The 128678-nt window shown below is 40.7% G+C and overlaps 3 protein-coding genes and 1 long non-coding RNA gene across 11 annotated transcripts, besides 7 other annotated features; 2 read left to right on the top strand and 2 right to left on the bottom strand.

Moving 5' to 3' along the window:
- Window positions 1-26571: 26571 nt before the first annotated feature.
- Window positions 26572-65408, bottom strand: FAM199X (family with sequence similarity 199, X-linked). Of its 3 annotated transcripts, none has more exons than XM_047441826.1 (6): window positions 65324-65408; window positions 46632-46851; window positions 36259-36408; window positions 35853-36014; window positions 34168-34434; window positions 26572-32866 (listed from the first exon to the last, which is right to left on the bottom strand). In XM_047441826.1, exons 3-6 carry the CDS (start codon window positions 36274-36276, stop codon window positions 32696-32698), a joined length of 618 nt encoding a protein of 205 aa, XP_047297782.1. In that variant the 5' UTR covers window positions 36277-36408; window positions 46632-46851; window positions 65324-65408; the 3' UTR covers window positions 26572-32695. The 3 variants fall into 3 exon arrangements, with proteins under 3 accessions (XP_047297782.1, NP_997201.1, XP_005262136.1); NM_207318.4 differs by lacking the exon at window positions 65324-65408 and adding an exon at window positions 55492-56021; XM_005262079.4 differs by lacking the exon at window positions 65324-65408 and adding an exon at window positions 55492-56021 and having other exon boundaries at window positions 34297-34434.
- Window positions 55679-56179: an enhancer, noted in NCBI's record as "H3K27ac hESC enhancer chrX:103410976-103411476 (GRCh37/hg19 assembly coordinates)". NCBI's record gives its function as "activates a minimal SCP1, AML or CMV promoter by ChIP-STARR-seq in naive H9 embryonic stem cells {active_cell/tissue: H9 hESC(naive)}" and the evidence as "EXISTENCE:reporter gene assay evidence [ECO:0000049][PMID:30033119]".
- Window positions 55679-56233: a biological region, named in NCBI's record as "H3K27ac hESC enhancer GRCh37_chrX:103410976-103411476".
- Window positions 55744-56233: a silencer, noted in NCBI's record as "silent region_20924". NCBI's record gives its function as "represses an Ori minimal core promoter by ATAC-STARR-seq in GM12878 lymphoblastoid cells {active_cell/tissue: GM12878}" and the evidence as "EXISTENCE:reporter gene assay evidence [ECO:0000049][PMID:35858748]".
- Window positions 65392-65691: an enhancer, noted in NCBI's record as "active region_29826". NCBI's record gives its function as "activates an Ori minimal core promoter by ATAC-STARR-seq in GM12878 lymphoblastoid cells {active_cell/tissue: GM12878}" and the evidence as "EXISTENCE:reporter gene assay evidence [ECO:0000049][PMID:35858748]".
- SLC25A53 (solute carrier family 25 member 53) lies at window positions 65465-123260 on the top strand. 4 transcript variants are annotated; one of them, XM_011530953.4, is made up of 3 exons: window positions 110058-110158; window positions 116175-116250; window positions 117186-120026. In XM_011530953.4, the coding sequence occupies exon 3, from the start codon at window positions 117217-117219 to the stop codon at window positions 118138-118140; it is 924 nt and encodes a 307-aa protein (XP_011529255.1). In that variant the 5' UTR covers window positions 110058-110158; window positions 116175-116250; window positions 117186-117216; the 3' UTR covers window positions 118141-120026. The 4 variants fall into 4 exon arrangements, with proteins under 4 accessions (NP_001012773.2, XP_011529255.1, XP_011529254.1 ...); XM_011530952.4 differs by lacking the exon at window positions 116175-116250 and adding an exon at window positions 111001-111166; NM_001012755.5 differs by lacking the exons at window positions 110058-110158; window positions 116175-116250 and adding an exon at window positions 65465-65596 and having other exon boundaries at window positions 117186-123260.
- On the top strand, window positions 97842-100169 carry LOC286437 (uncharacterized). The gene has a single exon (NR_039980.1). It is a non-coding gene; the product is annotated as an uncharacterized LOC286437 (long non-coding RNA).
- ZCCHC18 (zinc finger CCHC-type containing 18) lies at window positions 106632-109951 on the bottom strand. 3 transcript variants are annotated; one of them, NR_026694.3, is made up of 4 exons: window positions 109473-109951; window positions 109228-109279; window positions 108901-109040; window positions 106632-107222 (listed from the first exon to the last, which is right to left on the bottom strand). NR_026694.3 is itself a non-coding variant. In XM_011531012.4 (3 exons), exon 3 carries the CDS (start codon window positions 108360-108362, stop codon window positions 107151-107153), a length of 1212 nt encoding a protein of 403 aa, XP_011529314.1. In that variant the 5' UTR covers window positions 108363-109040; window positions 109201-109279; window positions 109473-109951; the 3' UTR covers window positions 106632-107150. The 3 variants fall into 3 exon arrangements, 2 of the variants coding, with proteins under 2 accessions (XP_011529314.1, NP_001137450.1); XM_011531012.4 differs by having other exon boundaries at window positions 106632-109040; window positions 109201-109279; NM_001143978.3 differs by having other exon boundaries at window positions 106632-109040.
- Window positions 110001-110230: a silencer, noted in NCBI's record as "silent region_20923". NCBI's record gives its function as "represses an Ori minimal core promoter by ATAC-STARR-seq in GM12878 lymphoblastoid cells {active_cell/tissue: GM12878}" and the evidence as "EXISTENCE:reporter gene assay evidence [ECO:0000049][PMID:35858748]".
- Window positions 111428-111667: an enhancer, noted in NCBI's record as "active region_29825". NCBI's record gives its function as "activates an Ori minimal core promoter by ATAC-STARR-seq in GM12878 lymphoblastoid cells {active_cell/tissue: GM12878}" and the evidence as "EXISTENCE:reporter gene assay evidence [ECO:0000049][PMID:35858748]".
- Window positions 117313-117812: an enhancer, noted in NCBI's record as "H3K27ac hESC enhancer chrX:103349345-103349844 (GRCh37/hg19 assembly coordinates)". NCBI's record gives its function as "activates a minimal SCP1, AML or CMV promoter by ChIP-STARR-seq in naive H9 embryonic stem cells {active_cell/tissue: H9 hESC(naive)}" and the evidence as "EXISTENCE:reporter gene assay evidence [ECO:0000049][PMID:30033119]".
- Window positions 123261-128678: the final 5418 nt, after the last annotated feature.

Below are 128678 nucleotides of genomic sequence, written 5' to 3'. Positions count from 1 at the left end.
AGACATCAACTACTGTACAGCAGGACACTTACTACATAATCAAAATAAACTTTCCGAGAGCATCTAGTTTGGTGTGTCTATCACTTAATCCCCTTTGGCTAAATAGAACTGGATGTCACCTATGAACCCAGGTTAACGTAAGAAATAAATTGCAATGTTATCTCCATAGATACTCAGATGGTAAATGGAAATGGTACTTAGAATTAAGTAAGGGAGTTAAAAGTAATTTACTGAAAAATAATAAAACTAACAGAAAATGGGTATGATTTGTTAACTCTTTAGAGTTAATGAAATGGAAATACAATACACCCATATTATAAGATACAAGTATATAGTGAACAATTGCTTAAAGCTTTTATGTTTTTATATTGCCCCCAAAACATATTAGCTTTTCAGTCTCTATTAATACAAGGAATGTTACTTTTTAAAAAGAAATCAACGACAAAACGAGCAAAAAAATCTAACTTTTGAGATGATCTCAACAAATAATGTAGAATCAAAGCTAGACCATTATCTCTGGCTGAGAATAACTGGTGCAAACTTTTGGAATCTTCCATGAGTTGCTAAAGCACAAAGTTTAAGCACTCAAAAATCAATTTAATTACCAAATTAACAGAATGAAAAAAGAAAAAACATTTGATCATCTGAAGAGACGCAGAAAAATATTTGACAAAATCCAACCTCCATTCCTGATTAAAATAAAAAACAACTCTTAGCAACTGATTAATTGATGGGACTTTCCTTAATCTATTAAAGGATAACTCTGAAAAATCTGCAGTTAACATTATGATGGTAGCAGGCTGAACATTCTCCCTGTAAGAACAGCCTCAGGCAAGGAAGAAGTTGAGGTAGTTGAAGCTAGAGTCTCAATTTTCTCTTTGAAGGCAGTAACATTCTCTGCCTATGCCCAGTCTTCAGTCTATCACTCTGATATTGTTCATAGATATTGCAGATCTAAGAAGGAGAAGAAAGCTAAGCACTTCACTTTGAGCAAGTAATGTACAAACCAATCATTTATCAGAATTGTTTGAATTCACTAAGCAACACTGCCAAGTACTACACATGACATGATGTACACCTCAAAGTCTTATATTGTGAAGCAGTAGTTCTCAAACTCTGATAATGCGTTCAATCACCTGGGAGCTTATTAAAATGCATGTGCCTAGGCCCCACTCCCAAAGAATATAATTCAATGTATCTGAAGCCCAACATAGGAATCAGAGAATCAATATTTCAAAAAAGCTTCATTCAATCCCTGATACTGATGCAGGTGGTTCCTAGACCGTTTAGAGAAATACTGGAGTAAGGGCTCCATCACAACTATGACAATGACAACTATGGCAACCTAATTTTGGTGGAAGGGTATTGGATGACAAGCTGTTTCCTAGTGCTCAAGCTGTCAAATTATCTGTTGAAATCGTTACAGGCCACAGAGACACACTCTTCTTCACACTTTCTCTACCCTGCCTCCATGATACAATTTGATTCAAGGCTTCTACCCTTTTCTCTAACTGCCCATTGGGCAATTTTGACAAGGACTGGCTCTATATTGAGATATATGGAATTGCCAGAGGAAGGGGCATTTTATGGTCCACTCTGCTGAAATCATATTTGTTTAATCTTCTCCACCTTCGTGGCCTGCTCCTTCTCTGCTCAGCCTCTGAGGGAGTCTGACAGAGCTGTGCCTACAGTGGGGATCAATTCCCTTTTTCAGCAGAGCTGTATATGTAGAAAACCATGTGTCATGTGAACCTGAAAAACCCAATTCTTCAAGATGGATCCCAAGTGGCTAATTAGGCCTAAATTTAAAATAGAGCCAAGTGGCCATTTGCTGACTAGAGGTCACACATTTACTCTGAGTTCCTCCAAAAACTCACCTCTGTTTAACTTTGGGACTTCCAGAGTTTACATGAACCAACCAATGAGAGCTCACCTGAACCAATCAATCAGAGCTCACCTGCCTCGACTAATCAGGGATCAGCCAATTGGAACTAAGAGAGTTTGAATCCTTTATTTGCATAAATGGGCATGATTAGGAACCTGGGTGGGAGCTTATGCTATAAAACTTGAACCCTGCTTTTGTTCTCTGGAATGCGTCTTCATTTTATACCAAAGGCTGCATCTCCCTGGCTTGCAAACTGTTCACCTCAAGAAAGTCTTTCCTCCAAATTCTTTTTCTTAGAACTTTTGTTCACACACAAATATATGTGTATTTAGAACCATTTACATCAAAACTGATTGTATGCAGTGAAAAGATACACTTGTAAACTGGCCAAAATTACAACTGTTTCTATCCATATTGATTTGCTTTGTACACTCAAAGTGCAGTTGAAAGAGCACCATGATGTCTGACAGGCTCTGAAAAGCAGCACTTGCTGTAAGTAATTTAAATGGAGCACTATTATGGTTTATGGATTTTTTCTGTTTAGAATCAGTAAGAAGCAAAGGCCTGAAAGTTTTAAGCTGATGCTTATCACTTTTGGTTCCATAACTCCTTGTGGTTATGTTTTTTTCTCCTTTGTATCGTAGTCATTGAAGTTTCTTGGGCAGCAAAGTATCTTTAGTGATCTTTAAATATTTTACATGTTCTCCCAACCCACTCCCACTTCACCAAATTTTCACCTATAAATTTGTTGCAATAGAAAATTTTCTTTGGAGACTATTTATCACAGGCACAAGAAGGGAAATGTAGCTAATAAAGACACATCTTGAGAACAAAATAGGGTTGGTATGTAATTTCAGATGGTAAGTTTATTATGCCTTACTGACATCTACTCCTATCAACACAGGTTTTAGAATAGTGGCCTCATGGTGTGGTTGGGGAGACACTTATGGATCATCTACTGCTATCTCCCCTTTTCAAGATGGGCAAATTTAGGCCAGAGGGAAGTGATGTCCCCAGCTCCCAGAGAGTCAAGCTTTGCCTTCCTTCTTTCCTCCCTTCCTCCCTCCCTCTATCCTTCACATGCCTTGGGGCCAGCCTGGAGTCTAAGGTCAACCATGTTATGTCTAGAACCCAGAAGACTGGGCCGGGCGCGGTGGCTCATGCCTGTAATCCTAGCACTTCGGGAGGCTGAGGCGTGTGGATCACCTGAGGTCAGGAGTTCGAGACCAGCCTTCCCAACATGGTGAAACCCCCATTTCGACTAAAAATACAAAAAATTAGCCAGGCGTGGTGCCGGACATTTGGAATCCCAGCTACTCGGGAGCCTGAGGCAGGAGAATCATTTGAACCCAGGAGGCAGAGGTTACAGTGAGCCAGGATTGCGCCACTGCCCTCCAGCTTGGGCAACAAGAGAGAAACTCCGTCCCCCCCCAAAAAAAAAAAAGAACTCAGGAGACCCTGACCCTCTTGAACTGCTTTGTCAGTCTCCAAATCTGTGGAAACACCACTGTTTGCATTCACTGAATCGTACCTGAGTTCCTCTCTGGGGCCTGCCCCAATCTACTGCCAAATCTAGTGATTCTCCTTTGGCAGAACTTTCCAAATCACTCCATGCCTTCCTAATTTCTACAGCCAACAATCAAATTCAGGCACTCATTTCCTCTCTTCTGAGTTATTGGTACAGCTTTCTAACTGTTCCCTACCACCAGTTTCTTTGTCTCCAGTCCCATCTCCACTACCACCCGCCATAGAGCTGGAAGACTAACATCCCTAAAGCCAAGTCATCTTATGACTCTCTTGCTTGAAACCTGTCAATGGCTCCCTATAATGGAAAACAAAAGTCCAAACTCCTTGATCTGGTATTCAAGGCCTGCTAGGAATTGGTCCTCACTTATTTATGCAGCCTCATCTTCTACTGTTCTTGATGTATCATATGCCCCAAACTAGACTTCTAGCATATTTCCAAATGTACCCCATATATCCCCTTATCCTTACCTTCACGATTAATCTAATAATCCGCTTAAAGATTCCCCTGCCACATAACACACTAGAAATTCTCTCTCCTTCCTCCTTCCTAGCACTTAATTATAATATAATTTTGGAGATAAATACTTGATTCTTACATTCTTCCTACTCAAACCGTAAGCTTCTTGCCAGCATGAATAATCTGCTTAATCTCTGATTCAAGCAAAAGTCGTGGTTACCATGCTGCCACTGGAGCAGTTGTGCAATGGAAAAATAATGTGGGTCGGATATGTAATTTTAAGTTTTCTAATAGCCTCATTTTAAAAATAAGAAGATTCATGGAAAATTAAGTATAGTCCTGTATTTTGACTTATATTAAACTATCATCTCAACATGTGATAATATTAAAATATTATTGAGATATTTTATATTCTTTTTTAATATTCTATTTAATATTTTTTTATATAGAATATTTTATATTCTATTTTATATTCTTTGAAACCAGGTGTATTTTTTTAAGTTGACAGCACATATTAACTTGGACTAGCCAAATTTGAAGTGCTCAATAACCCCATGTGGCTGGTGGCTACCACATTAGACAGTGAAGGTCGGGAATCTTTCTGCCAGGGCTCAAATCCTAGCTCTGTAACTTACAGCTGTGTAATCTGGACTAATTGCTTAACCCTTCTGTGCCTTAGAGTGAATATTTTTAAAATGGCAACAATAATAGTACCCACTCATAGGGTTACAGTGAAGATTAAATGAGAAAATGTGGCCATGTGCAGTGGCTCACACTTGTAATCCCAACATTTTGGGAGGCCCGGACAAGAAGATCGCTTGAGCCCAGGAGTTTGAGACCAGCCTGGGCAACATAGGGACAACCTGTCTCTACAAAAGTTTTAAAAATTAGCTGAGTGTGATGGCACACACCTGTTGTCCCAGCTATTTGGGTGGCTGAGGTGGGAGGATCGCTTGAGCCTGGAGTTCAAGGCTGCAGTGAGCCGTGATGCACTCCATCACGACATGATACCTGCCCCCCCCCAAAAAAGGATGGAGGGGGAGAGGGGAGAGAGAGAAAATGGGAGCAGAGAGCTTTGCATGTGGTTAGCACACAAGAAATTGTAGCCACTATTTTTAATATCATTATTTTTGAAGGTACCAAAAGGTCTAGAGAACATCTACGGTTGGCAACAACTGCATGTTTATTGCATTGAAATGAATTCTGGTGAGTTCCTCAAATTGCAGAGGGATTAAAGTGCTATTTATGAAAAATTAGCCTAAAAGTGTGAGGCTTATTCCAGTACAAAATCACAATGAAATATACTTGTCTTTTCAATGTACTGAATTTCCTTTGCAGCCTCCCAGGTTCTCGCCATGTCTCTGTGGTCCCAGGGGAAAGGATTTGCTACCACTCAGATCACTGGTTCTCAACCTTGACTGCATATTGGAACCATCTGGGAAGTTTTTAAAGCTACTGCTGTCCAGATCTACTCCCTCACCATTTTGATTTAATTGGTCTCGATGAGGCTGGGACATTGTTAGCTGTTTTGTTTTGTTTTGTTTTTTGAGACAAAGTCTCACTCACTCTGTCGCCCAGGCTAGGGTCCAGTGGCACAATCTTGGCTGACTGCCTCCATCTCCCGGGTTTAAGCGATTCTCCTGCTTCAGCCTCCTGAGTAGCTGGGACTACAGGCATGCACCACCACACCTGGCTAATTTTTGTATTTTTTGGTAGAGATGGGGTTTCACAGTGTTTGCCAGGGTGGTCTCAAACTCCTGACCTCAAGTGATCCACCCACCTCGGCCTCCCAAAGTGCTGGGATTACAGGTGTGAGCCACAACACCCAGCCGGACATTGTTAGTTTTAAAAGCTCCCCAGAGAATTTCTCTCTCTCTCTATCTCTCTGTCTCTCTCCTGTGTCTCTCTGTCTTTCTGTCTCTCTCTCTCTCTCTCTTTCTCCTCCCCCATTGGTATTTTTAATTGACGTATAATACTTGTACATATTTATAGGGTGCAGTATATTTTCATATATGTATATAATGTATAATGATCAAATCAGGCTAATTAGTATATCCATCACCTCAAACATTTATTATTTCTTTGTGTTGGGAGCATTCAAAGTCCACTCTGTAGCTATTTGAAAATATATGAAAATATATAAAATAAAATATGAGTTGTTTTAAATTATAGTTGAGCTACAGTGCTACAGGACACTAGAATGTATTCCTCTTATCTAGCTGTAATTTTGTATCTGCCAACCAACCTCTCATCACCCTTTCCCCACTACCCTTCCCATCATTCAGTGACCACTATTCTACTCTCTGCTTCTATGACATCAACTTCTTAAACTTCCACATGAGTGACTACATGTGGTATTTATTTTTCAGTGCTTAGCTTATTTCACTTAACATAATGGCCTCCAGTTCCATCCATGTTGCTGCAAATGACATGATTTTATTCTATTTTATGGATGATTAGTATTCTATTGTGTATTTATACCATATTTTCTTCATCCATTCATCTGTTGATGGACACTTAGTCAAGATTACATTTCTTGGCTATTGTGAATAATGCTGCAGTAAACATGGGGATGCAGATATCTCTTTGACATACTGATTTCTTCTCCTTTGGACACATACCCAGTAGTGGGATTGCTGGATCATACGATATTTCTATTTTTAGTTTTCTGAGGAATATTCATAATGTTTTCTACAATGGTTGCACTAATTTCCATTCCCACCAACAGTGTATAAGAATTTCCCTTTCTCAGGCTGGGCATGGTGGCTCACGCCTATAATCCTGGCACTTTGGGAGGCCGAGACTGGGGGATCACTTGAGGCCAGGAGTTTGAGACCAGCCTGGCCAACATGGTGAAACTCCGTCTCTACTGAAAATACAAAAATTTGCCAGGCGTGGTGGTGCACACCTGTAGTGCCAGCTACTCAGGAGGCTGAGGCAGGAGAATCACTTGAACCAGGAGGTGGAGACTGCAGTGAGCCGAGATCTCACCATTGCACTCCAGCCTGGGCAACAGAGTGAGACTCCGTCTCTAAAAAAAAAAAAAAAAAAGGAATTTCCCTTTCTCTGTGTACATGCCAGCATTTGTTATTTTTGTCTTTTTAAAAATAATTTTATTTTAGATTCGGGGGTACATGTGCAAGTTTGGTACCTGGGTATATTACATGATGCTGGGATTTGGGGTGTGAATACGTGAGGACATTCGGTATTTGGTTTTCTATTCTTGCATTAATTCACTTAGGTCATTCTAACTGGAATGAAATATCTCATTATGGTTTTGATTTACATTTCCCTGATGAATACGGATGTCGAGCATTTTTTCATGTATCTGTTGGCCATTTGTATGTCTTCTTTTGAGAGATGTCTGTTCAGCTCACTTACCCATTTTAATTGAATTATTTGGTCTTTGCTATTGAGTTCATTGTATATTCTGAATATCAATCCCCTGTCAGCCACATAGCTTGCAAATATTTCCTCCTATTCTGCAGATTGTCGCTGTCGCTTCACTCTGTTGATTGTTTCCTTTGCTGTGCAGAGCTTTTTAGTTTGGTATAGCTCCATTTGTCTCTGCTTTTGTTGCCTGTGCTTTTATTTATGTGTTTATTTTTAGATGGGGTTTTGCTTTTGTTGCCCAGGCTGGAGTGCAATGGTGCGATATTGGCTCACTGCAACCTCCGCCTCCCAGGCTCAAGTGATTCTCCTGCCTCAGCCTCCCGAGTAACTGAGATTACAGGCACATGCCACCACGCCTAGCTAATTTTTGTATTTTTAGTAGAGACGGGGTTTCACCATGTTGGCCAGGCTGGTCTCGAACTCCAGATCTCAAGTGATCTGCCCGCCTCAGCCCCCTAAAGTGCTGGGATTACAGGTGTGAGCTACCGTGCCTGGCCTAGGACCATCTTGTTTTTGGGAAGTGGGTGCCCCTGTAAAGTGCTCTGTGGATATGACTGTGCTTCCATGAATCCAGCTGGACCTTGGCAAGGCCACAAGGTTTAGTTAGCCAATCCAATGGAAGTGGCTGGTGGCTGGCCAGATCTATTTGGTGGCCTTAGAGTTTCTCCCTTCTCTTGTCTCTGTGGATATTAAGTAAATTTAGTGTGATCAATGACAGTGTTTGGATGAGAAATATATATATTTTCAAATCATGAATGGTTTTGCCTACAGAGAGAATAATTACATTGTAACCTGAAAAGCAAGGTAATAGGCAGCCATCCTTATGCGTTCAACAAGAATCTACAAAGTGCCTGTTTTGTATGCAGTGCTGTGCTCTGTGCTGTCTCTTTGACTTAGCAGGTCCCTTTGCCAGGAATGGATGGCTGCTCCTAATCTTGTCTTTCAAGTCAAAACTTAAATTTCCCCTCCTCAGTATTCCCCAGTCTTAACTGACACATTCTCCATCACATTATCTGATTTTATCTTCTTCATAGTGCTTTTGAGTATCTGAAATTGTTGTATTTGTTTTCTTTTTGTCTCACTCTTTTCCTCCCTCCCTCATCCTCTCTTCCCCTCTCCCTAGAATGGAAGCGCCAGGAAAGAAAGCTGGTCTTATCTGCCTTGCTCATTTCTATATCCCCAATGAGTAGCCACTCAATAAATATTCATTGAATAAATGAATGAGACACTTGGAAGATAGGAATCTCCAGCCAGGTCTTAAACGACACAGCCATGGGTCAGAAGAGAAATCAGCTTTCCGGATAAGGAGAGTAGGGTAGAAGACTTAATGACCTCAGTTTTCTGAGGGCCTGAGGGGAGCAGCCAGCGCATAGCCCAGGGGCTAGGTTAGGGAGCAATAAGTGCTGTCATCCGAGGCACAGGGAACTGTGCCCCTCCTTGGAGGGGACTGTAAAGCATGGAAAGTCACAGATGCTAAGATGAGGATGTACATGATCCAAAAAGCAGTTAAAAACAATGGGGCCTGGTGTGGTGGCTCACGCCTGTAATCCCAGTACTTTGGGAGGCCGAGGTGGTTAGGTCACTTGAGGTCAGGAGTTCAAGACCAGCCTGGCCAACATGATGAAACCCCATCTCTACTAAAAATACAAAAAAATAGGTGGGTGTGGTGGTGGGTGCCTGTGGTCCCAGCTACTAGGGAGGCTGAGGCAGGAGAATCGCTTGAACCTGGGAGGCGGAGGTTGCAGTGAGTCGAGATTGTGCCACTGCACTCCAGCCTGGGAGACAGAGCCAGACTTTGTCTCAAAAACAAAAACAAAAACAAACAAATGAAAAAAAAGAGAGAGAAACAATGGGTTATTGAGTAAGAAAATAATAAGAAAAACTGTATTTAGAGTTTATCCTAAAAGAACAACAAGAGTAAAATCCATTCATGTTCCTGAAGCACACTTGTTCCTCAAGTAAACCCTTGGAGAACACAACATAAAACAGATAAGTGCCTTACCCCTCTCATTCTTCTCTTTCCCCTTCTATAAAGCAGGAACAGAAGCATCATTAACAATAATGATGTGCTAACAGTTCTATTGCGAGGCACTAATTCATACAACATCATTATGAGGTAGGTGGTGTTATTAGCTCTATTTTGCAGATCAAGCAACAGAGCCTCAGGGAGGAGGTTACATAAATCAAACTCAAACCTAGTCCAGAGTTTTATTAACCATCATCTATAACATGGAAGTTTCAAAGATAAAATCCCACTTGTAAATTTATTGGGAGAAGATGCCACCTTAAAAGAGGCAAAGTACATAATGTTAGAATAGGAGATTTCTGGACACTAAAACCTGAGATGAAAACACTGTAGTTGCACTCTGCTCTGACAGAAGGCAATCTAAGTGTATATGCAACCTTGTGATGTGGTGTTAAGAGCAAAGGCTTTGAAAATGAGATCAACCTGAATTTGAGTCACGGCTCAACTAGTTTCTCGGGGTGTGATCTCGAATTTCTCTGAGCCTCAGCTGCTTCATCTATAAGATGGAGATGATACTAATACTGAGGTCATGAAGATATAGTGAAGATTAAATAAGCTAACATATGTAACCTGCCACTGTAGAGAACAGAATCAACAGCTTTAGAATCAGACAAATCTAGATAAAATCCTAGCTCAACAGTTCAGTAGCTGTGTGACCTTGGGCAGGATACTTTACCTTTCTGAGTACTGATTTCCTTATATGTAAAATGAGAAAAATAATACTTACAACTCATTCTTCCAACAAACATATATATATATATATATATAATATATGTAAAAAGTATGTAAAGCACATGTAAAATATATATATATATATATATAAAATTTAGAGACAGGGTCTCTCTCTGTCACTCAGGCTGGGATGCAGCTTGATCATAGGTTACTGCAGCCTTGAACTCTTGGACTCAAGCGATCCTGCCACCTCAGCCACCCAAAGTGCTGGGATTATAGGCATCAGCCACTGCACTTGGCCCAACAAATATTTTTTAAATGCCTGTGATCCTAGGCACAAATACCTTCTGAATGCCTCTGTTGCTTTTCTAGGTTTTTCTTCACAACATTTTGTTTCCTCTTGTACATGGTTAATTTTGAGTGAGTGATGAACACTATCTATGAACAATGCAAAAGATCATTTGAGGCCTAGAATGAAGTTGCCCTGCTCAGAGTCCCTAGCAATCTGGAATTATCTTGATCCATTTCAATGACTGAGATTATCAGAAACTGGTCTTTAAATCCTGCAATGGTCAGTCTATTTCTGGTTTCCCATTATTCCTAGAGTTACAGCATTTTGAAGTCCCAACCAAGAGTTGGTGGGGGGTGGGGGGGTGGAGTTGCCAGGCCCTACTGTCCTTGCTGAGCTCTGGACTGCAGATTTTGTACCCCCTTTCCACTTGAAGCTATCATAGCACTGCTTGGATTCTCAGTCATTTAGATGTTTCTTCTGGAATCAAGAGAGGCCTTAGAGGAAAAGTTGTCCAAATGCCAGATTCACTTCTACGAGTTTCTGCCTTTTCTTAGACTTTTGAATCTCGATCCCCACAGTTCTTCATTGCTTTGATACACGTACACACACACACACACACACACACACACACACACACACACACACACATATACTTTTCATAATTGTCTTCAATGAGAGGGTTGCCCAAATTCCCAGTCCACCAATACCAGAGTGGAAAAGTTGCTAGAAACGTTTTTAAAATATTACCTCCCGTAATACTCACAAATGTGCTCAGCATCACACAGGAGAAAAGTGAAAGAGACAGCTATGGTAGCCTATTCTCTCTGATTCCAAAGTCTAAGTAACAAAACAAACAAGGGCGATGTAGCAGCCTGCATGGTGTGTGGCTAGAGCTGGCGAATTAGTTTTTATTAGTTTCATTCCATCTCTAACATTTAATGCTAATTTAAGTATTAGAGGAAAAGGAAAAAAACTCTATAAGTGAGTTGTGTGTTTGAGAAAGAAACACCTCGGAGAAGGGTGACTAACATACATAAATCTCAGCAAAAATAAGTTGGGGTAACTGGCTTCTATACAGTGAAGAATGCATCTGTTCCCCCCTTGCCATCCTCATGGCCATTGCCATAGTTGAGACCCTAATTCTCTCTCTTCTGGATCTGTCTTTGTAAGTTCTCTTCTGCAAAAGAAGGTAAGGATGCTCAGTCTTCTTCAAATTATAATGGGGTCACCACTCTACTTAAAAGCCTTCGAAAAGACTCTAGGATTCCCCTTGACTTCACAGCCTCCTCCAGCTACCACCTTATTTCTTTGCTCCCTGTCACAGTAAGGTTTCTCAACAGAGTTGTCTCTATACTGGCTATCTTCACTTCCTTGCTTCTCATTCTCTCTTAAACTCACCACATTCTGGCCTCTGTCCATCAGCATTCCACAAAAACTTCTTTTTTTTTTTTTTAATTTTGAGGTCACCACAATCTTCATATTGTCAAATGCAGTGGACCCTTTTCTTCCTCATCTTACTCTCAGCAGCATTTCACACTCCCTCTCTCTAGAAACACTAGCCTGGACTTTTTCTGACTTCTCCTCCTCTCTCCAACATCTGAAATTTGCTGTCACAAGTCTTGGTTGTGAGAAACACTTCTCCATCTGCATTCTCTCCTTATATGATCCCATCCAGTCCTACCTTGAAATACTACCTATATGCTGTTTCCCAAATTTACATCTTCAACCAGATCATTTCTCAGCTTCAGTCTCCTATATCTAATGATCTGTTTGATATTTCCACTTGCATATCTCAAATTCAACATGTCAAAAATGAATCTTTGATTCCCACAATACCCAATTTCTCTTAACTTTTCCTCATCTCATAAGATGTCATCTTTCCATTTCTACCGTCATCCTAATCCAAACTATCATCATTTCTTGCTTAGACTATACCAATGGCTTCCTAGCGGGTCTCCCTGCTTTTATCTTTGCCTTCCTATGATACTTTCTCCATAGAGCAGTCACAATAAACCTGAAAGCCTAAATCGGAACATAGAACTACCCTTCTTAAATACTTCCTTCTATACACACAAAGGGCTTACATGTAGTAGAAAGAATAAAAATTATAAGATAGCGCTGGCATTGTTAAGGATTTGTGCATATGTCTTACTCTTCCTAACAAATGTATAGCTTCATAGATTCGATAGTGCCTTACACATTAGGAATCTGCAAGCTTTTCTGTAAAGGGTGATATTTTAGGCTTGGGGGCCATATGGTCTCTGTCACAACTACTTAACTTTGTCATTGTAGCACAAAAACAGCCATGGACAATAAATGAAGAGGCATGGATGTGTTCCCACAAAACTTTATTTACAAAAAACATGCAGCAGGCTGGATTTGGCTCACAGATCATAATTTGTCAAGCCCTGTTCTAAGTGTCCCGAGTCTTCTGTGATTATATCAAAGAAAAATGCCTACTATGGCAGACATGAAGGTGTACCATTCAGATCTCCCTTCAAGAGAGAAACTAGTCAAGGGGTGCAATTATCTGACAGCCTCAAGTTGCAGGTTGCTTTAGGGTCTGTTCAGTTTTAGAGTCAAGGCCATGTGCTTCCCAGGTAGTTCTCAGCCTATGACTGAACATAATGGTGGTACAATGGCTCACCATTTATGGCCAGCACAGGACAATCTTTACACATGGGTGAGCTTTGCACCAGAGCTCCCTACTTGGCTGGCTGGGATTTTTTTCAGAGCTATGCTGCAATGTGAGGCTGTTCCTCCCCAATTCTCCTTTCTTCCCACTTTCCTTTGTCACGGGTCAAACCTGCATCACAGTCTAAAGGCAAGTAATGTGTTGGTGGCCTGGACTTCAGTGGTAACAACAGTAGTGGTAAGAAATAGTCAGATTCTGGAAAACTCTATAGGTAGAGCCAACAGGATTTGCTGACAGAGTGGGTTTTGGGTGTGAGTTAAAGAAAGGAGTTAGGGGCCAGGCATGGTGGCGCGTGCCTGTATTCCCAGCTGAGGCAGGAGGATGACTTGAGCCTTGGAGGCAGAGGTTGCAGTGAGCTGATGAGCTGAGATCGCGCCACTGCACTCTAGCCTGGGCAACAGAACAAGACTCTCTCTCTCAAAAAAAAAAAAAAAAAAAGGAGTTGCCAAAAATGACTCTATTTAGTGTTTTCTGGTTCACTCATTTCTGCTCCTATTTTTCTTGTTACCTGCCTTATATTTTCTTTAGTTTTATTCTGTTGTTCTGTCTCTGAATTCTTCATTTATACAGTTAATAATCAATTTTGAAGCCTTTTCTCGTTTTATAAGCATCTAAGACTATACATTTCCCATGAGATAATTTAGCTGCGCACCACTTTGTTGGATAGTACTTTCATTTTTATTCAGCTGTATTTTTAAATTTGTTACTTCTTCATTGACCCATGAGTTATTTAGAAGTACATTTTCAAACTTTCAAAGATGTGTTTTTCTCTAATTATTATTTTCTATTGGTTCCAGTTTATCTGCATTGTGGTCAGAAAATGTGCCCTGATGATATTTAAAAAAAAATGTTCAGACATGTTTTAAGGCCTGGTCTGCAGTCGAATTTTGTAAAAATGCTGTGTGGGCTTTTTGAGACTTCTGTAATAATTGGGATTGTGTTCTATACATTCCATTAAATTAGGCTTAGTAATTGTGTTGTTTAAATCTATATCCTTATTGAATTTTTATCTGTTCAATCTAAAAATAGAGAAAAGTGCTTAAAACTCCCACCATAATGTAGATTTGTCAATTTCTCCTGGTAGTTCTGTAAATTTTGCTCTCTATATTTTTGAAACTATGTTGTTAGGCAAATTCAAGTTTAGAACTGCTATATTCTTTTAGTGACTTGAACCTTTTATCATTACATAGTGACAACCTTCTTTATTTTTAGTAATGCTTTTTGCCTTCAGGTCTATTTTGCTTGTTGTGAATGTAGTTTCACCACCTTTCTTTTGGTTATTATTTGCCTGATATACCTTTTCCCGTTCTTTGACTTTCACCTTTTACGGGTCCTCATGTTTTAGATGTGTCTATTACAAAGAGATTACAAAGAGCATTTGCTTTTCTTCTCCCTTAACTTAATCATATAATCTTTTAACATTAGTTGTTTCACATTTATTGTTATTTAAAAAAATATATTTGATTTTCTTTCAGCCATTTTGTGCATTCTATTCATCCCACTTTGTGGGTTTTTTTTTTTCTTTTCTTGCCTTTTTTAGATTTTAAAGATTCTTTTTTCTTGCTCCATTTTTTCCCTTTACAGATTTGGAAGTTAATTACTCTTTTATTTTCAGTAAACAATCCTTGAAATTCAAATTTAAAATAAAAATTTTAAATATTCATTGAAATAAAATTAAAATTTAATGTAATTAAGGACCTTGTATAAGCCCTTAGAATATTTTGACTGCAATCATTGCCTTCTGGCTTAAATGCTCATTTTGAAGCATTTTATTGAAATATACATACAGAATATTGCACATTAGTGTACAGCTCACTGACTTTCTACAAGTAGACTACATTATTTAACTAACCAACAGCCATCTCAAGAAGTAGAAAATTACCAGTTCCCCAGAAGGGCCCCTTAAATACCCTTGTAGTCATTACAGGCATCCCAGACCCATAAAGGTAACCACTATCCTAGTCCTAGCAACATAGTTTTAATTTTCTTTTAATACCACGTACTATGTACTCCTTTGTATTTGGTTTATTTTGCTCAACATCATGTTGGTGAGACAGATTTATATTGTTGGGTATAGTTGTAGATAATTCATGATCAAGATTGTATAGTATTCCATTGTGTGAATATACCCTGATTAATCTATCCATGCACCTGTTGGTCATTTGATTAGTTTCCAGTTTGGGGATATTATAGTATTGCTATAAATATTCTAGCATATGTCTTTTGGCAAACATACACCTTTCTCAGGTAGGAGACTGCCAGCCCTTATTTTCCAGTCCGGACAGGATGAAATGAAAAAACCATTAGAAACCAGCAGATGGTAACTAAAGTGATCCTGAGCTGCCCTCATTGCTCATTAGCACCATGACAGTTTACAAACACCATGGCAACAACCCAGAAGTTACCATCTCTTTTTAGAAAGTTCTTAATAAGACATCCCCTCAATTTGCATTAACCCACCCCTTAATTTGCATGTAATTGAAAGTGGGAATAAGTGAGTATAAATACAGTCGCTAAGAGCCCATACATTGCTGACTGTGGGTGCACTGTCTACAATTTAGCCCTGCTCTGTGAGGAGCTGTGCTGTTTAATAAAAGACTGTTGTCTAATAAACTGGGTTATCTTAAGGTATTAATTTGCTGAGTTATGGGAAATTTTGCTTTTAATGGTATAACCAGTGCCTTTTGGAGCTTCTTGGATTCATGTCTCAGAGGGTCAACTGTTGTCTCACTATTCTCTGCTCTCTTCTTTTAAAAATGCTGGAGATGATGGCTCTCTGTTTTAGCTTTTTTGTCAACTTCTGTGACTTTTTCTCCTCTTGTTCTGACTTTTGTCGTGGCCTGATACTAAAGTGTTTTGTCTTAAAGGTCTGTGAGAGCAGTGGTTTCCCTCAGTATTGCTTGATTCTATGCTTTTAATTTTTCCTAATATATAATCTTATTTTTGACTTTTAAGTATTGACTCTTATATTGCTTAAAAGTGGTTTAAGGGCTAATAAGTGTCTGCCCACCTTCATTCCCGTTCGGCCCAAAACATACATTTATTTATTTATTTATTTATTTATGAGACAGAGTCTCACTCTGTCACCCAGGCTGGAGTGCAGTGGCACCATCTCGGCTCACTGTGACCTCCGCCTCCTGGGTTCAAGCGATTCTCCTGCCTCAGCCTCCCAAGTAGCTGGGATTACAGGTGCACACCACCATGCCTGGCTAATTTTTGTATTTTTAGTAGAGGTGGGGTTTTGCCATGTTGGCCAGACTGGTCTTGAACTCCTGACCTCAGGTGATCTGCCCTCCTCAGCCTCCCAAAGTGCTGGGATTACAGGCACGAGCCACCGCGCCCAGCCCTTAGGACGTTTTTAAATGGCCATACTCCCAGTGGAAATAAATCTTCATTTATTTTTATTTTGATTCATTTATTTATTTTTTGTGATGGAGTCTCACTCTGTTGCCCAGGCTGGAGTGTAATGGCATGATCTCAGCTCACTGCAACTTCTGCCTCCCAGGTTCAAGCAATTCTCCTGCCTCAGGCTCCCAAGTAGCTGAGACTACAGGCGCCCACCACCACACCTGGCTAATTTTTTTTGTATTTTCAGTAAAGACGGGGTTTCGCCATGTTGGCCAGGTTGTTCTTGAACTCCTGACCTCAAGTGATCCTCCCGCCTCATCCTCCTAAAGTGCTGGGATTACAGGCATGAGCCACCATGCCCAGCCGGAAATAAATCTTTCAATAACTATCTTATTTAGACATATTCATACTATACTGATGACAAGGCAGTTTTCTAAATGCACACGAGGTAAATGGAGTTAACACTGCTAAGTGAATGTGACATTTTTGTTGTACTGTGATCATAGATGAATCAACTAAGTAAAACAATTAATCACAAATCAGTGTTACCAGGCTCACTGAGAGACTATTTCTCCCTTGCAAGGCAGTTAGAAGCTCTAAATTTATAAGCTAATCAGTTTATTCTAGCTATAAGCAGACATAAGTATCTGAGTATGCAGAAAATTTGTGGGCAATTAAGCTCAAATGATGATCCCCTTATATATATTTTGGCACATTTTTATCATACGGGTGTTGTGCAGATATATAAAATGACATACATTACAGATAAAATTTGGATAATATAATACTAAGATAACTAGTCCAGAATTTTAATACATGTCAATAAGATACTTAAGAATCACAAATTATCTTCATTTCATCGGCCTTTAAATAGCTTTGCTTTGTTTTGCGATGACTGGAACTTGTAACCTTAGTAAGTATCATTATCATGACCAAAATCATTTGGAAAGGAACAGGGATTTACAAAGCTTTCAGTAAGTACTCCCCGATGGTGTTAGGGTTTTTAAAGTAACCTATTTGAATTGAAATCTCCATTAATCTCAGATTGACAAAGCTATTAATAATATCAAATTAACAAAGTTCTTTACACAGGCACAAGGAACCACAAGGATGTAAAAATGAAAATGTGGACTAGTGGGAAAGACAAATAAACCTTCTTAATTGTAAGGCAGAATGACATACAAGCTGAATAAAGGTACATAAACATTTGAATAGTGCCTAGAAGCAGCAGCCTACATGTGGCCTGTGCTGGTCTATAATGAACTTTTCACTGGTCTGTAGCAAAATGATCAATATAACAACGTAGAAAAGTTTCCACACAGCTTCTTTAGATTATGTCCTTCCTACTTTCTTGGCATTAAAATTAGCTTTCTTTTAATGAAATGCATATTGGTTCCCTCTTCTGGGAAACTGAAAACCTATGCAAAATAATGTAAACTGTGTAGACTGGGTGTGGTGGCTCACACCTGTAATCCCAGCACTTTGGGAGGCCAAGGTGGGCGGATCACCTGAGGTCAGGAATTTGACACCAGCCTGGCCAACATGGCAAAACCCTGTCTCTACTAAAAATACAAAAATTAGCCAGGCCTGGTGGCAGGTGCCTGTAATCCCAGCTACTTGGGAGGCTGAGGCAGAAGAATCGCTTGAACCTGGGAGGTGGAGGTTGCAGTGAGCCGAGATCGCGCCATTGCACTCCAGCCTGGGCGACAAGAGCGAAACTCCGTCTCCAAAAAGAAAAAAAAAAAAAGAGAAAAGAAAAGAATGTAAGTTGTGTGAAGGCAGAAACTGTATCTGTTTTTCTTTACCACTCATCTCATGGTGCTTAACATAGTGCCTAGTAGACATTCAACAAATATTGCTGAATAAATGAACGAGGAAGCAGCATATGAGTTTTCCTTTGCACGATGAAAAGGATGCAAGAGGAAGTCATTTCATTGTATATTTTTAGTAAATGATGTACTAGTTACCTAGCACTGCATAACACATTACCCCAAAATTTAGCAGTTTAAAACAACACACATTATCTTGCAGTTTCTGTGGGTCGGGAATCGGACATTACTTAGATTGGGTGTTTAGCTCAGGTCTCACAAGGCTGCACTCTTCTCAAGAATCTACTGGGAAGGATCCACTTCCTAGCTCACTCACATGACTGTTGGCAGGATTCAATTCCTCACAAGCTGTTGGCCAGAGGCCTCCTCCATGATTCTTTGCCATGTGGCCCTCTCCACAGAGCATCTCATAGCATGGCAGCTTGCTTTATCAGAGCCAGCGACCGAGAGGACAGAAGAGAATGCCAGCAAATGATTGCATGAGCAAGACAACAATTTTCTACACTGCCTCACTTGTGCTGTATTTTATTGATCAGAAGCAAGTCACTGGGTCCAGCCCACACCCAAGGGAAGGGAATTATACAGGGCATGAATTGCCACAATCATTAGAAGCCACATGAGAAGCTGCAGACCACAAACGCTGAGTAGACTGGTTGGTTTGAGTGTAGAGTAAATGAACAAATGCACTAAGTAAATTGAGGCCAGGCAAACAGCGGAGGCTCTTGAAATGTCCTAAGTTGTCTGAACTTTGTTCTGACCCTTGCTGCCACTCAAAGTGTGGGTCATGGATCACCAGCATTCATATCACCTGGATACTTGCTGGAAACACAGAATCTTGGGGTCCTACCACAGACTTACTGAATCAGAATCTGCATTTTAACAAGTACCTATGTGTATTAAGGTTTAAGGAGTATTGCTCTAGATCCTGAGGAGAAAACAGCTCTGGTGGTAAGATTGAACATGAAGGTAAAGGAGGGGGAGGAATGAATCAAAGATGACTAAATTTTTTGAGGATACCTAATAAGAATTTGGTCTGATCAGGGCATTAGGAGGTCTACCGAAGAATATGACTCATCCTCAATCAGTGGCTCCCACACTTATTCTGCATTAAAATCTCCTAAAGTCTTTTAAAAAATGGTGCTCAGGGCCAAGCATGGTGGCTCATGTCTGTAATCCCAGCATTTTGGGAAGCCGAGGCAGGAGGATCATTTGAGCCCAGGCATTTGAGGCTAGGCTGGCCAATACAGCGAGGCACTGTCTCTAAATAAAATGGAAAAATTAGCCAGGTGTGGTGGCTTGCGCCTATAGTCCCAGCTACTCAGGGAGGCTGAAGTGGGAGAATTGCTTGCCCAGCAGATTGAGGCTGCAATGAGCCATGATCACACCACTGCACTCCTGTCTGGGTGACAGAGTGTGAGCCTATGTCAAAATAAAAGAATCAAATGGTGCTCAGCTCCTTAGAGAAATGGCTAACTCTAGGGCTGGGGCATCGTGTAGTGCCAGAAAGCAAAGAACTGCTCAAAATTCAAAAGGATGAGGGCAGGTCAAAGGGACACTGGAGCCAAGCTTTAAGAATTTCTAATGTCCAAAGCTGGAAAAATTTGAGTAACAAAATAACAGTACTTGGTTACAACCCAAAGTATAAAATAAACATCCATTAATCTGTCCTGACATGAATGACTGAATAAATAAATAAAGGCTGGGTGCGGTGGCTCACGCCTGCAATCCCAGCACTTTGGGAGGCCGAACTGGGCGGGTCACCTGAGGTCGGGAGTTCGAGACCAGCCTGGCCAACATGGTGGAACCCCCTCTCTACTAAAAATACAAAAATTAGCCTGGCATGGTGGTGCATGCCTGTAATCCCAACTACTTGGGAGGCTGAGGCAGGAGAATCGCTTGAACCTGGGAGGCAGAGGTTGCAGTGAGCCAAGAGCACGCCACTGCATTCCATCTTGGGAGGGCAACAGAGCAAGACTCCGTCTCAAAAATAAAATAAAAATAAAAATAAATAAGTAGGCAGAAGAAACAAATCTTTCATATGGAAGAATTCCAAATAATATATGTAGATATTCCATTCTTCAGGAGGTGGAGCCTCCTCTCCCCTTTGAGTGTGGGCTGGACTGAATGACTTGCTTCTGGAGAACAGAGTACAGAAAGGGAAAAATAGTACATTACAATGAAGAAGTCTGGCAAACACTATCTTAGCCAGGTGATAAAAGTTAGCATAACTAGTGTTAAACCATGTTGACAGTATATCTTTGAGGTGAAGAGAATGGCACTTCATTTTTATGGTAATCTTCCTTAAGTCCCCAAATCCCAGTCTAACCATGAGAACATCAGACAAACCCAAATTGAGGGGTGATACTCCACAAAATACCTGACCAATTCTCCTATTGGTCAAGATCATGAAAAGCAAGGAAAGGGCCAGGCATGGTGGCTCACACCTGTAATCCTAGCACTTTGGGAGGCTGAGGCAGGCAGATCACTTGAGGTCAGGAGTTTGAAACCAGCTTGGCCAACATGGTGAAACTCTGTCTCTACTGAAAATACAAAAAAGTTAGCTGGGCATGGTGGTGGGCGCCTGTAATCCTAGCTACTTGGGAGGCTGAAGCAAGAGAATCACTTGAACCCGGGAAGTGGAGGTCGCAGTGAGCCGAGATCCCGCCATTGCACTCCAGCCTGGGCGACAAAGCAAGACTCCATCTCAAAAAAAAAAAAAAAAAAAAAGCAAAGAAAGGGAAGACTAAGAAACATCAGGCACCAGAGGAGGATAAGGAGACATAAATGCAAGGGGATCCTGAATTGGATTCTGGGATATAAAGAGGAGATTAGTGGAAAAACTAGTGAAATCTTAATAAAGTCTCTAGTTAACGGTAATGTACTAACATTAGTTTCAAAGTTTTGGCAAATGTACTATAATTACATTAAGATATTAACATTAAAGAAAACTGGGTGAGAGGTATGCAGGACATCTCAGTACTATCTGTAACAACTTTTCTGTAAATCTAAAATTATTCCAAAATAGAATGTTTATTATAAAACAATAAATACCCAGGCCTCACCTTTGAGATTCTAATTTAATTTGTCTGGGTGAGGGACAGGGAACATCAGGCACCAGTATTTTCTCTTTTTGTTTTTTTGAGACAGAGTCTTGCTCTTGTAGCCCAGGCTGGAGTGCAATGGCATGATCTTGGCCCACTGCAACCTCTGCCCCCTGGGTTCAAGCAATCCTGCTGCCTTATTCTCCCAAGTAGCTGGGAATACAGGTGCCCACCACCACGTCTGGCTAATTTTTTGTATTTTTAGTAGAGACGGGGTTTCACCATGTTGGCCAGGCTGGTCTCAAACTCCTGACCTCAGGTGATCTGCCCACCTCGGCCTCCCAAAGTGCTGGGATTACAGGCATGAGCCACCATGCCCGGCCTGGCACCAGTGTTTTCTAAAAGTTCCCGGATGATTCTGATGTTCAGCCAAAGATACACTACTCTATATCAGTGTTTCTCAAATCTAAATGTCCATCAGAATACTCTGGCAGGCTTATTGAAACATGGATTTCTGGCCAGGTGCGGTGGCTCATTCCTGTAGTCCCAGGACTTTGGGAGGATGAGGCGGGCAGATTGCTTGAGCTCAGGAGTTCCAGACAAGCCTGGGCAGCATGGGGAAACCCTGTCTCTATGAAAATACGAAAATTAGCTGGGCATGGTGGCACATGCCTGTAGTCCTAGCTAGTTGGGAGGCTGAGGGGGGAGGACTGTTTGAGCCCAGGACGTTGAGGCTGCAGTAAGTGGTGGCCGCCCCACTGCACTCCAGCCTGGGTGACAAAGTGAGACCCTGTCTCAAAAAACAAACAAAAAAACACAGATTGCTGAGCCCCTCCCCCAGAACATCTCACTCAGTAGGTCTAGGCTGGGGCCTGAGTGTTTGTACCTCCTACAAATTGCCAGGTGATGCTGATTTTGATGGTCCACATACTGGGACCACTGTTCTATACCAAAATCTTAGGGTGGTTTCTCCCAGTTTCTTGGTGTGAGTTGTACAAGTGTGCAAACCACTGTGAAAAGTAACAGCATGACATATGCAGCGTGATACACCTCCAGAGACTTGGATTCTAGCCCTTAATCTGTCATCAACCAGCCATGTGATCTGGATGAAGCACTTTACCTCTCTGGGCCTCAAGTTTCTCATCTGCAAAATAAAGAGACTGATTTAATGACCATTAAATCAAAAAGCCTATATCTCATTCAAATTTTCAGATGATCAACTAGCTCTGTTATCTCGGATTTGGTAAGTGATTATGGGAAATCTAACCCAATATTTCTAAAACATTAGTGAAAGATTTCTCTAGAGTACATTTTATGATTATAAAGCAATGAAAACTCTTTTAAATCAATAAGCCAGAGCTAATACATCCAAATTAGTATCACCCCATTCTATGTCACCCTGATACACCTAGTCCAATAATGCTGTCTTGCCCAAGATATTTCTGGAACTCTAGTATGTATCAACACCAGTTTTAAGGCCACATACACACACACAAAAAAAAACAGCGTAATTACTTTAAAAATTATACCTCATTGGCCAAATCCAGAAATTTCCAGATTTCTCACTCACATCAACCACCAGACAGCTTCCAAATGACCCTTGGTTATTTTCAAAAACCAAAAGTGCCCTAAAAACACAATGTTAGTCATTAGGGGGAAGGAAATTCACTTGAGAACTTGATAAAAGATACAAAACCCTCCCTAGAAAAACATATCAGCAAACAAATTTTGCCAATAATTTTGATCGCTAGACTCCAGGTTAGTAACTTCTGCCCTAGAAAGACAAAAGATTTACTACTACCAAGAAAATTCACATATGCAGAGGAGACTCGAAAGAAAGCTTCTGGAGCCAACTACTCTGAAGGGAAAAAACATATAAAAGCACTGGATTTGGGGTAAGTCACCTCAAGATTTAGATTTAGATTTGGCTGTATCACTAACCAGTTTTGGGCAAAGAAGTAACTTTCCTCCTAGTGTAAATTTTCTCATTTGCAGGGAGGGAGAAGAAGGGACTGAGCTGCATCAATAGTTCTGTGTGTTCACTGGATGAGCAGCATCACATAGGACCTGTTTTAAAAATGCAAATTCCCAAGCCCCACCCCAGACCTACTCAATCAGAATCTCTGGGGGTGGAGCTTGACTATCAGTGTTTTAACAAGCCCTCCTGGGGATTCTGATCCACTGCTCAAGTTCGAAAACCAAGACAGATGATCTCCAAAGTCCTTTCAAGTTCTCAAATTTTATAATTTATTTGAAAAGTATACTCTGGTAAGTTAAAATGCAAAACAAAAACCAATAGTCTCTGTTTTATCTGTTAAAAAAGATTTAATTTCTAATAAATAAAAGGTTAGAAATGTCTATTTTTCCTTATATTCCCCATGGGATCCTTACATTTTTTTTTAAAATAAATACTAGGTATTTGAATCTGTTACATGTGGGCCGATTTCAGCTAAAAAAAAAGAAAATTATTAAGCCCAGAGGTAAGGTGGGACAGAAAATACCTGGCTCAGCTTATCTTGAACAGTTACTTTCCTGCCTGCTACTCAAATTATCCTGTGGCTTTAACAACAAAGTAGTGAGGAAAACAACTGGAATGTTTTTATCTAAGAATAATAGATACCTCACTTTCAATTAAAATGTGCTCAAGACACCATCAGGACCTATCAAGTAATAGTAAAAATAACTATTCTACCTTGGTGCTAGCAAAATGCAGAATGATTTTGAAATTAACACAAATGGTTATAATCTTGATGATTTTGAAATGAACACAATGGTTATGATTTTGATTTCAAATAGGTAGACCAGATATTTGATATTACAGAACTATTTTTATTTATAAATAAACAAGGTATATTTAAATAAATAATAAATAAGGAGGTATGATGATGGTATCATAATTATATATAAAATGGGAAGGCTGGGTGTGGTGGCTCATGCTTGTAATCCCAGCACTTTGGGAGGCCAAGGTAAGAGGATCACTTGAGCCCAGGAGCTCAAGATCAGCCTGGGCAACACAGGGACTCCATCTCTAAAAAAAAATAAAACAATTAGCCAGGCATGGTTGTGCACATCAGTGGTCCCAGTGGTCCCAATACCTTGGGTGACTGAGGAAGGAGGATTGCTTGGGCCTGGGCCGAGGCTGCAATGAACTGTGATTGCGCCACTGTACTCCAGCCTGGGTGACAGAGTGAGACTCTGTCTCCAAGAAAATAAAAGTGTCCTTACCTTTTAAAAATCATATACTGACATGTTAAAAAATGAAATATGTCACCTGGGGTTTGCTTTAGTATCACTGGGAGTTGAGGTAAGGTGAGTGGGTAGGTGGGAGTAAAAGACACAAGATTGTCTGTGAGAAGAGTTGAAGTAGATACAGGTATGTGTGGATTCATCTTACTGTTCTCTCTACTTGAAATTCTTTGTGTGTTTGTTTTTGGAGACAGGGTCTCGCCCTGTCGCCCAGGTTGGAGTGCAGTGGCGTGATCTTGGCTCACTGCAACCTCCGCCTCCCAGGTTGAAGTGATTCTCCTGCCTCACCCTCCTGAGCAGCTGGGATTACAGGTGTGTGCCACCACATCTGGCTTTTTTTTTTTTTTTGTAGAGACAGGGTTTCGCTGTGTTGGCAGACTGGTCTTGAACTCCTGACCTCAAGTGATCTGCTCACCTTGGCCTCCCAAATTGCTGGGATTACAGGCGTGAGCCATCGCGCCCAGCTGAAATTCTTTATAATACAAAGTTGAAAATACATAAATCCAATCTAAATACATATTTTTAAGATAAAAAAGCATGTAACAGGATCCTGGTAACCAAAGGAATAAACTGGAATGTTAAAATGTTTGCTCATTACAAAGAGAAGCAACACTATACCTAAATCTAGTATCTATCAACTTATTACTAAGAAACAAGGATACTGTAATACAAACATCTCACTTACCATGAGATCCAAACTGATGGTGAGAGGGCAGAGGATTGTCCAACTCAAGTAACAGTGACTATGAAGGCTCTCACAAGAATTATTAAAAAACACTTTGGGCCGGGTGCGGTGGCTCACGCCTGTAATCCCAACACTTTGGGAGGCCGAGGTGGGTGGATCACCTGAGGTCAGGAGCTCAAGAACACGTTGGCCAACATGGTGAAACCCTGTCTCTACTAAAAATACAAAATTAGCCGGGTGTGGTGGTGGATGCCTGTAGTCCCAGCTACTCGGGAGGCTGAGGCAGGAGAATCGCTTGAACCCGGGAGGTGGAGATTGTGGTGAGCGGAGATCGCACCACTGCACCCCAGCCTGGGCAACACAGTGAGACTCCATCGCCACTCACCTCCCTCCAAAAAAAAAAAAACAAACAAACACTGAGGGGATGATTCCGAAATTCACGTTTCTACTTATTTGTAAGCATAGTTTTAAACAACTGGAGTCTTCTAAAATGTATTCAGTTCTGTGTCACAGCACTGTCATTTATAATTGCTTTTTTTTTTTTTTTTGCATCGAAGGACTAACTCACAGAGAAAGCTGCATGGCAGCACTCTGCAACTATAAAATCTGTGAAACTGGCCCAAACTTCTCACATTATTCAAACATTAAATCTTATTCATAGTCAAATGAAATGGTCACTATGATAAATTTCTCCACTAAACCACCAAGTTCTCAAATTTGGTAGTGGCTTTAATGAAGCAGAAAATGAAATACAGGCTGGGTACAGTGGCTCACACCTATAATCCCAGAACTTTGGGAGGCCAAAGCAGGAGGATTGCTTGAGCCCAGGAGTTCGAGACCAGCCTAGACAAAAAACATTTTTTGTAGAGACCTTATCTCTACAAAAAATTGAAAAATTAGCTGAGTGTGGTGACATGTGCCCGTGGTCCTAGCTACTTCGGAGGCTGAGGTGGGAGGACCGCTTGAGCCTGGGAGGTTAAAGCTGTTGTGGGTTATGATCACACCACTGCATACCAGCCTGAGTGACAGAGCGAGGCCCTGTCTCAAAAAAAAGAAAAAGTTTAATCTCCCTCTCACACCAATCACCTACAACAGTTAACTGTGGGCAGCAGTTTTTTAGCCACTAATTACTGTTCACTGATAAAATGATGATAATGATCACTACATAAACCAGCAAATCTCTAGAGCAGCACTGTCCAACAGAACTTTCTGTGATGATGGAAATGTTCTACATCTCATGCTTTTCAATACAGTAAATAGCCTGTAGCCACATGGTAGCTACTGGATACTTGAAGAATTGCTAAGGAGACTAAAGAACTACATTTTAAATTTTACTTAACTTTAATTCATTTAAATAGACATATGTGGCTAGTGACTACCATAATGGATAGTACATTATGCACTGCCCATTATGGTAGTCACTAGCCACATATGGAGCTCTAGAGTACCTAAGAGAAGAAACACACACACGCACATTTCACTTAGTATCTAACTCACATTTATTAAAAATTGAAGATTACAGAAAAGCATAAGATTGGCATCATTAAACAAGCTTAATTAACTTACCTTTGACTAATAAATGAAAATATTTAATAACACTAAAGGAATTTTGAGAATAAGTTCTATTCCAACCTTAGAAATTAAAAATAAAAGCAAAGCAGCTATTCTCCAAAGGAGAAAGCAACCACAGATCTCCCTCTAGTGGCAAAAGATAAAGTTGCTGCTGAAAAGCTGAATTGCTCCTCCATACATAGAACTGCTCAGACATTTCTTCTATAAAATTCTAACTTAAGATTCTAAATCAATATATAAGGAAAATAGATCTATTTTTTGTCAAAAAAAATTAGACCTACTGCCCAGTAATAGCATGGATTAAAAAAATTAGACAATTTTCACTTACTATGAATGCTAATCTCTCTAGAAATCTGCTCTCTCTAGAAATCTGATCTGTCCAGAAAAAAAAATAAGTTTTGCCAATGACATTTGGGTATCTGGGGCTTTCACCAAATAAAAGTTTATAAAGCCATAACCAAACTGTGAGAAACAGAAAAGGGAGCAGTTCTCCTCTGTTGGTAAATATTCTGGGATAGAGCATGAAAGGAGCTGACTCAGAAGTATAAAGTAGTAAGCAGCAGTGAGTGGGCTGTGTAACAACTCAGGGTACATCAAAAGAAATAATATATTATAAGAGTTCTTAACCAAAACAACACTTTTCATTCTGGTATTCAGTTTCAAAAGACAGCTCTGCCACATTGCCAGTTTTAATTACAACCATACACACTCATTTAGATTTCACTACTGAACTACTTTCAAGTACAAGAAGGAACTCAAAATAGAAACGACTTATGATACAACTATTGTTATTCCCTCACAGCTTCAGGGAAAACAGGCTTTATATACACTGTAGTAAGTACAGAATGTACAGAAGACAGTTATATATACAAAAGTGCATTAATATAGTAATATATTTAGCAGTAATACAGGAAAAAAAAATCCTGGTTAACAATCTGATACATTACAGTATTTAAAACTACTTGAAGATTCTCCAAACCAGTCAACTTCCTACTTGCTTTGGTTATGATATTGCTGCTACATAACTAATCTTTGAAACTAAAAAGCAAAAACAAAAACCCACAATTTGAAATTTTTACCCATATGTGAATTGTTTTGCATATACTTGTTTACCATTAATAGCCTTTGACAATAGTCCTTAAATTCCCAACACAAAGGTTCAGAATAGATAATACTTGTTAAGTGAGAGTACTCAAATAGGAAATTAAATGGATCCACTACAGGAACAGACATTATCTGCTCCATTGTTAAAAGCCTCAGCTAGATAACCTAACCACAAATGTCAATTTCAGTCTCAGTTTAAATCCAATAGGTCAGCTACTGTTAAAAGAGCCAGCAGCTCCACAAAACTAGTCATGGCTTCAGGCCACTGTTCCTTAGAACAATTTAGAATATTAAGTGTTAACTTGTTATTTATACATATAGTCTACAACTACCTTTACATAGTCAAATGTATATGCATAATTAGAGCAAGTCTCCCCTTTTTCACCCCCATCCCTCACCACAAAAATGAACACAGATTTCCACAGGTTTTGTTGGACACAAAGATGTAACAAAGAAATGTGACAATTAAAAAAAGTACTACATACAGAATTTAGAGAAGATCAAACAAGCTTTTCTGAGTTCGGTATGAGTGTCAAATTAAAATTTAATTTGCCATTATATGCTCTAGGTTAAAACAGTAATTACCTTAATTTAAAAAATAACTAGAGGGAGAGCCAAAAAGAAATAATTTTAATGTTAAAAAAATAAGAAAATAAAATTTCAGTGAGTCAACTCAGATCTTCAGCAGTACCATTCAACTTCCTTACTCTTAATGGCCAGTTAGAAGAATTTTCAGAATTCCTTCTAAGGCTTCTGGAATAAGTAACTTATTTTCCAAAGAAATAAGACCTAAGCATTATAAGTAGTTATGTTCCGGATACTATGCTAACAAAGATGCCTAGCTTAAAATATCTCAGTTTTTATTCACTTAGCATAATTTTATTTTTAAGACAAAGTTTATCTTACTTTATCAGACTTAAAATGAATCCAAAGTTACCACAGTACATATGTATACAAATACTTATTTCCTAACTAACAGTCCTTTCAGAATTAAATTTACTTCTAGTTCAGACATGCTGAATGAGTCAGTGCCCTCAACATCAACACTATTATTTGAATGCAACTGGGGATTTTCCTATTAATTGTCCCAAACTATAAACGGACTGCGAGTACCCTTCAATTCCAAACAAATGTTTTTCCTTGAAGACAGAAGTGCTAAAAGTTCATTTGTTAAAGGAAAGAAGAGGAGTGTGTTCCAGCTATTACACAAATGAGTTCAAAGAATTCCTAGAGAATCAACTTGCTACATAATCTCTGTCCTTGAAGTGCTTTTGCCTATACCTTGAAAATTATCTTTCTAGATATTAAAAGTGATCTGGTTTGAAGAAGTATCCTGGCATATGATCTTTTTCAGAGGGAAAAAAATACATTAAGCCATACTTTAGATAACTTTCAAGGCTCTTCAATGATCTAGCTAGGCCGAAAATAAAGTTACACAAATGAAACTTAAAATTTGAAGGTTTTTGTTTTTATACTCTATTAGCATTGATTGGTTCGATTTAATGGCTTTGCTTACTGATATCCAATTCCATGGGCATTATGCAAAACAAATTACAACATTTGGATTGTTTTTGAGTTTTGAAAAGCCTGATATTGACAAAAACTAGAGTTCACCACCTTTAAGGCACATGAGGCTATACAGAGTAAGCCACAAACAAAAAGTCTCTGCTGGAGAACCCAGAAACAAACAAGACTTCTATATTGGTTGTGTACTAATATTTCTGGCTAAAATATGAAGACATTTGCTATATTTTATAATTTTTAAAGCTCATCAGAATCTGGATACCGCTATAGTTTCCTATAATTTTTCCTTTATGAGAGGATTTAGCACTTTTAAAAGCTAAATAAAATGAGAAGTTCACCCAATCTATAATGAGTCATTATTTTATAGGTCAGTTTCTGAGATTAATTCACCAATATCTAATTCACTCAAGGGACAGAGGAACTGGACAAAACTGCCATAGCCTAACAAAAATGAGGTAAGTCTCATGAAAAAAAAGTGTTATTTTATTCTAAGTTCTTGTTGGGAGAGAATGAACTAGCCCTTTATACCTCACTACACATTATAATACATCACCTTCCTTTAATTCAGTTGCAAAACTATAGAAAAATATTATATATGTCATTTTGTTAAATGCAAGTCTCATCCTTTAGAAAGCTGTAGTAGGAACTGAGATACTACTATAAGATCTCTAATAAAATGTTTCTGGATAAATCTGTGGGAAATGTATTACGCCCTCAGTTAACAAGGCTTATTTTCAAAGGGGAGACTTAAAATTTGCTCCAATGTCAGTTCTCTACAGATGAGAACCAATACTACAGCAAGTAAGTCTTGCCTTTTTATTAATTAATTGGTTAGTTAGGATTTGTATTTAAAAATAAATATTACTGAGTTGGATTGTTTTAAATTGAACTCAGAGATACACCATATTGAATAAATTATTACTTATTCCAAGAAAGAAATAGTTCAAACTTTGAATTATCTACACAAGACATTAAAACGGAAAAAATGTACAGCACATGAACAGACACCAAAGAGCTTTTTATGTCTTTCTCTGCTAGTTTCTTTTTTGGGGGGACAGAGGACTATCTAATCTCCCTCTTCAATCACAAGCAAGCCCAAGTTAGTTAATTATTTTCTTTTAATCAAAGGAAATATTTTCAATCTCCTTCAACCCAACTTTATGGACTATCTCTAATTTATAGTACTATAATGACAGTTCATCTGGATTTACACAAAATTTCATGATGCACTTCTATAAACATTCAAACCTTTACAAACGTTAAAAATCAACTTTGTGGCACTTTGGTAAACTTGCTTAATAGTGACTCAAGTTAAATTGAAAGTAATAAGACTATGTGATTATTGGGAGAGTAGGGGAATTGGTCTTAAATTATATCATGACCTTGTTTAGGGTTTTTTACTGATGACCGTTAAGTAAATAGTTTCCAAGTATTTGACAGATAAATGGTGCTCTATGGTCTCCAAAAGTGGCCTGTTTTCCTTGAAGAATAGGTAAAGACAGCAGGCAATCATTCTGTGGGATTTTGCTTTTGCTAAGAGCAGGTAGAGAATTTAGATACAGTTACTATGCTCTATTTGCTCTTCCTATACTTGGAAGGGAAAACAGTGAGGTTAAGTTGTTCCACCTCCACAGAGTATTCTGGTGTCTATCCCTAAGCTCTCTTTGGGTCCTCTAAGCTGGTTAGGAGAACCAAAGAGGGGAAGGGGGAAAGTAAGAAAGACTACTCCAATTGAAAACCATAGACACATATGTTTTATTTTAGTAAAAATTTCAAATTATGACTTTAGTAGTCTTTAAAAGGTTACAACCATATCACAGACCTTGGCAAAGCTGCAGTGTATTAATTTTTATCCCCAGTTTCCATTCTTTAACCTTCAAGGAACGAAAATGAAATCAAAATTTTAAAACACATGATTATAAGCCTTTGTATCAACTGAGAATTAAGAATTTAAGTCATGAATCTTTTTCTTAATAAGCTACTTGACGTAACAAAAAGTAAAAAAAAAAGAAATCTTACTAACCTCTGTACTCTTAGAGTTTGAAAAATATTGATTACAGCTCTTCCTACAGAATCACGGTCACCTTCAAAATGCTATCCACAATATAAAGAAAATTATGAAAGTCAGAAAGCAGCTTGATTGTCAGTAGTATCAGTTTCCATCTTCTTTAACCCATGTGAATGTTCAAGACATGTGGTAGAAGAAAAGGAATAATGCTATTTCTAATGTTCATGATAACAAACACTCTAGGAAAACATTTAAAGAAACTCCATGATTTCACAGTTAAAATTAGAGCTCTATTAATAACCAACAAGCTAAGGTGTTTTCTATATCTCATTGCTCTGTATATTTCTAGCAATTTATAGAGAAGTTTAGCAGATCTACAAGGGTTTTCATCAGTTAATTTTCAACATTAACTAGGTCACATGCCAGAAGCTGTTATACCAAATATTTAAAAATTAGAGCTGTGCTGAAAAAAAAATGACCTACAATAAGAACTTGAGAGAGATATAGACTGACTTCCTGCCTGAGACAATTTTACAGCCTAAAAATTCTGAAAGCAACAGAAAAGCAGAATTGCTTATTTTGCCTAATTACTTTCACCATTTAAATATTAATCAACATAGCATCAAGTCTAAAATTCAGCTACTAGTAACATTATTTCATCAGTAGTCATCACTTAAAAAAGGATTCTGAACTTACATAAAGTAAAAAACAAAAATAAATCTAATAGGAAAAAGATAAGGGCCTGTTCTAATACCTTTGAGTCAATAATGAATGAAAACAGACAGAACTAAAACTAATGAAGGCACTATCGTAAACAGCAATCCACACCTTGCCCACCCCCACACCTCAGAAAAGATTTCCACCAGGAATCAAGAATTATGCTATGGCCCTTTAGGAAAAGTAAACTAAGAAATTGTAACATTAAGAAGGGAACTAAATTATGATCTCTACACATGTATGTATACTGACATAATAAACTACTGTCAGCAGTACCTTGAAATCTTCTAAACTGTGTAAGTACTAGTCTTTGAAGACGCCCACTTCACCGCCATAAACTTTAAACAGTCAAAACGTTTACCCAAAGTAGTGGTTCTTAAACTAGACTGTGCATCAGAATAACCCAGCACTTGTTAAAAAAACAATGCTAGGCGCCTCCCTGTTGGTTTCTGATTCACTATGTCTGGGGGCGGGGCCCACTAGTATGCATTCCTAACAACTTCTCAAGTGATGCTGAAGCTGCAGGTCTTGGGATCACCTGCCAAGAACCACTGGCTTAAATTATTAATGGTACATCAGCACAGCCCTAACCAAAATTTTGGTCAAGATGCATGTAAACCCATAAGGATGGAGTATTTTAATGCTCACAAAGAACGTTGATAAATTCACCCTTATTACATCAAAACATCAACATCTGCTTCATGGTCTTCCTCAGTCACTTTCAAGGACAGCACCTCTTCGTTAAGGAAGAGCCCACTGAGCCTCTCCTTCCGGGCCTGCCTCTGCTCCTTCAGCTGCCTCTTGCGGAAGGCCTTCTGCTGTAACTTCCGCTGCTTGGATCGCTTCTGTCAAAATAAAAATTTCTAAATCAGTTTGGTTTAGTTTTTGGCATATCCACCCCAAAATGTTTTGTGGATCAAATTCTCTATTTTCTAACTTTAAGAGCTGTTCAAATCCTTCTGTAGTATGATCCTTGTTCCAATAAGTGAGCCACTGGCTTAGGCTTAAAAATGATTAAGATTCCAATTTTGTGGTATTTGACCAGTGACTCTTCTGATTAGGAAGAGTTGAGACGATCATTTTGGCTAGTGATAGATAAAAAGTCACTTCAAAGACTTCTTTTTTAAATTCCATTAAGGTACATTGGTACAAATGCATAATGAACACATAATTAATACTAGGCGACAATACTGAATACACCTGTGGAGAACATTGCCCAAATCTCTAATACTTATGATTCTCAGGTGCCTTTCATCCAAAAACACTAGCAATCTTACAATGGCAGGTAAAAAAAAAATCATGCCTTTTTTGTAGTAGGCGAATACCATCTTAAAAATCCATCAGAAACTCAGTGGATACTCCCATCCTTGTCACCGGTGAACTGATAATAAAAAGGAATGACCACATATCTAGAGAAATTCCTTAGCAACAAAACTGGCTATGTTTCTGCTACTTCCCTAAGAACCAGGGAAAGAATCATTGTGTATCTTCAAGTCACCACTGGGTCACTAAAGAGTTAGAGAGATTCTCTTATCATCTTTAAACTGGCTCCAGATTCTTGCCATTGCAAGGAATCAAACTCCCCTGCTAAGCCACAGGACCATTCTAAATATACTTATACCTTCTTTTTTTTTTTAAGTGCCCGACAATATTATACAGAACTTTCTCAACTGTGAAAAGAGTAGACAGAAATTATAGAAAGTATTAGATTTTTAAATTAGCTAAGAAGAAACATTTAAGATTAAAACATTAAGAAAACATTTAACACACACAAAAGACATACACAACATTCTTAGGAGCTAATAGACAGCAACATCAGCAACGTAGTGAGATTCGCTCAGTAGTGAGTTGCAGTCAATATTGCAATCTTGAGAATAACTCATTATTTCCACCAATTTATCTTACTTAAAACATACACAAAAATCAGGTAAGATTGAATGCAATATGGTTGTGGGTCAAAACAGCATTTCAAAGCACTCAGCCTAGAGTGCTTTGTTCAACAGCAGAGCATCCTGCTTGTTCAATTAAGACCAAAACCCACAGGCAACTAGACAGCAGGATCATTTTAACTCTTCAAGAAATTTATATGAAGGAGTACTAATGTTAATATTGAAAGGTAAAGTTTTGTATTGATTAGACGTTTTACTTTTGAATCCCGAATCCGCTCTGCTGCACTTGCAGACAGGTTGCTGTCACTGTGTGCTCGACTCATGTTGGCACTGGAGTTTGAAGCAGAGTTTCCAACACTGGACCCACTGCTGCTTGCAGAACTGACCATGCTGGCACTGCTGCTGCTGGCGCTGGCACTGGCACCGCTCACTCCACTGGTGCTTGCACAACTAAAGTTGCTTCTCTTCCAGGCCTCTCTTGCAGGCCGTTGGCGAGGGCTATGTTCCTTGATATAGTTTCTGACCTTGGGATGCACAAACACAAACTGGTTAGTGTTGCACCTTGATGTTCTACCTTCAAAATGCTGGGGGAAAAATAATATTGTACTTAATCTAAAAGACTGTCAAAAGTGCTGCAGATGCATACGTAAGGTAGAATAGAAAGGCTAAATTTAGAAATAAGTACTAGAAAATAAATGCTCAAAAAGCTAGAAAACACGTTATAGAGCTGGATTTTAAAAGCACATAAAATATAATCAGTAAATGGAAGGCTACTCGCCTTCAGAAATTTAGGACTGTAAAAAAATGGCATTCAAAATACAAACTAACAATAAAATAAAATAGATGAGATTAGGCATTTGTTAAAAGTCTCCACTTAAGACAATTTAAGTAAGCTGCTGATTTTATCTAAGATTAGGTTGTTTCCTAAATCTTAGCTAGGGGCCAACAATACCTGTCTTCAAATGCAAGACATCAATTTATCATACTAATGAAAAATTTGCTGGAATGTAGAAAATTATAGTATGTCTGCTGGGAGAAATACTGAAATAAGAGAAATTTTTCATAAATAATGATAAATGCAAAACAAAGAAACAAATCAAAAGTAGAACATAAGAACGTAAGTATTCACTCAGCTACGTACCAGAAAAAGAACAGCAAAAATTGTATTTAGAAGATACCAGAGGCCAGGTGCAGCGGCTCACGCCTGTAATCCCAGCACTTTGGGAGGCTGAGGCAGGTGGGTCACGAGGTCAGGAGTTCAAGACCAGCCTGGTCAAGATGGTGAAACCCCATCTCTACTAAAAATACAAAAATTAGCCGGGTGCGTTGGCAGGTGCCTGTAATCCCTGCTACTTGGGAGGCTGAGGCAGGAGAATCACTTGAACCCGGGCAGTGGAGGTTGCAGTGAGCCGAGATCGCGTCACTGCACTCCAGAGTGAGACTCTGTCTCAAAAAAAAAAAAAAAGAAGATGATACCAGAGTACCAGAGATGCGTATTTCAGAACAGCAGAGGGAAAATTCACTAGGTTTCACCCTAGCCTGGCTCAATTATTACTGCATAAAACTACTCAAATCCCTCAGCTGTTTATCAAAGAATAGCTCTCATTAATTAGTATTTTGATTGTCAATTAGTCTCCTGTAAACTGAGTTAGAATAAATCTATACCTTAACCTAACCACTCCGTAAATGGTGACATTAAATTTCAAATCCTATACAACTGAAAAGCAGGTTCTAGATTCACATTGATCCCAGAAAGGTACTGGCAGGTGAGATGTACATAAAACCTCTTAAATCAATGTGCCATCATTTTTTCTAATATTACCTTTCGCAGCAGTGATTTTGGCCTTAATTATCTATGTATTTACACATGATTATTTTAGTCTACATTTTATAAGATGGTGGTATTTTTAATAGGTAAATAATCTGTATTTTCTTTACATACCTGCTTCAGTTTTTCATCTGTGAGACAGTTAAGTTCAATAATAAACTCACTGTCTGTAGGGGAGATTTGAGCAGAAGGATCAATGATCTTAATAATATCAAGTTGCTCCCGAAGACCCATCTCAGTACTCACTTTCCGACTCAGATACTCAATATATTCCACCTATGTGATGAAAAAATTACAATAAGATCATTGCTAAAACTTCTGATCCTTTATTATGTCAATTATAATGTGTTTACATAGCAGAAGCACTTAAGGTTATATTTGTTCCCTGAAAAACCGTTAAAGCTCAAATTCAGATTTACTAAGCAATCCACATTTCCCCAGTAGCTTTAAACAGGCAATAAACTGAGCTTTACCTAGTCTCCACATAAAAGCTTTTAATTAAGAATGTCAAGATCTTTACCTGCTCATCATTTGTCATTGCACTCCAAGGGAGTTCATCTAAATTCCGGTGCTTGTTTTTCTTTTTAGGAAGCAGGCAAGGTGAACTTGGAATACTGGGTATGACATCAGAAAGTACATCACTCCCACTGGCAATGTCACTGCCTGGTAACTTTATAAAAATAAGGAGGGTGTGGGGAAGGAAAGCAAAATTTGTTCAGACTACATTTTAAATACTACAATATATTTTCCACATCGATTAAAAGTTAGTTTATGAGACTGACGTGCTGCTGGCTGTGCTAAGAGGGCTTCCTTTAATATAAGACTAATGGCAGCCCGGCGTGGTGGCTCATGCCTGTAATCCCAGCACTTCGGGAGGCCAAGGCAGGTGGATCACCTGAGGTCAGGAGTTCGAGACCAGCCTGGCCAACATGGTGAAACCCTGTCTCTACTAAAAATACAAAAATTAGCTGGGTGTGGTGGCCTGTGCCTGTAGTTACTCGGGACACTGAGGCAGGAGAATCGCTTGAACCTGGGAGGTGGAGGTTGCAGTGAGCCGAGATGGTGCCACTGCACTACTCCAGCCTGGGAGATAGTCAGACTCCATCTCAAAAGAAAAAAAAAGAAAAAAGACTAATGGCAAATATAGAATCAGAGGACATTAATTCTGATCCATGCCTATTTTATACAAAGCAGCAACATAAGTATATAAATATATATTCTTTGCATATAGTTATTCAATGAAAGATGTTTTTGAAAAGCTTAGACTCATAATCAAGACTTATTAAAATGGTAACCGAAGAGTCAATCATCATTAAAGTTTTTAATGTATAATGAGAATATGACTAGGGCCTCCACACTGTAATGAAAAAGAAGCACTGGTCTCCATCTGGGGAGACCTGAATGATGTGCCACTAACTGGCTTTTTGCCAGAGACTGTGCTAAACATATTGTCAATATAAAGACAAATACATCTTGGTCTTTGACCTCAAGTCTGTATTAGTGACCTCAAGACAATTAAAATAAATTAAGGCCGGGCAAAGTAGCTCACGCCTGTAATCTCAGCACTTTGTGAGGCAGAGGCAGGAGGACTGCTTGAGCCTAGGAGTTCAAGACCAGCCTAGGCAATGTGGCGAGACCCCGTCTCTCTAAAAAAAAAAAAAAAAAAAAAAAAATTATCATGCCTGTAATTCCAGCATTTTGCAAGGCTGAGGTGGGAGGATCGCTTGGGCCCAGGAGTTCCAGAGCAGCCTGTCCAACATAGCGAGACCTCATCTCTATTAAAAAAAAAAAGAAAGGAAAAAAAATTAGTTGGGTGTGGTGACACATGCCTGTGGTCTGAGATGTAAGGATCGCTTGAACCTGGGAGGTTGAGGCTGCAATGAGACGTGTTTGTGCCACTGCATACCAGCCTGGACGACAGAGTAAGACTCAGTCTCAAAAAATAAATAAATAATAAAATAATTTTAAATATGCTGTTAAAATAAAGTAAAACACTTTAAGAACCAGAAGTATTACAAGAGAAAAATTAGAAAAAAATCATAGAAGACAAAGTGTAGACAAAGGAGGAATAAAAGCAAGCCTAACATACAGAAAATCAATTTAAGACAAACAGCAAAAATACATGCTATAATTTTATATATATTTATGTATACTTTTGCACATATGCATATACTCAAGTATATGCATGGTCACCGCCATGACCAAGGTTATAAATATATCCATTACCTCCAAAAGTTAGAATGGATTTAATTTTAAATAAATATATTTAAGTCATTCATCAAAAAGGTAAAGTCTTTTCTTCTACAAGGAGCAAATGACAATTTTCAAATATACTGACTTCATTTTTACAAGGTATAAAACAGTACCTTTTTGCTGTGTTTTGGTTCTATAGAGCTTGCAACTGTATCTGAACTCTGGATGATTTCTAGGCTTCTGCGGTTACCAAAAAAGCGAAGAGCTACTTTAGTCATGAAGACTATTGTGATCACATGTATTTGAACTCCTACTTTGTACACAGCAGTATAATAGGTACAGGGGATTCAAAGCAGTGTTAAGTCCTTACACAAAAACTTTACTTGGGAAAGTAATACAATAACACAGACATACAATTATACAACACAGCACATGATGAATGCTAGGTTTCAGATGACAGGTCATCAATGGAAATATCTAGCAGTGGGCTGAAGCTGCAGGATTAAAGTTTGGGAGAGTTGCAATGGACTGCAGGCAGGCACTGGGGAATCAATCACAAAGAAATACATGAAACCACAAAGATAGGAGTCAATCACTATGCAAAAGATGACTATGATGTTTAAAATGAAATTGTCTAAGAGAGAGGCCATTCTTTCTACACCCCCATAAGTAGCTACTACTCTTAAAAACCACATTTTCACTATGACAGTTATTGACAAGTCCAAGTACATAAGTGACTACCAACAATCTGTATAACTTCTTTTAAAATCTCATTAACGGCTGGGCGCAGTGGCTTATGCCCGTAATCCCAGCACTTTGAGAGGCGGAGGTGGGTGGATCATCTGAGGTCAGGAGTTCGAGACCAGCCTGGCCAACATGGCAAAACTCCGTCTCTACTAAAAATACAAAAATTAGCTGGGTGTGGTGGTGCGCACCTGTAATCCCAGCTACTCAGGAGGCTGAAGTAGGAGTATCGTTTGAACCCAGGAGGTGGAGGTTGCAGTGAGCCGAGATCGTGCCACTGCACTCCAGCGTGGGAGACAGAGCGACCATCTCAAAAAAAAAAACAAAAGAAAACAAAACATAAAATCTCATTAACTAACACTGCTTGAACTGTTCACCCTTGACCCTAATTGTTATCTAGGTGGTGTTATGAAAGGATGATTGCTGAATGCACATATGAATACCATCTCTTTTTCAGCCTTTAATTGCAAAAAAGAAAATGCGTGCTATTTTCTCTTTGACTTCAAATCACATCAGAAATCTCCCTGTGGCCCCTAAAAAAAAAAAAGAGATACTTCTTATCAGACAAAAGGCCTCCCCTACATCAAGTTCCTTTGATAAATGAGGTAAACGGAAGAACTCTTGAAATACCTATACTTTCAAAATATAATAAAAAAAATTCACCTAAATCTTGGAGAATATCTGCCAGGCACTTAAATTTGTACCTTTACTTCTCTTTATGCGTTTGTTGGGGAGGGAGGGGTGTAAAAAAGGTAATTAATGGTACCTTGGTCATTTTTTTTTCAGGGATAAGTAAAAAGATCCCAGAGTTCAAATCCCAGCTCCACTGCTCACTAGCAGTGTGACCTTGTGTAGGTTAGTTTGTTTCTTTGAGCCTCAGAGTTAGTAGTAAAATGTGGTCAATATCATCAATCTCGAAGGATTGTTGAGTGGTTTAAATGTGGTAACATGCCTGGCACACAGGCAACACTCAATAAAGAGATATACTTTTCTTTTTCCATCCCTTGCCATGGTTTTGGACCCTTAAAAAAGCAGCACAATCCCTCAGAGAATGTCACATGTTGCTAAAGTGCCTGGGTTAATTTCACAAGGCAGTGTTTCAGAATGATAGGGGGAAAAGGAAAAGACATTCAGGTAAGGAGAATAATTTAGTAAAGTCATAGATGGAAAAAAACATAGTATGAGGTGACATATATTCTAGATATCGTATCATTTAATCATATGTCAATATGATTAACACAGAAAATCAGTGCTAGGGATTTGAAAGCTCAACAGAAGAACCAGAAACCGTCATATGATATGCAGAAGTAGGCCGATAACATTTTCTAAGAAGTAACTTGATGAAACTGGTCTTTAGGGAAGATCAGCTAAAAAGCACTATGGGGACAAAATAGAGTGAGGAAAGATTGGAATTAGATAGGAAGCTCTTGTAATCTAGGCGTGGATGAAAATAAGCAAACATGGAAAGAAAAATGGGAATAGATAGGAAAAATATAACATGAAAATTTACAAAGCCGAGCGCAGTGGCTCACACCTGTAATCCCAGCACTCTGGGAGGCCGAGGCGGACAGATCATGAGGTCAGGAGTTCGAGACCAGTCTGGCCAATATGGTGAAACTCTGTCTCTATTAAAAATACAAAAATTAGCCAGGTGTGGTGGCGTGCACCTGTAGTCCAAGCTATTCGGGAGGCTGAGGCAGGAGCATCGCTTGAACCCATGAGGCAGAGGTTGCAGTGAGCCAAGATCGCACCACTGCACCTCCAGCGTGGACGACAGAGTAAGATTACATCTCAAAAAAAAAAAAAAGAAAAAAAAGAAAAAAGAAAAAAAATTACAAAGCTGTTTGATAACTGAATGGATAAGGTAATAAAGAGTCTCATGTTGAGACCAGAAAAAAATTGGTGACATTTCAGGTCATACAACCCACTCAGAGTGATACACTTAAAGACCTCAATTTTCATAGCAAGGTAACTGAAAGGATGTTAAAGATCTTCTAGTCCAACATCCTCATTTTACATATAAGAAAAAAATGATGTCTGGGGAGGGTCATACAACTAGTGGCAGAATCCAAAGTAGGACACCAATCTAATGCTTTCAACTATGCTGAACAGTTTTGCCTGTCTGGTAAGTTTGTAATAAGAGAGGAATGCAATTTGGGATATAAAGAGTTTGTAGTGATAACGGGAGAAGCAAGCACAAGTGTCCTTTGGACAGACAATAGTAATTTTTCAGTAAGTTGTAAGACATGTCACTAAGCAGAGTCTATTTTTTCCATGGAAACATTGTAATTGGAAGTTGCAACACTGCATCAAAGACTCAGCATCAAATAATGGGTTAGTATTAAATATTAAGGTCATCTAAGTGGAAATGTCAAGTAGTCAACTGGAGATACGGGATTAGACTAGCGGTTGTACAGGAGAATTGTATGGGCTCCTGTATATTTATTAGACCAGCAATTTTCCATTTTATAACTGATACTATATTTCAGAATAAATACTTAATAACTCTCAGCCCATATTTTTCATGGGCAATATTTGGCATATTTATATTATGATCAGTAATTGTGAAACATAGGGAGACTTAAATCTCTGCCATATTTTCTGCAGAATGCAGCAGAATTTTATGAGTAAGCTCATTTCTGTAACAGCTGATATGTAATTTCAGATTGCACCTCTAGGTTTCAAGTGTGACAGCTGATTACTCACTGTTTAAATTTTCTAAGCTTTCCTGATCAACAATAGAAATAATTTCTCAGACTCTTAAGACTACTCAAATATATCCTTAATAACAAAAGGACTGAAAGCAAAGAAAATTATCAGCAAAGCAAAATGCAAAGATGCTAATTCATTCTAAGGTTAAAATCTCATCTTATTAAGTAGTGAGCATTTTTCTTCCCAGAGAATCCATAAATCATTTATATTTACTTTAGTAGTAACTAAAGCATCTGTTAAAAAGAAAGATTTAAACAGATGTAGTTTTTAATCATAACAGAATACAAATTTTTTAACTATAGTAATGATTTTTAATCCATATTAATCCTAACATACAATTTGTAATTATATTCTTGGATAATTTACTGCTCATGATTACAAAATCCCACAAATACAAGACAGCACTTTAAATCTTTCAGCATATTTAAATAGCAGATATCCATGGTAATAGAGTATCCGTATTCCAATTTCACAAGTGGGAAAACACATTACTAAGGCAGGTCTGATTTTTGTTCTGACATCATAGTCACTCATGTACATTAACGGTGAATGGCTGGGGATGGTTTTCCACTCTTAACTACTCATAACATGAGTGAAGAAGCCAGCAATTAAAATTTAAAAATGCCTGCCACCTTGCAACATTATGGATGATAACTCTAAATAAATCACATAAAATAAGCAGAAGAAATATTTCTTAGAATTATCAGGACTCCTATCTGATTTATGCTTTACTAAGAATCCTTGTAGTCTGATTTTAAATACAAAGTCTGTACTGAGAAAAAAAAAAAAAAAAAAAAAGAGACACTGGCTGAGCACAGTGGCTCATGCCTGTATTCCCACCACATTGGGAGGCCAAAGTGGAAGGATCGCTTGAGCCCAGGAATTCAAGACCAGCCTGGGCAGCAAAGTGAGACCCCGTCTCTACAAAAAAATTAAAAAAAAATAGCTGGTTGTTGTGGTGCCCACCTGTGGTCCCAGCTACTGAGGAGGCTGAGGCAAGAGGATTGCTTGAGCCCAGGAGGTCAATTCTGCAGTGACCCATTTTTGCATCACTGCACTCCAGCCTGGGTGACAGAGCCAGGCCTTGTCTCAAAAAAAAAAAAAAAAAAAGGAAAAATTCATTATCAATATCATGAAAAAGTTTGTATCTTAAATGAGAAAATCTTATTAAAAAATTTTAACCAGAAGAGGAAACACTTCCTACCTCCTTATGAGAGGCCAGTATTACCTGGACACCAAAGCTAGACAAAGACACAACTGAGAACGAAAACTGCAGACCAATATCCCTTATGAATATAGATGCAAAATTCCTTAACAAAATACTAAAAAACCACATCGAGAAGCAGACTGAACCTCTCCCCTAAGATTAGGAAAAAGACAAGGATGCTCACTTTCACCACTTCTATTCAACACTGTACAGGAGATCTAGCTAGGGCAATTAAGCAAGAATTAAAAGGCATCCAGATTAGGAAAAAAGAAGGAAAACTATCTCTAGTCACAGATGACATGATCTTAAATATAGAAAACGATAAATAATCCACACATGGGAAAAAATTATTAAATCTAACATGATTTTAGCAAAGTTGGCAGGATACAAAATCAATATACTAACACCAACTGTATTTCTATACATACACTAGCAATGAACAATCTGAAAATAAAATTAAGAAAACAATACTATTTATAACAGCACCAAAAAGAATACAATATTTAGGAATAAATTCAACCAAGAGAGTGTAAGACTTAGACATTGAAAACTACAAAACATCATTGAAATAAAGAGGCCCTAAATAAATAAGATATTCCATCTCATATTAATGAATCGGAATATTTAATATTGTTAAGATGGCAATACTCCCCAAAGCAATCTACAGATTCAATGTGATCTCTACCAAAATCCCAACTACTCTTTTTTGAAAAACGGGCAACCTGATCCTAAAATTCATATGGAATTGCAAGGACCCCAAATAGCTCTGTTGCCCAGACTAGAGTGCAATGGCGCAATCTCACCTCACTGTAACCTGCACCTTCAGGGCTCAAGCGATCTTCCAACCTCAGCCTCCTGAGTAGCTGAGACCACAGGTGCACACCACCACGCCTGGTAAATTTTTGCATTTTTTTTAAAGACACAGGGTTTTGCCTTGTTGCCCAGGCTGGTTTCGAACTCCTGGGCTCAAGCTATCTACCCACCTCGGCTTATCAAAGTGCTGGGATTACAGATGTGAGCCTAAACAATCTCTATAATGAACAGCAAAGTGGGAGAACTAACACATCTCAATTTCAAAACTTACTGAAAAGCTATAATAACTAAAACAGTGTGGTACTAGCGTTAAGGACAGACACATACATCAATGGAATATAATTTAGAGTCCAAAAATAAACCCACACATCTATGATTAATTCATTTTCGAAAGGGTGCCAAGATGATTCAATGAGGAAAGAATAATATTTTCAACAAATGGTGCTGGGACAACTGGATACCTACATGCAAAATAATAAATTTGCGAGCCAGGTGCAGTGGTGCATGCCTGTAGTCCCAGATACTCAGGAGGATGAGGTGAGAGGATTGCTTGAGCCCAAAAATTCGAGACCAGCATGGACAACATAGTGAGACTCTGTTCTTAAAAAAGGAAAGAATGCACCTGTAATCCTAGCACTTTGGGAGGCCGAGGCAGGCAGATCGCCTGAGGTCAGGAGTTCAAGACCAGCCTGGTCAACATGGTGAAACCCCGTCTCTACTAACAATACAAAAATTAGCCGGGTTTGGTGGTGGGTGCCTGTAATCCCTGCTACTCAGGAGGCTGAGGCAGGAGAATGGCATGAGCCCAGGAGGCAGAGGGTGCAGTGAGCTGAGATTGCGTCACTGCACTCCAGCCTGGGCAACTGAGCTGAGCGGGACTCTGTCTCAAAAAAACAAACAAACAAAAAAAAACAAAAAAAAGAAAGAATGAATCTGGACTCCTATCTTACATATCATATACAAAAAGTAACTCAAAATGGTCAAAGACCTACATGTAAGAACTAAAACTCTAAAAGTCTGGGAAGGAAACAGGTGAAAATCTTCCTCATCTTGGATTACACAGTGGTTTTTAAAATATGACATCATAAGTACAGCCAAAAAAAAGATAAATTAGACTTCATCAAAATTAAAAACTTTGGTGTCAAAGGACACTATCAAGTGAACAAATGCTAACAAGCAAAAAGACAACCTGCAGAATAAAAACATTTTTGCAAATCATATATCTGATAAGGGTCTAGTAGCCAGAATATAGAAAGAACTCTTACAACGCAACCATAAAAAGTAAAATAACACAATTTTAAAAGCAGCAAGGTATCTGAATAGATATTTCCCCAAAGAGGACACACAAATGGCCAATAAGCACATGAAAAGATGCTCAAAACCATAATGAAATACCAATTTATACCCAGTAGGATGGCTACAAACAGAAAGACAACGCCAAGTGTGGACAAGGATGTGGTGAAATGGGAACTTTCATACGCTGCTGGTGGAAAAGTAAAATGGTGCAGTCACTCTGGAAAACATGTTGGCAGTTCCTCAAAAAGTTAAATAGCAAGTGATCATATGATCCAGCAATTCCACTCTTTGGGGTATATTCAAGAGAATTAAAAATATAAATCCACATAGAAACTTGAACCTGAATGTTCACAGCAGTATTATTTATAACAGCCAAAAAGTAGAAACAACCCAAAAGTTCATCAGGTAATGAGTGGATGAACAAAATGTGGTACTGTACATCTACACAATGGAATATTAGCCATAGAAAGGAATGAAGTACTGTTATATGGTACAACATGGATGAACCTTGAAAACATTATTCCAAGTGAAAGAAGCCAGACACAAAAGGCCATATATTCATCCATTGATATGAAATATCCACAAAAGCAAATCCATAGAGAAATTAGATTAGTAGCTGCCAGGTGATAAGGGGGAGGGGAGAATTGGGACTATGTGCTAATGGGTATAGGATTTCTTTTGGGGTTGACAGAAATGCCCTGGAATTAGCGGTGATGGCTGAACAACTGTGAGTATATTAATAACTACTGAATTATACATTTCAAAATGATGAAAATGGTGAATTTCATCTCAAATTTTTAAAAAGTTTAAAAATGTTTTAATCCAAATAATATGAAAAACAAAAATGGAAGGGTTGTGAATTACTTTTTTTCTTAAAAAAAAATCTCATCTTTTCAGTGTAGCATTGTTTATAACAACAAAAAACTGAAACCAACCGAAATAGCCATAATTAGGAAATGGATTAAGTAAATTATGATCCAGTTATGGAAAAGAATGAGATGTGTTAGCTGAAAAAAAGCATAGGGCCAAACAGTGGATGAAGTATAATCCCATATGTTTTTAACAGTATGCAAACATACTTATATCTGCATAAGCTCCTAACAGTGGTAACCATAGTAGAGTGGGACTTGGAGACTTTTTTAAATTTGATGCCATTCTGTATTATTTGAAAGCTGTTTGAAATTATAATATTCAATCCCTCTTTTGGAATAAAACTTCAAGTATTCAGATGGCTTTCAAATGTAGCAGACATTCGAGTTTATCTAGCGAATAAAATCTTTGCTGTAGGCAGGGAAAACGTCTTTAAATGTTTTATTGTTTTTACAATCAGAATATGAATGTTGTAATAACACAATCTAAATTTTCTGACAAACTGCACTTATTATAAGGCAGGATTTTCAAACAATTTACCACAAAGCCATTTTACATGGTATATATGCCACAAGAAAAAAGTGTCAGGCGAAAAACATGTCTACATACAAACAGAATACAAAATGAGAAATTATATATTTCTGATGACAGAACCAAAAATCATGTATTTATGGTAATAACAGTTTATGATATTAGGTACATAATGTGACTGATATTTGTCCTATAAGGACACAAAAGCTATTTATTATAGGGTAGGAAGTGTAACTTTGCTTGGATTCATGCACAGAAAGGTACCGATAATATATAATAATGGTAATATTACGCAAGTATTAAATAACATAAAAATCTACAAAAGGATATCTATAGCATCAAAAAGGTACATTAGCAAAAATAAAGATATCCCATCCAATTCTTAACCTTAAAACATGTCAGAGAATCTCCAGGACTGGATAAACATTAGAGAAATTTACTTTGAAGTAGAGATGAAAATATCAAAAGAAAAGTTTATACTTCTACTTCGGTAGTAACAATGTCAAGAAAAGGACAAAAAAACTTACCTGCCATTCAAACTCGCTATCTGACCAATCCCAGTAAGTGCTAATAGAAGAAGAGACATCACTGCAGACACTCCCCTCAGGAAATAAATCAAAAGAAGTGAAGTCCTGATCATCTAACAGGGAATAGCAATCATCTTGATCTCCAACAGACACAGATGAAAACAGCTCCTCACTGCCTTCTGAGCTGGCAACACTTGTTCCACAAGAAGTTAGGTTCCACCTTCAAAAACACAACACGAAAGAAATCAAGAGAACTACAGAATCCATACAATTTTAAGATATAATTAACAGGACATATTTATAACATTTATAAGGAATGTGAGGTTTTTTGTATTTTTAAAAGAGCCCCTACCTTTTAAGGAAATATACTAAAATATTTATGAATGATACATGTCTAGGATTTGCCTCAAAATAAGGCAGGGGTTGGGGAGTGGATAGAGGTACAGATGAAGCATGATGCCGTATATGAATAAATGTTGAAGCTGGGTGACAGGAACATGGGGTCCATTACACTTTTCTCTCTACCTTTGTAGCTGTCTGAAAATTTTTGTAGTACACTATTTTAAAAGAAAGTAGTATTTAAATTAGGACTAAAGTAAAATCTTCATCCATAAACAAAGCATACAGCATAGTGGTTATGAGTAAGCTCTGGAATCAGACAGTTCAAATTCTTGCTCTGTCACTTCCTAGCTAATTGATTTTAAGCAAATAACACTCTCTCCAAGTCTGTGTCCCAATGGAGGTATCGTGATGATCACATGAGAATGCATACACAGCACTTGTAGCACACATAAAAAGTGCCCAATATATGACAGCTATTATTATTGTTAAAGGAAGAGTGGGGCCATTGCAGGGCAGAGAAAAGCACTAACAAGCATCTACACAGGTAGATGTTCAAGAAGTATTTGTTATATTTAAGTAACTTTTTCATATTAATGCTGTACAGGCTCATTGCAAAGATGTTGGAAAGAAAGGAATGAATAATAAAATGATCAATAATTCCATTATCCAGCAATAACTAATCTATAATATTTTGGTAGTTTATTTTTATGTGCATACATATTTTTTACAGAATCAGCAACCATTCTGTGTATATATATTTTAGTATATTGCTTTTTTCACTTAACATTAATATGCTAAACATTTTCCTAAGTATATTACTTGAAAACATTTTAATGCCTATATAATATTCCATTGGCTAAATGTATCATAATTTATTTAACTTTATTCCCCAATGATACATAAGCTGTTTCTAATTTTTTAATATTAGAAATAATACTGAGATGAGCATTGTTTATAATTATTTATCAAAATATATTATCTCAGGATACAGTTGCTTGAAAGGTAAGTACTGAGTCAAAGAATATGAACATTTCTAAGGATCAATTTAGTCAACACCTTTCTGAAAGGCAGCATCAATTTATACTCCCCAGGGCAGTATATAAAAGTGCTCATTTCATCACAATCTTAACAGCACTAAAATTGCTAAAAATTTTTTTACCTATCTTATAGGACAGAAACTTCTTGCTTTTTTGAGACAGGGACTCACTTCTCTCATTGAGGCTGGAGTACAGTGGCACAAACACAGCTCACTGCAGCCTCAAACTCCCAGGCTCAAGCGATTCTCCCATGTCAGCCTCCAACTCCCAGGCTCGAGCGATTCTCCCATGTCAGCCTCCCAAGTAGCTGGGACCACAGGTGCAACATGCCCACTTAATTATTGTATTTTTTGTAGAGATGGGGTTTTGCCATGTTGCCCAGGCTCGTCTCAAACTCCTGAGCTCAAGCCATCTGTCCGCCCCAGCCTCCCAAACCACTGGAATTACAGGCATGAGCCACTGCACCAGCACAGAAACATTTTTATATCAAGTTTTATTTATTTAATTACCAGCAAGATCAAATTTTTAAATATTCATTAGCTATTTCGCTATGGTGTTTTCCTATGTGCTAATATTTTCATTACTAATTTTGTAAGAGTTCTTTATGTATTAAGGATATTAACATTTTGTCTACAGTATTTATTGCAGGGTTTTTTGGTTGGATCTTTTTTTGGTCTTGAAATCTATCAATCTGTTTTCCTTTGTAAATTTCCACTAGTTTTATACTATTAATAAGATAATCTTCATTGCTTTGCCAGTAGCATAGAGAATTAATCCTTAAGATAATTATTTAGTATTTCCAGTACTAACAAGCTCCTGAAGTAATGACTTCCTTATGAAAAGTCTGTTATTTACCTATTATTAGGTCGTGTCTCATCCTTCATTAAATCTACTGTTTCTTAAATTACGCACTTCATTTTTTTTAACTTCCTCCATTTTGTATGGCTAATCTTTTAGAAGTTCTTGATTTACATACAAAATTTGGACAACCTGAAAAACTTTATGGTACCTTTTCTTTTGAAGGTAGACCATTTTAAAACACTGAAACACACACACACTATTATAATTCAGTAAATAGAAAGTAGATGTCAATAAATTTTTATAGATAGTAAAAAAAATAAAATTCATCTAAGAATCCTAGAATATCTTGTAATATTACTTTCATCACATGCTCGCTAGGTGAACAGTATCCTCATTTTAGAAAAATTTTTAATTAACCAAATTATCCCAGGTCTTGCAATAAAAGTTATGAAGAGGAATCATACCCTGGTTTGAGACCAGTCTGGGTAACAAAGCAAGACAGTATCTCTACAAAAAGTTAAAAAATGTGCTGAGCAAGGTGGTGCATGTCTGTATTCCCAGCTACTCTCGGGAGGCTGAAGCAGGAGGATCCCTGGAGCCCAGGAGTCTGTGGTTATAGCAAGCTGATCCTGCCACTGTACTCTAATCTGAGCAACACAGCAAGGCCTTATCTCAAAACAAAACAAAAATACATTCTGGACACAGTAAGCCTTATCTACATTATGTCCTGAGCAAACTATTTTTCTCTTGTGTCTTCAAATTACATGTGATTTTTTTCCCTTTATTCATTCACTCATTCAACAAACATTTAGTCAGTATCTTCTATGTACCAAGTACTATGTTCGGTGCTAGGAAAAACTGTTAGATAATTGTTTTTAATTAGAATTTCTTTTTAGTTTGTAAAAATTCTGTAGAAATGTGTTTCTCTCCATGAGTAATAGTGACATTCCTTAAAAAAAAAAAAAAGATGCCATATTTAGTAATCTAACCATTAGATCACTGCCAAAGGAGTCAGGAATTTGCTTCATTTTGTGCTCTTACCTTTGGGCAAAGTCAATGTGTTTCTCAGATTTGTAATCATCACAAGGTTCTGAATGTTCTTAGAAGTCTTTGTCTTTTGTTTTTAATTATCAGCAGCAAGTAAACCGGGCTCATAATTGAACAAATCATTCATAAAATAGAATAACAGTATTTTTTACTAGTAAAGATTGTAACATTTTTTATATCTTCCTTTTTTTTTTTTGAGTCAGGGTCTTGCTCTGTCAACCAAGGCTGGAGTGCAGTGGTGCGACCATGGCTCACTGCAGGCTTGACCTCCTGGGCTTGATTCATCCTCTCACCTCAGCCTTCCCAGCAGCTGGGACTACAGGCACATACCACCACGCCTGGCTAATTTTCACATTTCTTTTTTTTTTTTTTTTTTGGAAGAGAAAGGGTTTCATCACGTTGTCCGGGCTGGTTTCAAATGCCTGGGCTCAAGCAATCCTCCCACCTTGGTCTTCCAAAGCGCTGGGATTACAGGTGTGAACCAATGCACCTGGCAAAATTTTTATATCTTCTAATTTGCAAATTTTTAAAATCATAATTTTAAGGCAATATAGATAAAAACAAAGTAGGAAGTACTTTCATCCATTGCCAGTGACAGTCTAAGTTGACATAATCTTTCTTAAAAGCAATTTGGCAGTACTATGTACATCTAGACGTTTAAAAAGGTTCATTCATTTGGAATCAGTAATTCCCCTTCTAGGATTGTGTTCCCTTCCCCAAACAGAAATTTGGAAAAAAGATGTGTGTACAAATATGTCCAAACAATACTATTTGTAATAGTCCAAAAGGGAAAATAAATGCCCCTAAAATATGAGGATTAAATGATATATCTGAATGGTATTTTTATAATCACTAAAAATCATATTTTCAGATTATTCAAAAGGAAAACACCCAACAATATAGGAGCAAATATGCAGGTCACAAACTGATCCTGATGTTTAAAAATTATATCTGTACATAGACACATTAAAAGAAACATCAAAATGTTGATAGTTGTTACCTTTGGGGAAAAGGATCATGAGTGGTCTATAGTTTTTTATATGCCCTCAGTTTTCTATAATAAGTTTTTAAATAAAAATTTAAGTGTGATTCTTTCAGACTGTTCTGTCAGTTTCAAACTTGTAATGAATGTCCATTGTGTGCTCAGCACTAAACTATTTAAATTTACAAGCCCTTACATTATATTCCACTAAGAGAAAGTTACCTAACACTTCGACTCTAGCTATCACCATAATATTACTCTCAAAAGAGACTTTCTCCAAAATCTTGAAAGACGTTGAAAAGAATTCCAGTGAAACACGGTGTTTAACTCAATAACTAGGCTTGCTGCCCAAATTTTAATTAAAAAAAAAAATAAAGCCAAGAACATTTCTCTGCAAGGTGTTTCAGCAAGAATATACAGACTAAGGACTTTCAATGGTATTTTGGTAAACAGCCATTTAAACGTTAAAATTAAGAAAAGCATGTGTACCATGTACACATTCCTCTGCACCCCCTTTTCTCTCAGGTGGGCCTGACTGCCACTTCTGAAGATAAGAATCCAGCCAATGAGCACTGTTGAATGAAGTTCTGCCAAGCTGATGAAGGTCATTTGAAGTCTATGCTATATATTCATTCTTAGGGTACAGTGCCCCATCAGTACTTGTATTCACCACTGACTCTCTGCCAGAATCCCCATATAGCCAACCTGACTTCTGCTGCTATTCTGGAGTCCAACAGGCCACCAAGGTTCCAAGTTAGAGAATATACAACCCCTTCTTCTACCCACTTAAGTTCCCTACTTTCCTCCTAGCTACCCCAATTGTGTTGGGTTCATTACCCATCTTTCCTGCCCTCTTTATTGCCTTGGAAGTAAAAAACACTCTATGTCATTTCTAAGGCTAATGATCCCATTTGGACTTCTGAGTTCATCATGTCTATCTCTCATCCCACCTTCTTTTATATTTTCAATTTCTCCCTTTCCTGTGGCCTGCTTCTAAGGAGCTAACATCTCTATTCTTGGAAAAGAAAAACTAAATGAAGTTAAAAAAAGAAAAAAAGAAACCTTTATTTCCCTTTCAAATTCTCACAACATCTCCCCTTCTCCTTTCTTTCCCTGCTAAATTTATTGAAAACCTTCCACTCTCTCAACCTTTGTAACCTGTAGTTCCACTTCTATCACGTCACGGACTTCTACTGATTACTCCCAAATCTGTATTTCTAGCTTGGATATTTCTCCAAATCCTAACCCCCCATTTTCAACTTGTCTCAGCAAGTCCCCAAACCAAATTCCTCCAACATGGTTCTCCCACCTGCAACCCACAGCTCTTCTGCACCTCTAATTCTGTATCTAGATAGGAAAACTATGGGTGTTACCAAAGGCACACAATAGTCTTTAGGTTTTTCTGGTTAATGGTGATTGAAAACGGAGCTCTAAAATCACATAACTGAGTAAAAGATTTATGCAATAGTTTGGAAGTGCTAAGAGAAAACCTCCATTTACATCAGAAAATCACTGCCCCCAAAACCAAAGAAAATGTCTTAAACACTACATATGTTCCACACTGACATTTCACATTTTTAAAAAATTCATTCACTTTTTTGGCTTATTGAAATTTATTCTATTTTCCTAAAATTCTAGACCAATCCATGTAGGTCTTAAGGTATGAATGCTTAGGAAACTGGCTGTGTCCATGTAATGTATTTTCTACTGAACCTAGACCAGTGACATACCAACCTACATCACAAATGACTTTAATTTGAATACTGGGCCGGGCGCGGTGGCTCACACCTGTAATCCCAGCACTTTGGGAGGCCAACGTGGGTGGACCACCTGAGGTCTGGAGTTCAAGATCAGCCTGGCCAACATGGTGAAACCCTGTCTCTACTAAAAATATAAAAATTAGCCAGGCATAGTGGTACACGCCTATAGTCCCAGCTACTCAGAAGGCTGAGGCAGGAGAATCGCTCGAACCCAGGAGGCGGAGGTTGCCCTAAGCCAAGATTGTGCAACTGCACTCTAGCCTGGATGACAGAGCAGGACTCTGTCTTTAAAGAAAAAAAAAAATCTGAATATTGCAACCATTCAACCTCAGGGACTGTTAGTGCTGTGACTGTCTTTGTTAATGAAAATTGCAAATATAGCCCAGAATCCAGTAAATGAGTAGGCACAAAATTGTCATAATCATAAGGTCCTTATCAAGTGCATTATTTTTAAAATCTCCACATTTTTCTTATCAGGTACCAAGAAGGAAGCAAAATTAAGGTTAAGTCAAATATCTACCAATTAACAAGCTTCCTACTTCCAATGAAAATTTGTTTTACAATCACTAAACCCAAGGCAGAATTTCAGCACTCAACTATTTGAAATCTGATTTTTGGGTTGTTGCCTGAATTGACAAATGATGTGATGTGAAGGAAAAAAGTGACACATACAACTCCAAAATAAAAGAACTCCCTAAACTTTGCCCGATATATGATTTAGCTGTGTGCTTCTCCCTGAAAAGAAATGGCTGGAAGCCTATGGTCCTCTCAAGCACCATCTTGAGGAGGGGTAAGAAAGCAGAACATTGCAGAAGGATAATACATTTAAAAGGCAAGGTAGCCTAGGACAGAAACATCATGTGCTGTGAATATCGCTAATTTTGCTTCCCCTACTCTCTGCTGAAAAGGATACAGAGCATTAGAACCCCTGCCACCATGCCAAGCCTTGCGAAAAGTAGGGTAGGAGAGGGAAGTTAAAAAAAAAAAAAAAAAAAGCAAGCAGTAACTAGGAAAAATGCTTGACTTGGAAAAACTGGGGCTTGCAAAGAACCTCCTTCTCCCCTCCTCACTGCCCCATTGAAAAACAGTCCTGACCTCACCACAGTCTTTAAGGGAAAGAAAACACAGGAAAAAACGGGGAGGAGGAAGGAACAGAACAAGTTGTAAGAAACATATTATTCTCATAACTTCACTCCCCATCACCTCTACCCAGTTTTGGCAGTACTTACCCACAGCCTCTGCCCTCACTCCCTTGCCCTCATCATCACAGCAGGATCATTCTGAAATTATTTAACTTTCCTGGGTATGTGACTTGCTCCAAGGCTGCAAAACTTAAATGCCAAATATGTACAAAGGTATTCTTTTACATTATTTTTCAACATAAATAACCCTAAGCACACTTGATTTCATGAATATGTTACATTCACATTACAGTGACATCAGGGGTTAAATAGGCTTCTGTGAGTTGGTCTAGGAAACCATAAGTTCTATTTGTAACACTGGATCAATTAGTTCTGCTCCAAGTTTAATCATTGGCTTCAAAGGAATAGTCTTGGATTTGCTTGACTAGGTTTTATGACCTTGAACTCAATCTTTTCTTTCTGGGCCTGTTTCTTCATTTTTTGCAATGACGATTTAGAGTAGTCATAATAAATTTACTGCCACTTCCTTTTGAGATGTGTTATACTGATATTCTGATTATTTAACTATAACACCTTGTTTCCATAGACTATAACTTTCATTTATGTAAGAAACATCTTTTACACATTCCTTGTATCTGGTAGAAGCTCATTCAATCTACAGACTGATTTAAGGGAAGGGAGGGGAGAAATATGCTAAAGACATTAAAATATGGAAGAATTTGATCAAACTCACATCATAAACTTGGATCAGAAGTCAGAACTAGATTTCTTAATTTATCTCCAGTATTTTCCATAGCTGAACCCCTCTCCTAGAGCCTTAACCACACACCCCCCCAGCCCTTTGTATATGTATCTCAAATATCCACCTATGTTAAAACTTGAGGCTGTATCTAGAACGTCTTCAACCCACCCCCCAAGATTTGATCTAACACGTAAATGCTTGCATGAGAGAAGTCTCCAGAACACTACCTTCTACTGAAATCAGTTAGGAGGAGATACACCCTCTGAATAAATTTGTGTAAGTCAGTCCATCCTAAGCCTTACTCTGTCTCTTCAAAGGGGAAGGAAACCAAGGGATATGTCATATGAAGGAATCCTCCAGATTTAAGCTTACCAATTTTGGCAGAGCCTAAAGCGCTAAGGCAAACAGTTAATAAAGGAGGAGGAAAAAAAGAGAGAATCGACTAGTTTCCTAGCGCTCAACTAAAAAAAAAAATGGGGTAGGGGTGGTGGCGGCGGGGGGAACAGGACTGTGAGACAGATTAAAAATAGGGAAAATGAAGCTTCTAGCTTTAAATGTTCCACCTTTCAACGCCACTTTTCAAAAGATCTATGGATTGATCTTGAGCCATCCAAATTCCTCTACAGCGTACCGGAAATGGAAGGGGTTAAACTTTTGCAGATGGATGCAAACAGGGGCGTATCTAAAAATCAAGGGTGGGGGTTTGGGATTCGTAGGGTACAGATGGGGGGAGGGAAGGGAAGCAAGGGAGGGAGAAGGTAGGGAAGGGAGGAGTCGCTATAGCCAGAATATGAATGAGGAAAAGAGAGTAAAACGCCGGTCGAAAGGAAAATAGGAGGGCAGGGGTGAAAATAGGGAGGGGGGGCAGGGAAGGAGGCCGGGAATGAGCGCTGGTCGAAAGCAGGTGGGGGAGGGGGCGACTGGAAGCGCAGCCCGGGACGAAGGATCAGGAGCGGGGGGCGACCAGAAGTGGAAAATCCACCCCTGCCCTCAGGTGCAGTTCGTACCTGTTGGTGTGGAAGCGGTGGAGCGGGTCGGTGCGATGGCAGGAGGACAGCTGGCAGCCGAAGTCGCTGATGTCCAGGCAGCCCGGCTCCTCGCTCGGGCAGGTGCCCACCCCGCGAGGAGGTCCCAGGAGTGGGAAGGGCTCCTCGGGGGTTAGAAACTTCTCGTAGGAAGTGATGGCCGAGGCCTCGTCGGACATGGTTGGAGATGGCCTGGCTCGGGCTCCCTCTCTGGCCCTGGGCTGCTCCCGCGCCCGCCCCTGCCCCCACTCTAACCTGTCCGCAGTCGCCGACGCTCCGGGGTGTGCCCGTCGCAGCTCACTGGCAGGCTGGGCGTCGCGGCCCGCTGCTGCTTGCCGGGGTGCGGGGCCGCGCGAAGAGGCTGCTCGAGGCCACAGCGGCCCACCGGCCACCCAGTTAGCGCCCCGGTGGCCTCTGCAGCTTCCGCCGCCGCCAGACTCAGCCCGTCAGCGCAGCGCCGCCGCCCGGCCCGGCCAGGCCCGCCCCGCCCACTGCGCTCGCCGCTTGCGACTGCAGCAGTCTGCCCGGCGCCCGCAAGGAGGGGAAGGGCGGCGGGAAGCCACTCCCCGTGCCCCCTGCTGGACCGGAGGAGGAACTGAACCTCCGCCCGCCGCGGCCCCAAGCGGCCCGCCCCGCCCTCTACGCATCGAATCAGGGATTCAGGCCGCTAGAAAGGCTAGGCGCCTCTGGCCAACCTCCTCCTCCGCTTTCTCACTCGTACTCGACTACTAAGCAGGAACCGCAGTCCCAGAAAAGGGACTTGGCCAAGGTCACACTGCGGGTGCGTGAGAAAACATCCAGATGCCCTGGTTCCCAGCGCACTCTTTCATTCTGTCCCAATTCAACAAGTATTTATTGAGCTCCTGCAGTGTGTGCCCAGCACCGTGCAATGAGGTGTAGGAGAAATCGTCCAAGCAGGGAAAATAGTCCCTTCCTCACCCTTGATCACCTAACTCCAAGAACCCTACGCTGCAGCCACTCGCCTACTCAGAGCTGCTGGACACGTCGTACTCTTTTGTGCTTTGCGCCTTTTGCTCATAGGCACCCTGCTTGGAATGCCCTGCCATTTCTCCCCTGCTAATCCTTCAAACTCCAGCTCAAACGTTATCTCCTCAGTGAAGCCTTCCCTGACTCCCAAAGGAGACTAAGGCACACCTGCTAATTTGCCCCCTCCCTCCCGTAGAAAATATATTATGGAGCTTAACTTGTTCAACTTGAATCAACTTGTTAGGTGTTATATAGTGTACTTTGCTGTTTATCTCATCTCTCTTCTCTATATTCTGGGCAAGTGATTCCTGTTCTTGGATGCGTAAGATTAAAAAAAAATAGAGGAAACCCCAAGATTACTAATTTCTTACTTTGCCCAAAGAAGACAATTTTTAAAACTACCTAATATTATTTTATAAAAGGAAGCACATTTTCATATAAGAGCATAATTCTTCAATAAAAGCAATTCTTTGCATTAACTATATTTATGAAGAAACTACATTGATCCTTCAGGAAAGCATAGAACTTAAATAGGCGGAAAGGAGGGGAAAAATGAAAGAAGGCAGGAGGAAGAAGAGAAAGAGGGCAGGAGAAGTGGGGGGTTGTCACTAAAACAAGCCCCATTCAGTATTAAACTCTGTGCCTTGCCCTACCAATGCAACTTATAGTGAAAACAGCTTCTCCAACGTGCCTTTAAAATGTATACATTATCTTGCTTCAGTTACTTGGTTGTTTGACTGTTGAGCATGCCGGCTTTCTTTCATTGAGATTGCAAGAAGGTGTGTTGCATTGTGTATGTGGCTTTCAAAATGAATCATTCATTAATATCTAATGAGGCTGACCAATTTAAAACTTGTGGAAGTGAGGCTGATGATGGTTTGTTCTATGGTCCCTAATGCACCAATCCCCAGGGGTCTGAGGCCAGTGAGGCTGAATGGGCCATGGCTTAGTCCCCAAAAACAAGAGACTTGATTATCCAAATGAAACAAGAGTCAAGTGCTGCATGATAATGCAGGCACTCAGGTAATAGCACCAGGAACTGTTAATAAGAAGCTAACGAAATAGTCTATTTTATTTTATTTTATTTTATATTTTTTTGAGACAGAGTCTTGCTCTGTCGCTCAGGCTAGAGTGTATTGGGGCGATCTTGGCTAACTGCAACCCCCACCTCCCGGGTTCAAGCTATTCTCCTGCCTCAGCCTCCTGAGTAGCTGGGATTACAGGCATGTGCCACGACACCTGGCTATTTTTTGTATTTTTAGTAGAGACGGGTTTTGCCATGTTTGCCAGGCTGGTTTCGAACTCCTGACCTCAAGTGATTGACCCAACTCAGTCTCCTAAAGTGCTGGGATTACAGGTGGAGCTACTGTGCCTGGTGGTCTAATTTAAATATATATACCTTTTACACATACTATAAGAGGTGGGTGTTTTTTTAAAGCGGAGTCTAATGAGAGAGTCTGTGAGGTTTCTACAAGTATGTGTTTTACTTTTGTGTTTAAGCATATTCTGAAGTATCTGTATGACCACATGATAACTAACTGCTGCCACATGATTAGGACATGTATTTGAGTTTATTTTCACAATGAATTAGCATAAGATAATACTACTTTAATTGTCATGATCCTGTGAGAAGACAAATGAGGTGCACCTCATACTTGGCATCTTCCTAAACAAATGAAGGGTTGCAGTAGTCTGAAGAGAATAAAGTGATGGGAAAGTGGAGTCAACCCCAAGACATACTTACAAGCCGAAGGCCAAGAGCATATGCTTGCCAGTCAGTAGTATGTTCACGTTTCTAGGGCAGTTTTGTTTCATCATATATACCACATTACACTGACTTTGTAAAAAAGTTTGTGCACAATTTGTAAATTTGCTTTGGTGTTACATTTGTACAAGAGCTTTATGAACATGTAGAATTTAATGTTTGTTTACATTTAAGAAATATTATAAAAAGAATTTACAGAAATGTTTGGGTGTGAGAGAATTTTTTTTAAAAAAAAAGAGGTCCCAGGCGAGGCACGGTGGCTTATGCCTGTAATCCCAGCACTTTGGGAGGCCGAGGCAGGCAGATCACCTGAGGTCAGGAGTTCAAGACCAGCCTGGCCAATATGGTGTAACACCATCTCTACTAAAAATACAAAAATTAGCTGGGCGTGGTGGTGCACACCTGTAGTCCCAGCTACTTTGGAGGCTGAGACAGGAGAGTCGCTTGAACCTGGCAGGTGGAGGTTGCAGTAAGTCTGGGCAACAGAGCAAGACTCCGTCTCAGGAAAAAAAAAAAAAAAAAAAGAGGTCCCTCCATATATTTCTCAGTGAGAAATACTGACATAGACACGGATAGCAGTACATAGAGTTGGTGCACTGTATGTATAATGTTTACTTAAATATATGGTAATAATGTATTAATACATCTTAACCAAGTTCTTAATCACTGGAGTTGATGACTGTTGGGCATCCTGCCTTCTTGTCTCACTTCGATTTGGTTTGTCCCTTGGGTGTACTTCACCTCAATGGATTTACCCAATTCATCTCTCCCTTCCATTCTCCAAGATCCTTCCTAATTTCTGTTTCTCTGAAAATGTGGGTGGGTATAGTAGTTCCTTATTTTCTCTGAAGATCTGAGCCTGAGAGCAAACCCTGGGGTAATCTGCCTTAAAGTCTTCAGATGCATAATTTACCTACCAGAGAGCTGATGGCTGCAGGAGAGACTGAGTGGTATCGAGAATTGTCAATTAACTTTTATCATTTTGTTTACCATTGGATAGAAATATACTGGACTTAACCCAATAACTGGTGATCTAACCCTTATAATTTTTTCATGTGATTGATGAGCTCGAAGTGTGTGTGTGTGTGTGTGTGTGTGTGTGTGTGTGTGTGTGTGTATTTAGCTGAGTCAAATATCACCAACAAAACCTGCTGATAAAACAAAGCTTGAATTTCTTACGTATTTTGGCAAGGAAAACCTCAACTTGCACAAAGCTTTGGCAATGTTTCAGAGGGAAATGTCTGGGCAGAATTTATTAAGAATTGGAAGTTTGATTTAAGGTGGATATTTCAATGTGGGGTCTTGATTAAGACTGGGCAAGCATCATTTTACAACAATCCAGGATTGGTGAAAGCAGCAAGATGAGGATTTTGAGGTGAGGAATTCAGAGAATTGTAGGGTGCAAACTGTTGATGCTTTCCATTGAAGAGGTGGTAGGTCTTTCAGGAAGTTCTGTGAAAGATGTAAGAATTAGATCCATTCTTTTTGTACGTGGATGTCCAGACGTTCCTACATTACTTATTGAAAAGACTATCTTTCCTCCATTATATTGCCCTTGCTCCTTTGTCAAAGATCAGTGGACATTTAAGGAAAGGATGAATTTGGCTTGGGAGAAAGAAGATTAGTGAGGTTTTTACAGTGAGTGACATTTGGCCTGGGCTTTTAGAAGAGTAGGCCAACAAAAGATGGACATTTTAGATGAAACATTGTAACCCTGAAATTATGGATCGTTTCTGTGGTGAAACTGGTGAATTTTGAAAGATAGACTTAGAAAACGTTTTTGATAATAAATGGTGTGATATCAATCATATACAATCATAGAAACCCTTGTGAACAAATGTGAACCTCAAAGAGCCAATCCTTCAAGATGAATCCGCAAATGCTAATGGCCTAAATTTAAAATAGAGAGCCAAACAGCCATGTGCTGACTAGAGGTCATACACCCACTCTGAGTTCCCAAAAAACCTCCACCTTTTTAACTTTGGGACTTTTAGAACTCAGCTGTATCAACCAATCAGAGCTCAGCCACATCAACCAATTGGGGCTCAGCTGCTTCCACCAATCAGAACTAAGCAAGTTTGTATCCTTCATTTGCATAAATGGATGTGATTGGGAACCTGGGTGTGAACTTTTGCAATTAAACCTAAACCCTCTTTTGTTGTCTGGAACACACCTTCATTTTAAGCCTGTTTGCATACTGTTCAGTGGAATATAGTCTCTTTCCTCCAAATTCCTTTTCAGAGAACTTTTGTTCACACCCTTAAGGGTTGATGGCAAAAAAATTTTTGAGAAATACCAACCAAGGGGACGATTATAACATTTTTATATTTGTCCTCATATAATTTTCTTCTTCTTCTTTTTTTTTTGGTTTTTAGACAGAGTCACGCTCTGTTACCCAGGCTGGAGTGCAGTGGCACTATCTTGGCTCACTGCAACCTCCACCTCCCAGGTTCAAGTGATTCTCCTGCCTCAGCCTCCTGAGTAGCTGGGATTATAGGCATGAACCACCACGCCCGGCTAATTTTTGTATTTTTAGTAGAAATGAGGTTTCACCATGTTGTTCAGACTGGTCTCAAACTCCTAACCTCGTGATCCGCCCACCTCGGCCTCCCAAATTGTACAGGGGTGAGCCACCACGCCCAGCCTCTTTCTTCTTCTTTTTAAAAAGAACATAAGATATATTGTTCCCCCGTAAAATTCTATCCAGTCTAATGTTTAAGTACTTTAAAAATTTTAATGAATGGGGTAATTCACCATTCTTCAATTGCTCTTACCAAACCTTTGTTTAGCCATTGTTACAGATAAGTTAGGAAAGTCATATCTCCTCTTTGATGTATATGTGTGTTAAGCAAGTAGCTATGATATTCTTTCCTATGCTTTAATGAAAATCTTGTACACAACTAAAATACTCCATGAGACTTACAAATATTGTAATTTATTTGACTAATGTAGAAAGGGCTTTTCAGAAACAACCAACATTTCTCAGATCAGTATGAATTTTTGGTTTAATGATATTTTCTTAAGAAAATGTTTGTTTTAGTTACCAAAAGTAACCACTTAAAAGACCCTCCATAATCTGATTTTTTTGGAGAGGAAGATGATCATATATTTTGCTAAACAGCAAAAAAGGAATTAAAATAAATTATGATATATAATACATGTAAATAAAAATAATAAAAGGAACCAATTACAAGAGGTCATAGCAAAAGGAATGTATTAAAATATATTCAGAAATAGGTAATCCTAAAGAAAATTATTATCTTGGTTCTTTTATTGTAGCTAGAGGAATGGATTTAGTCAAGTGAGATTAGAATCAGTGACTATACATTATTTACTATGTAAATAATAGGATATATACTTTGGAGGAGATGCTAGATGTTTTGAAATTTTCATCCTTGCAAATATATATTTCAACAATCTGGTCATTTTCAACCTGAACATTTTTTTCAATCTGAACATTACTCTTAACTAGTACTTGTACATTTTTACAATATTATGATTGAAGTTTGTAAAGATGATCCAATATGTCTTCTGAATCATAGAAGAATTATTAAATTAGGATATGTTTTTATTATTTGCAAGCTGGTAATCCGGTCTGTTGTTGTTTCTTTTTCTTTTAACACTTCTAGACTAATCGGAGCATGCTTATCAGGTATCTAACCTTGGGCTCATTCTTTGATCATCTTTGACAACACAGAGTTTACACTCAACAAACATATAGCAACCAACAGCTGATAAATTTAAGATTCATGCTATTATAGCAGTGTCTATCACAAAATAATTGTGACTTAACTAAAATTTTAACAAATGCCACATAACTCTTTTTAATAAAAACATAATTTTTCCACAATGAAGCACAAACAGATATATCTTCATTTCTAATTTGATAGAATGTAGTCTGCTGGTGTCACCAAGACAGTAGATTTCAGGAATAGGCCAGATCTCATTTTAATCTGAGTTAGGACAGATGTTCAAGTTTGACTTAAGAGGTCTTATCCAGTTACATCTTAACTCACTCCTGACTTCCCCAGAGATGGGTACGATGGCTCTGCCTACAACAGAGGGCCTACAGAGGGACTTCTTTACATGATCCTCTGACAAACATGAGCTGAGCATGATGAGTATTAGGGTTCCCTAGAAGCAGAGCCTAAGGTGGGGCATGATTCTTGGGCCAGTGATTTAGAGCGAGTGCTCTCAGCAGCAGCGGAGTGAGAGAAGCAGGATATGGCTGGAGGAAAAAACCTAAGCTCGCTGGAAACAAGCTCTAGCCTAATCCCAGGAGGAGCTCTGGAGTAGGATTTACACCACAGAATTGGTCAACCTTGAGGCAAGGTACCCTTGTACTCTCATCATCAGTTAGTCATTGCTTTTGGCTGCAGGGTTGTGTGTGTAGGGGTTGGGGTTATTAAACAGAAATCTCCCAGGCAATGAACCTCTTCTGCAGAGTGCAATTCTGCAGAGAAGGAAGCAGCTGTATTCATCAGCTAATACCCACAGCAGCTGGGGGATGGATCTATCTGCCTTGTAAAGGGGGCCTGAACTGGTCACCAGCTGTGTAAAACACTATGGTATAGAAACACTGTCATATATATGTTAGGACCCCAGAACAGCTCTGAAGAAACAAATAACTGAAACATACTGAAGAAAGCACTGCAGAACCTGAACACTTAAATTATGTACGTAGAGCATTGCTTCTAAAAATATGCTATGAGTACGACTAAGGATGCTAGGAACACATCTCCCTTTCTAACATTGGGTTTACGAACATCCTCTCCCCTCAACTACCCAGTTTGCTTAGCAGTAGCAGCTGGTGGTGAATTCTGCCATTAGGGCAAGATGCCCAGCAAGGAAAGAACTGGGTTGGTTAGGAGAATTTAAGGCAGATGAAGTCTCTGGAATGGGGATATGGTGTGTAGGGTGAAAGGAGCTAAAAGGGAAAGGTTTCTTTGTGTATGAAACCCACTCACCAATCTCCACCATTTGTTTATTTCTACCGGCCCTAGAGACACTCTTGTTGGCTCGTCTTTCCTCTGCCAACACTTTTGCTTTGCATCAGGATTTTTCTCTTTCCTCGCCTCTGAAACTCGACTTCTCACAGCTCTACCCCTTACACTGACACTTTCTAATAGTTTGACAGCTAGAAATAATGGAGAAAATTAAGTAAAAAGTCTTTCCGTGCTACCTCTGTTATTTTTGTTTTTAAATTTGGCCAAGCCCAGACATGTGTGCTATCGTTGGGTGTTGGGGGAAAAAATAAAAGACAAGATGATTTGTCTGCAATTCAAACCCAAGAGGGTTTCCTAGGTGTGGAGTGATGGGTTCTGAAATGCCAAATGAGAAAGAAGGTCAGGGAGCTACAAAAGAGGTACAGAGGTAGGGACAAGGCAGTGCTTCATTTACCTTCAGCAAACCTGGTGATTTACCTTCTCCTTCAGTCCCTTCACCATCACCAATCCTTCCCCTGAAAAAACCATTGTGGACTGCCTGATGATAAGTTGGGAAGTGAGAGTGGGTAGGTGTGGAGCAAGAATAACAACATCCTGGGTACCGTACATTCTGAAGGAACAGAGGGAATTCCTGTTTTGTTTTAACCTGGGACAGAGGGGATTGGTTTGTTCTCTCCAGGCTGAGGCAGTAATTCCTGACTCTAGGGACTGCTGATATGGAAATTACTACTACCACTCTGGGTGGAGTCAGATGAGTATATTAAAGAGTCTCATTGTACTGTCCTAAAATAAGCAAGATCTTTGCTAATATCCAAGCTTTACAGAACGGTGGGATGAGGTGAAGGCCCTGTACCTTTATCCCCAGTGGTCTTCAGTACTATAGGAAGTAATGGGGCCTGTGTGGCACAGTGGAGGGCAATGAGTGAGCTGGTTATGCCAATTCCTACTATAGTCACCTCCTTGGCTGCCAGCCTTCAAGGGAGAGATCTTTGCCTTAGTGGGTTCTGCCCTTCTGCTTCTGAAGAGAACCTAGTCTTTCTGTATGGGCATTCAGGCAATTCTTGGGGTGGGGAGTTGGGGGAGAGAGAGCACTTGAAAAGAATTTATGGTGGCCTTTTTCTCAGTGATATTTGAGAAATACCAAGACACATCTGAATGTATCTGAGTTTAAGTCTTGGCTCTATTTGTTATTAGCTCTGTGACCGTGGGCAAGTTATTGATTTATATGCAATCTGACTAATCTGAGTTTTCTTAGCTGCTTTAAGCAGACAAAGAGGACAGGAAAGGGTAATACACTTAAGAACCAGCAAAGGGCTATTGTGAGGATGAAGCAATAACAACAAAATGGGTTTAAAGCACTTATCATAGTGCGTGGTCCATAGAACTGCAAACGTTGGATTTTGCTTATTTTAGGACAGTACAAAGAGACTCTTTAATATACTCTTCTGACTCCAGCCAGAGTGGTAGTAATTTCCATATCAGCAGTCCCTAGAATCAGGTATTACAGCCTCAGCCTGGAGAGAACAGGGCAATCCCCTCTATCCCAGGTGAAATGATTATTATCATTTATTATTTATTAGCCAGAGGTCTTAGGTGAGATCAAATTCAATCATTATAATTTATATTTCAATATACTGCTTAACTTCATGATAGGCAATGTTCTAGGTGCTCCTCACATGTGAAATTTTAATATTTTTACTGCAACTCTGGAGGTAAGTACTATTATTATACCAATTCTACAGATGAAAAAGCCAAGGAATAGCATGCTTGAATCACTTGCCCAAGATGCCATGTTTAGATAGTGGTACAGTGGGGATTCGAACGCGGGAGCTCAGGTTTCAAAGTCTGTGCTCTTTACATATGCAGCTAAAGAGTCAGACAAGAACCAAAAGGAGATGGAGAATAGAGGGTAGAAAGGGCACAGGTTCAAGGTGAAAGGTCAGAAACTGCAAATTCGGAGTTTGGGTTGGTCTAGCAGCTTAAAGGCGTCATCATGAACTGTTCACCTAAGTAAGTTAAGCTCCTGTTTGAGAATGACTGATAAGCTTGCAAGCCAACTTACAAACAAACTGGGGAAATGTTCCAATAGATGACTAAGTCTTTTAGGTCTTTTTACCTGTGTTTTTCGGTCTCTATACCAGATTAGTCGCCTGGCTCTCCCAAACAGACCGGCCAACTGACGTAGTCGCGAAACGGTTAATGTCGAGGCGGGGGCGGGGGAGGCGGAAATAAAGAGAGCGGAAGCAAAGAGGATTGTGGGAGCTCCGTTGTGCGTCGCTTAAGTGAGGGCGGCGGATGGGCGAAGGTCCGGTGACTGCGACTGTCGCTGCTTTCTGAGGCCACAGGAAAGGGGCCGTCGGTCGCCGCCATGACAGCGAGCGAGGCGGAGGTTTGTAGCACTTCTTATGGGCTGAGGGCGTAGACACATCCTGCTTCCAGCCTAGCAGGCAAACGGGAACGGAAGTGATAGGGGATCAGAAGTTGCGAGGGGATGAGGAGTAGGGGAAACTGACAAGCGGACGGACCCGGCGGCGAGAATTGATGGCGTAGCTGTAGGATTAAGGGGCGTGTCAACTGTGTTGTGTGTGTTGACACTGAGATGTGTGAATCCCCTCATTATTTTTAGCTGGGGACAGGCGGGGTCTATGGGGGAGGGGGCGGACGGATGAATGGAGGATAAAATCAGGGCGAAAACGTGTTGTCTGCTGGGCACCAGTACATCTGAGTCACATCTCAGCAGGATGATTTTATTGGAAAGATCTAGGTCCCTGGTTTCAGATTCTGCTATTGATGCGTTGATTGATTTCCCTTACCAAAATACCAAGTACCTGCTCTGTGCTGGGTACTGCACTAGAGGCTCCGGATGAGGAAAGGAATTAGGCTTTTTCCTCGACATTTACAGCCTGCCGGTTGCTATCTGCATTTGGAGACAGGCTATTACAATACAAGGAGACAGAGATAGATCCTGTGTTATGAAAATCTATTGGGTGCCACCGAACTCATCTGGGAGTTGAGATCTGGGACGGCTCTTTGATGCGGTGATTTAACATATATTTTGAAGACAAAATAAGCAGGGCAAAAACGAAGTGCAATTTTCCTCCAAGCACCTTCCCTCCCTGTTGAGGTGAACTGGAGAACTGAGTAGCATTTAAGGCCCAAAATTAGTGTATTTCTTTTTTTTTTTCTTTCTTTCTTTCTTTTTTTTTTTTTTGATAAGGAGTCTCTCTACTTCTGTCGCCCAGGCTGGAATGCAGTGGCGTGATCTCCGCTCACTGCAACCTCCGTCTGCCGGGTTCAAGTGATTCTCCTGCCTCAGCCTCCCGGGTTGCTGGGATTAGAGGCACCCACCACCACTCCCGGCTAATTTTTATATTTTTATATTTTTAGTAGAGACGGGGTTTTACCATGTTGGCCAGGTTGGCCTCGAACTCCTGACCTCAAGTGATCCGCCTGCCTCGGCCTCCCAAAGTGCTGGTATTACAGGCATGAGCCACCGCGCCCGGTCCCCACAACTAGTTTATTTCTGGTAAGAGCATTTGCCCATCACAATGGGACTTCCAGGCGCCTCTGGAAGAATCAGTCTTACGTGAGTGCAAAGCCTGCAAGCTCTGGGTAGGACTACGATGGAGGTGCTAGTTACTTGGTTTTCCAGCAAACTCGGTTCACAGCAGGGAATTGTGCACCCACCAGAAATCCTAAGCAATATTTCTCTGAACAAGAAAAGAAGCCTCTTTGTTTACCAGAGAAACAACAGTATAGCAGTCTAAGTCAGTGGCTCTCAAACTTTCCTGTGAATCAGAATCAGATGGAGCGTTTCTTAAAACCAAGATTGCTAGGTCCCATCCACAGAGTTGCCCCTACAGTTGGTCAGGAGTGGACCCCCGAATTTACATTTCTAACTAGTTCCCAGGAGATGCTGATACTCCTGGACATGGGGCCATACTTGGAGAACTATAGGTCTAAACGGAGCTGACAATAAATTGGAAAGAATATCTCCTGGAATCTCTTAGAACCCGGGAGGCAGAGGTTGCAGTGAGCCAAGATTGCGCCACTGCACTCCAGCCTGGGCAACAGAGTGAGACTCTGTCTCAAAAAAAAAAAAAGAATATCTCCCCTAGGGAAGGCTAGGCACACTCCTAAACGTCAGGCATGTCTGAATTCAGACACAGTAGATATGAAATAAAATGGACTTATTTGACACTGCTTAGAAAATCTTTTTATTTTTATATTTGTATAATTTTATTGTATATTTACAAATTGTATACATTTATAGAGTTCAAAGTGGTATTTTATATATATACAATGTAGAATGATTAAATCAAGGTAAATAACATATTCATCACCTAAAATTTTATCTTTTTTTACACAAAAATGACTCAACATGGAATTTAATAGTTTTTTTGTGGTGCTAACATTTGAAATGTACTCTTAGCTCTTTTGGAATATGAAATTTTGAAATATCACCACCATTCTATTCTCTGTGTTTGTGGGTTCCATTGTTTTAGATTCCACATACAAGTGAGAACATGAAGTATTTGTCTTTCTGTGCCTGGCTTATTTCACTTAGCATAATGTTCTCCAGGCTCATCAATGGACAGATTTTCCTGATTTTTGAAGACTGAATAATATTTCATTGTGTATGTATAGCACATTTGCTTTATCTGTTCATCCACTGATGGACACTTAGGTTGATCCCATAACTTGGCTATTGTGATAAATCCTGCAATGAACATAAGAGTACAGATATCTCTTCGACATACTGATTTCAAATTCTTTGGATATATACCCAGAAGTGGGATTGCTGGATCATATAGTAATTCTATTTTTAGTTTTTTGAGGAACCTCCATACAGTTTTCCATAATGGCTGTACTAATTTATATTCCCACCAACAATGTATAGGGTTGCCTTTTCTCCATATCCTGGCCTGTTATCTTTCACCTTTTTGATAATAGCCATTCTGGAAGGTGTGAGATAATATATCATTGTGATTTTAATTTGCATGTCCCTAGCGATTAGTGATGTTGAGCATTTTTTCTTATGCCTGTTGGCCATTTGTGTGTCTTCATTTGAGAAATGTCTATTCGGGTCCTTTGTCCATTTGTTAATCAGGTTGTCTTTTTGCTACTTAGTCATTTGAGTCCCTTATATATTTTGGACATTAACACCTTATTAGAAGTAGGGCTTGCAAATATTTTCTCCCAATCTGTAGGCTGTCTCTCCCCTCTGTTAATTGTTTTCTTTGCTGTGCGGAAACATTTTAGTTCGATGTAATTCCATTTGTCTAGTTTTGCTTTTGTTATTTGAGCTTTTGGGGTCAAACCCCAAAATTCATTGCCCAGACCAGTGTCCTGTAGTTTCTTCCCTAGGTTTTCTTCTTGTAGTGTTATGGTCTCAGGTCATATATTTAAGTCTTTAATAAAATGGATGTGTTTTTGTTGTTTGTATGTTTTGGATGGTCGAGCAAAGGTCATCTTCCTGAACTAAACAAAGCAAATTGTTTTTCTCCATTGTACTTGTCACAGTGACTTATACCATAAATTGTTTAAAAACACAAAGTAGCAGTTTTCTATTCAAATCCCTTGCTGATTTTTATATATTCAAGTAGTTGTTTACAGTGGAGTTCACACCTCCACTGTATCAACAACGAAAAATGAAGTGTTCCTAATTTCTGGTAATAAATTATGTTTGAGGTTAAAAATTAAAAAGACAATGTGACAAGCTAATTGACAGACAAAGATTAGTATAAGAAGTCAGAATTGGTAGGTAGTTCCACCCCCACCAATAAAACTCTCCCTTTAGAAGAAATACAGTTATTCACTGCATAGTGGCATTTTGGTCAACGATGGACCACATATATTATGGTAGTCCCAGAAGATTATAATGGAGCATATATAGAAACCTGATATACAGCACTTGATATTGGCATTGCAGATCAGTTGCGGTAATGATTGATGTTCATTATTGGTACTGGAACATTTTGTTTTCCATATGAGAAAAAAAAAATATATATATATATATACACACACTCTAGGTTTGTGTAAGTACAGTCTATGATGTTCTCACAATGAAATTGCCTAACGATGGATTTCTCAGAATATATTCCTGTTGCTATGCAAGGTGTGACTGAAATCATTTTATTTACTCTAGAACACAGAATCAGAAATCTCATTTTGTTACAGCTTAATTTGAAGCCTTCCTTTAGGGGGTGGCCCTAAACAGACTCCTGGAGGGTGGCAGTCCACAGTTATACCTCCCGTTCAAACCCCCTCCCATGACCCTGAAAAAGGCTAGGACACATTTTCAGAAATTTCACTAATCATTCTAGACTCTTGTCAATGCTTCATCCCAAATCTCGCTAGGCCAGTTACAAAACAAAATAAATGAAACCCCAAACCAAACACTCAGACACACATAAAAAGACAACCAAAAAGTCCATACAAACTGGCCTGAGTCTATTGTGAGTCTTTGTAGGGGCCAGCAAGGTGCTAGAATGGCCAGTGCCTTGGATGTTTCAGAAATCTGTTCTCAGGCTGGGCGCGGTGGCTCACGCCTGTAATCCCAGCACTTTAGGAGGCCGAGGCAGGTGGATCACCTGAGGTCAGGAGTTCAAGACCAGCCTGGTCAACATGGTGAAACCCTGTCTCTACTAAAAATACAAAAATTAGCTGGACGTGGTGGCAGGTGCCTGTAATCCCAGGTACTCAGGAGGCTGAGGCAGGAGAATCGCTTGAACCTGGGAGGCAGAGGTTGCAGTGAGCCGAGATCGCGCCATTGTACTCCAGCCTGGGCGGCAAGAGCGAACCAAGAAAATGTGGCACATATACACCATGGAATACTATGCAGCCATAAAAAATGATGAGTTCATGTCCTTTGTAGGGACATGGATGAAGCTGGAAACCATCATTCTCAGCAAACTATTGCAAGGACAAAAAACCAAACACCGCATGTTCTCACTCACAGGTGGGAATTGAACATTGAGAACATATGGACACAGGAAGGGGAACATCACACACCAGAGCCTGTCATGGGGTGGGGGGAGGGGGGAGGGATAGCATTAGGAGATATACCTAATGCTAAATGACGAGTTAATGGGTGCAGCACACCAACATGGCACATGTATACATATGTAACAAACCTGCACGTTGTGCACATGTACCCTAAAACTTAAAGTATAATAAAAAACAACACGAAACAAAAAAAACAGAAAAGAAATCTGTTCTCTATCATGTCCATATTCCAAAGGAGTCAGCGAGACAACCACATATGACTCCTGAAAATTAATCAACTTTTGCACGTGATTGGTGAGCCTCTCACTTAATGCTTGTGCACTTACCCTGCACCTCCACAGTAGTCCTCATCTGTCTAAATCCACACCTAGTCTTACAGGTAGTGTTATTTTCCGTGAAATGTGAGGAGATAAAACAAACTTATGTAAGTTTGAACTCTGTAGCTCCATTTCCTAAATGATGCCTGAGTAGTAATGATTTAATTTTGTTGCATGAACATTCAGTATCTCAGGGACCCTGAGAGTGGACAGATGGTTGTGAAGGAGAATTTTGGGCTATGGGTGTCAAAGCAGCAAACGCGATTACTCCAGAATTCAAGTTCAGATGGGATTGTTCCCAGTCCATATTTTCTGTGTGCTACAGCTGATTCCTTAAACTAAACTTTAAATCAATATGTGTCTCTGACCTGAAGTGGGGTGGGGATTCTGGTCTGGCACTGAACTACTAGGTTATGGAGGTCGGTTTTTTCTTTGGAATGGTTTTTCTGAGGGTAAGAGTCCTTGCATCAAGTGAGTGAGAACTGTAAAGGAGAGGAGGAAAAGGGTAATGATAATGTCACGTTTTTGCTTTGCAAAATAAGATTAGGAGAAAAATGAAGAACACACTAGGAGGAGGAGGAGGAGGTGGCAGAAATAGGATTGTGAATCTGGGATCTGCAACTGAGATGTCCTATGCCTACCTATTGCTTTTCCCAAAGCAGAGGCTTAAGCACCCTGTGTGTGAAGCCAGATTTCCTTTAGGTCCTGTGACTGTGCTGGGGACAGGGCAGCTGTTGCCATTGTTATTGGAATAACCTTTCTGCACTTGATAAGGTGATAAGGAGGAAACCTGGGGGACCAGATCTCATATACACATATATTTAAGATATATATATATAACTTTAGGGGCATTTTAATAGCTTCTGGCAGTCTAAGGATTTATATAATTGTCTGCCAAAACTGCAGTGTAAAAGAGCCAAATCGAAAGTCTGACTGAAAGCTAGAATTCAGGGGATGGGAAGTGACCTCTGCTAGGAACGAGTTTTCTTATGCGAGGTCCTTAGAGGAGTCGTCACTGCCCTCTAGCCCAAGACCACCAGGAACACACCTGTGGTTGAACAGGTTGGGTTGATTGCTCAGTGCATTACATGGAGGGAGAGCGCACACCATGGGCGCTGTGGTGCTTCTCTGTTGGAGGGTGTCAGAAAGGACTTATTACGGGATTTGAATCTGTGTTAGGTGAATTTGGGGAAGATTTAAAGAAGTGAGGCTTTGCCCTGGATTGGACTCTGTTAGGAAATGGGAATAATTCTGTGATTGTGTATCTTAATGACTCTTATCCAGAAGGAGGCTAATTGGTAAAGTAGCACCGGTCACTGTTAGCAAGGATAGCAGAGTGTTTGGTCATTTTTATGGCTTAGTCAAAGTTCATGTTTTGTTTCTTCAGATACAGTTATGAGGTGGTCTTGCTTTTTTATTGGTCACTGTGGTCACATATTGGCCTTGTCTGATAGTGGCAGTTTATGAAATTGTTATGTTCATCGGGAGAACACCAAGGCCCAGCTGTGAGTGCCAAGCCAGTTGCCACATGTCAGTGGTTGCTTTTTTTCCTCCAGAGTGATCAGCACTGGGTCCAGCAGCTTATTGGAGGCCAGATTTCCTGGCCATTTATAGCAGATAAATAGTCAGATATGCTGAACAGGAAAGCTTGGGGCTGGATGTGGATGAAAGCATTTGGTTACCTTCTTTTTTTTTTTTTTTTCTTTTTTGAGACAGAGTCTTGCTCTGTCACCCAGACTGGAGTGCAGTGGTGCGATCTCAGCTCACTGCAGCCTCCGCCTCCTGGGTTCAAGTGATCCTCCTGCCTCAGCCTCCCAAGTAGCTGGGACTACAGGTGTGTGCCACTACACCTGGCTAATTTTTGTATTTTTAATGAAGATGGAGTTTTGCCATCTTGGCCAGGCTGGTCTCGAACTCCTGACCTCAAGTGATCCTCCCGCCTCGGACTCCCAAAGTATTGAGATTACAGGAATGAGCCACTGTGCCCAGCCCTCTGGTTACTATCTAACAGAGCTTAGGAGCCTCAGTTAAAATATTAGTCTCCTGAGGTGGTTTTTCCCTAAAAAATCAGATCAAAGTATACTTAAGCAGGAGAAGTACATGGGAGAAAGTGGCAGATTGTATTTTTCAGAGATGGCCACCGTAGTACCTGTCATCCCACACTCTCTTCTGTAATGTGACCTTGCCACCCTTCCATTGAGAAGTAGGGTCAAATGTCTCCTCTCCTTTGAATCTGGGCCAACTTTGATTATATTAACCAATAGAATAGGGGGCAGTGAAACTGTGACTTCTGAGGCTAGGTTATGAGAGGCAGTGTAGCTTCTGGCTCACCTGCAGTGACATTCACCTTTAGAGCCCTGAGCTGCCATGTACAAAGTCTGATTACCCTGAGGCTGCCATACTGTTAGAAGGCCCAGGCCTATGGTAAGGCCACCTATAGGTCCTCTGATCAACAGCCCTAGCCGAGGTTCCAGCTAATAGCCAACATTTACCAGTAGCCTGTAAATGAAAACTCCTAAAGGATTACGGCCCCCAGCCTTCTGGTTTTCCCAGGTGAGGCCCCAGACATTATGAAGTAGAAACAAGCTATCTCTGCTCCATGATGTCTCAATTCTTAAACCACAGAATCCTAGAACAAAGTAAAATGGTTGTTTAATGCCACTAAATTTGGATTGGTTTATTACGAAGCAATAGTAATTCAAACAGAGGTGGGGAGTTTGGTTAACATAAAAGGATTGAAGTAAAAGGAGCAAGGAAGGCAAATAGTTGGTAGAGAAGAAACAGGCTGGTACACAAAGCATTTTGCTTTGCTGCTGATGAGGGGCTTTTTGATCCCAGAGACTTCAGAGTGGACAGAAGTGGACAGTAGAGGGGAAAATGGGAAGATAATTTATCCATTATGCTAAATGAAACTGCTGTGGATAAATGAAAAATCTATAGATAATTGTGCCTCCTTTTAAAATAAGATCTTGAACTATTTATTTTTTAACTGAACATCTTGATTAAAACTAACAGAAGTGTGTGGAGTTTTTTGTAAGTAAAAAGTAGTAATAATATTAACAGTGGCCAACTATTCAGTGAGTAACAAGATTTTTTTTTCTTTTTTGTTATTATACTTTAAGTACTGGGGTACATGTGCACAACGTGCAGGTTTGTTACATAGGTATACATGTGACATGTTGGTTTGCTGCACCTATCAGCTCATCATTTACATTAGGTATTTCTCCTAATGCTATCCCTCCCCCGTCCTCCTACCCCATGACAGGCCCCTGTGTGTGATGTTCCCCTTCCTGTGTCCAAGTGTTCTCAATGTTCAGTTCCCACCTATGAGTGAGAACATGCAGTGTTTGGTTTTTTGTCCTTGTGATAGTTTGCTGAGAATGATGATTTCCAGCTTCATCCATGTCTCTACAAAGGACATGAACTCATCCTTTTTTATGGCTGCATAGTATTCCACGGTGTATATGTGCCACATTTTCTTTTTATTATTATTATACTTTAAGTTTCAGGGTACATGTGCACAACGTGCGGGTTTGTTACATATGTATACATGTGCCATGCTGGTGTGCTGCACCCATTAACTCGTCATTTAGCATTAGGTATATCTCCTAATGCTATCCCTCCCCCCTCCTCCCACCCTACAACAGTCCCCAGAGTGTGATGTTCCCCTTCCTGTGTCCATGTGTTCTCATTGTTCAATTCCCACCTATGAGTGAGAACATGCGGTGTTTGATTTTTTGTCCTTGCAATAGTTTACTGAGAATGATGATTTCCAATTTCATCCATGTCCCTACAAAGGACATGAACTCATCATTTTTTATGGCTGCATAGTATTCCATGGTGTATATGTGCCACATTTTCTTAATCCAGTCTATCATTGTTGGACATTTGGGTTGGTTCCAAGTCTTTGCTATTGTGAATAATGCCACAATAAACATACGTGTGCACGTGTCTTTATAGCAGCATGATTTATAGTCCTTTGGGTGTATACCCAGTAATGAGATGGCTGGGTCAAATGGTATTTCTAGTTCTAGATCCCTGAGGAATTGCCACACTGACTTCCACAATGGTTGAACTAGTTTACAGTCCCACCAACAGTGTAAAAGTGTTCCTATTTCTCCACATCCTCTCCAGCACCTGTTGTTTCCTGACTTTTTAATGATTGCTATTCTAACTGGTGTGAGATAGTATCTCATTGTGGTTTTGATTTGCATTTCTCTGATGGCCAGTGATGGTGAGCAGTTTTTCATGTGTCTTTTGGCTGCATCAATGTCTTCTTTTGAGAAGTGTCTGTTCATGTCCTTTGCCCACTTTTTGATGGGGTTGTTTGTTTTTTTCTTGTAAATTTGTTTGAGTTCATTGTACATTCTGGATATTAGCCCTTTGTCAGATGAGTAGGTTGCAAAAATTTTCTCCCGTTTTGTAGGTTGCCTGTTCACTCTGATGGTAGTTTCTTTTGCTGTGCAGAAGCTCTTTAGTTAAATTAGATCCCATTTGTCAATTTTGGCTTTTGTTGCCATTGTTTTTGGTGTTTTAGACATGAAGTTCTTGCCCATGCCTATGTCCTGAATGGTAATGCCTAGGTTTTCTAGGGTTTTTATGGTTTTAGGTCTAACGTTTAAGTCTTTAATCCATCTTGAATTAATTTTTGTATAAGGTGTAAGGAAGGGATCCAGTTTCAGCTTTCTACATATGGCTAGCCAGTTTTCCCAGCACCATTTATTAAATAGGGAATCCCTTCCCCATTGCTTGTTTTTCTCAGGTTTGCCAGAGATCAGATAGTTGTAGATATGCGGCGTTATTTCTGAGGGCTCTGTTCTGTTCCATTGATCTATATCTCTGTTTTGGTACCAGTACCATGCTGTTTTGGTTACTTTAGCCTTGTAGTATAGTTTGAAGTGAGGTAGTGTGATGCCTCCAGCTTTGTTCTTTTGGCTTAGGATTGACTTGGCAATGCAGGCTCTTTTTTGGTTCCATATGAACTTTGAAGTAGTTTTTTCCAATTCTGTGAAGAAAGTCATTGGTAGCTTGATGGGGATGGCATTGAATCTATAAATTACCTTGGGCTGTATGGCCATTTTCACGATATTGATTCTTCCTACCCATGAGCATGGAATGTTCTTCCATTTGTTTGTATCCTCTTTTATTTCCTTGAGCAGTGGTTTGTAGTTCTCCTTGAAGAGGTCCTTCACGTCCCTTGTAAGTTGGATTCCTAGGTATTTTATTCTCTTTGAAGCAATTGTGAATGGGAGTTCACTCATGATTTGGCTCTCTGTCTGTTATTGGTGTATAAGAATGCTTGTGATTTTTGTACATTGATTTTGTATCCTGAGACTTTGCTGAAGCTGCTTATCAGCTTAAGGAGATTTGGGGCTGAGACGATGGGGTTTTCTAGATATACAATCATGTCATCTGCAAACAGGGACAATTTGACTTCCTCTTTTCCTAACTGAATACCCTTTATTTCCTTCTCCTGCCTAATTGCCCTGGCCAGAACTTCCAACACTATGTTGAATAGGAGTGGTGAGAGAGGGCATCCTTGTCTTGTGCTGGTTTTCAAAGGGAATGCTTCCAGTTTTTGCCCAGTCAGTGTGATATTGGCTGTGGGTTTGTCATAAATAGCTCTTATTATTTTGAGATATGTTCCATCAATACCTAGTTTATTGAGAGGTTTTAGCATGAAGGGCTGTTGAATTTTGTTAAAGGCCTTTTCTGCATCTATTGAGATAATCGTGGTTTTTGTCGTTTTTTCTGTTCATGTGATGGGTTATGTTTATTGATTTGCATATGGTGAACCAGCCTTGCATCCCAGGGATGAAGCCGACTTGATTGTAGTGGACAAGCTTTTTGATGTGCTGCTGGATTCGGTATGCCAGCATTTTATTGAGGATTTTCACATTGATGTTCATCAGGGATATTGGTCTGAAATTCTCTTTTTGTTGTGTCTCTGCCAGGTTTTTGTATCAGGATGATGCTGGCCTCATAAAATGAGTTAGGCAGGATTCCCTCTTTTTCTGTTGTTTGGAATAGTTTCAGAAGGAATGGTACCCGGTCCTCTTTGTACCTCTGGTAGAATTTGGCTGTGAATCCGTCTGGTCCTGAACTTATTTTGGTTGGTAGGCTATTAATTACTGCCTCAATTTCAGAACCTGTTATTGGTCTATTCAGAGATTCTACTTCTTCCTGGTTTGGTCTTGGGAAGGTGTATGTGTGCAGGAATTCATCCATTTCTTCTAGATTTTCTAGTTTATTTGCATAGAAGTGTTTATAGTATTCTCTGATGGTAGTTTGTAGTTCTGTGGGATCGGTGGTGATATCCCCTTTATCATTTTTTATTTCGTCTATTTGATTCTTCTCTTTTCTTCTTTATTAGTCTGGCTAGTGGTCTATGTATTCTGTTGATCTTTTCAAAAAACCAGCTCCTGGGTTCATTGATTTTTTTGAAGGGGTTTTCATGTCTCTATCTCCTTCAGTTCTGCTCTGATCTTAGTTATTTCTTGTCTTCTGCTAGCTTTTGAATTTGTTTGTTCTTGCTTCTCTAGTTCTTTTAATTGTGATATTAGGGTGTTGATTTTAATCTTCCTGCTTTCTCTTGTGGGCATTTAGTGCTATAAATTTCCCTCTACACACTGCTTTAAATGTGTCCCAGAGATTCTGATACGTTGTGTCTTTGTTCTCATTGGTTTCAAAGAACATCTTTATTTCTGCCTTCATTTTGTTATTTACCTGGTAGTCATTCAGGAGCAGGTTGTTTAGTTTCCATGTATTTGTGTGGTTTTGAGTGAGTTTCTTAATTCTGACTTATGATTTGATTGCACTGTAGTCTGAGAGACAGTTTGTTGTGATTTCTGTTCTTTTACATTTGCTGAGGAGTGTTTTACTTCCAACTATGTGGTCAATCTTAGAATATGTGTGATGTAGTGCTGAGAAGAATGTATATTCTGTTGATTTGGGGTGGAGAGTTCTGTAGATGTCTGTTAGCCCTGCTTGGTCCAGAGCTGAGTTCAAGTCCTGGATATCCTTGTTAATTTTCTGTCTCGTTGATCTAATATTGACAGGGGGTGTTAAAGTCTCCCACTATTATTGTGTCAGAGTCTAAATCTCTTTGTAGGTCTCTAAGAACTTGCTTTATGAATCTAGGTGCTCCTGTATTGGGTGCATGTATATTTAGGATAGTTAGCTCTTCTTGTTGCATTGATCCCTTTACCATTATATAATGGCCTTCTTTGTCTCTTTTGATCTTTTTATAAACAACTCAAGATAATTGGCTGAAAATAGTTAGTGAGACTTCCCCAAAGGCTCGTCAGCATAGGCAACTACAATATTAAATCTTGTTACTCTGATTTCCAGCAAGATGGCCGAATAGGAACAGCTCTGGTCTGCAGCTCCCAGCGAGATCGATGCAGAAGGCCAGTGATTCTGCATTTCCAACTCAGGTAAACCGGGTCTGGAGTGGACCTCTACTGCTTAAGATCTGTTTTATCAGAGACTAGGATTGCAACCCCTGCTTTTTTTTGCTTTCCATTTGCTTGGTAGATCTTCCTCCATCCCTTTATTTTGAGCCTATGTGTGTCTTTGCACATTAGATGGGTCTCGTGAATACAGTACACTGATGGGTCTTGGCTCTTTATCCAATTTGCCAGTCTTGTCTTTTAATTTGAGCATGTAGCCCATTTACGTTCAAGGTTAATATTGTTATATGTGAATTTTATCCTGTCATTATGATGCTAACTGGTTATTTTGCCCGTTAGTTGATGCAGTTTCTTCATAGCGTCGATGGTCTTACAATTTGTCATGTTTTTGCAGTGGCTGGTACCGGTTGTTCCTTTCCATGTTTAGTGGTTCCTTCAGGAGCTCTTGTAAGGCAGGCCTGATGGTGACAAAATCTCTCAGCATTTGCTTGTCTGTAAAGGCTTTTATTTCTCCTTCACTTATGAAGCTTAGTTTGGCTGGATATGAAATTCTGGGTTGAAAATTTTTGTCTTTAAGAATGTTGAATATTGGCCCCCACTCTCTTCTGGCTTGCAGGGTTTCTGGCAAGAGTTTTGCTGTTAGTCTGATGGGCTTCCCTTTGTGGGTAACCTGACCTTTCTCTCTGGCTGCCCTTAACATTTTTTCCTTCATTTCAACCTTGGTGAATGTGATGATTATGTGTCTTAGGGTTCTTCTTGAGGAATATCTCTGTGGTGTTCTCTGTATTTCCTGAATTTGAATGTTGGCCTGCCTTGCTAGGTTGGGGAAGTTCTCCTGGATAATATCCTGCAGAGTGTTTTCCAACTTCGTTCCATTCTCCCCGTCACTTTCAGGTACACCAATCAAACGTAGATTTGGTCTTTTCACATAGTCCCATATTTCTTGGAGGCTTTGTTCTTTTCTTTTCACTCTTTTTTCTCTAATCTTGTCTTCTTGCTTTATTTCATTAAGTTGATCTTCAATCACTGATATCCTTTCTTCCTCTTGATTTATTTGGCTATTGAAACTTGTGTATGCTTCACGAAGTTCTCATACTGTGTTTTTCAGCTCCATCAGGTCATTTATATTCTTCTCTACACTGGGTATTCTAGTTAGCAATTCGTCTAACCTTTTTTCAAGGTTCTTAGCTTCCTTGCATTGGGTTAGAACATGCTCCTTTAGCTTGGAGGAGTTCGTTATTACCCACCTTCTGAAGCCTACTTCTGTCAGTTTGTCAAACTCATTCTCTGTCCAGTTTTCTTCCCTGCTGGTGAGGAGTTGTGATCCTTTGAAGGAGAAGAGGCGTTCTGGTTTTTGGAATTTTCAGCCTTTCTGCGCTGGTTTCTCCCCATCTTTGTGGTTTTATCTACCTTTGGTCTTTGACGTTCGTGACCTACCGATGGGGTTTTGGTGTGGGAGTCCTTTCTGTTGATGTTGATGGAATTCCTTTCTTTGTTAGTTTTCATTCTAACAAGTCAGTTGGAGTTTACTGGAGGTCCACTCCAGACCCTGTTTGCCTCAGTTGGAAATGCAGAAATCACCCGCCTTCTTTTTTTTTTTTTTTTTTTTGAGATGGAGTCTCGCTCTGTCGCCCAGGCTGGAGTGCAGTGGTGCAATCTCGGCTCACCGTAAGTTCCGCCTCCCAGGTTGACGCCATTCTCTTGCTTCAGCCTCCCGAGTAGCTGGGACTACAGGCGCCTGCCACCATGCCCAGTTAATTTTTTTTTTTTGTAGTTTTAGTAGAGACAGGGTTTCACCATGTTAGCCAGGATGGTCTCCATCTCCTGACCTCGAGAAATCACCCGCCCTCTGCCTCGGTCTTGTTGGGAGCTGCAGACCAGAGCTTTTCCTGTTTGGCTATCTTGCCGGAAATCAGAGTAACAAGATTTAATATTGTAGTTGCCTATGCTGACGAGCCTTTGAGGAACTCTCACTAATCATTTTCAGCCAATTATCTCGAGTTGTTTATAAAAAACGATTTCTACTTTGCTTTGGTTATGTGAATGTTTGCCTCAGTATATCTTATTTGAGGTGTTTAACATATGACACGTGGCTAGCGTTAGTGTTGAAACTGTGAAGACGTTTAGCTGTTCAATCTTCCTTGGTAATAGTACTTAGTTATCAGAGATTGAAAAGACATTTGCTCATCTCTGTCTCATTGTGTGAGAGGAAAACACAGTGTTATTTCCAATGACATGTATGGAAGTTTCATTCTTTTAATCTGGCAGAAACTGGTTCAGTTTTTTTTGAAACAGGGTCTCACTGTGTTGACAGTTGGAGTGCAACAGTGAGATCATGGCTCACTGCAGCCTCAACTCCCAGGCTCAAACAATCCTCCCACCTCAGCCTCCCAAATAGCTGGGACTACAGGAGACTGCCACCATGCCCAGCTAATTTTTGTGTTTTTTGTACAGACAGGGTTTAACCATGTTGCCCAGGCTGATCCTGAACCTTTTTCTTTTAAAAGACTAGTCAAGCATAGTAGTGAGAAGGCTGGTTCACTTTTAAAGTCTCCATATGTGGCCACATTTTAGATTTTATATACATCAATAGTTTTTGCTGGGTAACCTATTCTATCTGTAGGTAAGAATGGAAGTCCTAGGACTGGGTGTGGTGGCTCACACCTGTAATCCCAGCAATTTGGGAGGCCAAGGCAGGTGGGTCGCTTGAGCCCAGTAGTTGGAGACCAGCCTGGGCAACATGGTGAAACCCTGTCTCTACAGAAAATTCAAAAATTAGCCAGGCGTGGTGGTGCATGCCTGTGGTCCCAGCTACTCGGGAGGCTGAGGTGGGAGGATCGCTTGAGCTGAGGCGGTGGAGACTGCAGTGAGCTATGATCACTCCAGCCTGGGTGACAGAGTGAGACTCTATCTGGAAAAAAAGAGTAGTAGAAGTCCTTGTACTGTTGGAATTGTTTAATCAGTGAGCATTCAGAGATATTGGTTATAAATGTTGAGTATGGCTACCAACTGACCACATGGTTATGGGCCAAGGTACAAAATGTCTGAGTCACTTGTTTTATTGTAAAAATTCATGTGAATGTCTAAGGTTTTGAAGATTTACACCTGTGTTTTCTAGGAGTTTTACATTTTTCTTTCCTATGCCTTTGTTTTGTTTTCAGGTAAGTTTGGCATGTGGTGTAAAGTAGGAGCCCAGCTTTGTTTTCCAGGCGCATATCCAGTTGTCCCAGCAGCTGGATTTCACAGCTTACTGCGATTGCGAGGCTTCTGGTTTTCAAGGCTATCACTGAGCAAAAGAGAGGGGGATGTGAATAGGGCAAGTTAAAAGGCCACAAAGATCAGTGTTCTTGCTAAGATTCAGTTGTTTTCTTGAATAAATGCTCCTTAGATCGCTGCAAGCTTTTGGGTAATTTCCAGAATATTGAAAAACTTGATTTTAACAATTTTTGCCAATATTCTCTTTGCTGATTTGAGGAGCAGATTTTTTGGAGGTTCTTACTCTGCCATTCTGAAAATGCCTACTCATAAGTTTCTGTTTTGCCTGGGGCATAATCAGATCTCCGTATGAAATAATAATTTTGATATATGTGTATATTTGGGTCAGAACTTCTTAGCGGTGGGCAGGATTTGGACTGACCAAAAAAAATGCTTAAGGTGGCCTTCTCCTGTCTCTTCAGGACTCTAAAAGACTGTCCTGGGTGGAGGCTGGGCTGTGTTCACAAGCAGGCCAGTGGGTGAGAACTATGGGCAGCCAGTGAGACCATGTCATTTTTGTCCCTGCCAGACTGTTTCTGTGCTCATAGACATATGAAAACATCTGGAGATACGTTTGAGCTCATTTTTTTCCCCAGAGATGGACTTCCAATTTCCTCTACTGTTTATGGTATTCCCCAGAAAATTTGTTAGACTTGGACCTCTCCTTTAGAATGAATTTGGGAGAGACCAATGTTAAAGGGGGTAATTGGAGAGACCAGGGAAGGCTTCTTGCAGGAGCTATGAGTTTTAACCTAGTTCTACAGAGTGAGCAAGAGGTGATTAGTTGAAGAAAATAGGTGGTAAGAAGTAGTTCAATTTAACACAAGCCATGGAGATTATATGTAATTAAATCCCCTCACTGAACCAATGCAAGAATAAAAGCCAGGCTTATCCCTGGGAGAAAGCCAGAAACTATGCTGTGATACACACACACACACACACACACACACACGGAATCCTGTCTCTACAAAAAAGACAAAAATTATCAGGGTGTGGTGGCACATGCCTGTAGTCCCAGCTGCTTGGGAGGCTGAGGTGGGAAGATTGCTTCTTGAGCTTGGGAGGTCCAGGTGGCACTGAGCCTTGATCCCACTACTACACTCCAGCCTGGGGAACAGAGTGAGACTCTGTCTCAAAATAAATAAATAAATAAGGAGGGGAGGCTGTATATCATAGTCATAAAAAATTCAAGACCTGATGTCAGACAACTTAAGTTCAAATGCCAGATCTTCTGCTTATTGGCTGTGTGACCCTGGGAAACTTACTTTATCTCTTTGGTCCTATTATATTTGTAAAATGGGAATATCTACCTGCTTCACAGGTTTGGTGAGAAGTTTAAATGAGAGAATGCATCAATAGTGCAAAGCACAATGTCTTGCATAGAGTGTTTACTAAAAGCCACATTTTATTTTATTTATTTTTATTTTATTTATCTGTTTATTTATGTATTTATTTATTTATTGAGACAGAGTCTTGCTCTGTCGCCAGGCTGGAGTGCAGTGGCACAATCTCGGCTCACTGCAACCTCCGCCTCCTGGGTTCAAGCAGTTCTCCTGCCTCAGTCTCCCTAGTAGCTGGGAGTACAGGCACACACCACCACACCCAGCTAATTTTTGTATTTTTAGTAGAGATGGGGTTTTGCCATGTTGGCCAGGATGGTCTCGATCTCTTGACCTTGTGATCTGCCCGCCTTGGCCTCTCAAAGTGCTGGGATTACAGGCATGAGCCACTGCACCCAGCCTATCTTTATTTTTTTGAGATGGAGTTTCTCACTCTGTTGTCTAGGCTGGAGTGCAGTGGTGCAATCTTGGCTCACTGCAACCTCCACCTCCCAGGTTCTAGCAATTCTCCTACCTCAGCCTCGCAAGTAGCTGGGATTACAGGCATGTGCCACCACGCCCAGCTAATTTTGTAGTTTTAGTAGAGACAGGGTTTCACCATGTTGGACAGGCTGGTGTTGAACTCCTGGCCTCAAGTGATTCACTGGGCTCAGTCTCCCAGAGTGCTGGGATTACAGGCGTGAGCCACTGCGCCTAGCCAATTTTTATTTTTGAGACAGGGTCTTACTCTGTCAGCCAGGCTGGAGTGCAGTGGTACCATTTCAGCTCACTGCAACTGATAGGGAAGGGGAAAGGGAAGTACTGGGAAGGGAAGAGCATGATCCCTTTAAATGATATGGAAGGAGGGAAGAGTGTGGTCCCTGGCTAGGCCTCTACCCCCGGGCCTATGCCCATGGACCTGGGTGAGGACAGGCATTTTTGTTTTCCTGCCCAAATGTTGCATTTCCCAAGACCACCCTGGCCTGCCATACCACCATCCTGTGCCTATAAAAACCCCGAGACGCTAGCAGGCAGACACACATGTGGCTGGGCATTGAGAGGAGCACATCAGTGGAGGAACACACAGGTGGCTGGATGTGGAGAGGAACGCATCGACAGTTACCAGCACGCCGGCAGGCCATTGAGCGGCAGAACGACACGGAGTTTGGCTAGGGCAGTCAGAAAAAACCTGGGCCGCAAGCAGCCTGACTCCAGAGGAAAACCATCTCCCTTCTGGTTCCCCCGTCTACTGAGAGCTACTTCCACTTAATAAAATCTTGAACTCATTCTCCAAGCCCACGTGTGATCTGATTCCTCCAGTACACCAAGGCAAGAACTCCAGGATACAGAAAGCTCTCTGTCCTTGCAATAAGGCAGGGGTCGAATTGAGCTAACACAAGCTGCCTACAGGCAGCTAAACTAAAAGAACACCCTGTAACACACGCCCACTGGGGCTTCAGCTGTAAACATTCACCCCTAGACACTGCCGTGGGGCTCCCAGCCCATCTGTATGCTCCCATAGAGGTTTGAGCAGTGGGGCACTGAAGAAGTGAGCTACACCCCCCATTGCACACCCTGCAAGGGGTACGAGAGAACTTTTCCTTTTTCACAACCTCTGCCTCCTGGGCTTAAGTGATCCTAACATCTCAGCCTCCCCAGTAACTGGAAGTACGGGCACGTCACCATGCCTGGCTAAATTTTGTTTTTTTTTTGTAGAGACGCCGTCTCCCTGTTACTCAGGCTGGTCTCAAACTCCTGGCCTCAAGCAATCTTCCTGCCTCAGCCTCCCAAAGTGCTGGGATTACAGGCGTGAACCACTATGCTGGCTGGTGGGCAGCCACATGTTAAATCTCTGAGTCTAGCCATAAATCCAAATATCAAATGCACAAAGCCTAAAAACCGTGTGAGTGTGGTCAAAATAGAAACTTTTTGAATGCGTTCTGAAATTTATTTCTGTTCTGTTCACTTTTAGAATTTGGTAGCATCTTGAAAATGCCAACTTGTCTCCATCATGTTAGGAAGAATCATATGGAGTGTTTTGTTTTTTTTGGTCTATATTTGAGACAGAACATCTGTGAACAAAAGGTCTCTGAAAAGGAGACTGGAAGAAAGAGACTTCCAGTGAACAGTTGCAAACCCAGGAGTCACAGCCTCCAGTGTAAAACAAAAGTACATTTATAACGAAGGATTGAAGCATGGTTAGTTCTGATTGGTCAATGCAGCTGAGTTCTGGTTGGTCCATATAGCATAGCCCTGATTGGTCAACACAGCTGAGCTCTGATTGGCTGAGGAAGATGAGCTCTGATTGGTTGGTTCAGGGAAGCACTGAAAGTCTGAAAGATAAAAGAGTGCAGGTTTTCAGGGAACTCAGAGTATGTGTGTGACCCCTAGTCGGCAAATGGCTCGTTGGCTTTATTTTACATTTAGGCCCAGTGAGCTGCTCAAGATCCATCTTGAAGGATTGGCTTTTTCAGGTTTATGTTTGTTCACACATGAAAGGAGGAGCACTCACTTTGGGGCTTGGGGGGTGCAGGGCTACAGTAGAGGCAGGGATCAAGCAGAGCGTATCTCCAGGGGTTAGGTGAGATTCAGAGGGATGGAGTCAAGTTCCTGATCAGCTAAACCTCCTACTAGGAGATTCTACTACCTGAACTTTTATCTCCTTGAATTTGGGAGGTACAAGGTTTTTATTTATTGAATCATCAAACATGCATTGAGGCGGGGGTTACAGTAGTTTGTTTGTTTGTTTGCTTGTTTTTAACTATTGCATGAGTTCTGGACCCAGGGCAGGCTTGAATCTGAGCTCTAGCATTTCCTGGCTGTGTGACTATGGACAATTTACCCAACCTTTCTGTTCCTCTTTTGCTTCATCTGTAACACGAGGATAATCATATTATCTACCTCACTGAGTTGTGAGCATTAAATGGGATAATACAGATACAGTATTCAGTGCTCAACAAATATTAAATATTATAATAATTATTTTATAGTGGTTGGAAATATGGCTATTTTAATTCTCTGTGTACATGTTTAATTCTTTACATGGTCAACTGGTTTTGTTCATCATTGTTTCTCCTCTGCCTGTCTGTTCTAGGTACGACACTTACAAATTTGTTGGGTGCATGAATGAATGCGTACAGGTAAACATTTATAATACAATGAGAGGTGCTATAATAGAGCTTGAGTACAAGACACTTTGCAGGACATGGAGAAGGATATGATTAACTTTGAGCAGTTCCGAAACAGTTCACTGAGCGAGGCTGTTCCCTTCTAGAATTTTCACAGTGCAGTGGGCTGTCAGAGCAAACTGCACTGGGGAATTAAGTAAAGGGATGCTAGATAGCCACCAGGTGGCGATATTGCAGAAGGATTCAAGTAGCGGAGGAAAGGAGCAGCCCTCTTCCAGCCAGGAGTCCATGTTCCTGTCCACGTCAGATTTTTTCTCCTGTCCACGAAAGTTCAAGCTGTGATTTCTTTCCCTTTGTTCTGATGGTCTTGGAGCACTGCCGTTCCTGCCCAAGGCTGTTTTGGAGCTGCCTAGTGCTCCAGCCATTCTGTCATTACCAGACAGAGGACAGAAATGATGCTGTTTCCAGTTCTTCAGTTGTTGGGCTTCTAATTCTTACATCACTGACCTGCCGTTTCCTCTGCTATGCCTCCCATGATGGAGTTAAAGGGGTGAGGGGAGAAGCAAAACTGACATCTTTTGAGACTTCCGGCACTATGTCAGACATATATACATATATAATATGTATGCATATTATATACATATATAATGTGTATGCATATTGTATACATATATAATGTGTGTGTTATATGTAACATAAATACATAATTATATATTTTGATATGTGAGTTGTGAGCCATTTTATATAGTGGGAAGCTGAGGCTCAGAGAAGGGCATCTTTTCAGTATTCAAATAAAATTCTCTAGTTAATCAAAGTTGGTATCAGATATTGGAGATACAAAGATTAGGAAGATGTGGTTCCTACCCCTAAGTCTTGTGCTCCTGTAATACTCTGTGGGTGTGTCTATCACAGGACTTATTGCATCATGTTATTAGTGGTTATTTATATGTCTGTCTTCTCAGATAGATGGTAAATTCCTTAAAAGGCAGCAGCCATTTCAAGCATTCCTCATACTTAGCATAGGCTCCAGTACATAGTAGATATTTAACTACTGTGAGGCACAGAATAATTGTGTCTGATTGAGCAGTGGGAACTAGTGAAGAGTTTCAAGCAGGGCAGTGACATGATGAGTTTTTCGCTGGAGGTGGGTAACAGGTTGCCCATTGGATTGGAGCAGTGAGTGGAGGCAGGCAGGGAGGTGACTGTGGCAGAGTCTGTGCTAGAGGGGATTTAGGCCAGAACGAGGGCAATGGCAGTGAGTATGGAGAGAAGACAGGTTGGAGAGTTATTGAGGACATGAATTAGGATTTGGTCGTTTCTTAGATGTGGAGATCGAAGAATTCCAGGCTTGGGTGATGGTGGTGCCAGCAACAGGTTCAGAGTAAAGAGGGGAAGTGGGTTTGGGGTGGGAAACACGAGTTCGGTTTTGGACATGCTGAGGTTGAGGTGTCTATTCAGGGGGTGTGATATATCAGGATGTGTGAAACCAAAACTCAGGAAAGAGGTTAGGAGTGAAAATCTGGGGATCATGAAGCTGTCGGTGGAGCTTAGAAGCTTGCCAGGGGATGCCATCACTCAGGGGCAGGACATGCAGTGAAACAGGAAGTGGGCTAAGGATGGAACCTGGGAACCTTGACACAGATGGGCTGAAGAATGAGAAACCCATGAGAAAGATGGAAAAAGAATAGCCAGGGAGATTGGAAGCAAACCAGGAGGGTGTGGTGCCACAGCAGCCAAGGGAGGAAAGAGTTCAGGAGGGAGGGAACACGGGAGTGGTTAGTACTTTAGAGGCAGGTAGGAAGTTGAAGGTAGAGAGTAATTCAGTGTGGCTGGGCTTTGGGGCATCATGGAGGAGTGGCAGGAGATGAGCCCAGAAAGTCCATTCGGGCTCTTATGCAAGGAACCTTGGTCACCAGGCTAAGGAGTTAAGGCTTTATTTTGTAGGAAAGGAAGAATCATTGAAGGGTTTCCAATAGGAGTAACATGGTCAGATCAAGGTGTTTCAGAAAGGTCAGGCTGAGGCAATGTGGAGGACGCTGTGGAGGAGGCAGTGACTCATTGAAGTGATGGAAAGTGGCTTTTGGGCTGTGAAAGAAGGCACAGTCTTCCAAGATCTTTAGTAGGTAAAATTGAGACGCCTTGAAAATGGTAGTTAACACTCATTGAGCACTGTTCTAAGTGCTTACGTGAATGATCTTAATTCTCACAACCCACCTATGAGGTACATTAACATCATTTTATGCCTAAGGAAACAGGAACAGAGAGATAAAGTAATATGCTGAACAGAACTAGTAAGTGGCAGAGCCTAGATTCAAACTCAGGTGGTTTGGCTCTAACCCACACTCTTAACTTCAGTGTTGTTTTGCCTTGATTAGATGTGGGGAGTGAGGGGGTTGTCAGTTAGCATCAGGTTCAGCTGTGAGTTATTAGCCATCCAAAATAACTTATGGACTTTCTGTCCTATCGTCTCCACCGTGTGACACTTGTCCTCTGGTCATTGCATTTATGTTTCAAGCAGTAAAATACTGGGTAGGGGGAAGGGGAGAACAGATGTTGGGGAACAACAGAAGTCTCTGCTGTAAGAGAAATCCCAGGACACTGACATTTGCGTGGAGGATGATATTGCCACACATTGAAGTGGCAACCACAGGAAACCTGTTAGACCTTTATCATTTGACAGTTTCTTTTCCCAGAATCCTTCCTTTGCCTTGGAAATGAACCCCTCTGTGACTCTGGTGTGCTGCTCCTCTCCTGTCTAGCCATTCAGTGCTCATGAGAGCTTCCAATCATAGTACCTGTCTCCCTGGCCACAGTTGATTCGATTGGTTGAGGTGTGGCATGTGGTCTAGGTCAGGACAATCAGAATGTTTTTCTTCAATTTTTAAAAATTTAATTGAGGGAAAATATTGCCTCTTGGTTTTGTGGCACAGCTAGGAGATGTGTGGCCAGAAGCTGCTGGTGGCCCTTTTTACAGCCACGGGGAGGAAACTTGTTTCAGAGAATGAAGTGAACTTACAGGAGGAGCAATTGAAAGATTCCTGTTCATGTTCGAGTCTCTGATTGTACTTGTCCTTGAGGCTCATCTACTTATGATTATGTGAAACTTCGGGTAAATTGACTCTGTGGCCCAAATGGTGTTTCTATTACTTGGAATCAGTAAAGTCCTAATTAAATCTGTGTTCAAATAGGTAATTCTGGAATCAATGCAGATGTGTTTAGGGTTTCTGTGTGTGCTGGGGGTCATAGTAAATAGTAACCAGAAGCAGGGAGGCAATTTTTGAGACTGTTTTAATGGTCTACATGAAAAACAATAAGAATCTGAACTAAGACAGTGTCGGTGGGTGCTGTAGGTCCTGGCCAGGCTTGCCACTCCCAGTCTCTTCTACCTTCTAGACTGTGAACCAGCCACCCACCTCTATAGGGTGCTCATCTTTACATGGTTGCAGTACAGCTGGTAACTATTCATTATGAGCATATTTTCCTCTGTGTCCTTGGGAATCATTATAATAGCTGGTTAAAAATTCCTGTCTGCTAATTCTAACATGTCAGTCATCTCAGGGTCAGTCTTCATTGATTGCCTTTTTTCTTTGGTATAGGTTACATTTTTCTGTTTCCCATAGGAAACGTGTTCAATCATTTTGACTTTTCTCAAAACAATGTTCAGTCATTTTGACTTGTCTCCTGGCTATTGCAGAGGACATGTTCTAGAGAATCTGGATTCCATTATATCCCTCTGAAAAGTATTGACATTTTTGTTTCAGCAGCATTTAACTTGACTAAACTCAAATTCCATGCTCTGTCTCCCTCATGGCAGGCAGCAACTGAAGTCTCTAGTCAGTTCTTTTAGCCTTATACAGACTGTTTGGAGACTGTCCCATGAATGCATAATTCAGAGGTCAGCCAGTGATTTGGTAGAGTTTATACACAGAATTCAGGGCTCTGCCTATCTGGCTCTCTCCATTCCAAGATTTTATCCCCACAGTTTTCAGCTGCTGTGGAAACTCTGAACTCTGTCCTCTTGTCTTCAAGTCAGTAAGGTTCACCCATCAGGGAATTGATTGGGGCCTACCCTGTGGTTCAAAGTCTTAAAAATGGGAATCTCATTTAGTTCTGATCTCTTCTTTTAAATGTAGATTCTCCTCCAGTTTCTGCCTGCCTTGGGTTGCTTGTCAATACTTGCAGGTAATTAAAAAAAAATTTTGTCCAGGGTGTATAGTTGTTACATCTGAAGGAGGATGGATTTGATAGGAGCTATTTGGTCATTTACTAGAAGCCAGAATCTGTCTGGTCACTGTGATGTAACCTGTGGTGTGTGTAGCCACGATGTGCTGGCAATGTATTAAGAAATTATACACAATCTGGATGTGAGATCCAGATGATGAGGCTTGATAAAGGCAGTTTTTATAATCACACTAAATGCAATTGATGTTTCAGGACGGCATGTTCAGGGGCATAAGGAGCTTGATTAGCCAGTAAGCCCCCAGTTGGGGCTTCCCAGGAACTGAAGTAACCTCACCCTAGAGGTTACCGAAAGGCAACATGCCATTGCTACCAACTTGAGTGCCTCTCCCCATGTGGAGTTTAACTCATTAAATATCTCCTATCCTGATATCTCTGGATCACCTCTGCTTTACAAAAAAATGTGTTTGAGTGTATTATAGTAAATGTTAATTTCTATATGGTTTACAGATCAGAATGATGAACTGAGACCCCCATCTAGTCCTCTGCCAGAGACCTAGTATTTAGGATGGAGAGGAATAGATAAATTGACAAGCTTTTTAGCAAGTTGAATGGTCGGGGATCAGTGACAGATTGTATTCAGTATAATAGGAGAGATGGTAGAGTTAAGGATGACGTCCAAGTTTCAGCCTTGTGCATCTAGGCGGGTGGTAAATACAGGAGAGAAAACACAAGGAAGAGAGCACGTGTAAGGAAGACGAATTAAGCTTTGGCTGTTTGAAGTACCCGCTGGACATCTAGGTGAGTACATGAGATTCTGGATCACTGGAGAGAAGTCTGGGATGGCGATATATATTGAGGAATCACCAGTAGATAAGTGATAGATGAGGCTATAGGTGTAGTTGATATAACTAGGTAGCATATACAGAGTGAGAAGAGAACTGATAGCAAAACCCAGTAGATAAGGGGAGAGCCTAAGAAATAAGTCACTTTAGGAGACTGAAGAAAAGACAAGGAAAGGTGATATACAGAAGCTAGGGGAGGAGAATTTCAAGAAGGAATTTAGTGGTCAATAGGGTCCAATTCCAAAAACAAAAACAAAAAACAAGCAAAACAAGTACTGACAGGCATCTATTGGATTTAACAACTAAGAGGTCTGTCTTTACCTCAAAGATTACAATTTCAATGGAGTGATGAGGAATGCAGTGGTTTGAGGAGTACATGGGGGCGGTAGTCTGTAACATGTGGCTCCTATCAACCAAGCCTCCAAGTAACTGTACCTCTGTGTAGTCCCCCTACTGCTCAATCTGGTGGGCCCTGTACAAAAGTTTAACTGAAAGAATGCAGGGAATTAATGCTGCTTGACTTCCAAGGATAGGTTGTAAGAATCCTGTAACTTTTGCCTTGGTCTTTTGGATCCCTCAGGAACCATGTAAGAAGTCTGACTGCCCTGCTGGAGAAATCAAATGGAGAGGTCAAGAGACAACATGGAGAGAGAACGCACAGCCCAGCTGAGCCCAGCTTTCCAGTTATCCCCACCAATGCGCCACACATATGACGGAAGTCATTTTGGTCCCTCCAAAACAACCTAGCCAGCCAGCTGGATACCACTGAGTGACCTCAGTAGATGCCACGTGGGACAGGAGAATTCTCTAGTGAGCTTTGCCCACATTCCTTACCCACACAGTCATGAGTATAATTAAATGATTATTGTTTTAAGCCCCAAGTTTTGGGGTGGTTTATTACACAGCAGTATATAACTGGAACATTGGGCACTGAAGTAGTGGAAACCATACATGCACGTTATATTTCCGTTAAACTTGGAAAGGGAAAGATCTGATGGAGTGGGAGGATCACATAAGATCAAGGGAGAATTTTTATGAAGATGACAGAGACTTGGGAGTGTGCATATGCTGATGGGGAAGAGTTAGGAGAAAGAGAATGTTGAAGATAGGGGAGAGAGGAGATGGCTGATGCATGAGGTTTATGAGAAGGTAAGGGAAGGGATGAGATGCAAAATTCTGCTGGACAGACTGATCTTGCTTACAAGGATAGTGGGATGCTTCGCCTTGTAAAACAGGAAGTGTCTGCCCACCTCCTGTTCTTTAAAAATGTCAAGCATATCCATGTACTAGAGTCGAGAGAATATATGAAGGTTAGTTGGACAGTACTGGATCTCCTAAGAATTGTTTGACTGAAGCCCTTTCTCTGGATTGCTGACTCAACCCAGGCTGGAGTTAAGTGATTGGAATCCACACCCTCGGACCAGAATCCAAGTTACCTTCTGCTAAAGCCATACATACACATTAAAACCACACTTCCACAGAGTCAGCTTGTCTGGGCTCAATGGGCTCTCAAAATAATACAGGGTTCCATTACCTCTGACCCAGAGGTTCTCTCCAAGAGAAAGAGCTGTTGATGTTACAATTCTGCCTGTCACTGTCCCTGTTATAGCAGGGAGTGCGTACTGGATTAGTACTCCCCAGAAGGATGTATGGTCAGTTGGATTGGTGGTGGATGGCAGTTTGTACCAAAACGTCACTTGAACTTCACCTTTGACAGCTGCAGACTTCCGCGTGCTGATAAGGAATTAAAGAAAGTGGAAATGCAATGCAGTCCAAGATAAACTACTTTACAAAACTTTGTCTTATGGAAAATCACAAACATACACAAAGTTAGACTAGTAAAATGAATCCCCATATACTTATCATCCAGCTTCAACAATTACAGTGTCTGCTCATCATTTGAATGGCACACACACACACACACACACACACACACACACACATACATTTGTGTGGATATATATGTGTTTGTAGTTTTATATATATAAATAAAACTACATATATATTTATATATATAGTTGATTCTTATATATATAAATGTAGTTATATATATATACATATATAAAAAGTTTATTATTATTATTCACAGATTTCATATTTGCAAGTTCACTTACTTCAGACTTATCTATAACCCCAAATCGATACTTGCAGTGCTTTCAATAGTCATTCATAGACCTGCACAGAGTGGCAAAACAATTTAGTTGTCAGGCACTCAGTGTTCCCAGCTGAGGTTAGAAAAGGCAATGTTCTTGTTTCTGCTCTCATACTGTAAGCAAGTGTTCTTTTCGTAGTCGATCTAGTGCCATATTTTTGTGGCTTTTTTGGTGATTTTGCTGTTTAAAATGTCCCCCAATCATAGTGCTGAAGTACTGCCTAGTGTTTCTAAGAGCCAGAAGGCAGTGATGTGCCCTGTAGAGGAAAATACATGTGTTAGATAGGCTTCCATCAGGCATGAGTTATAACGCTGTCTGCTGTGAGTTCAATGTTAATAAATCAGCAACACAGTACATCCAGAAAAAGGAATAGGAAAGGCTTGCCAGTCTATATGTGAAGACGCTCTGTATGGTGCTAAAATAACATCTTTAGTGTGTGATGAAGGTATGGAATAAATGGAAAAGCAGCAAAATTTGTGGATTCATAACTACTGATTAGAAAAAGCATAGTGGACAGCATGGTTGTGAGGCTTTTGAAAACCAAAGAAATTTATGGTTATGTTAACCCAGGATCAGGAAAATGTTAAACCCTTCTTGGCTAATGTTTTACTATAAAATACTGCATATAATTTATTATTTTAAGAAATATATATTAAAGAAGGTGTCTTTAGACAGAAGCATACATAAAACAAGGTTGTGTATTGATCATTTTAAGGAATGCAACCAGAGGCTCCCAGGAATCTAAACCTGTATTTCCACTAGGAGCAGTGGCTTGGTATTTGGTAATTCATTGCTTGAGGTGACTTTATAGAATATAACTACCACAAATAATGAATCAACTATACATACATGGGTGTGTGTGTGTGTGTGTGTACGTGTGTGTGTCTGTGTCTGTTTATGTGTGTGTGTGTTTTGGAGTACTTTAGTGCAAATTGCTGACATCTTAACATTTTATCTGAAAATGTTTCATTATGTCTCTCTAACATATTGGTTCTTAAAGTGTAGTGTGAGGAGTCCTGGAGACACCTGAGACAGACCCTTTCAGGTGACTGGGAAATCCTTTTTCCAACTACATATCTCCATGAGGTTGGATTTGTCTTCATATACTTTATCCAAAACAGCATGTTACAACATTAAATGCAGAAGCAAATATGGGAATCTAGCTGTCTTGTACTGAGGCAGACATTTAAGAGATTTTCAGAAACGTAAAACATTCCTAAATTCTTTGTTTCTGAAAATGCAATTATTTTAATAAAATTTTATTTACGATAATCAGTGGATTTATTTTAAATACATTAATACAAATTTTAAAATTTTTCAGTTTTGATTTCTAATATAATAAATATTGATAGATCTGTAACCTACATTAGCAAAAGCTCTTTAGGGTCTAAAAGTACTAATATTTTCACCATCTGTATATAATTTTTATTTGTAAATATATTATTAAAATAACTGTCACTTTAGAAAACATAATAATGCTTTTTACAAAGAAGCACTGATACACTTCTTTTTAGCACTGTTTGTAAAACTTGTCAAAAGGAGGAGGAATTTTTAAACTACCCCAGCTGTGCACGGAAGACAGCTAACACAGGAAAAACAAGTCTAGCAAAGAAATTCGCCAAGGCTACTTTCTGCCACCCTGGAATCCCACACTAGTTTTTTTTTTGTTTGTTTTTTTGTTTTTTTTGAGACAGAGTCTAGCTCTATCACCCAGGCTGGAGTGCAGTGGCGTGATCTCAGCTCACTGCAATCTCCACCTCACCAGTTCAAGCCATTCTTGAGCCTCAGCCTCCTGAGTAGCTGGGATTACAGGCATGTGCCACCATGCCAAGCTAATTTTTGTATTTTTAGTAAAGACTCGGTTTCACCATATTGGCCAGGCTGGTCTCGAACTCCTGACCTCAAGTTATCTGCCCACCTTGGCCTCCTAAAGTGCTGGGATTACAGGCGTGAGCCACCACACCCAGCCCCACGCTAGTTATTTTTAAAAATTATTTTAAGGTAATTATAGACTCACAAGGAAGTTGCAAAAGTACAGAGTCCCATGTACCTGAAACCACGCTTCCTCTAACGGTGGCACCTTACGTTATTATAGTACAATATCAAATCCAGGAAATTATTACAAGATTGTTAACTAGAATATAGACCTAATTTCCACCATTTTACATGCATTTTTATGTGTGTGTGTTTTTCTGTGTGGTCTTATCCCATGTATAGATTTGTTTAACAACCACCACAGTCATGATATAAAACTGTTCAATAGGACCTCCCTTGTGCTTCCCCTTCATAATCATACCCACCCTGCCCCATCCTTGCTCCCTGGCAATGATTAATCTGTTCTGTATCTCTAAAATTTTCTAATTTCGAGAATGTTACATAAATAGAGTCCTATACAATGTAGTCTTTTGGGATTGACGTTCTTCACCAAATGTAATCCTTTTGAGTCATATCTGGGTTGTTGTGTGTATCAGTAATTTGTTCCAACTGAGTAGTATTCCCTTGGGTGGATAGACCAGAATTTCTTTATCCAATTACTAGTTGAAGGACATTTGGGTTGTTTCCTCGTTTTGCAATTACAGATAAAGTTGCTGTGAACATCAGCATGCAGGTTTTTGTGTGACTATAAGTTTTCATTTCTCTGGGATAAATGCCCAGGAATGCACTTGCAGGGTCATATGATAAGTACATGTTTAGTCTCATAGGAAATTGCCAGAATGATTTCCAGAGCCTTACCATTTTATATTCCTAACATCATTGTATGAGAGATCCATTTTTTCTACATCCTTGTGAACATTTGGTATTACTGTTTTTTATTTTAGCCATTCTTATAGGTGTACAATGATAGCTTAGCTTATTGTGGTTTTAATTTGCATTTCCTTAGTGACTAATGATGTTGAACATGTTTTTCATGTTCTTTGCCATCTGCGTATTCTTTTTGGTGAAATTCTATTCATGTTCATGCTCATTTTCTAATGGAATCTATTTTTTACTTTTTTTTTGGAGACAGGGTCTCACTCTGTCACCCAGATTGGAGTGCAGTGGCACAATCATGTCTCACTGAAGCTTTGATGTGGACTCAAGTAATCCTCCTGCCTCAGCCTCCTGAGTACCCAGGACCACAGATGTGCACCACCATACCTGACTAATGTTTTAATTTTTTTTAGAGATGGGGTCTCACTATGTTGCCCAGGCTTATCTCAAACCCCTGGCCTCAAGTGATGCTCTCACCTTAGCCTCCCAAAGTGCTGGGAATACAGGTGTGAGCCACTGTGCCAGGCCTTCTAATGGAATATTTATGTCTTTTTTACTGTTGAATTTTGAGAGTTTCTTTTCCTTTTCTATCTCCTCCTAACAAGTGCTTTTGCCCAGACTGGAGTGCAGTGATGTGATCGTAGCTCACTGCAGCCTCGAACTCCTGGGCTAAAACGATCCTCCCACCTCAGCCTCCCAAGTAGCTAAGACTGCAGGCATGTGCCACCATACCTGGCTAATTTTTAATTTTTTTGTATAGAGACTGGGTCTTGTAATGTTACCTAGGCTGGTCTCAAACTCCTGGCCTCAAGTGATCCTCTCGCCTCAACCTCCCAAAGTGCTGGGATTACAGGCATGAGCCACCATGCTGGGCCAGCTTGTGTGTATCTATGAAAAATCCCTCTGGGATTTTGATAGTAATTATGTTAAATCCATAGATAACTGTGGGGAAAATTGACATCTTTATTATATTGAGTTTTGCAGTCACTGAGCACTGCGTGTATCTCCATGTTTTCAGATCTTTGCTAGCTTTCTTTCATCAAGTTTTACGGAAAGGGATGGATGTACTTACGAACTCTCAGTGGCTTCATCCTGGCAGAGAACAGGAATGCTGCTTGCTCTGTGAACTCTGCAGCCTCAGTGTCCTCATTTGTGGTGACAGCTCCCTCTTAAGGTCATTGTAAAGATTTAAGGAGATGCTGAATGCCCAAGTCCTGCCTCCAGTATATGTGCTTTTCTCCTTAACTTCCCACTCATTACCTTTTGGGCCTTGAGTTTTCATCTGTGAACCCACATAGGATAATAGTGGGACTGACTTCCAAGGGGTTGTTGTGAGGAATGGGTATGAGAATTCAAGTAAAGCACCAAAGAGACTGCCAGACACAGTAGGGGTACCATAAGCAGTAGCTGTTATTACGATATGATTGTAGTGAGGTGAAACTATAATTTCTTCCTTTCACTGACAGAAAACTCTCAAGCAGCTGGTCCAAAGAGCATAAACAGCACAAGGCAAGTAGCAGGATGTTGCTGAAGGTTTGGGACAGTGGAGAGGGTTTATTTTAGCACAGCAGACAATATGAAAGAGAGTATCAGAACCACGTACCTGCTATGACCCAACTTTTATAGAAAAAGAACAAGAATAGATATGTTTGTGTTTGTGTAAAAGCCGAAGAACACACCCCAGACCAGACTGTGGGAAGCTGGGGAACTTTCACTTCTACTTATTCCCCTTTCTGTGTTTGAAAGTTGTTTTTTGGCCCGGCGTGGTGGCTCACACCTGTAATCCCAGCACTTTGGGAGGCTGAGGCGGGCAGATCACTTGAGGTCAGGAGTTTGAGACCAGCCTGGCCAACATGGCGAAACCCCATGTTTCTACTAAAAATACAAAAATTATCTGGGCATGGTGGTGTGTGCCTGTAATCCCAGCTACTAGGAAGGCTGAGGCAAGAGAATCGCTTGAAACCAGGAGATGGGGGTTGCAGTGAGCCAAGATCACGCCATTGCACTCCAGCCTGGGCGACAGTGAGACTTTGTCTCAAAAAAAAAAAAAAAAAAAAAAAGGAAAAAAGTTATTTCTTTTTAGTTGAGCGTGTGCTACACTAAACAATGTTACAATACATTTTTAAATTGAATGTATTTTTTTTTTGAGACAAGGTCTTGCTTTGTCGCCCAGGCTGGAGTGTAGTGGCATGATCATAGCTCACTGCAGCCTCAACTTCCTGGGCTCAAGTGACCCTCCTGCCTCAGCTCCCCAAGCAGCTAGGACTACAGGCATGTGCCACTACGCCTGGCTAATTTTTTCATTTTTATTTTTTGTAGAGATGGGGTCTTGCTGTGTTGCCCAGGTTGGTCTTGAACTCTTGGCCTCAAGCAATCCTCCTCCAGAGCCTCCCAAAGTGTTGGGATTACAGGCATGAGCCACTGTGCCTGGCCAGAAATTGTTTTGAAAGGCTAACCAGTAAAACATTAACCAATTTACAAGAGAAAAACAGCCCCATCAAAAAGTGGGCAAAAGATACGAACAGACACTTCTCAAAAGAAGACATTTATGCGGCCAAAAAACATATGAAAAAAATCTCATCATCACTGGTCATTAGAGAAATGCAAATCAAAACCACAATGAGATACCATCTCATGCCAGTTAGAATGGCAATCATTAAAAAGTCAGGAAACAACACATGCTGGCGAGGCTGTGGAGAAATAGGAACGCTTTTACACTGTTGGTGGGAGTGTAAATTAGTGCAGCCATTGTGGAAGACAGTGTGGCGATTCCTCAAGGATCTAGAATCAGAAATACCATTTGACCTAGCAATCCCATTACTGTGTATATACCCAAAGGATTATACATCATTCTGCTATAAAGACACATGCACATGTATGTTTATTGCAGCACTATTCACAATAGCAAAGACTTGGAACTGACCCAAATGCTCATCAGTGATAGACTGGATAAAGAAAATGTGGCACATATACACCATGGAATACTATAAATATATAAAAAAAGATGAGTTCATGTCCTTTGCAGGGACATGGATGAAGCTGGAAACCATTGTTATCAGCAAACTAACACAGGAACAGAAAACCAAACACCACATATTCTCACTTATAAGTGGGAATTGAACAATGAGAACACATGGACACAGGGAGGGGAACATCACACAACGGGGCCTGTTGAGGGGTAGGGGGCTAGAGGAGGGATAGCATTAGCAGAAATACCTAATGTAGATGACAGGTCGATGGATGCAGCAAACCACCATGGCACGTGTATACCTATGTAACCTGCACGTTCTGCACATGTATCCCAGAACTTAAAGTATAATTTTAAAAAAAGGGAAAAAAAGTAAAAAAAAAAAATAAACAAATCAGCAAACTACACAGAAGAATATTAGAACAATTTCTCTCAAATTTCTCTTCCATTGAGCTTCCTGCCTGACCCTAGAGCTCCCTCACCTCTTTGGCTTACCAGCTCCCATCCTTCAAAGTTTCTGAGTTATTCTGTGGGGAATTTGAGCTACTCTCTTCCTTTAGGTCCAGGCCATCTCAGCTAGGTCCAGAGAGCCTCACTCACCTCCCCAACTAAGCAAGCATCCCTGGAGGTATGTTCTTCATGCAAGGGCAGTTCCTGAGAGAATTTATTTGGTTAGCTCATAAAGGGATTATATTGTTTTCCCCTGCACATGAGAGAGAGTAGCTGAAGTCTACTGACTTTAATGAAATTCTCTGTGAAGAGTCTGGGAGGGACGGTTTAGGTAATCCATCTACAAGGGTGCTCAGAGAGTTTGGAGCGAAGCGATTGGTGTCGTTATGATGGCATTCTATGGCACAGTAGTTACAGTGCACCAGGCACTCTTTTAAAGACTTCTCAAGTGTTCATTCATTTAATTCTTACCACAACCCTGTGAGGGACTTCCTGTTATTGTCTCCGTTTTACTGGTGAGGAAGCTGAAGCAGAGAAGTTAACTACTTTGCCCAAGTTCCTTTCCTCCTTTGAGGATAAGGAGCCAAAGGTTCAGGAATGCCCAAATCACATCCCTCTTCTTGTCCAACCACCCAACCTCTCCACAGGCAACCTGATCAGCCACCTTTATACAAAGTACAGTATTCAGATTGGAATAAAAATATATCTCCTTGACTCCCTGCTCTGAGAGGTATTTCTTCTCAGACTCCCAAAAGCTGGATTGAGGAACATGGCTTAGTTGGTACAGTATAGCAAAATGTCCTGCTTGTTGAAACTGAATTTGTGATTATCTTCTTTTTCCTCAAGAAGTCATTGAGGGCTGTTGTATCCCTATAAAAGGAGAATTTAGAGTAGCCAAATAAAAGGGGGCTGAAGTAGTCTCATTACGGAAAAAGAGAGTGTGAGCAGCCTTTTAGTAATTGATTGCCTCAAGATGTGGTATTCAGCCAGGGTGAAGGGAAAGTAGTTGGGGCTGTGGATCTGGAGGTTTACAGAAGCCTTTACCCATCCTGAGACTCAGTTCTGCTGTTGGTCTTCAGAGAAGTGTCTGCACCTGCTGAGAAGAAATCACACCACTGCACTCTAGCCTGGGCAACAGAGCGAGACTCTGTCTCAAAAAAAAAACAAAAAAAAAAAACAAAAAAAAGAAATCAGACATCTAAATATGTACAAAAAACTAATAAACCTCTGGAAAAATGGACTCAGAATAAAGACATATACAAATAAAAAATATTTGGAATGCGTACTAAATGCCACTGAATTGTACACTTTAAAATGGTCAAAATGGTGAATTTTTTGTAACTTTTACCACAATGAAAATTTTGGAACAAAAAGGGGGGATAGAACTATGGGTAGAATACAGAAGAATCAGGCCAGGGATGATGGTTCACACCTGTAATCCCAGCACTTTGGGAGACTAAGGCGGGAGGATCACTTGAGGCCAGGAATTTGAGACCAGCCTGGGCAACAGAGTGCGATTGCCATCTCTACCAAATATCTATGTTCATATATATATATATATATATATATATATATATATATATATATATATATATATATATATATATCATACCATTTGATGTGATGTCTAGTAATTGCTTTAAAATACTTCATCAAAATGTGGGGGATGAGACAAATTATGCAACATATTGATAATTCTTGAAGCTGAATGATGAGTACATGGGGATTCATCATTCATTTTCTATAATTTCATGTGGGTTTGGAAAGTTCCATTGAAAATGTTAAAAACAACCCGCTCCTCCTGCCAAATCATTTGAAAACTTAATTTGGGGAGTTTCTTAGAGCTGAGTTGACCTTTAAATATTATTAAGTATTAAAGTCTCTAGTAGCTCAGAGTTAAAGGGTATTCCCAGCAAGTTTAAGAGATGAGGAAGGGCCCTGAATGTGAGCCAGAGCTACTAAAGTAGGATGTGCCACAGGCCACCTCTCTTTCTGCTCTGGTTCCTGTGAAACATAGTGCTTGTTCCAGTAACGTCACCTCTAGGAATGTATCCTCAGGAAATAATCGTTCACATGTGCAAACCTGTATGTGAATAAGGATGCTTTTCTCAGTGGGTTTATAACAGTGAAACAAGGAAACAAGGTAATGAATGGCTCTAAAGAGGCTGGTTTAATAAATCATGGATACAAGTAAATAATTGGATTTAATGCAGTTATGAAAAATAATCTAAACACCTTGGACCTCAGTTGCCTGGTTTTTAAATGAAGAAAGCCAAAGAAGAATTGTATTCCTCAACTAGTTTTAGGAGGCCAGCAAACCTTTGATACCAAAATCTCACAAAGACATTATACAGAAAGGAAAATTACAGGTGAATCTCTCTTACAGACATAGATCTAAAAATCCTAAACAAAATATTAGCAAATTGAATCCAGCAATATATAACAATTGTAATAAATCAGGACCAAATCTTGTTTATTTCAGGAATGCCTGGTTGGTTTATTATTAGAAACCCAAATAATGTAATTTAGCATTTTAACTAATAAATGAGAAAAAAGCATATATAATAGATACAGAAAAAGCATTTCATAAAATTCAGCATCCATTGATTATTTTAAAAACTTATGGTAAATTAGGAATGGAAGGAAACATTTTTAAACTGATAAGTGGTATTTACTAAAAACCTGCAGCAAGCATCCACTTAATGTTGAATTGCTCAAAGTGGTCCCTTGAGTTCAGGAATAGGACAAGAATGTCTCTTCTCACTAGTTGTACTCTAGGTCCCAGTCGATGCAGTAAGGTAAGAAAAAGAAATGTATATGGATTGGGAAAGAAGAAATAAAACTACCATCATTCACAGATGACATGCTTGTGTATGCAGAAAATTCTAAGGAAGCTACAGATTAAAATTATTAAGAGATTAGCAAAGTCAGTGTACAATATCAACATCAAAAGACCAGTTATATTTCTATATACCATCAACAAGCCCTTAGAAAATGAAATTTAAACCAATATTTAATTTATAGTAGTATACACAATTACCTTGAACTAAATGTAATAATAGACGTACAAAACCTCAAGCAAAAGTTATGAAGCTTTGTTGACAATGTCAAGTGTTTGTGAGGATGTGGAGCAACAGGAACTCTCAAACATTGATGGTGGAAGTGGGAATTGGTACAACTTTGATATACAGTTTGGTGGTATCTAGTGAAGTTGAAAATATACACAATCTATGAGCCAGCAATTCCTCTCCTACATATATACCTTGTGTGTGCACATATGTACCAGGAGACATTAAAAACATGTTCTTAGCAACATTTTTCATAATTGTCCCCAACTGGAAACAGTCCAAATGTCCACCGACAGTAAAAGGATAATTTCTTGTAAAGTCGTAGAATGGAAAGCTGTAACACAATACTGAGAATGATGAACCGATGCCGCATGCAACCAGGTTGAATCTCAGAAGCATAATTGTAAGGGCAATGAGCTGGATATAGAAGGATATATGCATTATAGTTCTATTTACATAAAGCTCCAGAAACAGTAGTGTTTGGGCATCTATATTTGAGTGGTAAAGCTATAAAGGAAAGTAAGAAAGCAACAGCTAAAACTGTCATGAGAGTGTTTTGTTTTGTTTTGGAGAGAGGAAAGAGGTTGTGATTGGGCAAGGACTTATGGGAATTTCTGGAGTTCTGATCTGTTCTGTTTCTTGATCTTTATGGTGATTTGCTTTATAATAATTTGTTAAGCTGTAAATTTATATTTTATGCACTTTCCTCTGCTCCCCCCGCCCCCCGCTTAAAGAGTGTTTTAGAATGTGGAAATTTTAAGATAAGATCTATCTCAGGGCTTGTTGTAAGAATGAAATGAAGTATAAAGCCATGTAGAGCTTGTAGAATATGCCTGGCACTTTGTAAGACCTTAATAAATGTTAACTATCTAAACACAATACAGATTTGCTGTTATTATTGCTTCTCTTATTTGTTGCCAGCCCTGCCCCCTTTCCATGATATTTGTTGCCAATGTTTCTCAGCTTACTGTTGGTATTTTATTTCTGTTAATGCTGTCTTCTGAGTTATCAGTCTTTTCTTTTATACTTTCTTTCATTACTCTTAACCATAGAAAGTTCTCTCCAACCCAGAGGTTTAACATGTATTGTGTTGCAGCTTTAAAAGGGGTTGCTTTTGAACATTTGATTCTTTTTATTCATTTTATAACAAAATATACGATTAAAGAAGAATTAATACATAATTGCATAAAATCTACATTTACTGCTCAAATGTATCTGGGATTCATATTTAGTGTCATGGGAGAAAGGAAACTGACCTTTTTTCCAATCAGGTAATGAAGTTCCCCCCAGCACCATGAATTGAACAATTTATCTCTCCTCCACTCATTGTTGCAGCTGTCTCCTCTTGCATACATCAAATTCAAAACCATTTGCACCAAAAGCATAGACTGGAAACTTGATACCTGAACTGAATGTGATAATGCAACTCTGAAGGGGGAGGGGATGGTTGCCAGGCAGCAGGAAGGATAGCTGCAACAAGAGGATGTGAAAGAAAGGTGGCCTGTGTCACACAAGTATTCCTTAAAGGCTGCATCCTTGTGTATGGCGCACAAGCCACTTGCTGCTATGATATTTGGCTAATTATGTCTGTTGACCTTGCTTTCCTCATGTATCATCTTTATATAATAGTAACACCTACCTCATGGGGTGCTGTGCACATGATGGCTAACTCAAGTAAGGAACACAGACTTTGGGATCAGTCAGTCCAGTGTCTTATCCTTGACTGTACCACTAAATAATTACATGACCCTAAGTACGTTTCCTAACTTCCCAGCCTGTTTCATCATCTGAAATATGTGTCAATTAATAGTAATTAAATTAATAGCAAGTTAGAAATAGAAAGTCATGCTTATCTTAAGGGAGTTGCTATGAAAAGCTAATAATGCATTTTAAAGGCTTGGCACTGGGTGCCTGGCATGTAATAAGCTTGGAATAAATCGCACTTGCAGTGATTTTAATTTTTATTGCTATTGTGGAAGGATCAGGAAGGGAAAGAATATTCGGCAAAAGACACTGAGAAGTAGGCATCAAAAAGATCTGGGAGAGGGAAACCATGAGATGGATGTCATGGAAACAAGGGAAAATAGTATCAAGAAGGAGGGAGATATTGCAAAAGGAGGTCATTCAAAGGCTGGTTTCTCCTGACAAGACAAAAGAGCAATTTTCATCTCTTGGCGACTAATGAGAATGAAGGGAGAAAGGAAAGGAAAAACAATAATTATAAATGAAGGGTATCAAACACAAAATTTTTTAAAAGCCTTCTTTCACTTAACCCTGTAATCACTCCAAGTCTTCTTTGTCTTCCAATTAGGGAAAATACATACTTCTTGAATAAAGGAAAGCCAGTGTGACACAAAATGAAATAAAAAGTCTCACTTTTGCATCATTTTGGTGAAGTAAAAATTTAGACAGTTTCAGGTTTACACAACAGAGGACAGGATGGGGGGGAAGGAAAGGGGATGAATTACACAGCAGGGTTTCAAAGTAATGATCTTGAACCTCCAAGCTAACTCCAGTGAAAAGGAGGATGGGGGTAGGTGTAGCATTTATTCCTCTTTTCACTCTACCTGGTTTCAGAAAGAAATTATGACAGCATATCTAGGTAAATCATTCAATAGCATTTATAGAGTGAATTTGAGAAAAGGTGAGCAGCAAGGGGAACTATATTCTAATCTTGGAGAGATGAGTGGGCAAATCCCCTCCAAGGATAGACTTTGGGAGAGGTAGGGAGGAATAGGGGGCTGTAAGAGCCAGGTAGTGTTGGGGGACCCTGTGGCTTTGGGGGCTTGATGAAGCTGCCTCCTGCGTGGGTGGTGGGGTCCTCTTTGCCTGTGGTGAGATGGAGGTGGCTGCCAGGAGCCAGAGGTGCCCCAGAGGGATGCAAAAAGTGGGTCTCTTGGACCTTTACTCCTGCTCAGTTCTCAGCTAAAAGGTCAGAGGCAGAGGGGCCCTCCCAGTCTACTGGCCATGAGCATTAAGGAGGCTGAGGCTTAAGGCCATCATGGAATGCGGAGGAGGGGGAGGTGGTGATGGGCAGAGCACATGAAGCTGAGCCTCCATCTCCCTCCACCAAGAGGTGAGTGTGGCTCCAGGGAAGGGGAGTGGTGGTAAAGTGAGACTGTGATAAAATGGATGGAGCAAGGGGGATAGGAATGAGATTGCGGGGATATGGATGAAGCAGGGGGGATCTGAATGAGATTGTGGGGATATGGATGGAGCAGGGGGGATATGAATGAGATTGTGGGGATATGGATGGGGCAGTGGGGATCTGAATGAGATTGTGGGGATATGGATGGAGCAGGGCGGATAGGAATGAGACTGAGGATACAGATGGAGCAGGAAGGATCTGAATGAGATTGTGGGGATGTGCATGGAGCAGGGGGGAACTGAATGGGATTGTGGGGATATGGATGGAGCAGGGGGGTATGAATGAGACTGTGAGGATATAGATTGAGCAGAGGGGATAGGAATGTAATTGTAGGTATATGGATGGAGCAGGGGTGATAGGAATGAGATTGTGGGGATATGGATGGAGCAGTGGGGATAGGAATGGGATTATGGGGATGTGGATGAAGCAAGGGAAAGGGCCCAGGGAAGAGCAGAGTTGGAGGTGATTCTGGAAGGAGAGCACTCCAAGGTGGATTCTGGGCCTGGCAGCCCCGGGAAGGCTGCATTGGGCTCCTTGCAGTGTGTGGCTTCTACTCCTCCCTGGGGGCCTCAGCCTAGACCCTTTTGTCCCCATCAGCCTGCTAGCCTAATTAGAGTCCTAACCTCCACTCCCCCTACAACATAGCCCAGGGTTCTGTGTGAAACCTGTGGGTCTGCAGTTTCTGCCAGGCCTCCTGTCCCTGTCACTGTAGATGGGAGCCCACCAGCTTGGCCATCATACCCCTCCCCCTCTCCCCTGTCCTCCTGTCCTCCACCTACATAGCTCTGTGCTCCTTTCCCTGAGGTGCCAGCTCTGGCTGCTGCACACCCTGTCTTGTCAGCCCAGGGACCCCCTCTTTCCTCCCAGGCAAACTCCCTCAGGTCCTCAGGTCTGCATTCATTTCACTCCACTCCTTGCCTTAAATGAAATCATTCCCCCCTGCTCCTTGCCAGTTTTGACCTCTTCGTGAAGATAGGGACTACTGTACCTACCAGAAACTTGGGACCCTCAGGGATAGAGGTCACATGTCATCTTTTATCACCCTCTAATCTGAGGTCAAGAGATCGGGCAGGAGTAGTTGTCCCTTCCCAATACAAACAGGAATGGAGCCTCTGGAATACCCATTTTCAATTTTTGTCCCCCCCCCGTTCCCCATCTGATGTCTCATGATATGTTCAAGAAGAAAACATTGGAACATTATTAACTCATGGGTGCAGGGGTTGGCTCTATGACCTAGGAGACAGGTCAGTTGTGTTAAGGGGTTGTATGGGAGATATTCAGTCCATTTCAGCTTCCTTTCTCCTTTCCTATAAATGAGGTCGATAAAAACCCCTCCTCATGGTATGACCCCCCCTTATAGCTTCTATATTTAGTTTCATTTTTCTTTATCTTTCTAAAAGTAACATCACACAGAGACATGAAGTTAGATATTTATATATATTCATCGACATAGAAGTCCACGAGATACATTATTTGGTGAAAAATACACAGTATAGAACAGCACTTATATTTGGTCACTCTTATCTATACATATATCTATCTGGGTACACAGGTACAGGGAGATATCTGGAAGGACATTCACCAAAGGGCTGACAATGGTTACAAAAGGGTGCTGAGTTTCAGGTAATTTGTACTTTAGTTTTTGTATCTTCCTTTATTTTTGAAGGTTTAATGAAAAGATGCTCCTTTCATAAAAAGTATAAAGTCATCAAAGAAATAGACACATGGAGAATAGACCCTTAAGCCAGCAGAGAAGAGAGCAGGGACAGAGGTCACACCATTCCCCATCCACTGTGCTGGTATGCAAGACCTCTTCTCCTTCCCAAAGGAAAACTGCTTTGTGGATTAATTCATGCAGTTAGAAACCCACCCCCCTCTCCTGTTATTCCCATTACCAGACTCTGAATACAGTCAAGGACTCATTTAGGGCTGGACTAGATCCTTACTGTGGCTCAGAAGCATCACTGTGTTCTCCAGGGACCTCTTTTGACCTCTCCTCTGTATGTGTCAGCTCCTGCAGGGTGATGATCAGATTCTCAAAAACCTGGGCCTTGTTGCTCTCATTGTCACAGGTTTCTTTTGAGTGGCCCTCCTCCCCACAATATGAGCAGCGGGTTGTGTATTTTCGCTTCCTGGCTCTACGAATATTCCCAGGACCATCATTCTTATACCCAGAACCACCACTGGTAGAAAGAGACTGAGCCCCAGAATTGTTGGGGGAATCAATAACCAGCACTTGATCCAGAGGTCTGGCTCTTCCTCTGAAGGGAGGGGCACCTGTAGGTGTCAGTGAAGGGTACAGAGACACCACCAGGATCACATCCTCATCAGAGTCATCAAGGGTATCATCTATTTCTATCACGTTGCAGTTACAGTCAGCACTGCTGATTGCTATTGGCTGGGCGCCCTGAAATGCCACAGGGCTGGCTGCCCTCTCCATTATTGGCTCAGACCTTTTCGGCCGCTTCCGTTTAATAAAAGCATCATCCCAATCCTCTTCCTCCCTTATCATCTTGATTAACTCCAGGAAATTGGGAAGCCGCTCCTGCTTATTTGCATACATCCTGAGAAGATGCTTAAGCCTGAAGCGCAGGTCCCTATTCAGCTCAGCGCCTAAAAGAAGCTGTTGCAAGCGAGTCTGGTTTGCATCTTTCTCAGCTAGGATGCCTGCCTGAATAGCATTCTGGAGCTGCACCTCTAAACGGATCACATAAAGGGAGGCTTTCTCCCCTTGTGCCTGCAGGGTGTTAAAAAATTTACCATGGGCAGTCACACTGCTTTCAGACTCCCCAAACACCAATTTCATTGCCCGCAAGAAATCTGCTACACTTAGGTTGGGGTTGGCCGCCTGAAGCAAACGCATGACCTCCCGGGCAGGGCCCCTAAGTGTTTTCATCAAGCGCTTGAGTTTTTCCTCCTCAGACATACTCCAATCTGGCAGGACCTCATTGACTTGGATCAGCCAGTTTTCAAAGGTTTCTTTCCCCTGGGCTGGCACCACTCTTCCTGAGAACAACTTCATGTTTCTCTCTGCCATTTTGACCACTAAAGGACAGAGACTCCTCCCCAGAGACCTCAACATGGAATGGGCCCAAGGCGGCAAAGGTGCATTCTGCTGCCTGCTGTTACCCACACACGCAGTGATGCTAGCCATGACTGACGACGATAGGGTATCTGAATACAACAAGATGCTCGCGCTTTTTGGAAAAGCCTTATCTGCAGGATTCTCCAAAGCAACGTTCCTGGGCTGTGCCTGCCTTATATTTCAGTAGGGATTCTAAGGAAAGTAAAAAAGGTTAATAAGATAGTGGGCTGTGGGGAAGCAGTCTGCAGTAGCATTCTCTATCTTCCTGAATAGCCTTGCAGTGCATTTTATATCTGCCCAGTGCCTTAACAATACCCTGCAGGAGACTGGCAATTACAACATTCCAGAGCTAGCAGGTGTCCCTGGGCTAGTAGGTAGTTTTTCAGAGCCACATCCATCCCCTCCTGCCTGTACTCCAGGAGGGGCGACAACTGTTGCTTCTAATTCTAGATGACATAGTGTTGGGAGCTGATACTGGGCCCTCAAAACGGAACTCAATGGTTGTGTGTCACAGATTTATGATAATAAGAAACCATTAACCTCATGGCCTCAGGTCTCAATCACACCCCCTTGTCAACGTTTCCCCCGTTATTTCTCAGATTCTTACATGAGCTCGGAAACTAGCGTTCGCCTTTATTTTACGTGCAGCCTCTGCAACAGGTGCCTGCCGTGAGAAAATTAGCCTCTGGGGTACGGCCGACTTTTGTCCACTGGGTGTCGCAGATCCCAGTCCTCAGGGCCTCAAGACTGTGCCGCGAAGGAGGGAAAGGAAGGGTTGGAAGCAGCTTCATCTGAAAACCTGATACCTCCCCTCCACCGCCTCCACTGTCGCCAGGCGGAAAATTCCCTCTCCCATCTTCTGAACGCAAGCCAAAGTGCCTCCTGCCCTCCCGCGCATCCCCCTTACATTTCCTCCGGGAGACCCTCGCCCTACCAGCTCTGCAATCCGCCGCACAGAATTCAAGTTCGGATTCGGCTTTGATGACCTGCCAGGGAGAAAGAGACTAGAAGTTGGATAACCTCCCACCCTCATATTCCTTCCCAGGAAGAGATGAGGAGATGCAAAAGGGGTTCAAGACAGCTTGCGATCGTCTCCTCCCGCCCCTTGCCACCTCCCCGAACACACCCCGCCCCCGACACCCAACAACACCCCCGACCTACGACAACACCCCCACCCACCTTAATCCAGGCAAATCCTAAATCCTATCCAGTCGGCAGCATCCAGATGAACCACAACTCCTTCCTCAGCGCAACCAGGCCAAGGGAGTGCTCCATCCCCTGCCTCGCAGTTACTGATTCTCCAAGCCGGGCGCCGCCCAGTCCTGGCGGGGCTTCCCCCACCCCTCTCCGCGCCGGGCAATCGCGCGTTCTTTCTTTACTTGTGCTCCACTGGTGGGCAGCATGTGCTCCCGCGTCCACAGCTCTGTTTCGCCTTCCGGTCCCCGTAGCTCTGCAGGGGAACGGGATCTCTGCCGCCTCCTCGGCCGCTAAGCGACCCGGGGCTGCCCGACCTAGCGAGTGCGCACGACCGCCCAGCGAGGGGTAGCCGAGTCGAGGCAGCACGGTTCCCAAGGCAGCCAAGGCTGCGCCCACCCTCCAGTTCGGCCCTCCGGGCAGCCGCGGTTGCTTTCAGTCTCTGGCGACTGAGACAAAAGAGCGTGACGGGCCGGGCGACGCGGCCAATCAGCGGGGCGAGGGGGCGGCCTCGCCGCACAGCCTCCGGCCCCGAAGCTACTGCTAGCAAGAAGGGGGAGCGGGCCGGCTGGCCGGCGGGCCGGCGGGCGGGGGCTGCGGCAGACAGGCGCGGGAGGCGGCACGGCGTCAGCAGCTCGGACGCACGGACTGGGCCCATTTCCCTTTCATCCGTGAGTTTGCTGCTAACCCATCTCTTCCCTTCTCCCTATCCCCTTACACCTCGGCTCTCCTCCGGGCTTTTAGACCGGATACCTTAAACACGAGGTGGGACAGAAACCAAGTGAACAATGAGAGTTCCTCACCTTTGTATAGGGGGAAGCGGGGAAACAGCGTTTACTGAGTGCTTTCTGTGTGCAGAGGCGCCTGCATGGACATCTCCTTTCCTCTTCTCAGCAGCCGTGTGAAGGAGGTAGTAGTGTGCCCATTTAACAGGAAAGGACTGAAGCACCCAGGCAGTACAGTTAGGAAGTGCAGAGTTAAGAGCTCACACCCAAGTCACCATGTCTGACTTCAAAGGCTGCCCCTTGCCAGCACTCCTCTATTCTGTCAGATTAAGGGATAGTGGAGAAAAACCAAAGCCAGATGGGAGGACCAACTTGGGATTGCATAGAATTGGTGAGCAAGAACCATTATCTCCATTTCACAGATGAAGAAACTGAGCCAGAGAGAGACAGGTTACTAGTTTTGGCCTGTATCCTGCAGCAAATAAGTTACAGCATCCAACCTAGCACCGTCTGTTGCTCTCTAGATGCTAATTCGTTGCCCTGCAGCGCTGCCTGGAGAGTATTTTTGCACAGGTAGTCTCAAACCATCTCAACAGCAGTCTCAATGTGATAATAGTGCTGAGGGAGGGGGTGAGGAGGTAGTGGGGAGAGGGCTGAGGGAAGATGAGGGCAACCTTTATGGTGCCCATTGTACAGAAGAGGAAACTCTTCTTGGTACTTTTCTTTCTTTCATTTTTTTTATTAATCTTTTTTTCTTTTCTTCTTTTTTTTTCTTTTTACACAACAAGCTGCCTGTTTTATAAAAGCAACATAATTTCGACAGCCCTTTGTGACCCCAAAGAGGCCAGGCTCAGAGAGGTAAAATGATTTGTCTGAAAATACAAGGTGAAGCCAAAATTTGAACTGAGTCTCTGAATCCAGAACTCATGCTATTAACCAAAGTGTGAGTACAAGGTGAGCTGCCTCAGAATCATTTTGGAGAGCTTGTTATAAATGTAGATTATTGGGCCTTACCCCTGGGGGATTTTGATGTAGTAGGACTAGGGGTGAAGAGTGTGATTTGTAGTTTTAACCAGCCCTGTAGTTGATTCTGAGGTGTAGAGAGATTCATGAACCACTTTTCTAAACACCACCACGTGATGCTGAAGGTTATAAGTAAATGGGCCTGCCATCAGTGTATCTGTCCATGGCATATCTGTCATGAAATGTAACTCCAGAGCACAGGTTCCTACCCGAGGTCCTTCCTGGAATTGTATGCAAAGAATCTGGACTCCGTACATTCTTCTGAGCCCACAGCTTTGCAGATTTTCAAATGGGTCTGTCATAACGTCTTCCTTCTTCAAGCCATGCTTGATGAAGAAGTGTGAGAAATAAAACCCCATTTAACCTAACCCCCAAACCACAGCTCTCTGTTGCTGATATGGCTCTTTCATTTCCTGGCTCAAGGACAGGTTGCTAGGTTGCCCTTCTGTGAGCTCTTCAGGGTACTTCTCCTTTGCTGGATTTGGCATCACTGGCCCCAGAGAAGGAGCAACTCCATGGAAACGGCATGCAGGGCTGTCCAAAGTGAATGGCCATGAAGGCAGTGGCTGGAAAACCTGCTCCATTTTTCCCTGACTTAGAGAGCAGGTATTACTTCCTTTATGTATAGTGTGGCTAGGAGGCTTCTGTGGGGCTTGTTCTTGACTCCTGATGTTTAGAAGCAAGTAAACAGTCTGATGCCCTTCCGCTGCTGTTGGCTTCATCTTCAGTCTGCCAAGGTACTTCACTTGCTCCTTTCCGCCCTCTTATTTACAACCCCAAGATCTAGAGTTCCTTGGAGTAAACAATAAAAATTTGGAGATAAGCACCTTCCATCTCAGGATCATGGTCTGTGGATGGAACAGTGGGGTAGTGGTGGTGGAGGCTGGAAAGTGTGGATGTATGGAGAAGGCAAGTTGCTCACCTCACACACTTAGGGGTGATGCTGGCAGTTGCTCTTAGGTTTCCTTCAGACTTTTGCTTCTGCTCCCCCATCCCGTGACATCTGACCCTTACCTCCCAGAAGAGTCTTGTTCAGTGTTTAAATTGGCTTTATCACCAAATTAGGTATTTGCAGCTGGACTTGGTAGGGATGGAATCACATAGGACCAAGAATAGGTGTCAGAGCTCAGACAAAAATAATGACAGGAAATGGATTGTGTAAAGGTGCCAGGGTTGGGCTACTAGAACAAAGCGAGGGACTCTTCATGCAGGGATGGGGGTAGTATTTGCAACCTGGCTTCAATTGGATACAGGACATGGCCTCACATGTATGAGTGTGTTCCAACTGATGCCTCTAATGAGACCACATTTTCTAATTTCAACAAATAAACCTTAAAAGCTTGAAGGTTTGGAGATAAAGCTTTCAGTTGAAACAATAATAGCTGCCTTTGGCTGCCTGCCTCCTTTGTGCCAGGAACTTTCTGTCTGTTATCTCTTTTAAGCTTCTTATCAACCCTGTTGAGACAGCTATTGTATCCCATTTTGCAGAAAGGGAAACTGAATTTCAGGGACATTAAGTAACTTGTGTCAGGCTTCACAACTTGTAAGTGGAGGCACTGAGACTGCAGGCCAGGGATGTCGAACTCCAAAGCCCATGAAAACTCTTCTTTGCTGCCTTCCAAACAAGCAGTCCAAAATGCATTCTGTAGATAACCCAGTTCATTAGACCAATTGCAGCCTTTAGAACAATTTAATTGTTATCTTGCCTTTATTCCTATTATCTCATTTTTAAAAAATGAAACTGCTAATATAACTTATGAAGCAACTTATATACCAGGTGCTGTGCTAAGCACTTTCCATACTTTGTCTCATGCATCCTTCATGACAATCATTTTACATATAAGGATACTGAGGATCAGCGAGATGATGAAACTTGGCCAAGGTTATAAAGCTAGGAAGTGACAGAGTGAAATTCAAACCCAGGGCTGCCTGTATCCAGAGCCCATCTCTGTGCCCTACAACACAATGCAGCGGAGAAGACAAATGTGGTCCTCATCTTAAATGGGCTTCTCTCTGTCAACCACAGCTCTATTTCCTTCTCACCACATGGGGTAGGCCAGCCCCATGCACAACTCACACTCTTAAGCCTATGTGCCTTAGGCCACTTCCTCAGCCTAGAATGCTTGCCCTCACTCCCCTACCTAACAACAGCCTATTCTACTCTACTCAATTAAGGATTGAGTCATATGCCCCTTCTCAGGTGGAATAAATTGCTGTTGTCTTTTTGCTTCCACCTTCATTACTGTACCCTTTATTTTGTCTTTCTGTAGAGTTTAGCACACTGTTGACCTGTCTCCCAAGCTAGTTGACTAGATTTCTAAGCACTTGAGGGCAGGCACCAAGTTCTATTCACTCTAGCTCTATGGTGGTTTACCCACAATGATTTAGTGGATGATCAATACATGTTTGTGAGCAGACCAAAGGACTGGCTGAGAGATGCCCTGAATGAACAGACAAATGCATTCATTTGTGGCTGGATCCTGGGGCAGTCACACAGTCTACCCATGTGGACTAGACTGGCTGGGAGAGTCTGGAATCCTCTGGGCTCATTTTACTAGGCTGTAAACATAGGAGGCAGGTCATAGGGTACAGGTGATATCTGCTTAAGGCCAACTCTAGGTCCATTCTGTGGTCTATACTTTGAATTCATGTGAAGGGGCCAGGCTCTCCTAGATTGCTTATGTTGCACCTTCCTATTTGTGGAAGTAAGGGCTTCCCTGCCTCCCTTGGGAACAGAAGATTTGTTCCCAAATGCCCCTGTATCTGGTTATGGCTGTCCCGAGAGCATCCAGAAGGAGCATGCGTTCTGTGGAGACAGATAGTGAAGTCCAGAAGCATCTTTTTTTGATCCTTCTTATCAAGGCCACCATGTTATGGATTCTCAACCACTTTGTCTCATTTTATGTTATTAATCTCTGCCACAACGTTTTGAGGTGGATCTTAATACCCCTGTTTTGTAGCTGAAGAACCTGAGACTGAATGAAATGTCTTTTCCAAGGTCACACAACTAAGTGGCAGAGGCAGAATTCAGTCTCGGGTCTGTCTGCCCTTTCCAAAGCCTGGCATCTTAACAGAAAATACATGGGAGAAACACGAACTCCCCTCCCATAAAATGGAAAGGATTGGATTTATAAAATGGATTACATATTAAGGTTAGATGTTTCTCAATTATTGTTCACCTTTATTCCCCCAAAATGATTTACAAAAATGGCAGAAGGAGTTGGGGATTGAAAAGTACAATTCCTCTATCAACTATTGACCTGAATGCCCAATATCACCCCCCTCTGACAGATACAGTATGGAGATGACTAAAAATTATTTTGCCCTTTCTGCTCCATTTACAGCTCAGATGGGTAAGGCTCCAAGATGTCACTGAATTTCTAAAGGTCACACATCAAGTTGATAATAAAACTCACTTAGAATGCTGGTATCTCATACTACCCCACCTGCTTCCTGGCCTTTCTGGGGTAGGTGCGATAGTTGGGAGTCCTTGCACTGCCAAATCCTAGCCCAGTTTTCTTTCTGCTAAATCATCCTGCCTCATGGTGTCAGTGAACATGTTTATAAATGGTAGGGAGGAAATGGAACATTATTGCACTCTGAGGTAGAAGAAAGGACAAATATTTACTTCACCACCTGTCCTTATTTAGGTGAAGGTAAGACTTTGGAAAGAAGATCTTTGATAGGAGAGCTGAGGACTGTTGGGGGCTTCTGTAGATTTAGCAGCCTGGGTATCTGGGAGGAGTCCCCTTTGGCTCTGGAGAAATGGAAGTGGGGCTTCCAGGGGCCAGAGGTGGCCCAAAGGGATGCAAAGAGTGGGCCTCTTGAGTTTTTACTCCTGCTCAGTTCTCAGCTAAAGGGTCAGAGGCAGAGGGGTCCTCCCAGTGTACTGGCTATGAGGGTAAAGGAGGCTGAGGCTCAAGGCCATCATGGAATGTGGGGGTAGGGGGAGGTGGTTATGGGCAGAGTACAGGAGGCTGAGCCTCCATCTGCCTCCACCAAGAGGTGAGTGTGGCTCCAGGGGAGGGGCGTGGTGGTAAAGTGAGATTGTGAGAAAATGGATGGAGCAAAGGGGATAGAAATGAGAATGTGGGGATATAGATGGAACAGGGTGGGGTTATGAATGAGATTGTGGGGATGTGGATGGAGCAGGGTGGTATGAATGAGACTGTGGGATATGGATGGAGCAGGGGGGATAGAATGAGATCGTGGGGATATGGATGGGGCAGGGAGATAGGAATGAGATTGTGGGGATATGGATGGAGCAGGGGGTATAGAATGAGATTGTGGGGATATGGATGGAGCAATGGGGATAGGAATGGGATTGCGGGGAGATTGATGGAGCAATGAGATTGTGGGGATATGGATGGAGCAGTGGGGATAGGAATGAGATTGTGGGGATATGGATGCAGCAGTGGGGATAGGAATGGGATTGTGGGGAGATGGATGGAGCAGGGAGAAGGGGCTAGGGAAGAGCAGAGCTGATGGGAGTGATTTTGGAAGGAGTAGTACACCAAGGCGGATTCTTGGCCTGGCAGCCTCGGGAAGGCTGCATTGGGCTTCTTGCAGTGTGTGGCTTCTACTCCTCCCTGGGGACCTCAGCTTGGACTCTCTGGTTCCCCATTGGCCTGCTAGCTTAATTAGAGTCCCAACCTTCATGCCCCCATCACATAGCCCAGGGTTCTGTGTGAAACTTGTGGGTCTGCAGTTCCTGCCAAGCTTTGTGTCCCTGTCACTGTAGATGGAAGCCCTCCGTCCTGGCCATCATGCCCCTCCGCCTCTCCCCTGTCCTCCTGCCCCACACCCACACATCTCTGTTCCTTTCCCTGAGGTGGCAGCTCTGGCTTCTGCACACCCTGTCTCGTCAGCCAGGGACCCCCTCTTTCCTCTCTGGCAAACTCCCTCAGATCTGCACTGAGCATTCATTTTTTTTCTTTAGATCCCAAAATTCCTTCATATGTCCTGGCTTCCAAGTTGCTTCTCATACTAGCCATCTGCTTCCTGGCCTTTCTGGGGTAAGGAGCAATAGTTTGGGGTCCTTGCACTGCCTATTCTATCTAGTACAGTGGTTCTAAGCCGGGAGCAGTTTTGCCTCCCAGGGGACATTTGGCAAGGTCTCAAGATATTTTTGGTCATCACACTGTGTAAGTCACTACTGGTGCTACTGGCACGCAGTGAGCCGAAGCCAGGGAGCCTCTGAACATTCTCGAGTGCAGAGGACAGGCGCCAAGAATAAAAAATTATCCTGCCCAAAATGTCAATAGCACTGAGGTTAAGAAACCCTGCTCTATTATATAGCTACAGGTCTTAAAGGTTAGGCTTAGAAGTTGCCAGGTGCTGAGCCTTTAGGCACTGAACTTCCAGAAGCAGCTGCTCTTTCCTTTCCTCACTTGCTGGAGGGGGGCTGGGCGTTGCCATGAAACAGCTACAACTTGGGCAGGAATCTATGGAGAGAAAGGCGAGGGGAGATTCCCCCTCCCCAAATTTAATACCAACTTTTAGAGAAAGCATTGCACTTCAACTGTTAAATGCCTTTCTGCCTCTACAAGATAGTGCCAGATTTTTTTAAACAGAATAGCAATGTATTATTCAAGTAGTTTATAAAATGCACAGTTTCATGTCGTGAAAGTTGATGCATTAAGTTTTGGAGTCTTCCCCTCCTCTATTTCATGTTTTTCAGTCGTAATCCTTTGAATATTGGAATATTTGCTGTGTCAGCAAAATACTGTAGTGGTGGCTCTGTCCAGAAAAACTGATTGCCTTTCTTTTAATTTAAAGTTAATTAATTCTTAATTTCTTAAGGGTGTGCTTATATATCAGAAACTGGCTCAAAGAGTTGCTTGTTTCCGTCGACCTGAGTTTCTTAGGGTTCATTTCTAATTAAGCAATGAAAATGCTTGCCAACAGAATTAATTGGTCAGTCTAATCTCTTTTTTTCCACCCTTGCCAGTTTCTTCCATCTGCACCCAGTTGTCTTCAGCATGGGGGAGCAGAACCACTCTCCCGGGAAGGAGCTTCAGCACAGGACGCGAGCAGAGGCTCCAGGAAAGAAAAGCTGGCATTCCCAGGCCTATGCCCTTGGGGCCGTTTCCAACTTTATGTCTACTTTTCTGACCTTTCCTATCTATAAGGTTGTGTTCCGGCAACAGATCCATGCCATGGCAGTGTCAGAGGCTGTGAGACAGCTTTGGCATGAAGGTCCTCAATACTTCTACCGGGGAATCTACCCTCCTCTTCTCTCCAAGACGTTGCAAGGGACTCTTCTGTTTGGGACTTATGATAGCCTGCTGTGCTTTCTCTCTCCTGTTGGGCCACACACCCTGGGACACCGCTGGGCTGCCGGGCTCATGTCTGGCGTGGTGGAGGCCGTGGCACTCAGCCCCTTTGAAAGGGTGCAAAATGTGCTCCAGGATGGTCGCAAGCAAGCTCGCTTCCCCAGCACCTTCAGCATTCTCAAGGAATTCAATTCTTATGGGCTTTGGGGGCGGCTGTCACTGGGCTACTATCGTGGTTTCTGGCCTGTCCTGGCCAGGAACAGCCTGGGGAGTGCTCTATATTTTTCTTTCAAGGACCCCATCCAGGATGGCCTGGCAGAGCAAGGCCTGCCCCACTGGGTTCCTGCCTTGGTGTCTGGTAGTGTCAATGGAACAATCACCTGCCTAGTTCTGTATCCTCTGATTGTGCTGGTTGCTAATATGCAGTCCCATATTGGATGGCAGAACATGCCAAGCCTGTGGGCCTCTGCCCAGGATGTATGGAACACTCGGGGCCGAAAGCTGCTCCTGATCTACCGTGGAGGCTCCCTAGTCATCCTAAGGTCCAGTGTGACATGGGGCCTCACTACGGCAATCCATGACTTCCTGCAGAGGAAGTCGCACTCCAGGAAAGAGCTGAAGACTGACTAGCTGCAGAAAGTGTGGCATGGCAGCTTTGTTATTCTAAATCTTCCCTGGTTGGTTCTATATAGCTTACTTCTTTGGCTAGGTTGCCTAATACAGCCATCCTTTAGCATCTATAAACTCATTGCATGGGAGAAGTTCCCAACTACCAACCTGTTGAGCAAGGACAAAGCCCAAAAGTATTCCTTAGTCAAAAAGAAACGTTCACCCCAGTCTCTCCACAGTTTCAGTAGCCTCAGAGCCAGGAGGCCTTTAAATAACATGTAACCCAGATTAAGTGTCATTCCTTTAAGGAATTCCTTGGCAATAAACAGAAACTTAAAAAGATGACCTTACTTAGGCACTCTGAGCTCTGGGACCCCTCTAGGTGTCCTCCAGACCAAACTGAGTGGAACTCCAATTTCAAAGAACTATGCTTGACTCTTAGGATGGGAATTCCATAAAACTTCTCAGATGGCTACATTTTCATGATATTGTTCACTGCCTCTACCACCACCTCTCACTTCTCAAGGCTGTGGGTCCTACTTTCAGGGTAGCAGCTGTGGCTGGAAATCCTAAATTAGGCTTGCATGAACTCGTCAGGTGCCACAAGAACTAGTGGGGCTGGAGATGGGAGTGAGAAGAGGCGTGGCCCATGGATGGAAAGAATAAAAACTTTGAAAGAAAAGATTTAATTACATGCAAAATAGAAACATTTGCTATAGTCTGCTTGGTGTTATCTGCTAGGACATTTCTGAGAGCAAGGTGATAACATTGCCTAGAAACCGTTTGAGTTTCCCTAAGAAACCTGGAAGTGAAGTGACCATATCTCTTCACAGAAAATTGCATATTTTGTTGATGTGGTTAAATGTAGTTACTATGACATAAAGATCAGAAATCTTAGCCTGTCATTCAGAGCCATTCAAAATATGGTCATCATATAACTTTCAACATATTGTCACTCCACTTACATAAACCCCAAACACTAGCCATAATGAACTATTGTTCTCTCCCCAGACATTCCATGAACTTTCCCATGGCCATACTCTGGCCCACACTATTCTTTCCACCTGCAGTGCTCCTTCTTCACATGCCAGTCTACCAAAATCCTTCCAGTTCCTTGAAGCCCAGCTCAGAGGTCACCTTCTCTATGGAGTTCTTGATTTTCCCCAACTGAATGTGACATTAGTCTCTGTGATGCCCCTTTCTTTTTTTTTTTTTTGAGACGGAGTTTCGCTCTTGTTGCCCAGGCTGGAGTGCCAATGGTGTGATCTCAGCTCACTGCAACCTCCACCTCCCGGATTCAAGTGATTCTCCTGCCTCAGCCTCCCGAGTAGCTGGAATTACAGGCGCCCACCACCATGCCTGGCTAATTTTGTATTTTTAGTAGAGATGGGGTCTCTCCATGTTGGTCAGGCTGGTCTCGAACTCCCAACCTCATCAGGTGATCCACCCACCTCGGTCTCCCAAAGTGCTGGGATTACAGGCGTGAGCCACCGCGCCCAGCCTCTGTGATGCCCCTTTCTAACAGCACTTCATACAGGGTACTGATTCCATTATGTCACTAATCTCATGTGACCCTTTGTTCTTGTATTCTTCAATACCTCCTACTAGACTGTAAAACTCATTGAAAGCAGGGATTTTTGTATGCATTTTAAAATCTTCCATTGTGCCTAGGTGCTCAATAACGTTGGTCAAATTACTGAGTTGATTATCAAGCTGTGATATGGTATATCCTCAGGGTGCTGTCCCTTGTACATGACGATAAAGTTATTGACTCACTGTCAGCAAGACACGTGCCTTTGGGCTGTGTTTTTGCTTTCTTTTAATAATTGATTTAGTTTTGTGCTAATGATAATGATGCTGCTACTGATAATAATAATAACAATAATAAAAATTACTTTCAACTGGCACATTTGATGAGTTTATATTACTGATGGCATGTTTGCTATTAGCACCAGTTCAGGAACTGAAATTTCACAAACAGAATCACACTGTACAACTGTACCATTTGTTTCAACTCTGGAATTTTGAGGATTTCCAAGATGACATGTGTTATAGTTTCCCCCTACAGATATCTTAGTAATGCCCTCCTCTTGCATCTCCTTACTGAACCAAATTTGTCCTGTATTTGTCTTACTTGGTTGTAGATTTAGCAGTGAGAACTTCTCACTGAATGCCACAGAAATTAAAGACATGGTTGTTGGAGGTATGATGTCAGAGAGCATTTGCCACCAAGGTTGGCAGAAAATGGCTGGTCCAGGAGAGCTGAAGATGAGCTTCCACATCTGCAGATCGGGATGTGTTGGGACAGTACTCAACTTGTGGATTCAAGGAAGTATGAACACAGAGTCTGCATAAGGAAAGGAAAAAGATGCATTCATCTCCCAAGTACACTGGTGATTTCCACTTATGTCATTCTGTCCATCCATGTCCCTTTCTTCATTTTAACTTCTTATTTAAAAATAATTTCAAACATTTAAAAATGTTGCAAGCATAAATAAAGCTTAAAGAACACCCATGTCCCCTTTACCCTAATTCCCCTATTATTAATGTTTCTCCCCATTTGCTTTATTATTTAAGTGTGCACTCTGTCTATACACACACAGGATATTTTTTCCCTGAACTATCTGAGAGTTGCATACATCAGTTTTCAATATTCCTAGATTCAATGTTTGTAGATCCAAATTATTTTTTAAGAGACCGTGTTTTATCTCTGACAATGGGACAGTTATTACAGAATATAATAAAATGAAAACTCACACAATATATGTGATATTGTGAAATATATACTTGGTCTTTGATCCTGTTTCTTGGCATACAACTCCTAAAATCCTTAGAATTTCCAAAGTGATATCTTTTTGTATGCTAATAATTGACTGATGGCTGGCAGCCTCTGGTTGCTTCAGGATGGGAACTAGTCACCAGGAAGACCAAGGCACCATTAGAGGGTTGGGACTTAACAGCCTCATTCCCGACCTCCAGGGAGGGGAGAGGGATGGAAGGTTAAGTTGATCACCAGTGGCCAATGATTTAATCAATCATGCCTACGCAATGAAGCTTCCATAAAAACCCCAAAGCACTGGGTTTGGAGAGCTTCCAGATAGCTGAACATGTGGAGGTTCCTGGAGGGTGGTGACCCAGGGAGGGCACAGAAGCTCTGAGCCCCTTCCGCAGTACCTCACCCTATGCATCTCTTCATCTCTATCCTTTGATATATCCTTTATAATAAAGTGGTAAACGTTAAGTATTTCCCCAAGTTCTGTGACCCTTTCTGGCAAATTAAACCCAAAGAAGGGGTCATGTGAACTCAAACTTGAAGCCCATCTGTCAGAAGTTCTGGAGGCTTGGATTTGCGACTGGTGTCTGAAGGGCCTGGGAACAGTCTTGTGAAACCTAGTCCTCAGCTTGTGGGATATGACGCTATCTCCAGGTAGATTGTGTCAGAATGGAATTGGAGTACACCCAGCTGGTGTTCGCTGCAGAACTGATTGCTCACTTAGTGTGTGGGAAAACTCCACACATCTGGACATGGAAATATTCTGTGCTGATTGCCGTGGTGTAAGAGCAATGCAAAAAGTTTGGGTATTTTCCCCTCGGAGTATATTTTAAAGCTAAATTGCTAATAATTGCTTAAATTTACTATATTTGCCTTTATAAAAACTTTATGTATGTTGAAGCTTGAAGCTATGCAATTATAATATAAACATGGATTTACAACTAAAGCATGTTATAATTTAAATAATTGAGTTTTTCAAATCGGTTCATATGAAATCCTAGGCAATATTGTAAAATTATACAGACCTGTCAACTTTTTCCACTTAAAAGTTGTGAGCAAAATTTAAGGGCATAGTCGTTTTCAAGTAATTTTAAATGTCAATGTTAATATTTAGTTTAGTGATGTTAATGGAGCTATGTTTTCTGATATTAAAAATGAGTTTTAGGAGTTGAGACCAATAAAATAAGGAGGTAATAAATATCTATATCTGTTTAAACACATAAAATATACAATTTAACACTAAAATTACTTGGTATAAAAAGTCAAAAAAAAGAATAAAAAGCCATCATACAACACAATATATGCGTGATATATATTTTTCTCTAAATATAAACTACATCAGCTTTTATAAAGCTCAAGTTGAAATAATAACGTTTTATGACAAATCATTATATGGTATATTCTGACTTAATTTTGCATTTACAATTTATTTTTAAACACTAAATAGCATTATAATTTTACTGGGATAACTATATATAGTGTAGTATATTAAAGTTAATAAAATGACGTTGCATATGAGAGAAAAAGCATAATAAATCAGAAACAATATAAAAAGCTTTCAGAAAAGATAAAAATATTGTATTTCTCTAGTCTGTTCACTCTCCAGTGTCTCTGGTTCTTTCATATCATCTTCCTTTCCTCAAATCTTTTAATACTCCCTCCCTCATCATTTCCAACTAGTGACCCTACTTTCTATTTCATTAAGAAAACAGATACATTCAGAAGAGAACTGCCAGTTTAAAGAACATTTACAAAGCCATCACCCATGTAATAACCAGCCAGAGCAAGAAATAGAGCCCTTTAATAACCTACTCTTCTCCCCCCACCACTGATGACACCGCTCCCTCCATCTTAGGTGTAGCCCCCATGCTGACTTTTGTAATAATAATTTCTTTGCTTTTGTTTATAAGTTTTCTTCCTTATAAGCATCTCTAAACAACAGTTTTGTTTTACAGATGTTCAAACATTAAATGCTTTTTAGACTTGGAATTGTGACTATCTTGTTTCACTCCACATTGCTTGTGAGACTCATTGATATTGCAGATAGCTGTAGTTGATCCATTTTTATTGTTGTACAGTTTACCATTGTATAAATATACCATGATTTATTCATGATAACTTTGAGGAACATTCTGGTTGTTTGCAGGTTTTATTTTTACAGTTCATTAGTTTTATTGATGTATAATAATTGTATATGTTTATGGGGTATATGTGATATTTTGATACATGTGTACAATGTGTAATGATTAAATCAAGGTAATTGGGATATCCATCAGCTCAAACATTTATCATTTCTTTGCATTGGGAACATTCCAAATCTTCTCTTCTAGCTATTTTGAAATACACAATAAATTGAATACTGTGGTCACTCTGTTGTGGTATTGAACACTAGATCTTATTCCTTCTCTCTAACTGTATTTTTGCACCCATTAACCAATCTCTCTTCATTCACTCCTCTGCAGTACCCTTCCCAGCCTCTGGTAACCACAGTTCTACTCTCCACCTCCTTGAGATCAACTTTTTTAGCTCCCACATATGAGTGAGGACATGTGATATTTGTCTTTCTGAGCCTGGCTTATTTCACTTCACATTTCACTTCACAAAAAATCCTCCAAGCTCATCTATGTTGCCACAAATGACAGGATTGCATTATTTTTTTTATAGCTGAATACTATTAAATCGTGTACATATATCACATTTTCTTTATCCATTTATTTATTGATGGACACTTAGGTTGATTCCATAACTTGGATCTTGTAAATAGTGCCGCAATAAACATAGGAGTGCAGATATCTTTTCAATATACTGTTAAAAAAATTTTTTTGGATATATACCCAGCAGCAAGATTGCTGAATCATAATGGTAGTGCTATTTTTAGTTTTTTGAGGGACACCCATACCGTTTTCCATAATGGCTGTACCATCTTACATTCCCAATAACAGTGTATGAGAGTTCCCCTTTCTCCACATCCTTGCCAGATTCTGTTTTGTCTTTCTGATAATGGCCATTTTAACTGGGGTGAGATGAAACCTAATTTTTGACTGTTACAAAACGGTGCTACTATCAATGTTCTTGGTAGTGTGTATAAACACAGGTATCTCTAGGGCACTTATGTAAGAATGGAATTACTGGTTTATGGAATACGAGCACCTTCAATTTAATTGGATGATGCCTAACTTCCTCATGGCATGTACCAATTCACGCTCTTACTAGCCAGGTTTAACAATTCCCATTGCTCCACCTGCTGGCCAACACTTGGTATTATCAGACTTCTTAATTTTTGCCTATCTAGTTGGTGTAAATGGCATCTCTTAATTTGATTTTCCTGATGACTAATAATGTTGAGCATCTTTTCACTTGCCTATTGAACATTAGGATTTCCTCTTTTGTGAAGCATTTATTCTAGACATTTGTCATGTTTTCCTGTTGAGTTGTATGACTTTTTCAAATTAATTTGTAGAAGTTATTTGTTTTAATTTTAGTTCTTCCTCTTTTATATGTGTTCCATACATCTCTCCCCACCTTGCCACTTATTTTTCCATTTTAGTGATTTCTTTTGATAAGCATAAGTTCTAATTATAAGATAGATATCGAAGTTATCAATCCTTTTTTACGGTAAGTGCTTTTGTGTCTTTTCAAAGGAATCTTTCTATACTCCAATATCATGAAGATATTCCTTTATACTATAATAACATTTACAATTTTATGGTTTTGACTTTCATATTTGGGTTTTTAATATACTTGGAATTAATTTTCGTGTAGCGTATGAGAATAGAGGTCTAATTTTTTTCCTTATGAATATCCAATACCCTAATATCATTTGTTGAAAAGTCTTTCCTTCTCCCATTCAGTTACAATGCCAACTCTGTCAAATATCAAGTTTTCATATATTATTGGGACTATTTCTGACCTGTCTGTTCTATTCCATCAGTTTATTTATCTAACCTTGTGCCAGTACAGCATTGCCTTATTACCTGTAACAGTAATAATAATAAATGTCTTGATATCTGATAGGGAAAGTCTTCCCACTTCATTCTTATTCCTCAAGAGTTTCTTAACTATTCTTATTAATATGTACAGAAATAGATGCTGAGATTTTCTTTTCACAAAATTACTGTTGAGATTTTAATTTCAGCAAAACTTAACTGTTGAGGGTTTTTTTGTTTGTTTGTTTGTTTTTGAGACGAAGTCTCACTCTGTTGCCCAAGCTGGAGTGCGGTGGCGCGATCTCAGCTCACTGCAACCTCCACCTCCTAGGTTCAAGCGATTTTCCTGCATCAGACTCCTGAGTAGCTGGGACTACAGGCAGGCACTACCATACCCACCTAATTTTTGTATTTTTAGTAGAGATGGGGTTTCACTATGTTGGCCAGGCTGGTCTTGAACTCCTGACCTCGTGATCCACCAGCCTCAGCCTCCCAAAGTGCTGAGATTGCAGGCGTGGGCCACCGTGCCCAGCCAACTGTTGAGTTTTAATGTAAACAAAAATAATGGTTGAAATTCGAATTTTAATGTTTCTCCAAGTTTCATAATATCCTTCATAGTGTTCAATATATCCTTTTTGGGATTTTTATTTGTTGCTTTGTTAAACAATTACTAACAGTAAAGCAGATTATCACAAATGGGATTATTATGAGTTTCTTACATATAATGTCCTTCTATTTTAAGAGAAAAAATATATATCTGTTAAGAAATCAATTTATATGTGTTGATGCCTCATGTTGACATATTCAGTATAACATATTAACATAATGTACTATGTTATTATCTATAAAGATGCCACTAATTCCTTAGGTTTTCAAAAAGTAAACAGCAAACCTTAAAAAATTTATTATGATAATGGAGATGGAGTACAAAAAAGGTCAACTCTGAGATAGAGTACATAAAATCTCAAGATATCTGTATCTAACTGCCTATTTGATATTTTCACTGACATATAGGCATTCCAAAACTTAATATGTCAAGATTAAACTCTTTATTCTCCCTACCAATGTGTCCCTAGTCTTCCCACTTCCAATGGTATCATCATTTTCTGGTACTTTTAGCACAAAGGGTACTAAGGTATAGGGAACTTGACTCTCTCACTCATCACTCTATTTCCAGTGCCCAGACTGTCATGCACATAGTAAGTGCTCAATAGATATTTGTAGAATGAATGAATGAATGGGTCCTGCCCTCCAAACATGTTTGATTAAAAATCATTCAACAATATACACAGAGTAGTATATGAAAAACCGCCAAAAGACTTGTCCTTAATTTTCAATTATTAGACCCACAGCCTTAATTCAGTCTCTTCTTATTTTATACCTGAACAACTGCCACAACTCTTTTCAGTGGATTTTCTTGTCACCGTCCAATGTGAATAACTTACAAGATAAAATCCAAACCACTCAGCGTGACATTCAAGGTCCTCCATAATCTGACACCAGCCTACTTTTTTCACCTGATTTTCCTCTGCTTAAATATTATGAATCTCGATGTCCCAACCACATAAGACTACTGGATGTTTCCCAAGTGTGCCCTACATTTCTCTTTGTTCTTTTCCCCTCTTCCTGTAATTCCATTGCACCCATTTCTTCCTTCAACAAATGCTATCCATTTTTAAAGGTCCAATTCAAATGTCATTTCCTCTATGCAGGCTTCTTGGACTCCCTCAGGTGGAATTAGATTTCTTTCTTTTCCACTTTCCCCTGGTACTTATTAACCTTGATGTAACATTTAAAATCATAGATGTCATAGAATTATTAGACTTAGAAGTGGTCTTGATGATCATGTGGTCTGACTTTTGCATGATATCAAGGGCCAGAGCTAGAAGAAGCCAGTTCTTTTGATTTGCCTTGCCTCATGATTATTTGTGTACATATATATATATACACATATATATATTTTTTGAGACAGAGTCTCACTCTGTTGCCAAGGCTGGAGTGCAGTGGCATTATCTCGGCTCACTGCAACCTCCACTTCCTGGATTAAAGCAATTTTCGTGCCTCAGCCTCCCGAGTATCTAGGAATACAGGCGCGTGCCACCACGCCTAGCAAATTTTGTATTTTTAGTAGAGACGGGGTTTTGCCATGTTGGCCAGGCTTGTTTCCAACTCCTGACCTCAAGTGATCCTCCTGCCTCAGCTTCACAAAGTGCTGGGATTACAGGCTTGAGCCACTGCACCTGACCTATTTGTGTATATACTTTTTATTCTCTACCTGACATGTCGCTGGGCAGAAATAGGGTCTCATTCATCTTTGTGTTCTTCATAATACTTAATACAATCTATTGCACATAGTGGATATACAGTAAGTATGTTTTAATTGACTTGAGATCACAGGGATGGATAAAGTAGAGGTAGCATTCATAGTATTGTACTCTGTACCAGGTACCATGCCAAAGTTTTACAAAAATTACCTGATTGATCACACAGTCCTATAAGATAAGCAGCATTTCTAGCTTTACTTGCCCAATACTTCATAGCCAGTAAGTTGTAGAATCTGGACCAGAATCCAAATTCCTTTGGCTCTAGATACTTTGCTCTTAGTCATTGTGCTATAGTGCAAAACAACAAGGTGGGAACTCAAAGATTTAGAGTTTAGAATGTGATTGATGGATGAATTTGGCATGAAAGACTAACTTTTATTTCCTGGAGGACATAGCAGCTAGGTTTGGGAAGATAGTTTGGGACTATATTGTGGAAGACTTTGAATGCCAGGCATGGTATCAGAAGTTACCTCCCTTCCCTAGCTCTCCATCTGCACAGTCTAGATCACTGTCTGAGGCCCAACTCAAACACTACTTACTGTTTGAAGACTTCCAGAATCTTCCAAGTCACGATGAATTGCCTCTACTCCCACAGCACTTTGTTCATACCTTTGTTATGATACATAATATCACTTTCTTTTTTCTTTTTTACTTTTTTTTTTTTTTTTTGACGGAGCCTCGCTCTGTTACCCAGGCTGGGGTGCAGTGGCGTGAACTCGCCTTCCCTGGGTCCATGTGATATGTGATTCTCCCACCTCAGCCTCCAAGTAGCTGGGACTACAGGTGTGCACCACCATGCCCAGCTAGTTTTTGTATTTTTAGTAAAGACGAGGTTTTACTATGTTGGCCAGGCTGTTCTTGAACTCCTGACCTCAGGTGATCCATCAGCCTCGGCCTCCCAAAGTGCTAGGATTACAGGCGTGAGCCACCATGCCTGGCCAATATGACTTTCTTAACAGAAATATTTTGTGGCTCCGTTTGTCTCCTTCACATTTTATAAATTCCTTGAGAGCAGGCACTTTATTTATGATTGTATACCTCTTTTTATTTAGCAACTGATACATAGTAGATGCTTGTCTTAGTCCATTTTGTGTTGCTATAAGTGAATACCTGAAACTGGGCAATTTACAAAGAAAAGAGGTTTATTTAGCTCATTGTTCTGCAGGCTGGGAAGTTTAAGATTGGGCAGCTGCCTCTGGTAGCTTCTGATGAGGGCCTTGTACTGTGGCAAAACATGGCAGAGAAATGGAAGGGAAACCAGGTCCCTGCAAAGAGAGTAAAACACCAAACACGAGACGCAACCTCACTTTACAACAACTTGCACTTGCATAACCAATCCAGTCCCACAAAGAGTAAGAACTGACTCACTCCCACCAGACTGCTTTAATCCCTTCATGAGAGTGAATCCCTAATGACCCAGAAGCCTGTTAAATATTCCACCCCCTCTCAACACTGTTACATTGGGGACCAAGTCTCAATATGAGTTTTGGTGGGCACAAACCATATTCAAATCATAACAATGCTCAATAAATATTA

The sequence above is a fragment of the Homo sapiens genome, chromosome X (genome assembly GCF_000001405.40).
Source record: "Homo sapiens chromosome X, GRCh38.p14 Primary Assembly".
In the NCBI taxonomy this organism is placed as follows: Eukaryota; Metazoa; Chordata; class Mammalia; order Primates; family Hominidae; genus Homo; species Homo sapiens.
This window is presented reverse-complemented; position numbering and strand designations above follow the sequence as displayed.

Excerpts from the sequence above, each read along its gene's own strand:
- SLC25A53 (NM_001012755.5), top strand. The coding sequence starts at position 117,217 with ATGGGGGAGCAGAACCACTCTCCCGGGAAGGAGCTTCAGCACAGGACG.
- ZCCHC18 (XM_011531012.4), bottom strand. The coding sequence starts at position 108,362 with ATGGCTAGCATCACTGCGTGTGTGGGTAACAGCAGGCAGCAGAATGCA.
- FAM199X (NM_207318.4), bottom strand. The coding sequence starts at position 55,688 with ATGTCCGACGAGGCCTCGGCCATCACTTCCTACGAGAAGTTTCTAACC. Across the intron at positions 36,015-36,258 it reads CAATGACAAATGATGAGCAG|GTGGAATATATTGAGTATCT; the intron begins GTAAAGATCTTG and ends TTCATCACATAG. Across the intron at positions 32,867-34,167 it reads AGCGGATTCGGGATTCAAAA|AAGCGATCCAAGCAGCGGAA; the intron begins GTAAAACGTCTA and ends TTATTTTGACAG.